The following is a 144,179-nucleotide window of genomic DNA, read 5'->3' as shown; positions in this document are numbered from 1 at the left end:
AATCTAGGATGTGTGGTGCATGCTTTGTATGCTAAGTGCTAAGTGTTTATGATGCGATTTATTGAGATATGACATGTTGTTGATTGTGATGATTTAAATATGCTCTGTACTGGAATCTGAGATTCTGAATGGTGAGAATAGCGGGCAGGTCATGCCGATTTTATTTTGAGAGTTTTGAGAAAGTTTGATAGGACGAACGAGGTTCGGGCCTTAATTCTGTTTAGTGGATCGAGACATCCTCTGGAAGCGACTTGGGATTGGGAGATCCTGCAAATGTATAAGACTTGCGATAAGACAAAATGGAATCTATTTTATAAAGAAAATTCATAAGACCTTAAATAACCTCAAAATCTTTAAGTAATGATAACAACCTCGAAGGAAGGCATTGGAAGTCAAATCATGGTTTTGGAAAAGCGAGGAGTTTCGTCGGATCCAAGTGTTGAGGAGTTTGGTAAGTTCTGAGTATGTTGGTACTTCTTCGCTCGTTGAGCAATTTGTTAGCCATCCAAGGGATGAGCCGAGAAGCTTCACTGAGGCGTGAGACCTTGTGAATGCGGGATACTCCACTGAGGCGTGAGACCTTGTGGAAAGCATGGAACTCCACTGAGGCGTGAGACCTTGTGAGAGCATGAAACTTCACTGAAGCGTGAGACTTCGTGCAAGTGTGTAAATTCACTGAGACGTGAGACCTTGTGAAAGCATAAAACTTCACTGAAGCGTGAGACTTTGTGAATGTGTGAGACTCCACTGAAGCGTGAGACTTCGTGTGAGCATTGATGACTCGAAGAGTTATCGTGAGTGTTTGCACTCATTTTATGATTATTGTACTTTGTCGCAGAATCGACTTTTACCTTAGGGTAAGCTTTTAGAAACTTTAATTTACCTAGAACACGTGGCGACGTGTCGAGTGAGGTCGGAGACGTTGTTTGGCAAATCACATTGCACTCATGCATACATAGGAGGTTAATACACGGCGTGATACCGGACCTCGGGGGATTGGAGGTTAATACACGGCGTGATACCGGACCTCGGTGGATTGGAGGTTAATACACGGCGTGATACCGGACCTCGGTGGATTCCAAAATGGTCATAAGACCCGGATTTCCGCGTAAGAGCGCTATTAGGCGACTCTTAGTAGCAGACCGAAATGGCAGGCCTTCGGGTTTTATGCTGATCTGACTACATGATGATGTTGGAGTAAGAGGCATCATGGGCCGAAATGGCACCACCGTGGCTGGTGAAGGGCTGATCCAATGATGTCCATCCGTTCCGGATTGCATATTGGTTGACTGGGTTAACCTGCATATCATTTCATGCGACATGCATACTGACATAGTTAATGAGTGTGTTTGATACTTGTTAGTTCTACTTGATGCATGTTAACTGTGATTTACAGTCGTTCTATTCCTTGTGGAAATATGCAACCCTAGGATGTTATCCCTAGTTATAAGCCTAAGTGGCTATTATCTTATTTATATCTATTGGTGCTATTATTTACATAATTCTTTGGAGTTGACCCTCGCGTCTTCTGTGTGTGCTTTGGCGGACAAACGCCCTTTGTCAGATGTCTTTGGCGGGCTGGTTCATGAAGGTTCACCCTTCGGGGGAGACTAGAGTGGAGATGCTGGAACAGGAGCGCATCGCGGTAGCGAGAGGAGGACGGATGGTGTACATAGACTAGGTCGTTCTGGATTCAGATTCGGGCGACGATCATGCTAGCATGTAGGTTTAGTGCTGGTGTGAGCTCCTCGAGATGGGATTAGTGTAGGAGTAGAGTCTTAGCTATGAACATCATTTGTTTTCTTTGGGGACAGGGTAGTTTCCCACCTATAGCTTTTTGTGTGGTTCTTTACGAGAATCACAGAGAGTTGGTTGGACTTAGGAGGTCTTGCTTCAGGCCGATGGGCCAGCTTAATCTCAGTTTTGAGGGATGGTGTTGCGGACACTTGACCTTTCTTGTGGATTGTACCTTTTGCCTTCGGGCGTTACACTTTTCTTTCCGTCACTGGAGGTTTACTCGTGACGAGGTTACTACTACAGCGGGGGCTGTTTATATATTGTATATTAGTTCTGATTATTGTTATTGTTGGGTTTTATTTAATTCCGTCTTGTCTTAGTTATTATATCGAAAAAAAAATATTCACGTTTTTCCGCATTAAGTTTATTTTGGTTACTAAAGTGACGCCACCGAAATCGGGGTGTTACATTAGGGTTCAGTAAAAACTCCGAATACTATTCCTTGGTCTCTTCCTCTAACTCCCATATAGCACCATGAAATCAATCTTCTACTTAGTCACCATTCAAATTACATCTCGACTTGAGCCTTAATACCTAGTGCATCACTAGACTCATTCCCTTTAACATCAACTTATCCACAACTTAAAACCTAATCTTTATCTTAAAATCTAACAAACCAATATTGACATCTCTTTCTTCAAAACTTTCCTCACTTAAACCAATTTACACTTACTGAAATCCTTAACACTTCACACAAATCGAGACTTATCCTCTAGAAGATCAACTTATAACTATACCTCAATGAACTTAACTAGTCATTTTATCATCCGATCCTTCAACATTCTGAGATTTAACTGTTATCGTAACCGCTAACACCACTAAATCTCTTATGTGTACATGAATCTCAGCTCACTAGGTCAACCTTAGCCCAAGGATTCTTATTCAACTTAGTAAAATTCATTTGTTAACCCTAGTATGCCTCATCAAAATCCATAACAAAGTTCCATTCACTCTTAGACTCTAAGAAACTTGTCCAAATATGATATCTCAAGTTTTCATCTTAATACTAACACTTTCCTTTTTTGTAACTTGATCACCATCTCGTCAATCAACTTCTTAATCCCTCAATCAAATTCTGACAAACTTCGAGTCCTACGTACCTTAGACAGAGATTCATAGATTTAAAACCTAAACCTTCACCAAGTTTGGACCTCTAATGGCCTTTAATTCTTCAACACTTCATAAATGAATATCCATTTCTTAAAACTATAACTCCTTCGCTTACACAAACGACCTGACAAGTGTCGTCATGCTTTCACATTCACAATCATACTTATTATGCTAACATCATTCAAATCTTATCACATGGATCATTATGTCTGCAACCTCATAATCAACATCAATCGATCACCAACTTATAAGCAAATGATCATCTTAAAATCTAACGATCCATTAATGTCGTCCCCTTTTTGAAACTATCATCATTAAAACCATCAAATCGATATTTCTCTTAATCACAAATCGAATCACCAATTTATCACCAGTCTTAACACTCTACACAACTCATAAGTCATTTACTTCAAGATCACTCTTATATTATACCCCAATGGATTTAACCCGGAACTCACCTTCAGGTCTTCAATCTTCTAAGATTCAACTCCTATTGTCACACATACAACCATAAGATCTCCTACTCGTACGCGATTCTCGACTCTCAAGGTCAATCTTAACCCTAAGATTTCAATCCAACTTAGTAAATCTCACTTAGTAATCTTAGCATATTTTCTTGGAATCCATATCAACAACCTCAAGTATTCAACTTATGCTAAAACTTTCTTTCTCCAACTTAATCATTCCCAAATCAATCCAATACTTTTCAAGTGAAAATTTATCTCTTAAGACTGCAACCTCTCCCCAAAGAACTCAAGTACTTAGCAAAACTTATTCCTCGAACTCGACTAACAACAATCTAGTTCACAATTAATTCTTCTCAATCTTGTTATCATCAAGTAATCATCTATAACCTGATATTAAATCCAACCTACTTAGTCTCTAACAATTCCACTCAGAAATCACATCACCTATGACTTCATAATTCCGAGAAAATACTTAATATTTTTTTCCAACATTAAATCTCTTGACTTAGTCCACCTCTACTTGGAGTAATCACACAAACTAACCAATTAATGTCTATACGACACTCATCGACTTCCAAAGATTTAAATCTTAATCTTTTACAATCAAGTGCTTAACACGAACTTGCCTCCCAAATCCGACTAATCCTCGATCAATTCAAATTCATCTTACACATCCTTCTATCAAAGTCCATTACCAGCTGTGATTCCGAATATCACCCCCTCAATATTAAGTTGATCAGGCTCAATACATCGAAGGTGGAAATTTAGAAAAACCCACTGGAACAGTCAATGAGTTCCTAACATCCAGTAACCACAAATATCCTAATATCAAGTCCCTAACGATCACGCTACGGAACTACTCACCTTCAACATAATATGTACACTACCCATAAGGAATATCTCTGAGATTCATTCTTCAGCTTCTCGCTTCCTTTTAAACGCATCGGTGCAAGACCACTTTCTAAACTTAGCGTACTATTCTAAACCTCGTGTAACTTCCATAGTTAAAACACGAGCAACAGTCAAATAAAGTCTTAATAGGTGTAATAACTATAAGGTCAAAGCTTAGCGGTAAAAGCAAGTTCAGGCGTGTAGCACACGCTACGGGGTAACGAAGCGTATTATACTGGAATGAGAAAGAATGGTTAGGAGGTTATCATCGTTCGGTTTAGTTAAACCAACAGTTAGTACTAATCATAAGATAGCTTTTCCATAACTATACAATATGATTAAGCAATAACTTCAATCAATTCTAAGCGAAAAATCGCTTGGCAGACAATCAATTTTTTACTCTTTGCAGAGTCACACAACCTAGCACAGAAGACCTATTCCCCAAAGACTCCCGAAAGACTCGACAAGCTCTGATACCACAATGTAACACCCCGATTTCGGTGGGGTCACTTTAGTAAATTGAGAATAAAATAAAGCGGAAAATGCAGGTATTTTTTTTTTCGTTTTCTTTTAGATTAAAGAACAATTTAAACTAAAGACTCAACCCCAAAACGCGAAGGTATTTTTTTTCGTTTTGTTTAAATAAAAAGACTTGTCGATATAAAGACTCATCCCAATCGCGATTAACAACGATTAATATACAACACAAGCACACCCTTGCTGTAACTAAAAACATCGTCACGAGTATCCCCGAGTGACGACAAGGTTTACAAGTTTTCAGAAAGCATAATTAGTTCGAAATATTATACAAGTGACAGATGGGAATAGTCAGCCCCAGATGGCCTCCTCTAGACCTCTTCAACCGACTACTCCATGTGATTCCCAACTACGGAGAACCACACGAAAGTAACGTGTCGGAGACCTACCCTGCCCCAAATATGAATGACGAATCATAGCTATGACAGTAACAACCAGCTCAAAAGACTCTAACCACCCATATTCCACACTACTATCATCGACCCTTCCTCGATCAGGCATGAAGTCCGGGTCCTTGTTGAAAGCTTCAGTAATAGTCATTTCGCTCCGGGTCTTTCCCGCACAACGAATCATCACGAACCGGCTGACGGACACCTTGCAGCAGGCCGACCGCCCAAACACAAACATACAAACAAAGCCAAGGCGCTAGGGTCAACTTACAGAATACAATAGATATACAATCAACATGCGATAAAGGGGGTATATATATATGTTGTATATATACATATAAGTTATGCATTGCCTACCCTAAGGTTTATACATAGCATGTTATCAAATCTCTTACACAATTCAATCATCAAAACACATAACGATGTTTATCAACATCAAATCTCAACAACTATAGTTAGAGTGCATGATATGTCATACAACGTTAATCATAATAAGATGCATGGTGTGCCAATGCAGGATATGCTGACACAAACCCGAATAACATCACTCTGCTTGGCGACGGAACAAAACAACAACGTCACTCTGCTTGGCGACGGAACAAATCAACGACGTCACTCTGCTTGGCGACGGAACAAAACAACAACGTCACTCTGCTTGGCGACGGAACAAATCAACGACGTCACTCTGCTTGGCGACGGGACAAACCAACGGTATTGCCACTTATAGGCTGGGCACCTCGAGACGGTCGTAACACTGGCCTCGTGTTTAACCATTTCTGCTCGGGCGTCGCTTATCACCTTTGGCTATAGTCAAGACGGTACAAACTCTACATGGTTCGACCATTTCTGCTTGTTATGCCGGACATCAACAGGCACGATACAACTCTACATGGATGATCGTTACCTCCTGTTGTGCCAGGTATAGTCAGGACCGATTCAACTCTTCACGGCTGATCGTTGCATCCTGCTATACCGAAGTACTCTGCTTGGCACTTCATCGCGTATATGCATGTGTGCAATATGATTATCAAAACCACAACTCGTCCTCACAGGTAAAAATTGGTTCATTGACCAAAGGCATCTACAACGAGAAACCTAGGCTATAGTCAAGTCGGTTGTGACCCTACGGGTTTAACCATCCTGCTTGCTATGCCAGACATCAACAGGCACGATACAACTCTACACGGCTGACCGTCACTTCCTGTTGTGCCAAGTGTACTCTACTAGGTACCTTACCAACGCCCAGACCCTTGGCTAAAGCCCATCTCCAAATTCTTTTCCATAAAAATGGGTTCCCTTAAAACAATATTTCTTTTATTAGGTAAAGTGTTCCATCGTAAGTTAGTGCATTATGTCATTACTTCCAAAGTTCAGTTTTCATTTCCAACACCTTTCAAAATAAAGTTCCCAAAGCTAGGATCACCGACCCATTCCCGTTTTCCAAACTCACTTTCATTCCTAAGTCTTTTCCGTTTAATCATCGTCATTAATTAAAAGCATTATATTCTTAATAAATGTATTATGGATTTATTTACATAAAACAGATTATGATTATTTTCGGTCCAAAACTCTATAAGTAAAAAGATCCCAATAAACCCAAGTAATTTCCCGGGAAGGTCTCGATTCCTAAAACAATAAAGGCTCGAACCTTGGTTCGACCTATCAAACATTCCCAATACGAACCCGTCATTGCCATGACAAGGATAAGTGTATTCTACACTCCAAAAGTGGCATCAAAATGCACGAATATAGTCAGCACAATTTAATCATAAACTCAAATACATCAAGCTCTATCGAGCGATGAATCAATAAGGCAGTGCTGTAAACATAACCTTGTCATATCCACTAGAAAGCGATAAGACAGAAACCAGTAAACGGCCGAAGCCTCTCAGAAAACGGAGACACACGTCTCATATAAGTTCACTCGGCCGAAGCCTCTAGAAAACATTTTCCAGTTCAAAGCGATGAACAACATTCAATGCAATCCTCAATATCAAGCAATATTCAAGTCGAAGTTATCGACGCCTACAATACAAATAGCTAGTAAGTAAGTTGCCCTAACCTCGAGTTCTTCCAGTCTCGCGGTGCAGGTCTCGCTCACAAGCTTGTTCAGTCAATCCCAAAGTTTCCACAATTGAACCTTTGAGCAAACAAAGCAATAATGAATCAAAACAAGTCGATACAGTCGAAACAATCCTAACTAATGTTCGACAAAGCTCAAGAAGCTTCAGAGTACAACATTTAGGCACGAATGGAAGGGCTTCCCCCGAATGGATGAGTTTTGACTCGATTCAAGTTTTGTACAAAAACACTTTATTCGCTAAAACGTGCATAACTCGAGCTACGGAACTCGGAATGACACGAAACCGGCGCCAAAATTTCGACAAGTGAAAGAGCTACGCAATGGCTCAGGTCATAGAGACCCAAAAATTATTTTTGGACACGGTACCCAAGCAAATAGGTTTCGCCCACTATGGAAAATAGGGTTTTCGAACTTTTTCTTCGATCTAAATCAATTCCTAGGTATTCTTAGGCGATATCTAGGCCAGGGAAACTCTCAGAAAAATTATCGGGTTGAAAACTGTCGCAGGGGTATTTTGGTCAATATTTTTAGCTCGGAAACTCAAAATCAGAATTTCGAAAAACAAATTAGATGGGGTCGATCCTAACGACATTTATAACAACTAATCCTACTAAAGCTAAGCTCAGTCGAGAGTTTTTGATCCAAAAAGCGGAACCTCAGCATAAAAATGGGTTTTTGAGCAGAATTGAAACTCGGCGGAAATTCGGCAAGATTCAACAGAAAAGAACCGGATATTCATGCTCTAGAGCACGTAGGCAATAAGTTTAGACACTGAAATCAAGTTATTTGGACAGTTTTACAAAAAGCTCAAAACTTTGAGCACAGAAAGACATAGAGAAAAGCGACAGAATTGACGATCAGAGGTAAGGAAAAGCATCAATACCTCGAGGCCTACGCGTAGCAACGAACGGAACGACGATCGGTCAAGAATTTGCAAAATCACTTTTCTCCTCCTCCTCCTCTTGAAGCTACGGCCGTGTGTGTGTGTGTTGTGATTTTTTTTGTTTTTTTTTTTTTCATTTTTCAAACTATATATAGGAAATGGAAAATGCGGAAAAATGAAAATTTCGCGATTCCGATTTTTCCTACTAATTCCAACGTATTTTAGACACGATAATCTTCCCGCTGAATCTTCTAATTCTTCAAAGAAATATCAGTATGATTTTTGGTTTTCGAGGCTTGTTTTTAATGTTTACCGGCTTAAAATGCACTTTATGGTTTTGACCTCGGATGCAGAAACTTCCTTCTGAAGAAAGATTTGGAACGTCGATTAGAGTGGGCGTCCGCGGATGAAATCTTTATTTGAAGCTCCGAACGGAAAAAGTCTTCATCGTCCGTTGATTTTAGGGTTTCTGAACTATCAGGGTTTCGGTTTCGGCAAACTTCCGAGTATTGGAATTTGTCGTTCGTACATTCCAGGGTTTCGTGTCGAAACGCTTGTCATGAAAATGAATAAGAGAAATTCTGACATTCCTCTGAATATTTTTGGAATTAGTTCCTATAGTGCTTTAAGGGTAAATTAATCGTTTTACTAACGCTCTTGCCCTAGGCGTAAGCGAATAAGACTCACGCTATAACTTATATCGACTTTAATACTATTCTTAGCCTATTCCTGAACTTTCTCCTTCATAAATTAATTCCATTCGATAAACTTGTTCAGGTGTTCCTTCACGTTACATCAAACTAATCGTGAATAGGAATTTTATTCGATTTATTCTAAGCTTAAAAACTTGGGTCTCACATCTGGGTTATCAGAACGTCTGGATCTTCAGAACTTCAAGTGAGTTGAGTCCACATCAGAGCTTGATTAACTTCAGATCTTCTGAAGCTTTTCTACTGTTTAGATTGAACATAGAGATTGCGAAAGCGTTGCTAGGGTTACTCTTTAATCAAAGTGCTTCTGATTTGTGTGAGATTATGTCAAGGTCAGAGCCTGTTAAGAGCATACTCAGAAAACACGTTAGAGTACCATAATTGTTCATACTAAAACGTTAACTTGTAATCATCAAAACATAGAGGTGTACTACACGATCAAAACTTGATCTTACAATCTCCCCCTTTTTGATGATGACAAAACCAAGTATTTTGATGAACAATTCTTAAACAATAAACTGATTTCACTCAGAGTATAAGGAATAGAAAAAGACTTATCCTGAAGTGAATGGTTTATTTTGCTCATTCTGAATCCAAGTCACTGCTTGATTCTGAGCTTAGCTCCCCCTGAATCTAAGACTTAATGAAAATATTAGTGATATCTAGATTCTGAGCTAAATAATAAAAGAGTTCAGAGTGAAAATGCATGACATAGATGAAATGAAATAATCAGAGCGCATAAGTATTCAGAGTCACGAGTAGGGTATCAGAGTCAACCAATATCACTTCAGAAGAAGTGAAATGTATTCCTTGTATTTGCCCAGTGACACATCTATGGTCATAAAGGTGGAACTCTTAAATTCTCAAAAAGAAAAAGAAATCACACTAACACAGCTTACGCATCAAAAACTGGGTTGTACTCCCCCTTTTTGTCATAAGCAAAAAGCTTGGGGTGTGAAAAACTTAGCTTGAAGTACAAGGTACTCCCCCTTAGAGAAGGTCTAAGTTTCAAAAAGATGGAGAAGGAATTAATGATGAAAAAGAAATAAATTAGCGAATAAATGAAGGGAGTTAATGCATATGCAGAACGTTTACCACCGGCCACGGGAGTAAAGAGAAGCTTCAGTTACCAATAACTTATCCTCGAGAAACTGAAAGAGCAATAACTTCTGGAGAGAGAAGGATGCTTATATAAAGCAATTAGGAACAAAGTAGGTTTCACAACAAGACTACTTCCGAATAACAAATGGCATCATACATTGTTGCATTAGAGGAGCTCAGAAGGAAGGGTTTTGATGAAGATCTTTTCATCAATATTAGGCACCTAGAGGGTCCGATAACCATATGTGAACTGACTTCAAGGCTGCTTGAGAAGGATCCTAGTCCAGAATTGGAGAAAGACCTGAAGGAGTTCCTCTGCTTCGTGGAGGAGATTCAGGAGCTGTGCAAGCTGGAGCTGAATCTGCTGGAAGAGAAGGAAGCAGTGGAGAAAGATCTGGAGACGATGGAGGAGAGTCTGGAGAGGGATGAGCTGAGCAACAGGCTCGGCAACATAGAGTACATACTCGATCGTCTGGAGAAGGAAAGAGTAGAGCAGCGCCAAGAGTGTAGAAGAATGAGGAAGGATCCTCCATTCTAGAGAAATGCATATGAATGATGATGTAATATGTAATGTGTAATGTTGAGTTATTATAAAAAAAATTCAGATATATGTTGTGTTAAATGCAAGAAGAAAAGCGGAATAAATAATCACATAACGCAATAATGAGACTTAAAACATAGAAGCAAATAACTAAAAGTTTATCAAACAAGGAAGAAAACGAGAGAGATCCGAAAAACTAAGGTTTTTCAGTGCGACGAAGGAGTTCTTGAATGGCTTCATTCATGGTGAACAAGAGAGTCTCATGAGAGTTAAGACGTTGTTCCAAAATAGCAATTCTGGAAGGTCTTGGCTGAGTAGAACTGGATGGAAAATCCTGAAGATTATCTTGAGCAGATTGAGGAGCTTGACTGGATTGAGAAGAAGCACTTGTGAAAGGCACTGGTGCAAGAACTTGACCTCGGAGAGCATCAGCTTCAGCCTGTAGCCTCTCAGCTTCTTTCAGAGCTTCTAACCTTGCATTCTCAAGTCGTTCAGCTTCTAGACGTGCAGCCTCATCTTCTTGTTCTTTCTTCTTTCTAGCTTCCTCAATAGCATCAAGTAACTCAACCCTTAGTTGTTGTTCATGCATAGCCACTCTTCTGTTGAAACGCTGCCTAGCAGCTTCAATCCTCTGATCCCTTTCAGCTGTGAGATGACTCATCAAGATAGGAACTTGAGCAATCATCCAATCACACAGATGATCCCATTCTTCAGCAACAAAGTCAGGGTTCTCATGAAGGTCAGTGTGACCTTGAACGTTGCGAACCATTAATGATGCTTCATAATTAAACACACTGATGCACTCAAGAAGGAGTTGGGTTTGAGATATGTATAGGGAACAATGGAGAGATTAGTTTCAGGAGAAGTGGGATGATTACTGCTATTTGCTTCAGAAGCACCTTGAGGAGAACCAACATCTAGAGTTTGGATGTTTGAAGTGTTGATCTCAAGGTTAGGCTGAGAGGTCTCAATCTTAGGGTTTGGAGATCTAACCGAGGAATGGTTTGAGAGCGAGTTTTCTGGTTGGACATTTTCTGGTTGTGAGGGAAGTGCTGGTTGTACAGGTTGAGATAAAGGAGATGCTGCATTTAGAGGGACCACTGGAATAGGATGATCTGGATCAACTAGACGTTCTGGTCTAGGTCCAGGATATTTCCTTGGACTAGGAATGGTCTAATAGTGGTCAGGGATAGCAGACTCTTTCTGTTTCGCAATTTGGTCAAATTGGCGAATGGACTCAGAGTTATTTGAGGGTGAGCAGTCGGCAACATTTGTGGAAAAGGATACAGAGGGACAAGGAGCAGTATTGTCTGTATCAGTTGTTCTGCGAGCAGGATGATCTGATGCTCTGCGGACAGAGTGATCAGAGGTTCTGGGTTCATGGTGAGATTGGTCAGAAATAATGGGTTCAGAGGCTTGTGGATTATATTGAATGGTTATGGGTGAGGTAGGTTCAGAGGGTTTGGGAGTCTGAAGCATATTCCAAAGAGGTGCTTCTTCATCAGAGGGTTGAAAGAATGAAGATCTAGGTGAGGTAGTTGGAGAGGTGTTTTGGTCAGCTGGTTGAGACTCTTGAATGGGAGAAAGTGGGGTAGCAGTGCGATTTAGAAGGGCAGAAATAGGTAGTGCATCAAATGAGTTTAAATCATCATCATTAAATGAAACAGCAAACTTACTTGATGATTTCACTGCAGACCGAGTAACCCTGGCAGGAGCCTCAGTTCTGGTTACCTCAACAGCTGGTTCCACACGAGTTGGATTCCCTACAATTCTCACTTGCTTCTTCAACTTCTTTGGTGGAGGAGCATCATCATCATCACCATCAGATGGAGCATCTGGCTTAGAGGGTTCCTCATGTTTCCTCTTAGGCTTTTCATTCTTCTTCTTCTGATCAACACTATCAGAGGGATCAGTCTCTTTAGAGGATTCCTCTACAATTATTCTTCTCTTCTTCTTCTTCTTTGGAGGAGAATCAAATTCTGGAGATGGTGGCAGGGTTCTGAAAAACTCATCCACATCTATTTCAAAACCTTGTTCCCTTAGATCAGCTAGATAGTGCAAGATAGCAACTGGGTCATCAGCTTTGGACCATAGAGGGTAATCAGTCAGAGGGACTCTTCTCTGTCGGACTTCATCAGAGGTGTCTTCATGAACAGGTGCAACCTTTGTTTTAATCAATCCCATCTTTTTCATGGATGTGGGAGTGAAGACATCACCAACAACAGTCGTCAGATCCTCTGTGCAGCCTGCTTTAGTCAGATCTTCTATCAATTTGCTTTCTAGGAAGAGGTCTGAGAGCAATCTTCCAAAAGGAATGTATCTGATTGCAGATTTTTGAGAAGCAGTTGTTCTGGACTTCTTGATGCACTCTTTGAGATAAGAGAATAGGAAGAAGGGAAGGCATATTTTCTTGCGGTCCTGAATGAAGAAAAGCATCACTTTCTGACAGAAATTGATGTAATCTGGAGAGCTTCCCTTTGACCTTTGATTGATGAAATGCAGAAGAATATTGTGCCAAATCCTCAGTTTAGGATGAAGTTCTACCACTTTGCAATCATTCTTGCCTGGTTGCCAGTTTGTGTAGAGAGCTTGGTTAACAGCTTCTTTGGTCTTGGGTTTCACCTTTGATTCCAGCAGTTGGAATCTGTAGCCTGTACTGGTATCTTCACCCAGAAGATCAACGATTGATTTCTCCGTGATGATAATTCTTCTGCCAGCGATGTAGGAGACCACTTGGTTATCATCACAGTCGGCATGCTTCCAGAATACCTTTACCAATTTGATGTAAACTGGACCAGGAAGCCTGTTGAAGTATTCTTCCCAGCCTTGAGCTTTTACTTCAGGACGAAGATCAAACCCGTTGGCAGCAATGTTGTCAAGATCAAATCTCCATTCAGCAAGAACCTGGAATTCATCAGGAGAGTAGACACAAGTAACAGCACAACCCCTTTGTGCGAGAGGAATTATCTGACCTGTAGCTTGAATATCTGGTTGATTTCGTTGAGTGGCAGTGCTCGATTGACCGGTAGCCTGACCCACCACCATGGTAGGAAATTTCCTTCCGTCAACAGTTTCACCTTTGTTGGATTTCACCATCTCTGAAGCGGTTGAAGGTTTGGGTAGAAAGATAGGATGAAAGAAGAGAGAGAGAGATCGTGGGGATAAAGGGTTTTGCAAACAGGAGAGAGAGAGAGAGTAAAACAATAAGTGATGGAGAACGCGTGTGCATAGTGGTTTTTGAAAATAACCGTTGTTGATTGAAAAGCAAAGTAAAATCAACGGTTAAAAATTAAAGACATCATTACAAACAGTTAATACACATATCACACGATGGAGAGAAGCACATCTACACTCATTACGACAGATTGTCAGCACGGGCACAAGGAACGATGTATCATAGCTACTGACACACATTTACTGTCTCCGCTTCAGAGTAAGCACCAATGGGTACTTAACCTCTGATGGAGTTACCTTCTGAACTAGACATCTTCTGATAAAGAAGCATCATAGTCAGAGGTTCTGATCCATCTTCATGCTGGACAAAAGTCCATATTCAGATTTTTCAGAATGAAATTAAATCTATCCTCTGCTAAGAGCTTTGTAAAGATATCTGCACATTGATGGTCAGTATCAACAAACTTCAGAAGAAGTACGCCCTTCTGAACATAATCTCTAATAAAATGATACTTTACCTCAACGTGTTTTGCCCTTAAGTGTAAGATAGGATTCTTACTCAGTGAGATTGCAGCAGTGTTATCACAATAGATTGGGATGTTGTTCTCAAGGATTTGATAATCCTCCAGCTGATGTTTCATCCAGAGCATCTGAGTGCTGCAAATTGCTGCTGAGATATATTCTACCTCTGCAATGGATAGTGCAATGGTTGATTGCCTCTTGCTTGCCCATGAGACTAAGTTGCTTCCCAGAAATTGACAGTTTCCAGAAGTGCTTTTTCTCTCAGTTCTATCTCCAGCATAATCAGCATCCCAATAACCTGAAAGCTTATACTCTGATGTTTTCTTATACATCAAGCCAAGGTTAGTGGTACCTTTCAGATATCTCAGGATCCTCTTAACAGCAGTTAAGTGGGTTTCCCTCGGATCTGATTGGAAACGAGCGCATAGATGAACACTAAACAGAATATCTGGCCTAGATGCAGTTAAGTATAGAAGTGATCCTATCATACCACGATAGAGCTTCTGACAAACTTTACCACTTGCATCTTCTTTCTCCAGGATGCATGTAGGATGCATTGGAGTCTTAGAAATTGTAGATTCTGTCATGTTGAACTTCTTCAGAAGTTCTTTAGTGTACTTGCTCTAATGAATGTAAGTTCCTTCTGGTGTTTAATCAACTTGTATACACAGAAAGTACTTGAGTTCTCCCATCATACTCATTTCAAATTCAGCCTGCATCATCTCAGAAAACTCTTTGCATAGAGATGGATTAGCAGATCCAAATATAATATCATCAACATAAATTTGCACAATTAAGATATCATCTTTGTAAGTTTTGCAAAAGAGAGTTGTATCTACTTTACCCCTTACAAACTTATTTTCCAGAAGGAATGAGCTGAGTCTCTCATACCATGCTCTGGGAGCTTGCTTCAGACCATAGAGAGATTTCTTCAATTTGAAAACATGGTTAGGGTTCTTCTCATCTTCAAAACCTGGAGGTTGATGAACGTAGACTTCCTCTGAGATGTAACCATTTAGGAAGGCACTCTTAACATCCATCTGATGAAGAATTATGTTGTGATTCACTGAGAATGAGATTAGTAGTCTGATAGCTTCCAGTCTTGCTACCGGAGCAAACGTTTCAGTATAATCTATTCCTTCTTGCTGACTGTAGCCTTGAGCAACTAGCCTTGCCTTGTTTCTGACTACATCTCCTTTCTCATTCAGCTTGTTTCTGAAAACCCATTTGGTTCCAATCACATGAACGCTTTGAGGTCTCTTCACTAGGCTCCAAACATCATTCTTTGAAACATTTATACTCAAATCTGCAAACTTTTCAACTAGCTTTGACTGATCAGAGTCAAGATTATCATCAAATCTAACATGAATAGATTCTTCAATAGTTTTAGCATCAGTATTATAAAATCTGAAACCTTTAGATCGATCAGAGTAACCAAGTAATAGACATTTAGAAGATTTAGCATCAAACTTATGCAATCTATCCTTAGTATTTAGAACATAGCAAACACAACCAAAAGGATGAACATAAGAAATGTTGGGTTTTATATTCTTCCACAATTCATAAGGAGTCTTATTCAGAATTGGTCTCACAGAGATTCTGTCCTGAATGTAACATGTTGTGTTTACTGCCTCTGCCCAAAAGTGCTTTGCCATGCCAGTTTCTTAGAGCATGGTTCTAGCCATCTCCCGAAGAGTTCTGTTCTTCCTCTCAACAACCCCATTTTGTTGAAGAGTTCTGGGACAAGAGAAATCATGTGCAATTCCATAGGAATCAAACAGACTCTCAAACTTGTCATTCTCAAACTCTCCACCATGGTCACTTCTGACACGCACAATCCTACAAGCCTTCTCGTTTTGCACTTGGGCTATGAAGGTAGAGAACACAGAATGAGACTCATCCTTGCGGGATAAAAATTTTACCCATGTCCAGCGGCAATAGTCGTCAACAATGACCATCCCATATCTTTTACCACCTATAGACTCAGTTTTCACTGGTCCAAACAGGTCGATATGCAGAAGTTCCAACGGCCTTGAGGTAGAGACAACATTCTTTGCCTTGAAAGGGACTTTTGTGAATTTGCCTTTCTGACATGCTTCACAAAGAGCATCTGAAGAGAACTTCAGAGCGGGTAAGCCCCTGACAAGGTTGAGCTTACTTAGCTGAGAAATCTTTCTCATACTGGCATGCCCTAACCGTCTATGCCATACCCATTGCTCCTCATTAACAGAAAGAAGGCACTTCACATTCTGAGATTCCAACTCAGATAATCTGATCTTATAAATGTTGTTCTTCCTCTTGCTATTAAACAGAACAGAGCCATCGATCTGACTTACAGCCCTACAAGACTTTTGATTGAAAATAACATCATAACCCTTGTCAGCTAATTGACTTATAGACAATAAGTTGTGAGTTAAATCGTCTACCAATAAAACATTATCAATGCATGGACTACTATCAACACAAATAGTACCAGTACCAACAATTTTACCCTTCTCGTTGCCACCAAAGCCAACTTCGCCTCCAGGCTTAAGTTTTAGCTCTTGGAACATAAGCCTTTCTCCCGTCATGTGACGCGAGCATCCACTGTCCAGATACCATGATTGGTGTTTAAGTGGAGCGATCAAGGAGATCTGCAACATAGATAATCTTATCCTTAGGTACCCACTTTCTGGGTCCTCTCTTGTTAGTTACCTCAGAGGTTCTGATCACCTTGGGTTTCTCAACATGATAGTGTAACAGAATTTTGGCATGATATTTAGACATGGAGAAAGATCCCTTTTTGAGAGGGGGTTAGCAACTTTAACAGGTAATGGTTCAGGCAATATAGTACCAGAGGGTACAAAACATTCATACAAGGATTTATCCTTAGGCACAGGAGGCTCATTTCTACTGGGTCTAGAATAGCCAATGTCATACATTCCGTTTCTGCTTACACCATAGATCATTGAAGCCATTAAGCTTCTGTCTACGCTTTTAGCCAGGAATCTTTGAAAGGATTTTTCATATTTAGATTCACTCTTACTTTTAGAGGCATCACAAGTGTAACACCCCGATTTCGGTGGCGTCACTTTAGTAACCAAAAATAAACTTAATGCGGAAAAACGTGAATATTTTTTTTTCGTCGATAATATAAACAAGACTGAAATAAATAAAACGCAAATGCGAAAGACAACAGAACTAATATACAATATAGATTACAGCCCCCGCTGTAAGTAGCAACCTCGTCACGAGTAACCTCCAGTGACGGAAAGGAGAAAAGTGTAACGCCAGTAGGCAATATGTACAGACCAAAGTAAAGGTGAAGTGTCCACAACCCAAACCTCAAAAACGAGAATAAGTTAGCCCAATCGGCCTGAAACAAGACCTCCTAAGTCCAACCAACTCTCTGTGATTCCCGTAAAGAAACCACACAAAAAGCTATAGGTGGGAAACTACCCTGTCCCCAAGGAAACAAATGATGTTCAGAGCTAAGACTCTACTCCTACACTAATCCTATCTCGAGGAGCTCACACCAGCGTTCAGAACTACGTGCTAGCGTGATCGTCGTCCGAATCTGAATCCAGAACGACCAAGTCTATGTACACCATCCGTCCTCCTCTCGCAACCGCGATGCGCTCCGGTTCCGGCATCTCAAACCTAGTTCCCCCCGAAAGGTGAACCATCGTGAATCAGTCCGCCATGGACATCTGACAAAGGGCGTAGTCCGCCAAAGCACACACAGAAGACGCGAGGGTCAACTCCAAAGAATTATGTAAGTAATATCACCAATAGATACAGATAAGAGATTAGCCACTTAGGCTTATAGCTAGAGATAGCATCCTAGGGTTGTATATTCCATAATGAATGTAACGACAGTAATGACAAATAGCATGCATCAAATAGGATTAACAATTATCAATCACACTCAGCAACTAAGTCAGTATGCATGTTGCATGAAATGCAGATGCCGGTTAATCCAGTTAACCAATATGCATTCCGGAAAACGGATGGACATCAACGAGTCAATCCTAGCACCAGCAACGGTGGGACCATTTCCGCTCGCGTGCCTCTTACACCACACAAAGGTAGCCAGATCAGCATAAAACCTGAAGGTCTGCCATTTCGGTCTGCTACTAAGAGTCGCCTAATAGCGCTCTTACGCGGAAATCCGGGTCTTATGACCATTTTGGAATCCACCGAGGTCCGAAGTTCGTCTCGTGTTAATACCTCAAAATGAGTGCATGAATGCAAAGTGATTAGCCAAACAACGTCTCCGACCTCACTCGACACGTCGCCACGTGTTCTAGCTAACTTATTGTCTCTAAAAGCATACCCTAAGGTAAAAGTCGATTCTGCGACAAAATACAATTAATCGTAAAATGAGTGCAATCACTCACGATAACTCTTCGAGTCATCAATGCTTCACGAAGTCTCACGCTTCAGTGAAGTCTTATACAATCACGAAGTCTCACGCTTCAGTGAAGTTTTATGCTTTCACTAGGTCTCACGCCTCAGTGAATTTACACACTTGCACGAAGTCTCACGCTTCAATGAAGTTTCATGCTGTTCACGAGGTCGCACGCCTTAGTGAAGATCCATGCTTTCCACGAGGTCTCACGCCTCAATGAAGTATCACGCATTCACAAGGTCTCACGCCTCAGTGAAGCTTCTCGGCACATCCCTTGGATGGCTAAACAAACTGCTCAAAGAGCGAAGGAGTATCAACATACTCAGAACTTATCAATTTTCTCAACACTTGGATCCGACGACACTTCTCGTTTTCCAAAACTAAGATTTGACTCCTAAGCTTTCCTTCGAGATTATTATCATTATTAAAAGATTTAAAGGTTGTTTAATTTCCTATGTGTTTTTTTCTTACAAAATAGTTTCCACTTTGTCTTATCGCAAATCTTATAAGTTCTCGGGATCTCCTCATCCCAAATGACTCCAGAGAATGTCTCGATCCATGAAAAAAACATGCAAGGCCCGAATCCTCGTTCGTCCTATCAACTTCCTCAAAATCTCAAAATAAAATCGGCATGACCTGCCCGCTATTCTCACTCCTCAGAACCACAGTATATATGAAAAGGCATAGTTAATTCAGCACAATAATCCAACATGTCATATATATCAACACATCCTAACATAACCACTTAGCACTTAGCATTTAAAGCATACATCACACATCCTAGATTACCCACTTAGCACGTACCATGTAATTCAATCTCAAAAACATTCAGTAGATGAATCATCTACATTGTCAGCCGAAGCCTCAGAAAACATTTTTCCAGTCAAACACAAACAAGTGCATAAACAGTAAATCAATGTCGAATGCGTCGACCCTAAGCATTAAATAAGGATTCAGTGAGTAGCCCTCACCTGTAGATTCTCCAGGATTGTCCTCGAATGTTCCTTCACAACCAGCTCCTTGTTCTTCAGGAAATTCTTCAAAAGAACCTTTAGAGTAAAACCACAGAATTCCATCAAAAACTATCAGAAACTCAGTAATCAATACCCACTAAGGTTACACGAAATAGTATATACTCCGAGGTACGATAATCTAGCGCGAAAGGACAAGTTTTTGAAAAAAGAATTTTCTTCCTCCTCCTAGGGTAGTCTCGGCCACTATTGGTAATTAGGTGGGTCGATTTTTCTTCGATCAAACTTGGTTCCTAGGTTATTATTAGTCGTAACTAAGGGTATTCTAAACTCGGAAAAATTATCGGATCGAAAACTGTCGCAGGGGTATTTTGGTCATTATTTTTAGCTTAGAAATTCAAAACTGAAATTTCGAAAAGCAAATTGGATAGGGACGTCACCAACGACGTTTATGACAACTAATCCTACTAGCACTAAGCTAAGGCAATAGTTTTCAGCCCAAAGGACGAAGCTTTGCCCCAAAATGGGTATTTTAAGCAGAATTGAAACTCGACGGTAGTTTTTCGAGAATCGGCGCAGTATTATTCGCTAAACATGCTCTTGGGCACGTAGGGAAGATGTTTAGATAGAAAAATGAAGTTATCAGGATAGTTTTGCAAAAACCTCAAAACTATGAGCACAGAAAGACATAGAGAAAAGTTATGGAAAAGACGATTAGAGGTAAGGATTAGCGACTATACCTCGATACCTTCAAGCAGCAACTGTTGAATCAACGATCAAGCAAGAAATGAAGAAAATCTTCTCTTCTTCCTCCTCTAGCAAACTCGCGGCCTTGGTGAAGAAAATGGGTGAGTTTTGTGATTTTTTCTCATTTCTTGGCTATATATAGAGGTTGGAAAAACGCGGGAAAATGAAAGTTTCGCGATTCCGATTTAACCGGCTTCATTCTCCGTGAATTCTAAGATAGGTTTTGGCGACATAATTCCAAAACTCAAAAGAGGTTTCCCTGTATTTTAGGTGACTAATGCAAAGTCGGTGTAAAACTATTTTACCCGATAAGTTACTTTTTGCATCGAATGTCGGAATAGAAAACTTCCTTCTGAAGAAAGATTGAAATCATCAAGAGAAATGGGTGTACGCGTGTAGAATCTTCATCTGAAGCTCCGAATAGAAAAAGTCTTCATTGACGGTCGATTTTAGGGTTTTGAACTATCAGGGTTCTAGTTTCGGCAAACTTCCGAGGATTGGAATCGGACGTTCGTAGATTCTAAGGTTTCGCCTCGAAACGATTGTCGTATAAGGAATAAGAGAAGTTCTAACATTTCTCTGAAGATTTTTGGAATTACTTTCCATCGTGACTTTAAGTGTAAACTAGCTATTTACTAGGGTTTCTGCCCTAGGTTTAAGCGTATATCGATCGTGCTATACCTTTTATCGATTTTGATACAATCCTTAGACTTTTCCTGAACTTTCTCCTTCATAAATTTATTTCATTTAGTAAACTCTTGTTCAGGTTTCCCTTCACGATACATCAACCCTAATCGCGAATAAGAATTTTATTCACTTGACATAAGTTTAAAAACTTGGGTCTTACATTACTACCCTCCAAAAAGAAAGTTTCGACCTCGAAACTTAAGGGTCAGTAAAAAGTTCTGGATATTGTTCTTGGATCTTCTCCTTCAGCTCCCATGTCGCATCACCGGTGTCTTTGTTCCATATGATCTTCACTAACTCGATCTCCTTTCCCCTCAACTGTTTTATCCTGGTGTCACCAATGCTAATTGGCGGTGTCTCAAAAGACAGATCATCCTTCAGCTCAATGTCATCCAGCTCGATAACATGTGTCGGATCCGCAATATATTTCCTCAGTTGTGACACGTGGAATACGTCATGAATGTTCGATAGAAATGGAGGTAGTGCAATCTGATAAGCGACTGGTCCTATTCGACGAGTGATCTGATAAGGTCCAATGAACTTGGGCGTAAGCTTCTTTGACTTGATTGCTCGACCAACTCCCGTAGTCTGAGTAACTCGCAGAAATACATGATCTCCTTCTTCGAATTCCAGAGTTCTGCGCCTTTAATCTGCATAATTCTTCTGTCTACTCTGAGAAGTCTTCATCTTCTCTCTGATCTGCTTGATCTTCTCGGTTGTCTGTTGCAGAAGTTCCGGTCCTACTAACAGATTTTCTCCATTTTGATACCAACACAAAGGTGTCCTACACTTGCGGCCATACAAAGCCTCATACGGTGCCATACCTATGCTCGTATGAAAACTGTTGTTGTATGTGAACTCAATCAATGGCAATAGGTTATCCCAACTGCCCTTGTTGTCTAACACGCAAGCTCGTAGCAAATCCTCCAATGACTGGATTGTCCTCTCAGTCTGTCCATCAGTCTGCGGATGATAAGCAAAACTTAGTCTCAGCCTCGTTCCCAACGCCTCTTGAAGAGCTCCCCAAAAATGTGAAGTAAACTTTGGGTCTCGATCGGAAACAATACTGGTCGGTACCCCATGAAGTCGTACAATCTCAGCTATATATATCTCTGATAGTTTCTCCACGTTGTACGTAGTCCTCACAGGTAGGAAATGAGCCGACTTAGTCAATCGATCCACTATTACCCAAATAGAATCGTATCCCTTTTGAGTTCTTGGCAAAGCCACGACGAAATCCATTGATATGCTATCCCATTTCCATTCTGGTACATCTAAGCTTTGTAGCATACCTGAAGATTTCTTATGTTCCACCTTCGCCTTCTAACATGTCAAACATGCAGCTACATACTCAGCCACTTGTCTTTTCATTCCTGGCCACCAAAAATTCATCTTCAAGTCCTGGTACATCTTTTTCATTCCGGGATGAATGCTCAACTTGCTCTTATGACCTTCATCCATAATCAACCTCCTCAAGTCAGGGTTGTTAGGTACGCAAACCCTATCCTTACACCGTAGGATATTGTCACTTCCTACCTTGAATTCCGGGTCTTTACCCTGAGTTACCAAGTTCCTTTTCCCGAGCAGAAACTCATCTTGTAACTGTTGGTCTCGGATTTCTTCCATCAATCCATTGGCAATTCTGATCATCCCAAACTTCAGTTCTCCCTCGGATAATCTCACATCCAAGCTCAAATCTCTAAATTGTTCCAGTAGTTGAAGCTCCTTAATCATCATTGACGAGATATGCATCTTCCTGCTCAAGGCATCAGCAACAACGTTAGCCTTTCCAGGATGATATTGTAGAGTAAACTCATAATCTTTGAGAAATTCCATCCAGCGTCTTTGTCTCATGTTCAGCTCCTTCTGCTCAAACAAGTACTTCAAGCTCTTATGATCACTGAATATGGTGAAATTGCATCCATATAAGTGATGTCTCCAAATCTTTAGCGCAAATACGATGGCAGCTAGCTCTAAGTCATGAGTTGGATAATTCTTCTCATGAACCTTCAGTTGTCTTGAAGCATAAGCAACTACCTTCCGATGTTGCATCAGCACACATCCCAAACCTTGATGCGAAGCATCACAGTATACCTCATAAGGTTCCTCTGGTTGCGGTAGAACGAGTACAGGTGACGTCGTCAAACGTTCCTTCATCGTCTGAAAACTAGTTTCGAACGCTTCGGTCCATGCAAAAGGTTGATCTTTCCTCGTGAGTTGAGTCAACGGTCCAACAATCTTGGCGAAATTTTCGATGAAGCGGCGATAGTATCCCGCCAAACCGACAAAACTCTTGATCTCAGTCACTGTTCTCGGCCGTTCCCATGACAATACGGTCTCTACCTTTGCTGGGTCCACAGCTATCCCCTCCTTAGAGATCACATGGCCTAAGAATTTTACCTCTTCGAGCCAAAATTCGCACTTAGAAGGATTGGCGTACAACTCCTTCTCCCTCAGTACCTATAAAACTTGTCGCAAGTGCCCCTCATGATCCTCAGCATTCTTTGAGTAGATCAGAATATCGTCGATAAACACCACGACGAACCGATCTAAGAATGTATGGAAAGTCCTGTTCATGTAATCCATGAATATGGCAGGTGCGTTTGTCACCCCAAATGGCATCACTAAGTACTCATAGTGTCCATAACGGGTTCTGAATGCCGTCTTCTGGATATCCTCGGTCTTGACTCTGATTTAATGATAACCCGACTTCAGATCGATCTTTGAGAATATCGCAGCTCCTCGCAGTTGATCCATCAAATCATCAATTCTAGGTAACGGATACCTATTCTTGACGGTTACCTTGTTCAATTGTCGGTAGTCGACACATAATCTAGATCTCCCGTCCTTCTTCTTCACTAATAAGACTGGCGCTCCCCAAGGTGAAACGCTTGGTCGGATGAATCCCTTCGACAGAAGATCCTCTAGTTGTGACTTCAATTCCACTAATTCCGCAGGTGCCATACGATATGGTGCAATCGAAATCGGCCCTGTTCCCGGTACGATGTCAATAGCAAACTCAATGTCGCGTACAGGCGGCAATCCAGGTACATCGCCAGGAAAAACATCCGTGAAGTCTCTCACCACTGGAATACTGTCAACTTCCGGGTTCCCTTTACCCTCCAAACTTAGTAAAACGGAATACTCTTGAGATCCCTCGTCCAAAGAGACGCTAATGTGATTGGCAGATAGATACTCGGAAAGATCCGAATCAGGAAATACCACTCTCTTTCGGTTGCAGTCCAAAAGACAAAGATAGTGGGACAACCAATCCATTCCTAGGATAACATCTAGGTTCTGTTAAGTCAATCAAACAGTTAGTACTCATCATGAGATAGCATCTAACATGCTATACAATATGATTAAGCAATAACTTCAATCAATTCTAAGCGAAAAATCGCTTGCAGACAATCAATTTTCACTCTTTGCAGAGTCACACAACCTAGCACATAAGACCTATTCCCCAAAGACTCCCGAAAGACTCGACAAGCTCTGATACCACAATGTAACACCCCGATTTCGGTGGCGTCACTTTAGTAACCAAAAATAAACTTAATGCGGAAAAACGTGAATATTTTTTTTTCGTCGATAATATAAACAAGACTGAAATAAATAAAACGCAAATGCGAAAGACAACAGAACTAATATACAATATAGATTACAGCCCCCGCTGTAAGTAGCAACCTCGTCACGAGTAACCTCCAGTGACGGAAAGGAGAAAAGTGTAATGCCCGTAGGCAATATGTACAGACCAAAGTAAAGGTGAAGTGTCCGCAACACAAACCTCAAAAACGAGAATAAGTTAGCCCAATCGGCCTGAAACAAGACCTCCTAAGTCCAACCAACTCTCTGTGATTCCCGTAAAGAAACCACACAAAAAGCTATAGGTGGGAAACTACCCTGTCCCCAAGGAAACAAATGATGTTCAGAGCTAAGACTCTACTCCTACACTAATCCTATCTCGAGGAGCTCACACCAGCGTTCAGAACTACGTGCTAGCGTGATCGTCGTCCGAATCTGAATCCAGAACGACCAAGTCTATGTACACCATCCGTCCTCCTCTCGCAACCGCGATGCGCTCCGGTTCCGGCATCTCAAACCTAGTTCCCCCCGAAAGGTGAACCATCGTGAATCAGTCCGCCATGGACATCTGACAAAGGGCGTAGTCCGCCAAAGCACACACAGAAGACGCGAGGGTCAACTCCAAAGAATTATGTAAGTAATATCACCAATAGATACAGATAAGAGATTAGCCACTTAGGCTTATAGCTAGAGATAGCATCCTAGGGTTGTATATTCCATAATGAATGTAACGACAGTAATGACAAATAGCATGCATCAAATAGGATTAACAATTATCAATCACACTCAGCAACTAAGTCAGTATGCATGTTGCATGAAATGCAGATGCCGGTTAATCCAGTTAACCAATATGCATTCCGGAAAACGGATGGACATCAACGAGTCAATCCTAGCACCAGCAACGGTGGGACCATTTCCGCTCGCGTGCCTCTTACACCACACAAAGGTAGCCAGATCAGCGTAAAACCCGAAGGCCTGCCATTTCGGTCTGCTACTAAGAGTCGCCTAATAGCGCTGTTACGCGGAAATCCGGGTCTTATGACCATTTTGGAATCCACCGAGGTCCGAAGTTCGTCTCGTGTTAATACCTCAAAATGAGTGCATGAATGCAAAGTGATTAGCCAAACAACGTCTCCGACCTCACTCGACACGTCGCCACGTGTTCTAGCTAACTTATTGTCTCTAAAAGCATACCCTAAGGTAAAAGTCGATTCTGCGACAAAATACAATTAATCGTAAAATGAGTGCAATCACTCACGATAACTCTTCGAGTCATCAATGCTTCACGAAGTCTCACGCTTCAGTGAAGTCTTATACAATCACGAAGTCTCACGCTTCAGTGAAGTTTTATGCTTTCACTAGGTCTCACGCCTCAGTGAATTTACACACTTGCACGAAGTCTCACGCTTCAATGAAGTTTCATGCTGTTCACGAGGTCGCACGCCTCAGTGAAGATCCATGCTTTCCACGAGGTCTCACGCCTCAATGAAGTATCACGCATTCACAAGGTCTCACGCCTCAGTGAAGCTTCTCGGCACATCCCTTGGATGGCTAAACAAACTGCTCAAAGAGCGAAGGAGTATCAACATACTCAGAACTTATCAATTTTCTCAACACTTGGATCCGACGACACTTCTCGTTTTCCAAAACTAAGATTTGACTCCTAAGCTTTCCTTCGAGATTATTATCATTATTAAAAGATTTAAAGGTTGTTTAATTTCCTATGTGTTTTTTTCTTACAAAATAGTTTCCACTTTGTCTTATCGCAAATCTTATAAGTTCTCGGGATCTCCTCATCCCAAATGACTCCAGAGAATGTCTCGATCCATGAAAAAAACATGCAAGGCCCGAATCCTCGTTCGTCCTATCAACTTCCTCAAAATCTCAAAATAAAATCGGCATGACCTGCCCGCTATTCTCACTCCTCAGAACCACAGTATATATGAAAAGGCATAGTTAATTCAGCACAATCATCCAACATGTCATATATATCAACACATCCTAACATAACCACTTAGCACTTAGCATTTAAAGCATACATCACACATCCTAGATTATCCACTTAGCACGTACCATGTAATTCAATCTCAAAAACATTCAGTAGATGAATCATCTACATTGTCAGCCGAAGCCTCAGAAAACATTTTTCCAGTCAAACACAAACAAGTGCATAAACAGTAAATCAATGTCGAATGCGTCGACCCTAAGCATTAAATAAGGATTCAGTGAGTAGCCCTCACCTGTAGATTCTCCAGGATTGTCCTCGAATGTTCCTTCACAACCAGCTCCTTGTTCTTCAGGAAATTCTTCAAAAGAACCTTTAGAGTAAAACCACAGAATTCCATCAAAAACTATCAGAAACTCAGTAATCAATACCCACTAAGGTTACACGAAGTAGTATATACTCCGAGGTACGATAATCTAGCGCGAAAGGACAAGTTTTTGAAAAAAGAATTTTCTTCCTCCTCCTAGGGTAGTCTCGGCCACTATTGGTAATTAGGTGGGTCGATTTTTCTTCGATCAAACTTGGTTCCTAGGTTATTATTAGTCGTAACTAAGGGTATTCTAAACTCGGAAAAATTATCGGATCGAAAACTGTCACAGGGGTATTTTGGTCATTAATTTTAGCTCAGAAATTCAAAACTGAAATTTCGAAAAGCAAATTGGATGGGGATGTCACCAACGACGTTTATGACAACTAATGCTACTAGCACTAAGCTAAGGCGATAGTTTTCAGCCCAAAGGACGAAGCTTTGCCCCAAAATGGGTATTTTAAGCAGAATTGAAACTCGACGGTAGTTTTTCGAGAATCGGCGCAGTATTATTCGCTAAACATGCTCTTGGGCACGTAGGGAAGATGTTTAGATAGAAAAATGAAGTTATCAGGCAAATCTTCTCTTCTCCCTCCTCTAGCAAACTCGCGGCCTTGGTGATTTTTTCTCATTTCTTGGCTATATATAGAGGTTGGAAAAACGCGGGAAAATGAAAGTTTCGCGATTCCGATTTTTCCGGCTTCATTCTCCGTGAATTCTAAGATAGGTTTTGGCGACATAATTCCAAAACTCAAAAGAGGTTTCCCTGTATTTTAGGTGACTAATGCAAAGTCGGTGTAAAACTATTTTACCCGATAAGTTACTTTTTGCATCGAATGTCGGAATAGAAAACTTCCTTCTGAAGAAAGATTGAAATCATCAAGAGAAATGGGTGTACGCGTGTAGAATCTTCATCTGAAGCTCCGAATAGAAAAAGTCTTCATTGACGGTTGATTTTAGGGTTTTGAACTATCAGGGTTCTAGTTTCGGCAAACTTCCGAGGATTGGAATCGGACGTTCGTAGATTCTAAGGTTTCGCCTCGAAACGATTGTCGTATAAGGAATAAGAGAAGTTCTAACATTTCTCTGAAGATTTTTGGAATTACTTTCCATCGTGACTTTAAGTGTAAACTAGCTATTTACTAGGGTTTCTGCCCTAGGTTTAAGCGTATATCGATCGTGCTATACCTTTTATCGATTTTGATACAATCCTTAGACTTTTCCTGAACTTTCTCCTTCATAAATTTATTTCATTTAGTAAACTCTTGTTCAGGTTTCCCTTCACGATACATCAACCCTAATCGCGAATAAGAATTTTATTCACTTGACATAAGTTTAAAAACTTGGGTCTTACAACAAGCAGCCTCTTCTTCTAGCTTAGCAATCTTGTTCTTAAGCACAGAGTTGGAATTCACTAAAGCATGATTATTATTTTTCAACTCAGAAATAATTTTCTCATGTTCAGAAGAAGTCTTAGAAGCAGCAGAGAAATCCTTTTTCAACTTTTTATGCTTAGTCAATAAAGAGTTATACTTATCCATAATATCAGACAAAGCATGTTTTAGTTCAGAGGTTGAGAAAGAAGCGAATACCTCATTTTCATCGTCTGAGTTAGGATCTTCTTCTGATGCTGAGTCAGAGTTAGTTGCATCTTTTGACTCTGCTTCTTTGTCTTTGACAATAGCCATGAGTCCTTGAACTTCACCATCAGAGTCAACATCCTCTGACTCTGATTCATCAAAAGTCATCATCAGACTTTTCTTTGTTTTGAAAAGCTTCTTTGGCTTCTTGTCCTTTTTCAGCTTTGGACAGTCACTCTTGTAGTGCCCTGATTCTTTGCATTCAAAACATATAACTTCCTTGACTGAGGACTTCTTCTGGCCTGATGAGGATTCAAACTTTCCTTTGGCCTTTCCAGAGCCTCTGTACTTGCTCTGCCTGTGCTTCCAGATGCGGTTGAGCCTTTTTGAGATCAGAGTCAGCTCATCTTCATCAGAATCTTCTGATGCTTCTTCAGATTCTTCTACTTCAGCTTGGAGAGCTTTTGACTTCTCAGATTTAGATTTCTCAGATTTGGATTTCAGAGATATAGACTTCTTCCTCAGATCCTGCATCTCTGAGCGCTTCAGTTCATGACATTTCAGTATGCTGATGAGTTCTTCTAAACTCATGCGCTCAACATCTCTTGTAAGCTCTATTGAAGTCACTAAAGGCATCCAGCTTTCAGGAAAACTTCTAATAACCCTTATGACATGATCTTTTGTAGTGTAGCTTTTGTTGAGAGGTCTTATTCCAGCTACAAGCAACTGAAATCTGGAAAACATATCCTCAATGGACTCGTTAGGTTCCATGATGAAGGATTCATACTTCTGGATCAAGGACAGCGCCTTTGATTCTTTCACTTTCTTGTTTCCTTCATGGGACATTTTCAAGGATTCAAAGATACCCTTGGCAAACTCATGATCTGTAATCTTCTGGTACTCTTCATAGGAAATAGCACTAAGAAGAATAGCTTTAGCTTTGTGGTGATGTGAGTAAAGCTTGTTTTGTTCAGCAGTCATCTCTGATCTGGAGATCTTCTTGCCATCAGCATCAACTGGACGCTCGTAGCCATCCACAATGATATCCCAGAGATCTGCGTCGAAGCCCAGAAAGAAACTTTCTATTCTATCTTTACCATATTCGAACCTTTGACCATCGAACATAGGAGGCTTTGCATTGTAACCATCTTTTTGCGTTTCACTGGTGGTAGCCATTTGTTTTTCACTCCGGACCGGATCACTGAACACCGTTAGGTGTGGTAATCAGAACTTGTGCTCTGATACCAATTGAAGGTATGAAAAACGATAGAAAGGGGGGGTTTGAATAGTGTTTTCTGAATAAAAACTTCCCACTTAAGATTTTAACAAATCTTTCGAAACACAAGTAAAGTGCTTAAGATAAGAGATGAGAAAAGCACACAAGGATTTTATCCTCGTTCACTTGATGAATCACTCAAGCTAGTCCAGTCCACCCGTGAAGGTGATTTCTTCCTTCTTAGAGTGAAGGTAATTCACTAATCAGAGATTTGTTACAACTGCACTTGAAACCTACAAGTGACTAACAATACACTGACTTAGCTCACACTAAGATTCACTCTCTTAGTCTTCTCTAGGATCCGATCAACCTTGATCTCCTAAAGGTAAACTAAACAACTGTTTAAAGAATATTGTTTACAAAGAAGTTGCTTCTAAAAAGCTTATAGTAAACACAATGAATTCAATGAAGAAAGATTGCTTAGAAGATTTGAATATTGCTTGCGCGTATAAGTTTCTTCCAACCGCATCTTTCAGTCTTCAGCCTCTATAAATACTCCAAGGATTAGGGTTTGAACATTGCATGGGAATGCTACCGTTGGAGGGCAGATCTGGGATTTCCAGCTTCTGCTGTGGCTGAGAAGGTTAGGTTAGGTCGTCAGGATAGTACATTTGCTTTTGTACTTTGGATAGTGACGTGACCTTTAACCTTGTTGACTTCTGATCAGAGGAATGCTTCGTGTTGGAACTTGTGAAGCTTGTTGATTAGAGTCAGAGGGAAGCATGGATCCTCTGACCGTTGTACCTTCTGATTCTGAACTCAGAGGAGAAGTACTCGGTCTTCAGAGCCAGTTTGCTTCTGGACTTCAGAGTCTCCACTTTTCAGTTTCTGGATCTTCAGAGTCTTCTAAACCATCAGAGCTTCTGAAGCTTCAGAGTGTCTGGGTTATCAGAACGTCTGGATCTTCAGAACTTCAAGTGAGTTGAGTCCACATCAGAGCTTGATTAACTTCAGATCTTCTGAAGCTTTTCTACTGTTCAGATTGAACATAGAGATTGCGAAAGCGTTGCTAGAGTTACTCTTTAATCAAAGTGCTTCTGATTTGTGTGAGATTATGTCAAGGTCAGAGCCTGTTAAGAGCATACTCAGAAAACACGTTAGAGTACCATAATTGTTCATACTAAAACGTTAACTTGTAATCATCAAAACATAGAGTTGTACTACACGATCAAAACTTGATCTTACAACAGACGGAGAACAGACTCCCCTGAATGCCACTTAATAAGGCCCATGAAAGACAGGACAGTCATGTGGAATGAAACCACTACAATGTCATTTAAAGCAAGTCAACATAATATCAAAAATTTCAAATCCAATAATCAAGCTTAAGTCAATTCTATTATGCATACCAACTCACCAAATCAATATCATCAACATAACAACAATTAAGTATCAATAATAACCAATGACCGTAACTACAATTCTTATGAAGGAAGCTCCTTCAAATTCGGTCATGAACACAGCTTAAGAAAGAGTTCAAGAGTTCGTAAAACCTACCAAATTTTCATTCTGAAAACCTAACCATTGTACTTTAATTCATGCACGTTCATAAATCATAAAGGGGCTAAAGTACGAGGCTTCCTATAACAAATACAGCAACAACATGATACATTTTCTAAAACTGAATCCCAATTTATATTTTCCCAAATCAGAAAACATTTTGACACCAGACCAACAATTGAAAAAAACCATACACCTAATGACATAAACAATACAACCAATAATCTTTTCTTTTCTACCTTAAGCCTCATGACTAAGGTTTTGAACTTATCTTCTTCCTCTTCTCTAACCGCAGCTTTTGCTTCCTCTGATGACCATCAATGGTGAACAACACTGGCACAATTCAAGGCAAGGACTTAGGAGATGAACAAGGGGGAAAGTTAGGGTTTTTGAAAGGGGAAATTAAAAATTGACAAGGACAATCACCTCTGAACAATGGTTTGACTGTGGATTCGGGAAGAGGAGGTCGAAAGCTTCCAGAATCTTCCCTTAACTTTCAGAACGATGCTCGCCGGAGAAGACGCCGGTGGCGGCGACGGTCGCCGGAGCGGCGACGGCCGATCGTCAAATTGATTAAGGGGTTTTGAATCTGGCTTCGAGGGGAGTCTAACCATGATGTTGATTTTGTCATTGGAGGCTGAACGGCGCCGGAATCGGGACGAGAAGGTGGCGGCTAGGGTTTGGTTTCTTTCCTTTGTTCTTCGTCGTTTCTGGAAGTGGTCGTGGTGCTAGCTTGGACAGGGGGAGGAGCTCGCGGTCATGGCTTCAAGGTGGCGGTGGTTCGTTCATGGTGGCTCTCATGCGAAGAAGAAGAAGACACGGTGATGGTGGTGTGACCTGCGGCGGTTCGCGTGAGCAGAGGGGACTCTCGTGGTGATGGCGGCTTGGTTAGGTGGGCATGGTGGTGGCGGTTGCCATGGAAGGAGAAGAAGATGGGGTTCATCTATTTTTTGTTACAAAGGAAGTAAAAGAAGAAGAAGGAGAGAATGTTGGTGGGAGAAGAGAGAAAGAATGCGTGAAAGTGGAAAACTGAGAGAGTGAGTGAACGCGTGAGGGAGAGAGAGAGAGAGAGAGAGAGAAAAGTTAATTCTGATTGGGTGGGGTGGGGCCCACGTGAGGAGAGAGAGTGTGATGGTAGAAGATATTTTGAATAAGTGGTTGGGAGGAAAAAGGAATAAAGGATATTCCTTTGTGATAGGCTATTGTAACACCCCGACTTTCAGGGGTCACCATAGTAAAATAAATATGCAATGTTTTCCAAAATGATTTATAATCATGAGTATATTTTTTCTTCAAAGTGTTTCTAAAACATGTCATCCATACTCCTAACTACAAATACATTTACGTCAAGCCTTGAACAAGGCAAGTACCCGAAGGTAAAACCGAAAGCACCCAACCTACAAAACCTAACCAATAGAAACAACTCAACAAAGAACCTATTATGCAATGACACCATAAATATGACATACTCCCTACGATCTCCACATCGGGGAACCACAGGAAAGCAAAGCATCAGAATCTACCCGGAAACTCAAATATAAATTCCTAAAAATCATTAGGTAAGCTTAAACCAATAACGATAAGCTCTCGAACCCAAAGCTCCAGCCTTAAACCCGACTCTACTCTTCAAGTCTTTCACAAATCTTCAAGTCCTCATCTCCGCCTCATACAAAGGTCAAGTTTCATCGAGGGTTCTCCATCGCCTAATAGCGTTAAGCGCCCAAACAACAAGTAGCAAACATAAATGGATAACTCCATGCAATCACCACGTATAAAAGAGAAAAGCATGCTATAAAAGTTTAAGTGCATAACATGGCACATAAGCTAGCAACTTAATTCCAGATAGATGACGACATATATCCAACAACATAAAATCAAATCAGATATCAACAACATAGATTTAATCAGATATCAACAACATAATAACAGATTTAAATCAGACAACAATAACCTCAACAATATAACATCAAATCAGATATCAACAACCTCAACAATATAACATCAAATCAGATATCAACAACCTCAACAACATGACATCAATTCAGATATCAACAATCCTCAACAATATAAAATCAAATCAGATAACAATAGCCTCAATATAAGTGCCCTATAGTACAACTATGTGTTACTACCAAGACAGGTCCAATCAAAAGCGTCTCGCAAGACGGGACAGTCACCTGGAACGAAAACCATTGACCTGCCACTTAATATGCCACGAAGGCCCCAAAATATGCCATACAGGCCACACAATATGCCACACAGGCTCCACAATATGCCACACAGGCCCCACACAATATGTCACACAGGCCCCACAATATGTCACACAGGCCCCACACAATATGCCACACAGGCCACTCAATACAATCCAACAACGCATATGCACAAATATCAACACAGCATATGGCTACTTAGCATATACTTAGAATGTGATCCAACCCAACATCAACCATAGCAACAATCAAAACATTCACAATTTTCAATCCAATAATTAAGTTAGAGTATCAACAATAACCAATGGCCGAAGCCTCAGAAAACGGAGACGCACGTCTCAATCAGTTCTCCCGGCCGAAGCCTCCAGAAAACATTTTCCCAGTTCAATACAGCAGTAGAAATCAAATGCCAATCAAATTTAAACACCTTCATCTCAAACACATGCAGTGCGATAAAACATGCAAGACTCAAAGACGCTCTAAAACCGAGTTACCCTTACCTTTTATTCTCCTTCCAAGCTCGATATTGTAAGACCCAGGATTTTAGAATTAAATAATTAATTAATTTCTAGCTCACGCATAGCTTTCCGTGTAAGCGTGAGTGAAACTTGGCTTGTGTTTGACGTTTTGACTAGTGTTATGAAAACGAAAGTGTAAGATCAAGTTTTGATCGTGTAGTACAACTCTATGTTTTGATGATTACAAGTTAACATTTTAGTATGAACAATTATGGTACTCTAACGTGTTTTTGAGTGTGCTATTTACAGGCTCTGACCTCAATTCAATCTCACACAAATCAGAAGCACTGTGCATAAAGAGTAACCCAAGCAACGCTTTCGCAACATCTATGTTCACTCTGAACAGTAGAAACGCTTCAGAAGATCTGAAGTCATACAAGCTCTGATATGGACTCAGTCACTTGAAGTTCTGAAGATCCAGACGTTCTAACAACCAAGAAACTCTGAAGGTTCAGATGTTCTGATGGTGTAGAAGACTCTGAAGATCCAGAAGCTGAAAAGTGGAAACTCTGATGTCCAGAAGCAAGATGACTCTGAAGACCATGTACTTTCCTCTGAGTTCAGAATCAGAAGATACAACGGTCAGAGGATCTCTGCTTCCCTCTGACTCTGATCAACGAGCTTCACAAGTTCCAACATGAAGCATTCCCCTGATCAGAAGTCTACTAGGTTCAAAGGTCATGTCACTATCCAAGTACAAAAGCAAATGTACTATCCTGACGACCTACCTAACATTCTTAGCCACAGCAGAAGCTGGAATTTCCAGAACTGCCCTCCAACGGTAGCATTTCCATGCAGCGTTCAAACCCTAATCCTTGGAGTATAAATAGAGGCTGAAGATTGAAAGATGCGGTTGGAAGAATCTCACACGCGCAAGCCATATTCAAACTTTCTAAGCATTCTTTCATCTGAATTCATTGTGTTTACTCTTAGCTTTTTAGAAGCAAATTCTTTGTAAACATTCTTTCTTAAACAGTTGTTTAGTTACCTTTAGGAGATCAAGTTTGATCGGATCCTAGAGAAGACTAAGAGAGTGAATCTTAGTGTGAGTTAAGTCAGTGTATTGTTAGTCACTTGTAGGTTTCAAGTGCAGTTGTAACATTTACCTGATTAGTGGATTGCCTTCATTCTAAGAAGGAAGAAATCACCTTAACGGGTGGACTGGACTAGCTTGAGTGATTCATCAAGTGAACAAGGATAAAATCCTTGTGTGCTTTTCTATCTCTTATCTTAAGCACTTTGTTCTCGAAAGATTTGTTAAAATCTTTAAGGTGGAAGTTTTATTCTGAAAACGTTATTCAACCCCCCCCCTTTCTACCGTTTTTTCATACCTTCTGAAAGTTCACAGTATGTTTAAGGATGACACTATAGTCATTTTGATTGATAGCACGAGGCATATTCGCACCCGACTAAGGTCGAGAGCGTCCGAAAAAGGCTATATCCACTCCTAGAGAACTGCTTAAGTGAATTTTAGAATTGTAGGTAGAATAAGAACCTCTGAATATTTTTCCCATGACCAGTACTCCGATACGAAACCCTGGACTGTACGCTTGTTAGGTTTCGCTTCCCGGAAGTCCGTCGAAGCTAGACTTTAACTTCTCGGGGACTTTAATTAAGACCTTGAATGAAGAGTTTTTCTATTCGGAGCTTCTAACGAAGTTTCCAACCGCGTGTCCTCATTCCTTTCGACGTTTGTGATCTTTTTCCTGAAGGAAGTTTCTTCATCCGACGTCGACTGCAAAAAGTAGTTTTTCGGCGTAAATCGACCCACACCATCTTTGAGACATTTTCCTCAATTAAATGAACCTTGATTTGAGTTTCGACATTCTGTCGCCGAATACTCAATATTTATCAGCAGATGAAAGTACCAAAACGACCGGAACCGCGAAATATTGATTTTTCGGATTTTCCCCTCACCTATAAAAAGGGGAAAATGAGAAAATATCTCATTTCTTCCCCATTTGGCCGAGAGCTAGAGAGAGAAAGAGAGAGGAGCAGAGCTTTTTCCATTCTTGCCCGATCGTCCTGATTTCAGAAGCTACGCGTAGGTGAGAGGTAAGGATGTATGATCTTACTTTCGTTTCTTCTTTCTGTTGGGTTTTCTCATGTCTTTCTGTGCTCAAAGTTTGGAGCAAAATGTCAAAAGGTCTGATAGCTATGATTTTTCTTTTCAACTATCTTCCTTACTAACCCAACATGCTATAATCACTGTCGGTTTGTTCGGATTTGCACCGAGTCGCCGTAGATCTGAGTTTTAAAGCCCGAAACCCATTTTCTCAGTGAATTTACTTTTTGATTCAAAAAGTCTTGCTCTTGCTTAGTTCTTTAGAATTAGTTGCTATAAACGCCCCGAACTACGACCCTGTCAAATTTGCTTTCAAAGATTTTAACTTTGAGTTTTGAGCTTAAAGTTCGGACCCAAAAGCACCTAGTAGCATAGCAATTTCTAAAAAATTTCCGAGCATTGTTTTACCCTAGATATCACCTAAGAATACCTAGGAATTAATTTAGATCGAAGAAAAGTTCGGAAAACCCTATTTTTGGTAGTGGCCGAAACCTGTTGGGGCTGTACCGTGTCCAAGAATAATTTTTTGGTTTGTATTGCCCGGTCCATAGCGTAGCTCTCTCTGTTGTCGAAATTTTGGTTTTGGTTTCGTGTCATTCCGAGTTCTGTAGCTCGAGTTATGCGCGTTTTAGCAAACGAAGTCTCTGTTGTCCGTTCGTGCCTTAATGTGAACTCTGAAGCTTTAAAAGCTTTCTGTCCGGTTTCGATTAGTGTTCTTAGATGGATTGCTTCTTGTGGAGCTTGTGTTCATGAGACTGTATTTCTGTGTTTTAGGTTCGCAACGTCTATGCACTACTTCTACTCACGAAGGTAAGGGTAACTCAGTTTTAGAGCGTCTTTTTGCCTGCTTTTATCGCACTGCATGCGTTTGAGATGAAGATGTTTAAATTTGATTGACATTTGATTTTGATTATTGTGCTGAACTAGGAAAATGTTTTCTGGAGGCTTCGGCCGAGTGAACTTATTGAGACGTGTGTCTTCGTTTTCTGAGAGGCTTCGGTCGTTTACTGGTTTCTGTCATTACCGCTTTCTAGTGGATAGGACATGGTTATCTTTTACAGCACTTAATTATTGTTTCATCGCTCAATAGAGCTTGATGTGTTTGTGCGAATGTTGTAATTATGCATAACATGTGGTTACCTTGGATTGGTCCTTGGTTGGGCTTTGTTGTTGTCTGACTTGGCATATAGGGCTTAAGTATAAGCGGCGATCAGGAGGTGTGTCCTATGATTGTTCCGCCTTGTGTGGCACAATAAGCGGCGATCAGGAGGTGTGTCCTATGATTGTCCTGTCATGTATGACGCTATAAGTTGCGATGAGGAGGTATGTCCTATCATTGTCCCGTCTTACGAGACGATATTGATCGATCCATTTTTTTAGCAGCATATAGTTGCATTATAGAGCACTAACATTTGATCTTATATTGTCGATATTTGATCTGACTTGTTGAGGTTATTGTTATCTGAGTTTGATATATGTTGTTAAGTTGTTAATACCTGATTTGATTTTATGTTGTTGGATATATGTCGTCATCTATCTGGAATTATGTTGCTAGCTTATGTGCCATGTCCTGCACTTAAACTTTAATAGCATGCTTTCCCTTTATACGTGGTAATTGCATGGAGTTAACCTTTTCTGATTGATACTTGTTGTTTGGGCGCTTAACGCTATTAGGCGATGAAGAGCCTTCCGACGATGCTTAGTTATGATCGAGATGGAGGAGGGACAGTAAGCGGCAGAGCAGAGATGAAAGAAGCTGTTTGATTTTCTTTTAAGTAGTTTATGCTTTGAGTCTTCTTCAACCTCTGAAAACTATTTTACTGGAACCTTGTCTTAGCCATTGTTTAAGTGTGCAAACTTATTTTGGAATACTACTTATGTCTTTGTAAGTTACTATTACTATATGTCGGGAACAGGTTGTTTAATTATGACTATGTTATGTTTTCAACTATGTTTAGTTTGTTTTCAAAAAAAAAATTATGTTTTCTTTAGAATTTCAAATTAGTCCTTAGACTTTTATAGGTTTCTAATGTGATTCCTCAGTTGCGAAATTGGGGCGTTACATTTGTGGTATCAGAGCCTTCGCTTAGAAAACCAGAGCTTTTGGGTAGATTGTTTGCTTAAGATGTTTGAACTCTGAGACCGATTGATGGGGTGTCAATCGGAGGAAGAGTGATCTGATTACTTCTTATTTTGATTGAATTTGAAGGTTGTTCGTGAGTGAATAACCTTATGTTAGTTTGTATTAATTATACATTTGATATAAGTATATAGATAAGAATCTACATAGTTAGTTACTATAGAACTTCGTGTTGTTCTGACCTGAGTGTCTGTTGTGGTCTTTGACTGTTCATGAAAACAGGAACAGGAGGTGTCCACAACTTAACGAGACTCAAGGTCTAGACAACATGAATCTGATGGAGCAAGCTATTGCTAATCTGACTGCCCTTATGGCACAACAAGTTACCAACACCGCTGCAAGGGAGGAAGCTGAAGCTCAACGTGCTGCTATTGCTGCTTAGGTGGCTGCACAAAACCATGCTGAAGAGGATGCTCGTCGTGCGCAGCGTGAGGAACGCGAGTTAGCTGCTGCTCAGACCAGGGGTTTGAATGATTTCAAGCGTCAGGATCCACCGAAGTTCTCTGGAGGCTTTGACCCGGAGGAAGCTGACCTTTGGCTCCAAGAGTTGGAGAAGATCTTTACCTTCTTGTGTACTACTGCAGAGATGAAAGTGGATTATGCAGCTTACCTGCTGACTGGTGAAGCTGCGTATTGGTGGCGTGGGGCTAGAGCTATGATGGAAGTCGACCATCAAGCTATCACTTGGGAGTGTTTGCGTGGAGCTTTCTTGGAAAAGTACTTTCCTAATAGTGCTAGAGCCGCTAAGGAGCCATAGTTTCTGAGACTTCGTCAAGGAGGCATGACCGTTGCTCAGTATGCTGCAAAGTTGGAGTCGTTAGCTAAACATTTCAGCTACTTTAGAGGACAGATACACGAAGGCTATATGTGTGAGCGCTTCATTTATGGGCTGAGTTATAAGCTGCAGAGGGCGGTGCAACCGCTAGGACTGAATCGCTATCAAGTGTTGGTGGAGAAGACCAAGGGGATTGAGGCTATTGATCATGCAAGGGGCAAGTTCCAAGGTCTGAACATGTCTCACCAGGGAAGTGGAGGTCCGTCTAGGGCTAACCAAGGTAGAAATGACAAGGGCAATCACTTTCAGAAGAAGTCGTACGTTCGTCCTCAGGGTAGGGGGACAACTTCTGGGTCCTTTTATCCTACTGGTGGAAATGCAATTGCACTAAGAACCCCATCTTTGAATCGGAAGGATGTGACTTGCTTCAGGTGCAACAAAAAGGGGCATTATGCCAACCACTGTTCTGAGAGTCTTGCGGCGTGTTGGAACTGCAACAAGCCAGGTCACACTGCCGGAGAGTGTAGGGCTCCTAAAGTCGAGGCTGTTGTGAACGCTACTGGGGCGAGAAGGCCTACTGCTGGTGGAAGGGTCTACTCAATCACTTGAACTGAAGCTGAGGAAGACGATGGTCTGATCCGCAGTACCTGCGAGATTGCGGGTAATTCCCTTATCGCGCTATTTGATTCTGGTGCTACGCATTCATTTATAGACTTAGCTTGTGCGACGAGGTTAAAGCTAGAAGTGTCACAATTACCGTTTGACTTGATAGTAACTATCCCTGCATCTAAGAGTCTAGTAACCAACACTACATGTTTGGAGTGTCCTTGGATGTACCTAGATAAGAAGTTTGTAGCAAACTTGATCTGTTTACCTCTCAAGGGTTTGGATGTGATCATAGGTATGGATTGGTTGTCCCACCATTGTAACACCCCGATTTTCGGGTGCCACGGTAGTAACATGTTAAAGTAAATATGCAATCTTTTCCAAAAGGGATTTATAAATGTGAGTATTTATTTTTTTTTTCCTTTTCGAAGTGTTTCTAAAATATGTAATGCATACTCCCAGCCGTAAATAATTTACATCTGGCCTCGATCAAGGCACAGCATAAAGTACATGACAAATAAACTAAGATCCAACAACGGACTCACTATGCAATGACTCCATAAATCCGATATACTCCCTATGATTTCCACACTGAATAACCATAGGAAAGCAATGCACCGGAACCTACCCGAAACCTTAAATACAAATCATAAAATGATCCTGCAAGCTTAAACCAATAACGGTAAGCTTTTCTATCCAAAGGCTCTAGCCCTACACCCGACTCTATTCTTCGAGTCTTCTATAGATCTTCCACGTGGAGTAGCATCTGCTCACATCACCTCCTTTCGTCGTCTGGCAGCAGGCCGACCGCCCAAACACAAACATACAAACAAAGCCAAGGCGCTAGGGTTGTAACACCCCGATTTCCAGGTGTCACTTTAGTAACCAAAAATAATCTTTACGCGGAAAACAGGTAATTTTTTTTTGATTGTTTCCTTTTAATAAAAGCAATAAAGAAATAAAAACAAAGCCCAACTACTAAACTAACCGATATACATCAAATATAAACATGTACAGCCTCAGCTGTACTTCCACGTCACACACACTCGCAGTGACCCCAAAGTAGCGTGCCCGTAGGCGAATATATACAAACCAGAACTGTAAGTGAGAAAATTATAATTACAAACCACTAGGAGAAAGTCGGCCTCAAAATGGCCTAAGCAAAGACCCCTATGGTCCGACTGACTCACTGTGATCCCTCCGTAAGAGAATCACACAAAAAGCCATGCATCGGGAACCTACCCTGTCCCAACAGCAAAACGAATCAGAGCTATTACAGTAACAACCAACTCCAAAAGACTCTAACCACCCATACCCCACACTACTATCATCGACCCCCCCTCGATCAGGCATGAAGTCCGGGTCCTCGTCGAAAGCTTCAGTAATAGTCGTTCCGCTCCGGGTCTTTCCCGCACAACGAATCATCACGAACCGGCTGACAGACGCCTGGCAGCAGGCCGACCGCCCAAACACAAACATACAAACAAAGCCAAGGCGCTAGGGTCAACTTACAGAATACAATAGATATACAATCAACTTGTGATAAAGGGGATATATACATATGTTGTATATATATACATATAAGTTATGTATTGCCTACTCTAAGGTATATACATAGCATGTTCTCGAATCTCCTACACAGTTCAATCATTAATACTTAACGATGTTCATCAACATCAAATCATCATAATCTCAACATATGAAGTTAGGTGATAAGGTTAGTCAAACAATGTATCGTCCTCCCAACACACACGTATCCAACTAAACCAATGTTCCCTGTCGTTGCCCTAGGGTAAACGACGATGAAATCTCACGCTTCCATGAAGTCTCACGCTTCAATGGGGTCTTACGCTTTCACGAAGTCTCACGCTTCAGTGAAATCTCACACATTCACGAAGTCTCACGCTTCAGTGAAGTTTCGCGCCTTCACGAAGTCTCACGCTTCAGTGAAGTTGCACGCCTCCGCAAAGTCTCCCGCTTCAGCAAAGGTTCCCGTCTCCACGAGGTCTCCCGCCTCAGTGAAGTTTCTGCTTTCACGAAGTCTCACGCCTCAGTGAAGCTTACTCACTTTCACGAAGTCTCACGCTTCAGTGAAGTTCCATGCTTTCACGAAGTCTCACGCCTCAGTGAAGCTCCGTGAAGGTATGAAAAACGGTAGAAAGGGGGGGTTTGAATAACGTTTTCAGTACAAAAACTACCACCTTAAAGATTTTAACAAATCTTTTCGAGAACTAAGTGCAAAAGATAGAGATAGAAAAGCACACAAGGATTTTATCCTGGTTCACTTGATAAATCACTCAAGCTACTCCAGTCCACCCGTTAAGGTGATTTCTTCCTTCTTAGAATGAAGGCAATCCACTAATCAGGTAAGAGTTACAACTGCACTTGAAACCTACAAGTGACTAACAATTACACTGACTTAGCTCACACTAAGATTCACTCTCTTAGTCTTCTCTAGGATCCGATCAACCTTGATCTCCTAAAGGAATCACCACTAAGATTCACTCTCTTAGTCTTCTTAAGGATACTGACCTACCCGGTCCCTTAAGGAAAATCAAACAACTGTTTGAGGTTGGTGTTTACAAGGGTTTGCTTCTGAATAAGCTGAGTGTAAACTAAAATAAATTACAAGATGAAAGAAAGCTTAGAATATGTCTTGCGCGTGTATTGCTTCAACTTAGTTTCTTCTAGCCGCTTCTTTCAATCTTCAGCCTCTATATATACTCCAAGGATTAGGGTTGAGCGTTGCATGGGAAATGCTACCGTTGGAGGGCAGTTCTGGAAAATCCAGCTTCTGCTGTGGCTGAGAACGTTAGGTAGGTCGTCAGGAAGGTACACTTGCTTTTGTACTTGGATAGCGACTTGACCTTTTAACCTAGGAGACTTCTGATCAGAGGAATGCTTCGTATTGGAACTTGTGAAGCAGGTTGATCAGAGTCAGAGGGAAAGCACAGATCCTCTGACCATTGTATCTTCTGATTCTGAACTCAGAGGGAAGAACATGGCCTTCAGAGTTTCTTGCTTCTGGACTTCAGAGATTCCACTATTCAGCTTCTGGATCTTCAGAGTCTTCTACACCATCGGAACATCTGAACCTTCAGTGTTTCTTGGTTGTCAGAACTTCTGGATCATCAGAGCTTCTAGCGACTGAGTCCTCATCAGAGTTTGTATAGCTTCAGATCTTCTGAAGCTTTTCCACTGTTCATACTGAACATGGTGAATGCGAAAGCGTTGCTTGGGTTACCCTTTATACACGGTGCTTCTGATTTGTGTGAGATTGAGTTGAGGTCAGAGCCTGTAAATAGCACACTCAGAAAAACACGTTAGAGTACCACAATTGTTCATATCAAAAGGTTAACTTGTAATCATCAAAACATAGAGTTGTACTACTAGATCAAAACTTGATCTTACACTCCGAAGGTATATACTGTACCCGAAGGCATATACTGTACCCGAAGGTATATACTGTACCCGAAGGTATATAGATATACTGTACCTGAAGGCATATACTGTACCCGAAGGTATATACTGTACCCGAAGGTATATAGATATACTGTACCCGAAGGCATATACTGTACCCGAAGGTATATACTGTACCCGAAGGTATATAGATATACTGTACCCGAAGGCATATACTGTACCCGAAGGTATATACTGTACCCGAAGGTATATACTATACCCGAAGGTATATAGATATACTGTACCCGAAGGTATATGTCGATTCGGCGACAAAAGACAATTAATTATGAAAGGAGTGCGATCACCCTTGATGACTTCTTGAGTCATCTGACTCATCATATCTCGATGGTCAAAAACTGCTCCGACCCAAACTCAAGACAACCCAAGAGTTAGTGTCGGTCAATACAACACAACTCCACCAACAAGAATACACGAGGGTCTAGTGTCGGTCAATACAACACAGCCCAAACAACAAGAGCACTAGGTGTCGGTCAATACAACACGGCTCCATAACACTTCCCCAAGAGTACTAACGTACTCGGTGACTTTCAATCATCACCATAGCTCACCTTAGTGGCTTTCCCAATTCCAAACTCTCCAAACCCACAACATAAGTCGACTTTTCCCCGTCTTTCGTAAATATTTTCCCCTTTAGTTCTCCTATGATTATTCGTTTAGTAAAAACGTTTCGAATTGGATTAGTCAGGTTATGAGTTTATTTCTCAAAGTCTAAGTCTCCCAAAATCTCTAGTTTTCGAAATTCTATTCATTCTAGGTTTTCCGAAAACCAACCACCCAAAAGAAGTTTCCCGGGGAAAGTCTAAGTATTCAAACGAATCCCAACAAATGGCTAAGTCTCAAACCCCACATTTGAACTTGCCTAGGGTTGTTCATCCAACCCGAAATGTCAAAGATCACCAGATCAATGAATCTCCACTCCGAAGTTGCATCGAAACGCTCAATTCAACACATCATCAATATCATAAGTTATGAAACAATCATAACAAGAAATCATCATCATATACAACATCAGATAAAGCATAGGTCGAGTTTATCGACGCCTATCATGAAATCATAGCTAAATATAGCAAGTTGCCCTAACCTCGAGCTGTTCCAGCTTCGCAAACAAAGTTCTCCTCAAACAATTGCTCTGAGTCTTCCAAAGTTCCCTCAACTGAACCTTAGAGAAAAAAAAAGCAGAATCCAAACAAAATCGATTAGTTCGATCGCAAGACAATACATAAACGATAGACAAAGCATTAAAGCTTCAGAATAGGACAATCAGGTACGAAAAGACAAGTTTTCGAAACCGAAAAACTCCCCCCTAAAGGAAATAGTCCACGGCCTCAAAGGAAAAAGGGCTTCGGCTCTTTTTCTTTGATCAAATCAATTCACAAGGTAGTTTTAGGGTAAAACTAAGGCAAAGAAACTGTCAGAACAATTTTCGGACAATCGGGCCGAAATACGACTACGCAGGGGCATTTTGGTCCAAAATAAAGGCTCAAAACTTCAAAGTTATCCGTTCTGAAAACAGATTTGACAGCAACGATCCTCATGACATCCGTGACAACAAATCCTAAAGGCACGAAGTCAGATTATAGCTTTACGACAATAAAGTTTCGAAATGTGAGACAAAAAGAGTTTTGAGTCAATTTTTCAGATCCTGGACAACTGAATCGCAATCAGAGTTTACTGACAGAGGTTTTAGACTCAGGGGAACATAAGGAACATAACCCAAGCAAGAAATCAGAGAAATCGGACAATTTTAGAAAAAGCTCAAAACTTAGAGCACAGAAACGACTTCAGAAACGCAACAGAAACAACAATCAGAGGTAGGAATCGTGTTAGTTACCTTGATACCTAGAAGTAGGGACGAACTGCACGAAGATTGGTCAAGATTTCGCGAAAATTCCTCTTCTCCCTTGCTCTCCAAACTCGCGGCCCTTTGAGGAAAGAAATGAGAGGATTTTGCTTTTTCGCGCTATTTATAGGCGGGTGAAATCGCGAGAAAATGAAAATTTCGCGATTCCGATTTTTGCAGCACGTTCACCAAGGAATTCTAAGAGAGATTCTGGCGTCAGAAATCCAGAACTCAAAACAAATATCTAGGATTTGGGAAAAACGATATCCAAAACACCAAAAGCGGTGTAAGTTAGTCTGTCCCGAAAAACTACTTTTTGCTGTGATGCTCAAACGACAAAACTTCCAACAGAAGAAAGATTGGAAATGTCGAAACAAGTCTGGCAACGCGGACGGAATCTTCGTTAGAAGTCCCAAATAGAAAAAGTCTTCATCCATTGCTCGAAAATAGGGTTTCGAAGCAAAGAAATTAGCGTCGGTGGACATCCGAAAAGTGAAACCTATCGTGCGTACAGTCCAGAGTTCCGAAATGAAACGCTGGTCGATAGAAAAATAAAGAGAATCTTTAAATTTTCTGAGAGTTCGAAATCTCACTCAAAACGTTGCTTTAAGAGCGAAATAGCCTATTCTTGACACGCTCGCCATAAGGCAGGTGTGCAGACGACTCGCACTAACTCCGAAAACAACTACGCAACATTCCTCAAGCAATTCCTGAACTTTCTTCTTCATTAATCTTTCTCAAATATCAAACTCCTGTCACGCTTACACCGATTCCACGCTTGAGTCGGAAATTAACTTGTTCTGAAAATCCAGGTCTTACAAGGGTCAACTCACAGAAATAAGTAGATATACACTCAACATGTGATATGGGGTATAGATATATGTTTATATATACATATATATAAACAATCCTAGCATGTTATGGCTCTAACAATGCTTCAATAATCAAACAGCACACAGTTCAAGTCAGAATGAATGTATGCGTGATATGCAATCATGATCCGGATTTGTGACGCGTTCCCGTTCGCCACAAGTGAAGCTTTCCCGTTCTTCACTATGGATGGACCATTCCCGTTATCCATCCTGGATGAACCATTCCCGTTATTCATCATTGGTGAACCATTCCCGTTATTCACCATATGATGAACCATTCCCGTTATTCATCATTTATGCAAGGTGAACCATTCCCGTTATTCACCATGATATGCACAGGTGAACCATTCCCGTTATTCACCCGATTGATGCAATATGGTTAGCCAAACAACGAATCACCCTTACCACGAAAGTGTTTAGCTCACAACCCAATCTCAACAAACCCATGAGTTAGTGTCGGTCAATACAACACAACTCGGAGTAAGTGTCGGTCAATACAACACAACTCCATCAACAAGAATACACAAGGGTCTAGTGTCGGTCAATACAACACAGCCCAAACAACAAGAGCACTAAGTGTCGGTCAATACAACACGGCTCCAACAACAAGATAACCCAAAATCAAAGCCAGAGTCAGTGTCGGTCAATACAACACGACTCGGAGTTAGTGTCGGTCAATACAACACAACTCCCACCACAAAACCCACAAACAAAGCCCAGAGTCTGTGCCGGTCAATACAGCACGACTCGAACAACACTCCCAAGAGTACTAGAGTACTCGGTGACTTTCAATCATCACCATAGCTCACCTTAGTGGCTTTCCCCAATTCCAATAACTCTCCAAACCCACAACAAAGTCGACTTTTCCCCGTCTTTCGTAAATATTTTCCCCTTCAGTTCTCCTATGCTTAAACGTTAATAAAAATTGTTTCAATTCAAATTAGTCAAGTTATGAGTTTATTTCTCAAAGTCTAAGTTTCCCAAGTCTTTAGTTTTTCAAAGCTCTATCATTCTAAGTTTTCAAAGATCAACCACCCAAAATACATTTCCCGGGGAAAGTCTAAGAATTCCAACATATGGCTAAGTCTCAAACCCCACATTTGGACTTGCCTAGGGTTGTTCATCCAACCCGAAATATCAAAGATCACCAGATCAATGAATCTCCACTCCGAAATTGCGTCAAAACGCTCAATCCAACAAAAGCACAACATCACAAGTATGGAAAAGCATCATAACATCAACTCATCATCAAAAACAACATCAGATAAAGCATAAGTCGAATTTATCGACGCCTATCATGCAATCATTGCTAAATATGTAAGTTGCCCTAACCTTAGGCGCTTTCCTTACTAAGTTGCGACTCAAATCAAATCCAGTCATATCTTTGCTTTCCCGTGTTGGCTCACTTCCGTCTGTTCTTTGGCTTCGTCGTCAAGCGCTTCCGTTATTCATACCCTTCATAAGTACACATAACATAATCACTAATTGAGCTACCTACTTTCCAAGTCTAAAGCTACACTCTCAAGCAATTGACTCGACGAAATCACAAGTTAAACTCAATCTCCTTAATGGTTATAAACCATCAAGATCAACCTCAGAAATTAAGATAAGTCATCATAATGACAACAAAGCAATAACAAAGCTTCAAAATCTTATGACTTAGTAAATCAACTTTAAAACCAAATACTCATATGCTTGTCAAAATAGATAAGTACACATTACTAGTACTTACTCCTCTCATTTTCCTTAGAGATCTCAGTCTCTAATAGGATACTCATTGAGGTATTTTCGCAATACTACACACCACTTCCCGTTAAAGCAATTAACACAACATCTGCAATAGCATTCTCCTATCATCCTCCTTAAGTAATCTCTTCCCGTTTTCTATTCCATAATCCTCTTTATCCTCAATACTTACTTATCAAGTCACCTACAACAACTTAATGTCTCAACTCGCTCTCACGATCTATTCCTCAAGCCAACGTTGTATCATTATCAATTCTTATCAAAACCACTAACTCTTATCAAGTAATCCATAAACCATAGTGAACTTCCAAGGCAAACAACTCTTCTTATCTAATGATTATGTACTTATTCATGACTCATAAGCTCCTTCAAAACGATCGAATCATTTCTCTTAAACTTAAACTCGCGATATCTCATTAGACACACAACCCTAGTTTCTTCGAAACTCCACTTTGGTTCTACAAAAATCCCAACTTATAGATAAGTCATCAATCTCTAAGAAATAACTTCTAGTCCTCAATCAATCCCTTAATCACTTCTAAGTCCTTGAACTTCCAAAGTTTCAAATCTAGACCTTCTAGAACCAAGTATTTATAGTAAAGCTCATAGACTTCTTGGAATTCAAGATTCAATCCTAAGTCATCTTCCAACATCAAGATTGCAATCACAACTTAATCCATTCTAATTAATACCTTTCGGAGTCTAATTCCTCACTCGGAAATCCAAACTTAATTGCTCTAACTCCATCCAATCTTGTTATTCCTAAGCATCCATCGACTAGCGAGATAGTATCAATACGCTTATTCCCTAACACTCCGACAACTTGTTCGACTTTCAAAACTTTTCGCAAAAGCTTTTCAAGCACATTAAGGCTTAAAACAAAATCCTTAAAACCCCCAAAACCACTTAACTCAAAGGAAACAACTTTTTAGAAAACTTAATACATTAACATAAAACTCTACTCAACCACTCAACCTTTGTAAAGAGATTAGTAAAACATATTACATTAGAAATATATATATTCTTCAGCCAATTAGCAGTAGAAAGAGTTTCAAATGTGTTTTATATTAAAGTAGACTCTTGGGGCTTTCTAAAAAGTGGTCATACACCTAAAACGGATAAAAGATGAGAGAGTTATGCAATTTTCAAGTTGGAGAACCGAAATAGGAAATTGTCCCCTGCAGGTTCTGTTAGTGACGGAAAAACAGAGCTTTGTGACGGAAAAACTGATGTTTGTGACGGACTTCATAACAGAACGTGGTTTTGAAATTTCCAACATGTTCTCAGCACCAAAACACTATCTCAAACCATTTTGATTCATCTAAACCCCAGATAAATTTAGAAATCAAATATACAAACATACTAATCAAGAAATTAAGGCTTTTACCAAGGAAAATGAGAAGATGATGGTGGAGGAGCTTAAATCCCTATTTCATGAAATGATCAGATCTTGTTCTAAGAATTTTGAAGCATGTAAATGAAGTTTATCAATTAGAGATAGCAAAGGAAAAGGTTTTACCACATGAGGAAGTAAAGTGGCATGGTGATGGTGTCTCCTTGTCATGATATGGAAGATGAAGCTTGAACAATACCATATGATGAATGGGGCTGTACGTTTGTGGTGCTGGCCTTCTCGTGGTGGCCATGGAGAGAAAGAAGAGGAACATGGTGGCTGCCATGGTGGCTTTCTTGCGTGAAGAAGGAGGGGCAGAACAAGAGCATGTTTGTGGTGATGGTTTTCATGGTGGAAAGGAGAAGAAGAACGTGATTATGGTGGCCTCTTGGCTGGACTGTTGCCATGGTGAGGATGAGGGACGGTGGTGATGGTGTGGGTGCTGCACGTGAATGAAGAAGAAAGGAAAACCATGGTGGTGATGGCTGGCTTCGTTGTGGCCATGGAGAGGATTGGTGGCGGCTTGAACATGAAGGAAGAAGCAACTCGTGATGATGGTGAGGTGCTGTACAAGAGAGAAAATAAGAATTTGGTGTTGGTGATGAGGAGAAGAAGAGAACAAGAAAGGAGAAAACATGAAGAAGAACAAATGAAATGGGTATGCAGCAAAAGAAAGAAAAAAAACGTGAAGGAAGAAAGAAATGAGAGTGAGCCGAGGATGAGGTGGACGAAGGGATAAGGATGAGAATTAGATTTCCCACCCCCTGTTTTAGAATTGCCACCCTAGCCTTTTTAAAAAAATGCCGGGACTACCCTCCGGGACTTAAACCTCCATACCAGTCCAGAGGTTGATGTTCTGGACTAGTCCGAGAGTTAAAAGTTCGGATTCTTTAGTTACAGTTAAAATAACATGATCGGTGTCGTGGCCGTCTTGGAGGACTTGCCTAACGAATTGTTGGGTTGAAATGTTTGGTTTGTAATTGTGGTGGTGGTTGAGATTGTAATTGATGAATATGCCTTTTGGTTTGGTCTTAACTTACTGCATTCTGCTGCTTGGTAAGAGTTATCCAGGACTTTAAGTTTCGAATCTATCCAGGACTTTAAGTTTCGGATCAATCCAGGACTTTAAGTTTCGGATCAATCCAGGACTATAAGTTTCGGACTCCTTCATAATTAAATTTACCACCCCCCTTTTTTAGACGTCCGAGAGTTGAAAAACCGGATTAATATGAAACTTCAAGATTCGGATCTTTCAAACCAGATACTGTCACAAAGACAGAAACGTGAAAATGCAGTGACAATAATATGGGACAAACAGACCTCGTTACAATACTGAAGGAAAATATTCTTGCTAATAATATGGTTACAGACATGGTTACAGACATGGTTACAACATTACAAACATGAATCATATTATCAATCTTCTGTTATGTCTGTTAAATCAAAGTTGGTAATAACACGAGGACCAATCCAAACAGTGTGTTCAGCCATAAATGGGGGGTGGTTGGGTGGTTGAGGAGTTTATGCAGGCCATAATGGTGGTGAGGTAGGTGAACCTATGGAGTAATGGTGCTGAAAAAGGTGGTAGAATCTGTCAGAGGTGTCCGGAAGTTGAAGTTTCATACTAATCCGAAGGATGAAGTTTCGTACTGATCCGAAGGTTGAAGTTTCGGACTAAAACACGGAGGGGCAATATTGGTTTTTCCCCACTTTTAAATGGGGTGGGAAATCTAAAACAGGGGGTGGGAAATCTAATTCCCGATAAGGATGGTGAGATATTTTCTAAAGATACTTTGAGAAGATATATGTTTTTTTAAAATCGGTACGAATTGATTTAGACACTGAATGATTTAGCTCATAAAGTTAAGAGAAAAATATATGAGTGATATATTATTATCCCAAAAATTATGGGGAACTCTATGAAATGATAAAATATAAATTTGAATCACTTTGAGCAAAATAAAATGATCCGTGAATCAAGAAATGAGTAGAAACTGAGCTAAAGAATAATTGTGAGATAATTAGAACAAATATGACGTTGTCATATTATGCGTATAAGTCAAGTATAAATTATAAGAAAATGACAATAGTACTTATCATCATTTGAAAGAAAAAGACAATTGTCAGATAGCTCACGGAGCGTTGAATTGAGTTTATCGAATAAAACAAAAGTTATGGCTTATTAAAAATAAGAAGACTAATGATATTATTTCTATTTTCAATGAAACTATAGAAAATAAAATATTTTGAAACTAATTATCATTTAAGTGATTTCCTTGATTCTTAATTAAAATCAAGTCAGGAAAATAACTTTAAAAAATAATAATAGATTATAAACACTCAATTAATTAATATAATGAAATTAAATAAATAATCTAGTTATTTATTTCAGGGTCTTACAATACTACCCCCCAAAAAGAAAGTTTCGTCCTCGAAACTTAGTGTCAGAGAAAGCTCGGGAATAACATTCCCTCACATTCCCTTCCACCCTAAGTAGTGTCAGAGCGCATCCCAAAACTGGGAGACGTCACAACGAATTCACCTCAAAGGTGACATACAAGACAAGAAGCACGACTTAGGTATCTACTAATCGTCCTCCACTAGATCTAGATATCATGCTCATACTAGTGTTCTAAGCACCTACATCAATCGCCTACATGAACGACCTCACATGTATCGTCATGCCCTCCCGTTAATAGTCCAACCATAATACTAACAATCATAACATCATGCTAATACTATTCTAATCTCGTCACAAGTTTCTTCTACCCAAAATCTCGCACTCAACATCCATTGACCAACAACTCTTAAGCAAATTCACATCTTAATTAGAATCTAACAATCCATCAACCTAATCTCCTTTCCGAACTACCCTTATTCAAACCATAAAGTCAACCTTCCTCTTAGTCACAAATCAAATCACAACTTATCTCAAGTCTTAACACTCTACACAACTCGAGACTCAAAATCTCTAGCTTGATTAGTCTCACGTCAAACAATCCTTAGTCTTTAAACCTCCGAAGATCTAACTGATGTCCTCAAAACTAAAACCACTAACTCTCTTATTCACCCATGATTCTCAACTTACAAAATCAATCTCGACCATAAGATTCCAGTTCAACTTATAAACTCTCAGTTGCTAACCTCGTCGTGTTCCTCTGAAATCCAAAATCATTGTTTGATCATTACTTACTCCTCTAGAGTCTAACTAAGTGATAGTAAACCAACAAGTCTAGTCTCTCAGTGTATTTAGTACACAATCATATAACTTATGGTTTCATAACATTCAAAAGAATACTTAGGCATCTCCAACATTGAATCTATTGACTTAGACTATCTCTACTTAAAGTAATCATGCGAACTAACCATTTAATGACTACACGACAATCATCAACTTCCAGAGATTTAGATCTTAATTCTCTACAATCAAGTGCTTAACATAACCTACCTACCAACTCGACTAATCATCGATCAAATCTAATCAATCCTCCTATCATAGTCCATGCCAGTTGTAATTCCAAATATCACCCCCTCAATATTAAGTAGATCAGGCTCAATATCTTGGCGATGGAAATTCAGAAAAACCCACTAGTAAGGCCAATGAGTCTATCTCATCAAGTAGTCACATCTAATCTTAGATAATCTCTTAATCTATTCAATCTCTAACAATTTTGTCTTGAAAAAGACACAACCTTAATTCCTGGAATTCATACAACATCTCATTAGGATTCATTCTTAGCTTCTATTTCTCCTTACTAGCTTATACCAGTCTAAGACAAACTTCAAGGCTTAATGAAATTCTCTAAACCCTATATAACTTCTATACTTAAATACAAACAACGGTCGAAGGAATGAGTCTCATACTTATACCCTATTACTATCAGAAGAATAGCAATCTCTACTTGAAATACCACATGATAGTGCAGGAACTAACAATAACGGTTAAAGTTTTGGTGAAAGCAGTAACCACCAAGTCAAAGCAAGCAGTCAATGCTCAAAGCAGGGATAGCAAGCAAGAAGCTTTCTACTACGCTAAAGAAAGAAAACAAGCCGTCAACAGGATTGCCCTCAGCAAGCAACCCTCAAATGATGCCCTAATAACTACACATTGTTTCCTTAGGAAACAATTCAAACGATCTATAAAGTAACACTCAGTCAATCGACCAAAACCCAATTGATCGATTACAGAGTTCACACAACCTAGCACAGAAGACCTATTCCCCAACAAGCTCTGGTTATCGCAACCAAAGCTCTGATACCACAATGTAACACCCCGATTTTCGGGTGCCACGGTAGTAACATGTTAAAGTAAATATGCAATCTTTTCCAAAAGGGATTTATAAATGTGAGTATTTATTTTTTTTTTCCTTTTCGAAGTGTTTCTAAAATATGTAATGCATACTCCCAGCCGTAAATAATTTACATCTGGCCTCGATCAAGGCACAGCATAAAGTACATGACAAATAAACTAAGATCCAACAACGGACTCACTATGTAATGACTCCATAAATCCGATATACTCCCTATGATTTCCACACTGAGTAACCATAGGAAAGCAATGCACCGGAACCTACCCGAAACCTTAAATACAAATCATAAAATGATCCTGCAAGCTTAAACCAATAACGGAAAGCTTTTCTATCCAAAGGCTCTAGCCCTACACCCGACTCTATTCTTCGAGTCTTCTATAGATCTTCCACGTGGAGTAGCATCTGCTCACATCACCTCCTTTCGTCGTCTGGCAGCAGGCCGACCGCCCAAACACAAACATACAAACAAAGCCAAGGCGCTAGGGTCAACTCACAGAAATAAGTAGATATACACTCAACATGTGATATGGGGTATAGATATATGTTGATATATACATATATATAAACAATCCTAGCATGTTATGGCTCTAACAATGCTTCAATAATCAAACAACACACAGTTCAAGTCAGAATGAATGTATGCGTGATATGCAATCATGATCCGGATTTGTGACGCGTTCCCGTTCGCCACAAGTGAAGCATTCCCGTTCTTCACTATGGATGGACCATTCCCGTTATCCATCCTGGATGAACCATTCCCGTTATTCATCCTTGGTGAACCATTCCCGTTATTCACCATATGATGAACCATTCCCGTTATTCATCATTTATGCAAGGTGAACCATTCCCGTTATTCACCATGATATGCACAGGTGAACCATTCCCGTTATTCACCCAATTGATGCAATATGGTTAGCCAAACAACGAATCGCCCTTACCACGAAAGTGTTTAGCTCACAACCCAATCTCAACAAACCCATGAGTTAGTGTCGGTCAATACAACACAACTCGGAGTAAGTGTCGGTCAATACAACACAACTCCATCAACAAGAATACACAAGGGTCTAGTGTCGGTCAATACAACACAGCCCAAACAACAAGAGCACTAAGTGTCGGTCAATACAACACGGCTCCAACAACAAGATAACCCAAAATCAAAGCCAGAGTCAGTGTCGGTCAATACAACACGACTCGGAGTTAGTGTCGGTCAATACAACACAACTCCCACCACAAAACCCACAAACAAAGCCCAGAGTCTGTGCCGGTCAATACAGCACGACTCGAACAACACTCCCAAGAGTACTAGAGTACTCGGTGACTTTCAATCATCACCATAGCTCACCTTAGTGGCTTTCCCCAATTCCAATAACTCTCCAAACCCACAACAAAGTCGACTTTTCCCCGTCTTTCGTAAATATTTTCCCCTTCAGTTCTCCTATGCTTAAACGTTAATAAAAATTGTTTCAATTCAAATTAGTCAAGTTATGAGTTTATTTCTCAAAGTCTAAGTTTCCCAAGTCTTTAGTTTTTCAAAGCTCTATCATTCTAAGTTTTCAAAGATCAACCACCCAAAATACATTTCCCGGGGAAAGTCTAAGAATTCCAACATATGGCTAAGTCTCAAACCCCACATTTGGACTTGCCTAGGGTTGTTCATCCAACCTGAAATATCAAAGATCACCAGATCAATGAATCTCCACTCCGAAATTGCGTCAAAACGCTCAATCCAACAAAAGCACAACATCACAAGTATGGAAAAGCATCATAACATCAACTCATCATAAAAAACAACATCAGATAAAGCATAAGTCGAATTTATCGACGCCTATCATGCAATCATAGCTAAATATGTAAGTTGCCCTAACCTTAGGCGCTTTCCTTACTAAGTTGCGACTCAAATCAAATCCAGTCATATCTTTGCTTTCCCGTGTTGGCTCACTTCCGTCTGTTCTTTGGCTTCGTCGTCAAGCGCTTCCGTTATTCATACCCTTCATAAGTACACATAACATAATCACTAATTGAGCTACCTACTTTCCAAGTCTAAAGCTACACTCTCAAGCAATTGACTCGACGAAATCACAAGTTAAACTCAATCTCCTTAATGGTTATAAACCATCAAGATCAACCTCAGAAATTAAGATAAGTCATCATAATGACAACAAAGCAATAACAAAGCTTCAAAATCTTATGACTTAGTAAATCAACTTTAAAACCAAATACTCATATGCTTGTCAAAATAGATAAGTACACATTACTAGTACTTACTCCTCTCATTTTCCTTAGAGATCTCAGTCTCTAATAGGATACTCATTGAGGTATTTTCGCAATACTACACACCACTTCCCGTTAAAGCAATTAACACAACATCTGCAATAGCATTCTCCTATCATCCTCCTTAAGTAATCTCTTCCCGTTTTCTATTCCATAATCCTCTTTATCCTCAATACTTACTTATCAAGTCACCTACAACAACTTAATGTCTCAACTCGCTCTCACGATCTATTCCTCAAGCCAACGTTGTATCATTATCAATTCTTATCAAAACCACTAACTCTTATCAAGTAATCCATAAACCATAGTGAACTTCCAAGGCAAACAACTCTTCTTATCTAATGATTATGTACTTATTCATGACTCATAAGCTCCTTCAAAACGATCGAATCATTTCTCTTAAACTTAAACTCGCGATATCTCATTAGACACACAACCCTAGTTTCTTCGAAACTCCACTTTGGTTCTACAAAAATCCCAACTTATAGATAAGTCATCAATCTCTAAGAAATAACTTCTAGTCCTCAATCAATCCCTTAATCACTTCTAAGTCCTTGAACTTCCAAAGTTTCAAATCTAGACCTTCTAGAACCAAGTATTTATAGTAAAGCTCATAGACTTCTTGGAATTCAAGATTCAATCCTAAGTCATCTTCCAACATCAAGATTGCAATCACAACTTAATCCATTCTAATTAATACCTTTCGGAGTCTAATTCCTCACTCGGAAATCCAAACTTAATTGCTCTAACTCCATCCAATCTTGTTATTCCTAAGCATCCATCGACTAGCGAGATAGTATCAATACGCTTATTCCCTAACACTCCGACAACTTGTTCGACTTTCAAAACTTTTCGCAAAAGCTTTTCAAGCACATTAAGGCTTAAAACAAAATCCTTAAAACCCCCAAAACCACTTAACTCAAAGGAAACAACTTTTTAGAAAACTTAATACATTAACATAAAACTCTACTCAACCACTCAACCTTTGTAAAGAGATTAGTAAAACATATTACATTAGAAATATATATATTCTTCAGCCAATTAGCAGTAGAAAGAGTTTCAAATGTGTTTTATATTAAAGTAGACTCTTGGGGCTTTCTAAAAAGTGGTCATACACCTAAAACGGATAAAAGATGAGAGAGTTATGCAATTTTCAAGTTGGAGAACCGAAATAGGAAATTGTCCCCTGCAGGTTCTGTTAGTGACGGAAAAACAGAGCTTTGTGACGGAAAAACTGATGTTTGTGACGGACTTCATAACAGAACGTGGTTTTGAAATTTCCAACATGTTCTCAGCACCAAAACACTATCTCAAACCATTTTGATTCATCTAAACCCCAGATAAATTTAGAAATCAAATATACAAACATACTAATCAAGAAATTAAGGCTTTTACCAAGGAAAATGAGAAGATGATGGTGGAGGAGCTTAAATCCCTATTTCATGAAATGATCAGATCTTGTTCTAAGAATTTTGAAGCATGTAAATGAAGTTTATCAATTAGAGATAGCAAAGGAAAAGGTTTTACCACATGAGGAAGTAAAGTGGCATGGTGATGGTGTCTCCTTGTCATGATATGGAAGATGAAGCTTGAACAATACCATATGATGAATGGGGCTGTACGTTTGTGGTGCTGGCCTTCTCGTGGTGGCCATGGAGAGAAAGAAGAGGAACATGGTGGCTGCCATGGTGGCTTTCTTGCGTGAAGAAGGAGGGGCAGAACAAGAGCATGTTTGTGGTGATGGTTTTCATGGTGGAAAGGAGAAGAAGAACGTGATTATGGTGGCCTCTTGGCTGGACTGTTGCCATGGTGAGGATGAGGGACGGTGGTGATGGTGTGGGTGCTGCACGTGAATGAAGAAGAAAGGAAAACCATGGTGGTGATGGCTGGCTTCGTTGTGGCCATGGAGAGGATTGGTGGCGGCTTGAACATGAAGGAAGAAGCAACTCGTGATGATGGTGAGGTGCTGTACAAGAGAGAAAATAAGAATTTGGTGTTGGTGATGAGGAGAAGAAGAGAACAAGAAAGGAGAAAACATGAAGAAGAACAAATGAAATGGGTATGCAGCAAAAGAAAGAAAAAAAACGTGAAGGAAGAAAGAAATGAGAGTGAGCCGAGGATGAGGTGGACGAAGGGATAAGGATGAGAATTAGATTTCCCACCCCCTGTTTTAGAATTGCCACCCTAGCCTTTTTAAAAAAATGCCGGGACTACCCTCCGGGACTTAAACCTCCATACCAGTCCAGAGGTTGATGTTCTGGACTAGTCCGAGAGTTAAAAGTTCGGATTCTTTAGTTACAGTTAAAATAACATGATCGGTGTCGTGGCCGTCTTGGAGGACTTGCCTAACGAATTGTTGGGTTGAAATGTTTGGTTTGTAATTGTGGTGGTGGTTGAGATTGTAATTGATGAATATGCCTTTTGGTTTGGTCTTAACTTACTGCATTCTGCTGCTTGGTAAGAGTTATCCAGGACTTTAAGTTTCGAATCTATCCAGGACTTTAAGTTTCGGATCAATCCAGGACTTTAAGTTTCGGATCAATCCAGGACTATAAGTTTCGGACTCCTTCATAATTAAATTTACCACCCCCCTTTTTTAGACGTCCGAGAGTTGAAAAACCGGATTAATATGAAACTTCAAGATTCGGATCTTTCAAACCAGATACTGTCACAAAGACAGAAACGTGAAAATGCAGTGACAATAATATGGGACAAACAGACCTCGTTACAATACTGAAGGAAAATATTCTTGCTAATAATATGGTTACAGACATGGTTACAGACATGGTTACAACATTACAAACATGAATCATATTATCAATCTTCTGTTATGTCTGTTAAATCAAAGTTGGTAATAACACGAGGACCAATCCAAACAGTGTGTTCAGCCATAAATGGGGGGTGGTTGGGTGGTTGAGGAGTTTATGCAGGCCATAATGGTGGTGAGGTAGGTGAACCTATGGAGTAATGGTGCTGAAAAAGGTGGTAGAATCTGTCAGAGGTGTCCGGAAGTTGAAGTTTCATACTAATCCGAAGGATGAAGTTTCGTACTGATCCGAAGGTTGAAGTTTCGGACTAAAACACGGAGGGGCAATATTGGTTTTTCCCCACTTTTAAATGGGGTGGGAAATCTAAAACAGGGGGTGGGAAATCTAATTCCCGATAAGGATGGTGAGATATTTTCTAAAGATACTTTGAGAAGATATATGTTTTTTTAAAATCGGTACGAATTGATTTAGACACTGAATGATTTAGCTCATAAAGTTAAGAGAAAAATATATGAGTGATATATTATTATCCCAAAAATTATGGGGAACTCTATGAAATGATAAAATATAAATTTGAATCACTTTGAGCAAAATAAAATGATCCGTGAATCAAGAAATGAGTAGAAACTGAGCTAAAGAATAATTGTGAGATAATTAGAACAAATATGACGTTGTCATATTATGCGTATAAGTCAAGTATAAATTATAAGAAAATGACAATAGTACTTATCATCATTTGAAAGAAAAAGACAATTGTCAGATAGCTCACGGAGCGTTGAATTGAGTTTATCGAATAAAACAAAAGTTATGGCTTATTAAAAATAAGAAGACTAATGATATTATTTCTATTTTCAATGAAACTATAGAAAATAAAATATTTTGAAACTAATTATCATTTAAATGATTTCCTTGATTCTTAATTAAAATCAAGTCAGGAAAATAACTTTAAAAAATAATAATAGATTATAAACACTCAATTAATTAATATAATGAAATTAAATAAATAATCTAGTTATTTATTTCAGGGTCTTACAACCATCATGTTCTTCTTGATTGTGCCAATAAGGTAGTTATCTTTCCCGATGTTGGACTCGCCGAGTTTCTAAACTCGTACTTTTCGAAGCTTTCTTTGAAGAAAGGAGCTTTGAGTTCCCTTTTGTCTACAATTGTGATGGAAGCTAAGGAGAATGGAGTACAAGGAATAGTTGTTGTGCAAGATTTCGAGGATGTGTTCCTCGAAGACGTACCTGGAATACCCCTAGTCAGAGATATGGAGTTCACCATTGATATGGTCCCAGGCACTGGACCTATATCGATTGGACCCTATCGTATGGCACCGGCAGAACTGACTGAGCTGAAGAGTCAACTCAAAGATTTAACCAAGAAGGGGTTTATTCGACCTAGCGTATCTACATGGGGAGCGCCAGTGCTGCTTGTGAAGAAGAAAGACGGGACGCTCGCGACTCTGCATGGATTATCGACAGTTGAACAAGGTCTGTGGTAAAGAACCGTTATCCGTTGCCAAGGATTGACGACTTGATGGATCAGTTGAAGGGTGCTGCTATTTTCTCGAAGATTGAATTGAGATCGGGATATCACTATATTAGAGTCAAAGATGAGGATATCCAAAAGACTGCGTTTAGGACACGCTATGGGCACTATGAGCACTTGGTGATGCCGTTTGGAGTTACGAATGCACCAGTTGTGTTCATGGGCTATATGAATAGGATCTTTCATCCATTCTTGGATCGCTTCGTTGTGGTGTTCGTCGACGACCTCCTGATCTACTCTAAGGATCAGAAGGAACACGAGGAACATCTACGCCAAGTTTTGCAAGTTCTTCGGGAGAAGGTGTTGTATGCTAACGCGGGCAAAGTGTTAATTTTGGCTAGAGGAAGTAAAGTTTCTAGGACATGTCATCTCAAAGGAGGGCATTATTGTGGATTCCAGTAAAGTGGAAGCTGTAACTGCATGGGAGCGTCCGAAGACTATGACAGATATAAGAAGTTTCATCGATTTAGCTGGCTATTACCGACGATTCATTGGAGGGTTCGCTAAGATTGCAGGACCATTGACGAAACTCTCCCGGAAGAACCAACCTTTTGCATGGACAGAGGATTGTGAACAGAGTTTCCAGGATATGAAGGAGCGTTTGACGACCGCGCCAGTTCTAACTTTACCCCAAGAAGAGAAACCTTACGAGATTTACTGCGATGCTTCGTACCACGATTTGGGTTGTGTGTTGATGCAACACTGAAAGGCTGTGGCTTATTCTTTAAGGCAGTTGAAGATACATGAACATAACTATCATACGCATGACTTGGAGTTAGCGGCTGTTGTGTTTGCACTCAAGATTTGGAGGCACTATCTTTATGGGAGCACTTTCACTGTTTTTAGTGATCACAAAAGTCTGAAGTACTTGTTCGATCAGAAGGATCTGAATATGAGACAAAGGCGATGGATGGAATTTATCAAGGACTATGATTTCACTTTGCTGTACCACCCAGGAATAGCAAATGCTATAGCAGACACTCTAAGTCGCCAGACAATTCTTGTTTCTTCGCTGATGATTAAGGAATTAGAACTTATCGAGACTTTTCGCGACCTCAGTTTGAGTATGCAAGTGACACCTGGAAGATTGAGCTTTGGGATGGTGACAATCACCAGTGATTTACTGAATGAGATCTAAGTGAAGCAACTGTTGGACGAGGAGCTGATCGAGAAACGGAACATGATCATTTTGGGAAAGACACCAGATTTCGAGGTAGGAACCGACAACATTTTGCGTTGCAAAGGACGTGTCTACGTACCATTGGACATGGAGCTGAGAAGGATGATTCTTGACGAAGGTTACAAGTGCAGATTGAGTATCCATCCGGGATCGATGAAGATGTACCAAGATCAGAAGTTGAATTTATGGTGGTCAGGAATGAAGAAGAATGTGGCAGAGTTTGTGGCGGCATGTCTGACGTGTCAGAAGGCGAAAATAGAACACCAAAAGCTTGCGGGTATGTTACAGTCACTCGATGTGCCAGAGTGGAAATGGGACAATATCTCTATGGATTTTGTGGTAGCTTTACCATCTACAAGGAAGAGATTTGATTCCATATGGGTCATTGTGGACCATTTGAAGAAATCAACACATTTCATACCGGTGAAGACAACGTATAATGTGGAGGCACTTACAAAGGTGTATGTTGCGGAGATTGTACGACTTCATGGAGTACCTTCGAGTATTGTTTCTGACAGAGACTCAAAGTTTACTTCGCGTTTCTGGAAGGCTTTGCACGATGCGCTTGGCACAAAGTTGAGGTTGAGTTCTGTCTATCACCCTCAGACGCATGGGCAGACAGAGAGGACAATACAGTCATTGGAAGACTTGTTACGAGGATGTGTTTTAGATAGTGTTGGGACGAGTTGTTACCTTTGATCGAGTTTACTTACAACAAAAGTTTCCATGACAGTATTGGAATGGCACCGTATGAGGCTTTGTATGGGAGGAGATGTAGAACTCCTCTATGTTGGTTTCAAGATGGCGAACATCTTCTCGTTGGGCCGGAATCAGTACAACAAACAACTGAGAAGGTGAAACAAATACAAGAGAAGATGAGGACGTCACAGAGTCGACAGAAGAGTTATGCTGACACACGAAGGAGAGAGTTAGAGTTTGAGGCGGGAGACCATGTGTTTCTTCGCGTGACGCCAACTACCGGAGTGGGAAGAGTGATAAAGTCGAGGAAGCTGACACCGAAGTTCATTGGACCGTATCAGATTATCGAGCGAGTCGGTAAAGTAGCTTATCGTATTGCGTTGCCACCTTTTCTGTCCAAGATTCATGACGTGCTACATGTGTAACAATTGAGGAAGTATATTCCTGACCCCTCTCAACATTATCAAGGAAGATGACATTCAGCTTAGAGACAATCTGTCTTTTGAAGTGGCACCAATGAGGATTGAAGAATGTAGGATCAAGCAGTTGAGGAACAAGCAGGTTCCTCTGCTGAAAGTGATTTCGAACCAAGTCACGGGCGATGTTACTTGGGAACTAGAAGCGAAGGTGAAGGAGCAGTATCCAGAACTCTTCACTAAGCCTTAAGTTTCGAGGACGAAACTTTCTTTTTGGGGGGTAGTATTGTAAGACCCTGGATTTTAGAATTAAATAATTAATTAATTTCCAGCTCACGCATAGGATTCCGTGTAAGCGTGAATGGAACTTGACTTGTGTTTGACGTTTTGACTAGTGTTAGGAAGACGAAAGTTCACAGTATGTTTAAGGATGACACTATAGTCATTTTGATTGATGCCATATTCGCACCCGACTAAGGTCGAGAGTGTCCGAAAAAGGCTATATCCGCTCCTAGAGCACTGTTTAAGAGAATTTTAGAATTGAAGGTAGAATAAGAACCTTTGAGTATTTTTCCCATGACCAGTACTCCGATACGAAACCCTGGACTATACGCTTGTTAGGTTTCGCTTCCCGGAAGTCCGTCGAAGCTAGACTTTAACTTCTCGGGGACTTTAATTAAGACCCTGAATGAAGAGTTTTTCTATTCGGAGCTTCTAACAAAGTTTCCATCCGCGCCCTCATTCCTTTCGACGTTTGTGATCTTTTTCCTGAAGGAAGTTTCTTCATCGGAACGGGTTGTTTAATTATGACTATGTTATGTTTTCAACTATGTTTAGTTTGTTTTCAAAAAAAATAGGCTTAATTACAACTTTGGTCCCCGACGTTTACCAATGCCACGATTTTGGTCCCCCACCTAATTTAATTACATGGATGGTCCCCGACGTTGTAGGTTGCGTGCAACGTTAGTCCTACCGTTTATTTCTTAATGGAGGAGGCTTACGTGGACGTCTAGTTGGAGAGAAAAAGGAGATCTGATGAGAGAGGGGAGCTCGTGAGTATCACGTGAACTCACGTGAACCTTATATGAACCCATTATACCCAAATCTGAAATCCTAGGGATCTAAATCGCGTTACCTTCTTCGTTCCAGGGAGGTCAGGGGTTTGGGTATAATGGGTTCAGATAAGGGTCACGTGATACTCACGTGCTTCCCTCTCTCCTCATACCTCATTTCTCTCTCAAACTGGACGTCCACGTAAGCCTCCTCCATTAAGAAATAAACGGTAGGACTAACGTTGCACACGGCCTACAACGTCGGGGACCATCCATGTAATTAAATTAGGTGGGGGACCAAAATCGTGGCATTGGTAAACGTCGGGGACCAAAGTTGCAATTAAGCCAAAAAAATATATCATCTTTTCTTTAGCATTTCAAATTATTCCTTAGACTTTGATAGGTTTCTTATGTGATTCCTCAGTTGAGAAATTGGGGCGTTACAGATATCACAAACCGATCCAAAATCAAGCTCCCGACCGAACTCATCAAGTTCCCTGGTGCGTCTTCCTCCGTTGTGAAACCCCACAACTTGTTCCAAACCTTTTTCCTCAGCTCAACTCGCTCCAACCCTTCAGTAAAATATTATTTCTTAGGCACTAAGAAACAATACAATCCAATAACTCTAAACAAAACCGAAAGAAGTTTTCGAAGCTTCAGAGTTCCTATTTAGGCACGAAAGGACAATAGAAACTACATTCGCTAAAACGCGCATAACTCGAGCTACATAACTCGGAATGACACGAAACCAAAGCCAAAATTTCAACAACAGAGAGGGCTACGCTATGGGTTAGGCCATACAAACCCAAAAATTATTTTTGGACACGGTACAGCTCCAAATAAGTTTCGGCCACTACAAAAATAGGGTTTTCTGAACTTTTTCTTCGATCTAATTTAATTCCTAGGTATTATTAGGCGATATCTAGGGCAGGGAAACACTCGGAACGATTACGGGAGCTAAAACTAGAATAGGGGCTTTTTGGTCCAATAAAATTGCCCAAAAACTCAAAGTCGATATTTTTCGAAACAGATTTTGAATAACGATAAACAAGGCCTTTAGTAACAACTAATCTTAAAGGCACTAAGCAAGATCAAGACTTTTTGAATCAAAAAGTAAATTCACAGAGAAAATGGTTTTCGGGATTTAAAACTCAGATCTACGGCGACTCGGTGCAAATCCGAACAAACCGACATCGATTATAACATGTTGGGTTAGTAGGAAAGATAGTTGAAGAGAAAAATCAAAGCTCTCAAGCATTTTTGCATAAAGCTCAAAACTTTGAGCACAAAAAGACATGAGAAAACCCAACCGAAAGATGAAACAGAAGTAAGATCAGACATCCTTACCTCTGCACCTACGCGTAGCTTCTGAAATCAGGATGATCGGGCAAAGGATGAAAAAGCTCTGCTCCACTCTCTCTCTCTCTCTCTCTAAGTTTTGGCCACAATGGGGAGAAAATGAGATATTTCTCATTTTTTTCCCTTTTTATAGGTGAGTGGAAAATCTGAAAAATCGAGATTTCGAGGTTCCGGTCGTTTTGATATTTTCATCTGCTGATAAAAATTGAGTACTCGACGACAGAATTTCGAAACCTCAAATCGAGGTTCATTTAATTGAGGAAAACGTCTCAAAGACGGTGTGAGTCGATTTACGCCGAAAAACTACTTTTTGCAGTCGACGTCGGATGAAGAAACTTCCTTCTGGAAAAAGATCACAAACGTCAAACGGAATGAGGCAGGACGGATGGAAACTTCGTTAGAAGCTCCGAATAGAAAATTCTTCATTCGGGGTCTTAATTAAAGTCCCCGAGAAGTTAAAGTCTAGCTTCGACGGACTTTAGGAAGCAAAACCTAACGTGCGTACAGTCCAGGGTTTCGTATCGGAATACTGGTCATGGAAAAATTACCCAAAAGTTCTTATTCTCCCTTAAATTCTAAATTTCTCTTAAACAGTGCTCTAGGAGTGGATATAACCTTTTTTGGACACTCTCGACCTTAGTCGGGTGCGAATATGACTCGTGCTATCACTCAAAATGACTATAGTGTCATCCTTAAATATACTCTGAACTTAATTATCATATAAATAATATTCATGACTCGCAATAGGGTTCGAGTCAAGAGAATAATACAGAATATAAACACTGAAAAAAGATCGCAAACGTCGAAAGAAATGAGGCTACGCGGATGGAAACCTCGTTAGAAGTCTCGAATAGAAAAACTCTTTATTCAGGGTCTTAATTCAAGTCTCCGAGAAGCAAAACCTATCGTGTGTACAGTCAAGAGTTCCATAGTGAAATACTTGTCGAGGGAAAAATACCGTAAGGTTCTTATTTTTCCGCAAAATCTAAATTTCTCTTAAATAGGGCTCTAGGAGCGGATATAGCCTTTTTTAGACACTCTCAACCTTAGTCGGGTGCAAAAATGACTCGTGCTATCACTCAAACTGACTAAAGTGTTATCCTTAGTCATACTCCGAACTTAATTATCATATAAATAATATTCATGACTCGCAATAGGGTTCGAGTCAGGAGAATAACATAAAATAATAGAATATAAACACTCAATCATTTAATAAATATCAGGGCTGATTTCTGTATATTTATTTATTTCGGGGTCTTACAATATCAATAAGTTCTTGATTTCTGTATATTTTATTGAATCTTCAGTGTACACTCAAATCCTAATATTTTCTTAAATTAATATGAGGGCTTTAAGATCCACGCTTCTCTGTAAGGCAGTCTCTGATTTACAAGTTCCAACCTTTACTTAACGAGGGACGCGTTTATCACATTTCCTACTTTTAAGTGGGGGAAAGCGGGAGAGATTTCAGAACAACCTCCCATGCAAAATCCTGATTTCTATGACTTGATATAAATACAATGATGTCATACTTTATGATTTATCTTTTACAATCCTGATTTGTGCTGCTATCACATTCTTTTTTCCATGATTAATTTCTGTCTATCATCTGCTTTATTGTTGATTCTTTATATTTATGATTTGTGCTATTGTCTTCATGTTCATGACGAATGTCAAACGAGTTTCTAATGATCTCGATCATGCTTAGAAGAGAAGTCTTTTTTGTCCACTTTACTTAACATTTCAGACTCAACTATTTCATCTGTTGTTTAATATATTTTTAATAATAAAAAGATTAATTGATATATCAAATACAATAAACATATTCCCCGTGCAATGCATTAGAAAAAAAACTAGTTATTTGTAAATTTTTTTTTGATGGTTAGTTATTTGTAAAAATTACACCATGCATACACATGTAAAAAAAGAACGCTTAAAAAGAGTGTTACACTAGTTTTTTTTCTTTTTTTTTACCTTCAAAAATAAAAAAAATAACAACCAAATTTTCTTTCAAAAAAAAGAAAAAAAACTCAACTAAATTTCAGATCCTAGCAGCAAATTCCGATTTCCAGTTTGCAAGCTCATCGACCCGGAGAAAGAAGCCTTGGCGCGCTTGTCGTCTTGTCGTCCCAAACCCTAACGGCAAAACCTGAATTCCCTCTTCTCTCTTGTCTTGTTCGATTCCACTCAACTTTGTCTACTCCAATAAAAACACCAAAATGGCCACGAAATCAGATCCCAAAGTCTGTGTTCTGCTGAAAGAGGGTGAGGATGAAGACCAGGAAGCAAAGAAGCAGAAGAGAAATGAGGCTGCTGAGGAGGAGCAAAAGAATAAGCAGGTTATTTGCTGCGCTGTTTTATTGTCTCTTCTTGTGTTTTAATCTTCATAAACTTTCGGTTCTATGGAATCACCGGATGGTGGTAACTCAGAGTCTGGTTCTGACTGATTCTATGAATATGTAATTTGACTAATTTCTGAGTTAATAGTTGACTCTTGTGCTGCAATATATGAATGAGTGACGAAACATTAATTAATGTGCCTGGAAAATCAATGAGTTACTTTGTTCATTTATAATTCAGTTGGAAGAAAATAGTATATGCAATTTAGTTCATATGGTACTCTGCTTTTCGTACGCTGTGATGATTGAACTCTAAATTGAACCAATATGACTTGTCCAAGATTCCGTTGTATGTATAGGAATCTTTACAGGATGAAAGACTGCCTGTTTTGATGTATTGACTTGCTATTTGTAATCTGGAAAACATGTAATGCCAGAGTACGCAGGTCCATGATATGTTGACGTTTGGCTAAGTTTATAACTTGTGTTAATTTCAGGGAGGGATGGATATTGATGATGGTGCTTGTTCTGAAGATAGTGATGAAGAGGCACAAAAGGAAAAGATGGAAGTTTTGGTATATAGACTATTCACTGGACCAACATTTACCTGCTACAATTGTAACTGCTTTCTTATTTTTTGTTTTAATGCTTGTCAATCTTAATTTCTATTCTGAAGATGATTGCTGCATCAAATGCCGAAAAAACTGATTTGAAAAATGTAAAAAAGGTTACTTCTAGTGATACTGATAGTTCATATGATGATGATGATGATGGTAATGTTGAGCATGGAGCTCTTAATTATTGGGCAATAGTACTTTCTGTGACTAAACAAAACTCCTTTTCTTTTACTCGTAGGCTGATGCTAGTGCTCTGCCACCTCCCAAAAATGGTACCGTTTCATTTTGATGTTTGACCAATATGGTTTTTGGGTTCTTTTCCAAGGGCTTAGTTTGTGCACTGTTATATATATATTTTTTAATATAAAATTTACGTAGGCAAGAGGGAGGGTGACGATGAGAAGCAAGCAAATACAAAGAAGCAGAGGACAGGTGAGGTTATTGAGGAGCAAAAGAATAAGGAGAAAATTAATACACATTATTCTGAAAAAGATAAGGTAATTATTCACCATCAATATTTAGGCTTTTAGTTTATGAATAATAGAAGCTTCAATTTCATGCCAGTATATGTATAATGATAGCTTATTTTTTTGTTTCTTCGTCCCTTCTTTTATTGACTATGCTTATTATTTATTTTTCACCTTGTGCTCAGAAACCTGAATCCAAAAAACGTGAACCTGCTACCAGTTGCAGATCTCTTGAATCAACAGATGATGGTAGCTCAGAGTCTAGTTTTGACAGAAGCTCCTATGAGGACAATGTAAATGCAAAGTTATAGCTTTTGTTGATGGTTGATTCTTGTGTTGCAATATATGCATAATGAAACATTGTTCTTCTTTGTAATCTCAGTTGTTGTTTAGCTGTTGTTTTGTATAGCTTTTCCCTTGCTGTGAGAATGTTAGATATAGTTTCTGACTTTCTGTTAAACTTAGTTAGGTTTGTTGTACCTAACGAGAAGCTTCTTGTAGAAGCTAAGAGAAAGAGAAAGAAAACGAGAGAGAATGAGTCTCTGAATCTGAAATGTTATTATTGCATTTCTCAAATGATACAATAGAGTAAGAACTGTTTATATAGGTTTGGTTCCTTAATTGAATCTTACTTAGCTTCTACAAGAAGCTTGTAGTTAGTTACAACTATCCTAACTCAGTTTATCAGAAACTATATCTTACAGTAAATAATACTTGGAAAAATAATGAGTTGCTTTGTTCAATTATCATTCAATTAGAAGAAAAAAGTAGATGTAATTTAGTTGGAAAGGTACTCTGCATTTTGTGGGCTCCAGTGATTGAATATTAGAGTAATATAGTTACTGCTATATTAGTGTTACTGTTAAGTATCATTAGGTGAATGCTGACTGTGTTCTGTTCAGTTAGTTATGGAGTTATATATCCAAACCTAAACCGAACTCTAAGATGAAATCTTACTAAACTAATAAAAATAAAAATAAGAGAAATGATTGCAATGCAATCTTCAACACACTTTATGTGATTGATTGATTTTTTAAAAAGTCACAAATATTTTTAAAAAGTCACAAATATGTGATGTATTGACTTCTTTAAAAGAGTGTGTTGCTAGCAATCATCTTAAAATAATTTATTAAAATTATTATAATTTTATGTGAAGTTTACCTTTTGGGTGAGGCAAATGTATTGACTTCTTTAAAAGAGTGTGTTGCTAGCACTCATCTTAAAATAATTTATTATAATTATTATAATTTTATGTGAAGTTTACCTTTTGGGCGTTTTGGGATGTGAGGTGAAGGACAAATGATGGTGCACAAATAGTGTAGAGTTAGACAATAAATTTTTAATATGTATTTAGTATGTATGGAGAGCAGTTAAAACACTGACTTTCGGTTTGGCTGGCCCTGCCCCATATGATTTTGTTGTAGGAGGGGGTATGCTATTTTTAAACTGGAAATTGGAGTGTATCGAATGCAAGGGTCTGAACTGATCTCTTTCGTCTTGAGATTAGCAAATCTTATAACTTGTGTTAATTACAGTGGGAGATGAATATTTTTGAGAACCATAGTTACAAAGAAAGTTATGAAGAGGTGTTGTACAAAAAGATGGAAGTTCTGGTATATAGATTAACCTCTTTACGAACTTCTCCTACTTTATTTATAATAGCATGCTGTATTCATTCATGTTTAATTGCTTTTCAATCTTATTTTCTGTTGTGAAGATGAATGCAAAAATGCTGAAAAGCCTAATTTAAATACCGTCAGAGAGGGTACTACTAGTGATATTGATAACTCATATGATGATGATGAAAATGATGACTATGATCATGATAACGTAGTTTAAGGTGTTATTCAAAAGGACATATGGTTGGAAGAAATTGAGTTAGTGACTTTGTATTTATTGCAGCACGTGAACGATTCAAAGAGTACAGATGATGACGAGGAAGAAATTGAGGAAAAAGCCTCTGAAACTACTCAAGAATGTGTAAGCATTTCATAATACATTTTACTGTGCCTGCTGAAAAGTTCATTTGTTTTATGAATTATTAAAGTATAGTTAACTTAGCAAATAAGGTTAAGGGTGTGGAGATGATTGATGCTGCCTCCACTGAGAAGGAAGTTGTCATTGACCAATATCCTCTCTTCGTGGAATTTTGCAGCCTAAAACCCCAACTACTATGAAAGGAAAAGATGCACCAAAGACAATATACGTTAGAAATTTGTCATACAGTGTGGAACGGGCAGATCTGTATGTATTATTTTTCACCTAGCTGCTTGTCAGTAATTTTTCTGTATTATTTTAATGATTTCAAAATTGTTCAGGGAAAGTCTTTTCAAAGATTGTGGAGAAGTTGTTGATGTTCATCTCCATACAGATAGCGAAGGGAGGTTTAAAGCCTTTGGACATGTCGAGTTTGCAACCCCAGCAGCAGCACAAAAAGTAAGCTCTATTACCTTGTGTTTTTTGTGCTATCAGAGGTAGAGTGTTGTAGAGAGAGAGAGAGAGAGAGAGAGAGAGTGAAAGAGAATGTAGTTGAGTGAGAAAAACTGAGTTACATTACTTTAAATTCTCTATTACATTGAGAATTTACAGCTTTGCTTCTTAGAGTAGCTTTAGAGGTCTTGTGCCAGCTTAGCATCATTGCCTATAACAGAGTGTGTTGAGGCTCTAACTAACTTGTAACTCCATTATGGACTTAGGCCTTCTTACTGACAAACTTAGTTGGACTTAAGGCACTTTATTCCTTCAAACTCAGGAATAGGAAATAAACTGATGTTTGTCGAACACCCTGAGTTGCCACGGAGAAACAGAAAGCACCGAGGAGGAAGGGCCTTTGTTTTGTGTCAATGGGGGAATAGTGGCCGTTGCTTTGTCACTTGCCATGGTGAATAAGACACCTGCAAAGGAAGTTTAAAAAGGGCACTATACGGCTTCGGAAAGAGAAAAGGGAAAAGGACATAATAAGACAACTAGGGTTTTGACACGAAAGCAGAGCCCCCTAGATCGGGAGCTCTAATACTATCTTAGAATTTTAGTTAGACATAACTTCACTCCATAGAAGGATTATTATGGCCATATCTGTAGATAATGTGGAACCTTAACACACCTCCCTCACGCCCACGGCATGAAGTGTACATGACGGTACAATTGCGGGTGACCCATTTACGAGTTGCCTAATAAACAGATTCAAGATAGGCTCTAAGACCAAGTCGAAAGGAGAAGACATGTAATTTTTATTTGTTATTTGAAATCACAACAGGTTGTTACATTAATATAGACAATGACTCTCCTAATTAAGAAAATAATTACAAGGCTTAAATACTCTGGAGGTCCTTGGAATTGTATGGCGTACGAAAATAAGTCCCTGAATTTTTTTTTCCCGATTCTGGATCCCTGGAAAAAAAAATAATCGAAATAGGTCCCTACCCGTGTTAGGAGCTTATGTGGCTCTATTTTTGCACAGTCATCGATTCCACGTGTCTTTTTCATTTTTCTTTTATTACACATGTATTAATCAATTATAATTAAACATTTTAATCTTAAAATTAATCCCTCAAATCTAATAATCCCTAATCCTAACAAATTAATGCCACATGATATGATTAAACTTAATTAAGTTTTCAACATTCCAATTAATAATCATCTCACGCCGCCACCATTTTTCTCCTCCAAATACTCCAAGTCGTTCATCATTCATCTTGATCTTCATCTTCAAACCTTCAACATCAAGATCACAACACTACTCCACTCCAACCACCAAACCATATAATCCAAAACCAAAACACCACACATCCAACCCAAACCTGAAAAATCCCAGAAAAATTCATACCCAACTTCCAGAATCCCAAAAAATTTCTCCAAAAAAGTTCATACCCAAGGAGAAAGCAAATAGCAAAATCTGCTACTGCTGCAAAAACAGACTTACAACACTGAAAAACAGAGGTTCCTCACTCACACAACATAAGCAACCTTCTCCAAATTGAGGGTCTAGCAGATCTGGATGAACAACATGAGAATCCGGATCTGGAGCGGGTCGGATCCACACGAGGACGAAGGAGGTGTACAGTCTCACCTGCGAATCAAAGGTGCGGTCGTGGAGGTTGACGAAGTAGGAGATCAAGGGAGGTATGGGAGGAGGTTGTGCTTGCGGAGGGAAGGGTTCTAGAAAGCGATGTCGTCGGCGACGTTGCAGATGCAGAGGAGGCCGTGGCAGGAGCCGAGGATGTTGATGCGGTTGTTGTAGCACATGAGAGGGTGGTTGAGGTTGACGGCGGCACCGATTGACGGGAAATCGACGTTGTAGAGCTCAGAGTTATGGCGGAGGATGAGATTGGGATTGGTACTGTGGAGGGAGTTGTTGAGGTTGGGATTCAATGTGTTCTGAATTATGGATTGAGATTTAGAATTGGGGTTAGTTTTATTTTTGTTAGTTAAATTAGGGTTAATTGGTTTTATTTTTGTTTATTAAATTAATTGATTAATCCATGTGTAATAAAAGAAAATTATAAAAGCCAAGTGGAATCAATGACTGTGCAAAAATAGAGCCACATAAGCTGGTAACACGGGTAGGGACCTATTTCGATTAAAAAAAAATTCCAAGGATCCAAAATTGGGAAAAAAAAATTAGGGACTTATTTTCGTACGCCATACAATTCCAGGGACCTCCAGAGTAAATGTGTACAAATCTCCTAATTACAATTGTGCAAATGATATAACCAAGGAAATAAGTATCTGATTATATTACAACATTAACAAAAGATAAAAAAGTAAAGAATGAAATATGAAATATTCTATACTAAAATTGTGTCAGTACAACATGGGTTTTTTTTACTGCCAAGCAAACCACCACAAAGGAATAAGCAACCAACCCTAGCCACCTGTTCTTCTTTTGTACTTTACTTTTCTTATTAATAATACTATCCCTCCATTGTTAGATAGGCATTGTTCCGATTACAGCCTAAAAAGCTAGATCTTGAGGTGAGGATTGTCCACGCCTTTATAAGCTTTATTTTTGCTATATCACTAGTCTATATGATATCTCGATAGTTCAGACCTGGGGATTTGTTGTCAAATAACTTCATATCAATTTTTTCAAATCATGAAGTAATACATTTTTCAAACCGGTTCTTATGTAGCTATTTCTATGCTTCTTGTTATCCTCGTCAATTGTCATTAATAGTTAAGCGGTCCTCATATCTGTGCATAGTGCTATAAGTGTATATAGTAGTGATATGTAAATCTCGCACATGCTTGTAACTGACTGTGCCAGCTGGCATGCCAGCTGGACATTGGTTGTTAGTTTGTTAGCTTAGCTGTCAATTCTGTTAGGGTCTAACAGAGCTTGCTCTACAAGCTATCTTCTCTATATAAGGAGAGATACACTACTGTAATCCTTACCCATTATGAATACAATACATTCGGTTAGTAGTTTCTTTTTTCCCTCTTTCTGTTTCTGTTAACAAGTGCAATAGCCACCATGTATTTTCTCGCTAGGTATTAGAGTATAAGGCAGTTATGCTTTGGATAAACTCAATGTCTGTTATGAGTCTGTTATAATTAGTTACGGTTAGTAGCTAACTCTGGTTAGCCAGCTGTCAACTCTAGTTAGTTCAGTTAGAACTATGGTTAGTCTAGATAGCTTGCTTAGAAAGCTACTCTCTCAAGTATAAATACTGAGAATCACTCTTGTAATCTCACCTTTGATTCAATGATAATTTCTATTCAGTTTTTCAGTTTCTGTTTAGGTTTTCAACATGGTATCAAGAGCTCGGTTAGATCCTTGTGATTTTCTTCTTCAATTCCTGTGATTGTCTTCTTCTTCTTCATTCTTCTTCAGCCATGGCTGCAATTCCAGCAAATCCAGGAGCACAGCACAGTGTTTCCAATGGTTTAGCACACAAAATTTCTATCAAGCTTGATGATACGAATTTTCGTTCTTGGCGCCAAATTGTTGAAGGCGTTGTTCGTTCTCATTGCTTGCAGAGTTTTCTGGAAGATCCAGAAATTCCTCCTCGTTTTCTCTCTGAAGAAGATCGAGTGAGCGCTACTGAGAATCCAGCATACACAAACTGGATTCAACAAGATTCAGCGTTGTTTACGTGGCTTCTTTCGTCTCTTTCTGACTCTGTTCTTCCTACTGTGGTGAATTGCAAGCAGTCTTGGGAGATTTGGGAGCAGATTCTCGAGTTCTTTCATGCGCAATCGAATGCGCAGTTGACGCAGCTTCAAACGGAGTTGCGTACAATCACCAAGGGCTCAAAGACTATCAGCGAGTATCTCAAGCGGATCAAGACGATTGTTAACGCTCTGGTTTCGATTGGAGATCCTGTTAGTCATCGCGAGCATCTGGAAGCCATTTTCGATGGACTTCCTGAGGAATTTTCCTCAGTCATGACTGTCATCTATAATCGCGATGATGCCTGTCCAATATCGCAAGTTGAAGGAATGATCATCGCTCACGAAGCTTGCATGGAGCGTGCGCGCAAGCGTCAGCTATCTGACACTCCAGTTTCAGCGCTTCTTACTCAAGTCGCAGCGCCGCCTTCGTCGTCTTCTCCGGCGCCGACGCCGGCGGTGAACCTCACCACTGGTTCCGCCTCTGGTTCTGAGTCATCATCTTCCTCGCAAGGTCAGCGCTATGAGGATCGCAAGTATGAGGATCGCGGTCGACAAGGCTACGATGATTACTCCTATGATGATCGAAATCGTGGAGGCTACGATGGACGATCTGGTGGTCGCGGTGGTCGTTCTGGTAGAGGCCGTGGTGGTGGACGCAATGTTCAATGTCAGATCTGCAATAAGTGGGGTCATGATGCTAGCATCTGCTATCATCGTGGCAATGGCAATTCTTCTCCATCTGGTATGCCCGGGAAGGAATCTGCTTCACCTGCTTCTCCTTATGCTATGGCAGCGCTATTTGGTGCTGCACTTCCTCAGATGATGATTCCTCCGTTTGGTTTACCACCTTATTTTGGCATGTCTCAGTTTCCTTCCCAGTATGGGTTTGTGCCTCAATTTCCTGGTCATGGATCTATGTTTGGCAATGCATCTGGCATGCCTGGTTATGGAATGCCACATCCTCAGTATTCTACACAGTTTTCAGGAGCTCATAGGCCTTCCTTTTCTACTGCCAGGCCACCACAGGCCGTGCTCACTGGCCTTCCAGCTTCATCTTCTAGAGCATCAACTTCTGGAGCTTCTGATTTGAGCAATTGGTTCCCAGATTCTGGTGCTACACATCATGTGACCAATGATGCCTCAGTGGTCAATGACAGTGTTTCTTTGACTGGTAATGATCATGTTTACATGGGGAATGGCCAAGGTTTACCTATTCATTCTGTTGGTTCAAGGGAAGCAAAGAATTGGGCCAGCCACATTCAAAGCCCAATTCCTCAACCCAGCGTGGGGAACAAACAACAAAAATCATTCCAGAGAGACGAAATGGGCCGCGTGATCGTGGGTTTAATCACCTTACTTACCCACAATTGATGGAGAGAAGGCAAAAGGGCTTGTGTTTTAAATGCGGGGGCCCATTCCACGCCAACCATCAATGTCCTGACCGACACCTGCGTTTGCTCATCGTCGAGGAAGAAGGTGACGAGGGGGAAGAAAGTAAGATTCTGGCAATGGAGATCAATGAGGGAGAAGATGAACAGGAGTGCGAGTTGAGTCTGATGAGTTTGAGTGATGTCGCGGGGAAGGCAGGGGAGAGTCCCCAAACCATGAAGCTCACCGGGATGATTGGAGGTATTCCGGTGGTGGTGCTCATTGACAGCGGCGCTACCCACAATTTCGTGGATTGCCACTTGGTCCGCAGGATGGGATGGAGAATTGTCAGCACTCCTCGTATGATGGTCAAGATGGGCGATGGCTATAGAGCTCAAGCTCAGGGACGCTGCCAGAATTTGCAAATTGATTTCGATGGGTACCAATTGACGTGTAATCCCCAGTTGTTTGATTTGGGAGGCCCCGATATAGTACTGGGAATAGAGTGGCTAAAGACCCTCGGTGATACCATCATCAACTGGCAATCGCAAACCATGAGTTTCTGGGGACAGAAACGGTGGGTTACCTTGCAGGGGACACGCGTGAATGGTGAGTCTCCAGTAGCACTGCAGAGTATCATCTCTTCTGTTAAATTGAAGGAACCAAGTCTTTTGGGAGCAAGGGACAAGAAAGAAGCATGTGAGGTTGGGAACAAGACGGAAGCTCAACAGGCTGAATTGCAAGCTTTGTTGCAACGCTTTGAGCAAGTGTTTCAAACGAAACAAGGCCTTCCTCCAAGCAGAGGCAGAGAGCACCACATCAACCTGAAAGAAGGCCATGGCCCTGTCAATGTAAGACCCTATCGCTATCCCCATCATCAGAAGAACGAGATCGAGAAGCAAGTGCAAGAAATGCTTACTGCGGGCATCATTCGACCGAGCACTAGTGCTTTTTCCAGTCCAATGATGCTTGTGAAGAAGAAGGATGATTCGTGGCGCATGTGTGTGGATTACCGTGCTTTGAACAAGGCAACTGTGCCCGACAAGTTCCCTATCCCGGTGATTGAAGAGCTACTTGATGAACTCCATGGAGCAAGCTACTTCTCCAAGCTTGATTTGAAATCCGGGTATCATCAGGTTTTACTCCGGAACGAAGATATTCACAAGACAGCGTTTCGCACACACGAGGGGCATTACGAATATTTGGTGATGCCATTTGGCCTCATGAATGCGCCCTCCACATTCCAAAGCCTCATGAATGAGGTGTTCAGGACCATGTTGCGCAAGGGGGTACTCGTCTTCTTCGACGACATCTTGGTTTACAGTAGAACGTGGGAAGAGCATATGAAGCACTTGGAAAAAGTTTTGCCGTTGTTACACCAGCATAGCTTGACTGCCAATAAAAAGAAATGCTGCTTTGCCACTGAATCTGTAGAGTATTTGGGCCATCTCATATCTGAGAGAGGTGTCGCGGTGGATCCACAGAAAATAGCAAGTGTGGTTTCATGGCCAGTTCCCAGAAATGTCAAGGGAGTACGGGGTTTCTTGGGTCTTACCGGTTACTATCGCAAGTTTATTAGGGATTATGGGAAAATTGCAAAGCCTCTGACAGAATTGACAAAGAAGGATGCCTTCAAATGGGGACCTCAAGCTCAGCTCGCCTTTGATGAATTGAAGACCAAGCTCACAACTGCTCCTGTTTTAGTCTTGCCTGATTTTGCTCAAGAGTTTCAGCTTGAATGCGATGCATCCGGGGTGGGTATTGGCCATTGGGGCTATTCTGCTGCAGGGGAAACATCCTATAGCATACTTTAGCAAGGCGCTAGGACACCCGAAATTTAGCCAAATCCGCGTATGAGAAGGAGTTAATGGCGGTGGCTTTAGCAATTCAACATTGGCGCCCCTACCTGCTGGGAAGGAAATTCGTGGTGTCAACAGATCAGAAAAGCTTGAAGGAGTTCCTTCATCAAAAAATTGTGACTGGTGATCAACAAAATTGGGCAGCCAAATTGTTGGGTTACAATTTCGACATTGTCTACAAGCCTGGCCGTACCAACCAAGGAGCTGATGCTTTGTCTCGTGTGACAGAATCTGGGGAGTTTCAGACGATGGTGTCATACCCTTTGTGGGAAGAACAGGGAGTGATTGCAGCTGAAATACAAGCTGATGCGAAATTGTCTAAGATCATAGAAGAGCTCCAGGGCGATCCCCAAGCTCATCCGGGGTACCGCTATGTTCAGGGGACTTTGCTCTATCATGATCGCTTGGTCTTAGCCGCGACGTCATCCTTGATTCCCAAAATGCTAACAGAGTATCATAGTACTCCACAAGGGGGGCACTCAGGATTCTTGCGAACTTACCGACGACTGGCGGCGAATCTGTATTGGCGTGGGATGAAGAATGCAATTCAGGAGTTTGTGAAACAGTGCGATGTGTGCCAACGTCACAAGTATCTTGCAATGTCTCCGGCTGGACTCCTTCAACCATTGGCTATCCCGGAACGAGTATGGGAAGACATATCACTCGACTTCATCACCGGATTGCCTAAATCCAGAGGCGTGGAAGCAATTTTCGTAGTCGTTGATCGTCTTACCAAGTACGCGCATTTCATTCCGCTGCGCCACCCATACACGGCAAGGAGTGTTGCGGAACATTTCGCAAAGGAAATTGTGCGCCTTCATGGAATTCCGTCTTCCATAGTCAGCGACAGAGACCCGGTGTTCGTGAGTCACTTTTGGAAAGAGCTGTTCCGTCTGCAGGGTACCCACCTGAAGCTAAGCTCTGCTTACCATCCCGAGTCTGATGGGCAAACTGAGGTTGTGAACCGGTGCCTGGAAACTTATCTCCGGTGCTTCGCCGCGGATCAACCCAAAACATGGGCCATGTGGCTCCATTGGGCGGAGTATTGGTACAATACTTCGTATCACTCCGCGTCGCACCAAACTCCGTTTGAAGCAGTGTATGGAAGGAAGCCACCGGTCTTGACTCGTTGGGGATTGGGGGAAACTCGCGTTGAGGCAGTGCAACGCGACTTGAAAGATAGGGACGAAGCCTTGCGACAATTGAAGCTCCACTTAACCCAAGCTCAGGAGCGTATGAAAGTGCAGGCGAATGCAAAACGCCGAGATCAATCATTCATGGTAGGAGAATGGGTGTTTGTCAAGCTGCGAGCTCACAGACAATTGTCAGTGGCTAATCGTGTACACGCGAAGCTCGCGGCGCGCTACTATGGTCCTTATCCCATCACCGATCGCATTGGGGCGGTGGCTTATCGTTTGCAGCTCCCTGAAGACTCGCGAGTACACCCTGTTTTTCATGTATCTCTGTTAAAAAAGGCAATTGGGAATTATTCAGTTGAGTCGGAGCTCCCTGACTACTTGGATGGAGAGGATCTGCCCCAAGACAAACCAGGAGCAATTCTAGCTCAGAGAACCGTTTCCAGGCAAGGTGAGAACGTGACACAACTGTTGGTTCAATGGCAAGGAAAAACCAGTGATGAAGCCACATGGGAAGACCAAGTGACAATTCAAAGTGTGTTTCCCGCTTTCAATCTTGAGGACAAGGTTGCTGTTTCAGAAGGAGGCATTGTTAGGACTGACTTGAGCAATGGGCCAGTGGTGCGTCATCAGGGTGGGCCAAGGGCTTGGAAGGTATATGTGAGGAGGGGAAAGGGGGAATCCAAGGCTAACTGATTCTGTTAGTGGATACTAGTGAGAGAGAGAGGGATATTGATTGTAAATACACACCTAGTATAAGAAGGCTGTTAGGAGGGTAGAGAGGGTATCAAATCGGTTGTATTGTGAGAGAATGGATAGGAGGCTGTGAAGCTTCCTATTACGGAGCCTAGCTCTGGTCAGAATTGGTATTCAATCCTCTTCTGTGTAATTGCCACTCATTGATAATAAACAATCAATTTCAGTTCATCCTATAGTTCTCTGCTGGATCCTTTGTTGGGAAATAGATTCCTAACAATGAGGCTTTACTTTCAGCACTATCTCATTGTAATATTCCAATACCTAATAAAACAAAGTTTTCAGTTTGTACTTCTTGTTGTTTGGCTAAGTCTCATAGACTACCTTCTACCTCTTCTCATACTACTTATACTGTTCCTTTAGAACTCATTTTTGCAGACTTATGGGGTCCTGCTTCAGTTGAGTCCTCTTCTGGTTATCTTACTTCCTTACATGTGTTGATGCTTATACTCGGTTTACATGGATTTATCCATTAAGGAAGAAATCTGAAACTTGTAGTGTTTTTGTTCAGTTTCAGAAAATGGTTGAATTGCAATTTAGTCTCAAACTTAAATCTGTTCAAACTGACAATGGCACAAAATTTAAACCTCTTTCTTCTCATTTTGCTTCCTTGGGAATTGTCCATAGGCTCACATGTCCTCATACTCATCACCAAAATGGCACAGTAGAAAGGAAACATAGGCATATTGTTGAGACAGGTCTTTCTTTGTTAGCAGCAGCTCATGCAATCTCAGTATTGGGATCATGCATTCTTAACTGCAGTATATCTTATCAATAGACTTCCTACCTCTGTTCTAGGAAATGTTAGTCCATATTTTCTTCTCCACAAAACTCATCCAGATTACAAGTTTCTCAAAGTTTTTGGAAGTGCATGCTATCCCTTTCTTAGACCATACAATCAGTCCAAGTTGTCTCTCAGGTCCAAGGAGTGTGTCTTTTTGGGATACTCTTCCTCTCACAAAGGGTATAAATGCTTAGATGATGAGGGAAGGATTTTTGTTTCTAAGGATGTTCTTTTTAATGAGTTTAGATTCCCTTACCCTGAGTTGTTCCCTACATCTTTCAGGTCTGTTTTGCATCCACAGGGACCCTCTTCTGTGATTCCTCTGTTTCAGACACCTCCTCTCACTACTCATATACAACCTTCTCCTATTCTTCACTCTCCTCAACCTGTCACTCCTCAGTCTTCACCATTACCAGTTCAAGGGACACCTGCTCAACCTACTGCTGCATCAACTTCTGCACCTTCTGGTTCTGCACCAGTATCTACTGCTGTTCCTATTGTTCCTGCTCCAATTAATGCTCATCCTATGCAGACCAGATCCAAATCTGGTATTGTCATGCCAAGACAATTTCCTACTCTCTTGCTTACTCAGGTTGAGCCTACCACTACCAAGCAAGCTTTGAAGGATCCTAAATGGCTTGCAGCCATGCAAGCTGAGTATGATGCATTGCAGGCTAATAATACTTGGACCTTGGTCTCTCTTCCCTCTCATAGAAAACCAATAGGCTGCAAGTGGGTGTTTCGGATTAAAGAGAATGCTGATGGCTCAATTAATAGATACAAGGCCAGATTATTAGCAAAGGGTTATCATCAAGTGCAGGGTTTTGATTTCTCAGAAACCTTCTCCCCTGTGGTGAAACCAATCACCATAAGGCTAATTCTTTCCTTGGCTGTGACTAAGAAGTGACATATTCATCAGCTAGATGTCAATAATGCCTTCCTCAATGGTGCTCTTGAGGAAGAAGTCTACATGGTGCAGCCACCAGGTTTTCAGCATGCTGATAAGTCCTTATTTTGCAGGCTAAATAAGGCACTTTATGGCCTCAAACAGGCCCCAAGGGCCTGGTTTGAAAGGCTTAAGGAAGCATTAGTCAAGTTTGGGTTCAAGCCAAGTTGTTGTGACCCTTCCTTATTCACCTTTCATACTAGTTCCTGCTGCATTTATGTCCTAGTCTATGTTGATGATATCATCATCACTGGTAGCTCCTTGCCATTGGTCCAGAATTTGAACTCAGAATTCTCACTCAAGCAGCTTGGTCAGCTGGATTATTTTCTAGGAGTTCAGGTGCATCATTTACAAAATGGACCCTTGCTTCTCACTCAATCTAAATATATTGGAGATTTATTGGAGAGAGCAGATATGGCAGAGGCTAAAGGTATCTCCACTCCTACCTATGGTTGGTGGTGCCAGACTTAGTAAATATGGTGCTGATTACTTTGATGATCCAACTCTCTATAGGTCCATCGTTGGAGCCTTACAGTATGCTACACTAACTAGGTCTGAGATCAGTTTCTCAGTGAACAAAGTGTGTCAATTTCTCAGTCAGCCTTTAGAAGAGCACTGGAAAGCTGTTAAAAGGATCCTCAGATATCTTAAGGCAACCAGTCATCATGGTTTGTTGATCAAGCCTTGTTCTCTTACTAAACCAGTTCCTCTTGTTGCTTTCTGTGATGCTGATTGGGGGTCAGATCCTGATGATAGGCGTTCAACCTCTGGTTCTTGTGTGTTTTTTGGCCCAAACTTAGTGTCTTGGTGCTCTAAGAAACAAACACTGGTTGCAAGGTCTAGTACTGAGGCAGAATATCGAAGCCTGGCCAACACTTCTGCAGAGCTTCTCTGGATCCAATCTCTTCTACAAGAGCTGCATATTCCTTTTCAGACACCCAAGATCTATTGTGATAACATGGGGGCAGTAGCTCTCACTCATAATCCTGTTCTTCATACAAGGACTAAGCACATGGAGCTTGATATTTTCTTTGTCAGAGAGAAAGTTCTCAACAAGTCATTGTTTGTGACTCACATTCCCTCCATTGACCAGCTAGCTGATAGTTTTACTAAACCTCTTTCTCCTACACGTTTTGAGGTTCTAAGGGACAAACTCAATGTGTTTGAGAAATTTCTTTCTCAACCACCTTGAGTTTGAGGGGGTCTATTACTCTATTAGAGTATAAGGCAGTTATGCTTTGGATAAACTCAATGTCTGTTATGAGTCTGTTATAATTAGTTACGGTTAGTAGCTAACTCTGGTTAGCCAGCTGTCAACTCTAGTTAGTTCAGTTAGAACTATGGTTAGTCTAGATAGCTTGCTTAGCAAGCTACTCTCTCAAGTATAAATACTGAGAATCACTCTTGTAATCTCACCTTTGATTCAATGATAATTTCTATTCAGTTTTTCAGTTTCTGTTTAGGTTTTCAACACTAGGTGCTGTTGGCTACATATATCTTTCATCCCCATGTCTTTGCATGCTATTTAGTTTTTAAAGTGTTGGAGGATTGACATTGATATGTCTAGGTGTTTCCTAGCTCTTGCATAATCTATGCTTATATTTGTTGAACCCTTATTCTATGCAAAGACACTGAGTTGAAAATCCATTTGCTTTTGTAATCATAGGCTCTTGAGCTGGATAATACAGAACTGTTAAGATGTCCCATTAAAGTTAGTATAGCCATGGGTGAATATGCCCCCAGTAGAAGGTAATTTTTGTTATAATCTTTTTGCTAAGGGTGTGTGCTTTTATAAGCTTTGAGGGGGAAAACTTTTATGATCACATTGCTTTTTTTCTTTTGTAAGCATTTACATAGCATTTTCTGATGTGTTTTCTTTTTATTGAAAAGTTCCCTTTGTTAATATTAAACTGTTAAGCATGTTTTTAATAAAAAAATGTTTTTTAGAGCGCAAAGAAACGAGGCCTTACTTAATGTCATCTATTGGTTCATTTGAATGTTTACCATATTTTTTTTTTTTGATAAGCGAATGTTTGCCATATGCTCACATCTTCCTATTTCTATTTTCTTATTAATTACATTAACAACTTGAACAGATTATTCAATAATGGTGACAAGTTTCAGTCTCAAGCTGCACTTTTGAAGGGTTTCGATACATCCCTCGTGGCAGAAAAGGTAGCGTATTTCTCTCCTCTATTATGATGATTTGTGTTAGGATTCAAGAAGAGCCTTTTTTTGGATGGTTTGTTCTAGAAGGAAGAAACCCTATGGGGATGATGCGGAGAATGTGCGTAGTTGACTTAAGGCCTGAGTTGATATTATTTGTCGCTTTTGTTATTTGTTTTTGTATTCGCTTTTGTTATTTGAGTGGGGCCTATGTTAGGCCAAAGTCTTTTGCTTAAGTAGGATTAAATTTGTTATAAATAGGAGCACTCTCAGTAGGTAGTTCTCATAATTTGGAACTATTGAGTAGAAGGGTTTTCCCTTGTAAAGAAAGATTTCCTTCTAGGGTCACTTTATTATGGCAATATCAAATTTTAATTCAGGAAATTACCTCTTTCCGTGGAGTTTGGCTCTTGGGTTTTTCCAACCCTAACAATTTAGTCCGAATGCTTTGCTTCTCAGCACCGCCATTGCGCCACACCATGCCCGACCACCGCTGCGAGAATGCTTGGTCATTGCCGCGGGCATCACTCCAACTATTCCATGTTCTCTAATACTCTCCCTTTAAGTAGGACTCCATTTTTTCTTCTTCTTGCCAGGACTTGTACTCGTTCGTCCGAGTCTCATAGGCCTTACGACTTGTTTTGCTTGGGCTTGTACTTCAGCGGGAACATCAGTAGTCGTTGGACTTGTGCTCCTTCGTCTGAGTCTCAGAGGCCTTACGACTTTCTTTGTCTAGGCTTGTACTCTAGCGGGAACATCGGTGGTCGTCGGACTTGTGCTCCTTCATTTGAGTCTCAGAGGCCTTACGACTTGCGTTGTCTTAGGCTTGAGCTCAGCGGATCGTCAGTAGGTGTTAGACTTCTGTTCTTGAGTATCAGAGGCCTTGTACTATATATACATTTTTTTTTAAACTTTTTTTTTTTCGGATTTTTTTTGTTTTTTTTTTTCCAGATTTTTTCATGTTTTTTTTCCAGCTCTGATACCATAATAGAATTCAGAAGTTAGAGCCATCAACAACATAATTACTCGGATATAGCTGGCTCTTTTAGGTACTTGAATATTTCCTAACTGTTCGAATAATTAACTATTCTATAAAATAGACAGATTTTTTAATATATAAATATAAAAATACTTATACAATATATACATATATATATATATATAATAAATAAAAATTTATATCTACAATAAGTAAAAATGTCTATTAAGTCTAACACACAGTGATTCTGAAGTAAATTATTTTTTTAGGAGCTTGGGCTAGTACTTCCTCGGCAGCAGACAACCAGAAATCCAAGGGGCTTTTTCTAGCTGTTTAATGGCCACTTCATGTAGTTCTTTTGAGTTTCAAATAGTTCTCAAACTACTCCAAGTGGGGGTCATTCGGGCATTTTCAAGACGTATCGGAGGCTAGCTCAATCGCTTTACTGGAAGGTGTTCACATATAGAGAACAATGAGGATGATCTAATCCCAAAACCCTAGCGGAAGTAGAGTCTTTTAATAGCTTAGCTGCGTAATGTATAAATGGTCAAAAGTCCTTTCTCAAGCTACAACTTTCCCTTTTATAGGGGTACTCAAAACCCTTGGCTAACCCTAATGGACTCTTGGGCCTTATAATCTCTCGACCCAAGAGTCTGAACAAGAGCTGTTCCTGCTCCTAGGCGGTTACTTGCTAAATTTCTACTCTTATCCCTAGCAGGTTTCTACACGTATCCCTAGCAGGTTACTTGCTAAATTTCTACACTTATCCCTAGCAGGTTTCTTTCACCGCTGCTCGCCCCCCACCTTTATCCCACTTAGGTGGTGCATTTGGACACACGGCTTCCTTGGGTGGGTGCCTTGCTCTGACCAGGGGCTCACCCAATCCACAAGTCTACAAGACACCGTGTCCGAAGCATGTGGGCTAAGTGTGTTAAACTCAAACGCCTCTTGGGCGAGGCTCGCCCAGTCCAGAAGGGAATGAAGAAGTCAATCACTGATTTTGTTGCAGCTTGTCATACTTGCCAGTGTAGTAAGTATCAGGCAGCTTCACTTCTGGGATTGCTGCAACCTTTGCCGGTGCCTAATCCTCTTGTGGAGGAGATTAGTATGGATTTTTGTTTAACTTCCAATATGATGCCCTTTTGGTGGCGATTGATAGGCTCAACAAATATGGTCATTTGATTCTCATTAAGCTCTGTTACTCTGGTCGTTCGATTGCAGAGGTTTTGACTAGGGAAGTGGTTAGGTTGCATCGTGTTCCTGTTTCAATTGTGAGTGATAGGGACCCGACTTGTTTGAGTCATTATGGCAAGAATTTTTCAAATTGTAGGGGACTAAACTCAAGATGAGCACAACCTACTATCTGGAAGCCTATGGTCAAGCGGTGGTTTCGCGTTGCACAGTTGAGACTTACTTGGGATGTTTAAGCTTCAAGCAACCCAGACATGGGTTGATTTCATTCATTGGGCGTAATATTAGTATAACACGAAGTTTCCATTCTGCTGCCCAAAGCACTATGTTTGAGATTGTCTATGGTTGACCTCCTCCGACCATATCTAGATTGATACCTTGGGAGACATTGGTGGAAGCTGTGTCCTAAAATTCGATGGATCGTGATGAGGTTTTGAGCAGCTGAAGCATCATTTGGAGAGCACATAATCATGTGGTGAGATATGCCAATACTCCCAGGTATTCAGGTGGGAGATTGGGTCTATCTTAAGATTAGGCTGCGTCACCAAGGTTCAAGATCAATACCTGGTGACTAGACTGGTGGGAGCAGTGGCTTTTAATCTTCAGCTTCCTCTTGAAGCACGTATACATCCGGGTTTTCATCTGACACAATTGAAGGTCATTGGTACTTATCAAGTACAAGCAGAGTTACCTCCGGATTTGGAACATCATGCTGAATTATATTTTCCGAATCAAGTTTTGCAGATTAGAGAAATGCAGAAGTCGGACGAAGTGAAGCGTCAAGTTTTAGTTCTATGGCATGGCAAATCTGTGGAAGAGGCTACTTGGAAGATTTGGCTGTGGTTCAAGATCAATTCCCAGATTTCAACCTTGAGGACAAGGTTCATCCTTCTCTGAAGGGGAGTATTGTTAGGTTCCAAGAGGTGCCTCCTATTTGGAAGGATTATTTTACGAGGAAGAAACCCTATGGGGGTGATTCGGAGAACAAGCCTAGTTGACTTTAGGCTTGGGTTGATTTTAATTGTCACTTTTGTTATTTGTTTTGGTATTGAGTCGCTTTTCTTATTTGGGTGGGCCTATTTTGGGCCAGTCTTTTGCTCAAGTAGTGTTAAGTTCATTATAAATAAGAGCACTCTCAGTAGGTAGTATTCATATTTTGAAATTATTGAGGTGTGAGGGTTTTCCCTTGTAAAGAAGGATTTCTTTCTTGGACACTTTTTCATATGTTATCAGTTCTTAATCAGGAAATTATTTATTTGCCGTTTCTGTTGAGTTTGGCTGTTTGGGTTTTCCCAACCCTAACCATTTGTTACATTACTTGCTGCCCATTGCATGAATCTCTATTCATTCAATATTTGCTTGGTTTAATTGGAGTTTTTATCTGTAAATAATGCATTTGCCTATGGCTTTCAAATGTTCATTTGTTTCATGACTTATTAGAAGATAGTTGACTGATGTGGAAAAGGTTAAGGAAATGGATTCGTTGATGCTTCCTTCATTGTAAAGAATTTTGTAATTAACCTATATCATATCTTCCTGCAATGTAACTTATCAAATCAGTTATATGACATGGTATTTCCTTGATTCCCAGCCTAAAACCCCAACTATCCCAGAGAAAAAAAATTCTGCATCAAAGACTATATATGTTAGTAACTTGTCATACGATGTGGAACATGCTGATATGTATGTATTTTTCTTCTTTCTGGTGCTTTTGAATTTTTTTTATTATAGTAAAATACACTCACTCCCTCAAGGTTTGACAGAATGACTCTCCACCCCATTCTTATCCAAAATCTACACTCTACCCCATTTTAGAGACAAAATTTAGGGACGAAAAAACAGTGTTATCAAGCCATGGCAGTTTCTCATGACGGTTTTTTGGCTTTCCACCATGGCCGATATCCCGCCATATGGCGGCCATATTCCGTCATATTCCGCCACATCCCGCCATATTCCGCCATTATTTGTCATGTATGGCGGGATTTCGGCTTTCCGCCATGACCCGCCATCAACAATTAACAACACTGCGAAAAAACATTTATCACCAACTTTTTTTGATTGGTACATTTATCACTAATAATTAGTTATAACTATAAGCTCAACTGTTAATCAATAATTTGGGAACTTTTTATCAAATATAATTCACTTACATTATATATTACTAATGTTATTATTATTACTTATTGTCTCCTTAAGTGCTATAAATGGTTTAATATTATCAAGTATATAAATTATTATATTAAAAACTACTTATCTATAATAAAAAATTACCAATTAAAACCTAGAAAAATTAATTTTGAAATTAATAATTTATAAAATACAGCAATTAAAAATTATAATTAACAGAACTATAATTCATGAAAATGTAATAATAAAATGCCAAAAAGTGTATATTTTAATACTGTTAAAAATTTAAAATATTTATTTACCATTTCATATGTTAATCAATAATTTCAATTAATTATATCAATTATTAAATAAAGGCTAAAATGCACTTTTGGCCCCTGATGTTTTAAGTTTGTGTAAATTCTGCCCCTACTCTATTTTTGTCGATGTTTCTACCCCTCATGTTTTCAAACAGTGCATTGTCTACCCCTCCGTCAGTAATATGTTAAAAAACTAACGAAATGAACTGATTTGACTTTTTCTTGGACCTGCCACACTTGAAAATTACAAGTGAAATTGGAAAAAGGGGGCATGAGAGATTCAAACTCAAGACCTGTAAGTAGCAAAACATGCATTTAACCATGTTCAGTTACATACATAATTGATATATACATCAAGCAAATTTAATTTATATCATTTCCTTAATCATCATCAACTTCATATACTCCTCTTCATCTCTCCAATCCACTCAGGAACCTCTCATAAGAAAACCCGACTGACGGAGGGGTAGACGGTGCACTGTTTGAAAACATGAGGGGTAGAAACGTCAACAAAAATAGAGTAGGGGCAGAATTTGCACAAACTTGAAACATCAGGTGCCAAAAATGCTTTTTAGCCTTAAATAAAATATAAGATAGCTAAACCTAACATATATGAACTTTTAAATTATTGAGAACATAAAATAAAAAAAAAATGTCTAATATATAATTTATTGTATTCTACATGACAATATTGTCCGCCCCCTCCCTCTATTACCTTGCAAGGTAACATGTCTAATCTATGATTATTGTAAAACTAAATCATCTAAGTGATCTGGTGGTAGACAAGCCAGATCCACGCAAGGGTGTTGACACAAGTTCGAACCCCGGAAAAGTCATTTGTTGGGAGGGACTGCCACAGTTTCCCCAACGAGTTAACACTGATCACAAGCAAAGAAAAAAAAATTATCCATTTAGAATAATTTAAATAATAAAATTATTTTTGTTTAAATTCAATAATTTTAAATCAACTTTATAAAAATATTAGTTTAATTACTCAAACTATTTCAAATTGAAAAAGTAAAAGAATGTGTATAAAATATAGTAATGTCGCTAGAGTGGGACAAATTCCATCGTTAATTCTATCTCTAATTTATAATTTGAAAACTTCACTGTTGTAATATCAATTTGGCACTAAGCCTGTCTCTATTAGCGACCGATGTTTGTTCGTCTCTAAATTCTGTATCTAGAATTTGGTGGAGTTTAGATTTTGGACAAGAGTGGGGTGGAGTTTCATTCTGGCAAACCTTAGGGGGGTGAGTGTATTTTACCCTATCTATTATATATTTCGTCATTCCAAAATTTTTCAGGGAATATCTTTTCAAAGATTGTGGAGAAATTGTTGATATTCGTCTCCATAAAGACCGCAACGGCAGGTTTAGAGGATTTGGTCACGTTGAGTTTGCAACCTCTGAAGCAGCACAAAACGTAAGTGTGGTGATTTTGTGAAATCTGTGAAAATCAATTTAGTACTGCCAAAAGCATTTCCAAGATTGTTGTACCTTTTGAAACTAAGCGTTATTCTTTTCATGTATACATTGTGTAAAATTTGATCAATTTGATGTGATGGTAATATTTTTCTTATTCCTTAATTTTTCATTGAAATATATTGATTCTTTTGATTCCTGAAACAACTTGCTACCTTGTACTTAACTGTGGTTGAAGCTCTATGTTGCTTGATATTTCTACAACTTGTGATTTTGTTTGGTATGGTTACTTTTCATGGTTGTCTTCAACAAGTTTATAGCCTTGTCTTTGGTATCTGATATTGGTTTAGCATCATAAATATGCATACGCAGCATGTTAATATGTGAGCATCAATGGGTTGTGGATGGGAGATGCCTTATGATGCAGTGGAAAAGGGGAAATTTCTGCTAATCTGTTCTGTGTAAATGTATTGTACGCTAATAGTTTACATCCAATCGGTAGGTTTGTCAATATACTGAGAATATCAATATACTGCTTGTTACTATTGGAGTAGTGCACCCATCCATACTCGGGTACATAGGATTACACCCAGAGGAAGATTAGTTAGTCATTCTAATGTAACAACTGATAATTTGTCAGTTAGGTTAGTTTTCTTCTGATTTGATTCGTGACAAGCTAAACAGTAAGCTTATATATTTATTCATTATCTAACCTGATTCATTCACTTAATGCAATCACTTTCAAAATCTGTCTCTCTCTCAAAGCTTCAATGAGTTATGCACGTCATTTGTAAGAAAGTGTTGAAATTATAGGATTTACACTTTTAGCTTATGAAGAGAGAAATTGGAAGTATTCTAAATAACATTTGATACTTTTGATTGATACTTCATTAATAATACTTGATTCAGAAGTATCAATCAAAAGTATCAACTGTTATCAGTGTTGTCAAGTCGCGATTGTGGACCATCGCGGTGAGCCAAAAATCAGCTATTTCGGCCGCTATTTAGCGGCAATTAGCGGGAATAGCACGCTAAAGTGGGCAATAGCAGCGTCGTGATTAGCCAAAAATCCCGCGTAGCGCCGCTATAACTGCTATTTGATAACACTGACTGATATTTAGATTACTTCCAATTTCTCTCTTCCTAAGCTGAAAGAGTAAATCATTTAATTTAGACATGGTATCAGAGCTATAATCTAAATAACCTAAAATAAGATCAAGATATTATGAGATATCTTTTTCTTATTCTAACACGCTCCCTCAAGCTTAATCTAGCTTTAAGCTTGTTGCAAATATACCCTTTAGAAAAAAAGATTAACTAATGAGAGTGCATTGACATTGTCTTTGCCACCATTATGAGATATTATGAAGAAGATATCTCATAATATCTTGATCATATCTTAGAGCATCTTATCATATTCTTACAGAAAGCTATTCTTGATATCTTTGCATAATACAAAAAACGTCCATGACTTTTCCCTCAAGATGTTGTTGGCTACATGCATTATCTTACCACAGGTCTTTGTGTAACTTTTAGATCTTTAAGTGTTGGGGGGTTGATTGAGATGGCTAGGTTTCCGTTTAGATATAGTAATTGTGCTGCTATGTAATTTTCTACATCTATGCTTCTTCTGTGCAAATAAATATTGAATTGAGAGTCAATTTGCTATTTTAATTATAGGCTCTTGAGTTGGATTATAGAGAAATGTGCAGACGTCGCATTAAAGTCGGTTTAGCTCTGGAAAAGGGTGAATATGCTTGCAATAAGAGGTAATAATATTTCCCAGGCATTGTTTGTATAAGCTGAGTGATGTAACTTTTTGTTTTGCCTTTTTTATTGAATCTGGATCTTCTGCAGCAGTTAAATTGGTCAATCTCTCTGTATCAGGGGTTCTGACAGTTGGATTAAATTGATGGTCTAGATTATTCAGAGGCATTAAAATTATAAAATGAAAATATTAACAATATTTCAACGGTTTCAACCAAATAGAATCGTGAAGGTAATGAAGATTAATCTTCTGCGGCAATGACGTTCAGATTCATCTTCGTGTTCCCATCAGGTTCTCCCTCCCACCGGTAATTCAGACCAGATTTATCTGCTCCGGAAGTGGTGTTCACATCATTCTCCGCAGCAGAGAATCACCCCAGCTTCTTCCTCGACAGCGGTGGCAGACCAGTGAACGACGCCGTACTAGTGACGGCGCTGGACTGGCTGTGGCAGAGAACATTGCAACCCTTGGCGGAGAGGAGTGTTTGTTTTGGCTTCACGTTCTGTGGTAATTTTCATTGGTTAACCCACTTGTTTAATCTATGAAAATCTGGACCATTATTTTAATCTAATGGTCAGAACCCTTTGCTGCAGAGAGATTGACCAATTTAACTGCTGCAGAGGATCCTGGTTACTCTGTTTTTTATTTTTGGGTAAAAACTGGACAGTTTTTGTGCGGTGTTTGCTTTTATGACTTAGTCACTTTGGTCCTTGAAAGATTAGAGGTTGGAAAGTTTGGTCTCTCAGAGGCATTCTCTTTGTGAAAAGATGAAAAAATGATTAATTTAGTCCCTGAAAGATCAAAATGATGATCGATTTAGTCTTTCAAAGATGAAAAAGGTGATCAATTTTAGTCCTTGGACGAAAGGACTACGGGTCTGTTTGATTGCAGTTTTTGAAAACTGTATGTAAAACTATTTTTAAAAAAACTGTTTGAATGAGATGTTTTCCAACAATAAAAAAATTGTGATTTGTAAACTAAAAACTGAAACAGAAAACATCTTTTAGTTGTTCTGGTATTTTAGTTTTATAAACTGAAATTGAGAACTGTTTTCAACAGTTTTTGAAAACAAACAGGTTTCTAAATTTTCAGTTTTTAAAATAGACCCTAAATTCTACTTATTTTCATCTTTTAGGGACTATTTTGCATATTTATATATTTGAGGGACCAAATTGATTAACCCCTAATCTTTCAAAATTTTAATTTATTATAAAAACTTTAAAACACAATTTTTATTTTACAGCACAACCAAATGAGAATTTAATCTCTTCGATTAGTTCATTTGAATATCTATCGTTATGCTCACATTCCCACTTTTCTGTTCTCTACTTAATTTTTGTAACTTGAGCAGTGCATTCCATATGGGTCAAAGGTTTCAGCCTCAAACTGCATTTTTGAAGGATTCCGATAAATCTCATGTGGAAGACAAGGTAATCTTTCTGTTTGTTGATTTATTGCATCAGTTGCTGTACAAGATTGCACGAATCTGTCTTCATTGCATATTTGCGTAGTTTAATTGGTGTTTTTATCTCTAAATAATTCTGATAAATCCTATGTGGAAGATAAGGTAATCTTTCTCTTTGTTGATTTATTGCATCAGTTGCTGTACAAGATTGCACGAATCTATCTCATTGCATATTTGCATGGTTTAATTGGTGTTTTTATCTGTAAATATTAAATCATGTATTTGCGTATGGCTATAAAAAGTTCTGTTGGTGTTTTCAACGTAACACACAATAAAACTGAGTGGAGAGAATACTAATTTTATTGAATAATTATCTGCCTTTAAATACAGATGCTACTGTAACAGAATGAAATTTAAAAACAATAACTGACTTCCTAAACAATAGGCACTAACATAAACATGCTGATAAATAACAATAATTAAAAACTACTTCTAGAAACTTAGTCAAACAGCTAACAAAATAACTAATTCAAATGCTGATACACAAGTTCAACACTCCTCCTTGTATCAGTGGTTGACAACTCCAAGCTTCTCTCTTAGCAACTCAAACCTGCTTCTAGGAAGAGCTTTAGTGAAGATATCTGACAGCTGGTCTTCAGTCTTGCAGTACTTCAAGCAAACTGCACCATCTCTCTGCACATCTCTGAGAAAAAATAATTTAATGCTAAAATGCTTTGTCTTTCCATGAAAGACTGGGTTTCTAGAGATTGCAATAGCTGCCTGATTGTCCACCATTACTTCTGTAGTTGTCTTTTGCTCCAAGAGCAAATCAATTAGCATTTTTCGCAGCCATAAGGCTTGATTAACAGCTGCTGTTGCTGCTATAAATTCTGCTTCAGCAGTTGACTGTGCAACAATCTCTTGTTTTTTGGAACACCAAGAGAATATCCCTGATCCAAAACTGAAACCGTAGCCTGAGGTGCTTTTCATATCATCTAAAGACCCTGCCCAATCACTATCAGAATAACCCTGTAACTTGAAGGTTTGTGATTGACTGAAATTAATTCCATAATTTAAGGTCCCCTTGACATACCTCAACACTCTTTTTGCTGCTTTGAAATGAGATTCTTTTGCACAATTTATGAATCTTGAGAGTACATTTACAGCATACAAGATATCAGGACTTGTTGCTGTGAGATACATTAAGCTTAGCAGCCAATTAAACTTCTGTAGAGTGCTTCATCCACTTGTTCTGTTCCATCATCCTTGCATAACTTCTCCTTTTGACACATAGGAGTTTCCATGCCGTTACAATCCTCCATGTTGTATTTCTTTAGGATCTCTTTTGCATACTTCCTCTGACAAATGAAGATATCACCATTTTTCTGCTCAACTTCCATACCGAGAAAATAAGACATTTCTCCCAAGTCTGTCATCTCGAATACTTGCATCATATCTTCCTTGAAATGCTGAATAAGTTCAACATTACTGCCAGTCACCAGGAGATCATCAACATACAAAGAGATCACAATAAAATTAGCTTGATCACCTTTGATATACAAAGTGGATTCACTCAGACTTTTAACAAAGCCTAATTTCAGTAAGTATTCATCAATCCTGCTGTACCAAGCTCTTGGGGCTTGTTTCAAACCATACAAAGCCTTCTTTAATAGATAGACTTTGTCCTCTTGTCCTTTCACAAAAAAGCCTTCAGGTTGCTCAACATAGATTTCTTCATCAAGAAACCCATTTAGGAATGCTGACTTGACATCAAGTTGGAAGATTTTCCATTTATTGTGGGCTGCAATTGCTAGCAACATCCTAATAGTATCCTGCCTTGCAACTGAAGCAAATGTATCAAAGTAATCTACTCCAAAAATTTGAGCATACCCCTTTACTAATAACCTGGCTTTATGCTTGTTGATTGAGCCATCAACATTCAGCTTTGTTCTAAACACCCACTTCAATCCGATGACTTTTCTGTGTTCAGGCCTTTCAACAAGTTCCCAAGTCTGGTTTTTTTCAATCATGGTCAGTGATGGAAACCAAAGTCACAGTAAAGAGAAACAGTAAGCAAAATGAGGAAAAAGGATTTAATATTGATTGAATCAGAACAAATACAATAGCAGAAGCTAAAGTCCCAGAGTAAACACTCCTATAGAGAAGAAACCTCTCTATCCAGTTTCTTAACAATACTCTTCATACCCCTTCCCTTTGCTAACAATGAACCTATAAAGGGAATCTCTACACCTCACACATTCCTCCCCCTCCGCATTTCACGTAACTAACTCTCCAACCTTATTAGAGTGAATAGGAAGGTTAGGGATATGAAAATATCGCCTATGTGTACTTGTGTTTGTGCCAGCTGGAATGTCAGCTGGACACACTAGTCTTTTCTGTTATTCTGTTATGTTAGCTGTCAATTCTGTTATGCCAGCTGTCAATTCAGTTAGGAGTAGTTATAGCAGTTAGGTTGTTAGCTTAACTTGCTGAACAAGCTTCTACAATCCTATATAAGGATTCATCTTCTCTGTATCAGTTTAACCAATTCATAATAGAAGTTTTCAGATGCATTTCTTTTTCTCTCTTTCTGTTTTCTCTAACATGGTATCAAGAGCTTAAGATCCATGGCTATGGAGTCTTCACCTTCTTCTCTGCCTACTCCTTCTTCTACGAATTCTCTTTCTCAAGCATTCTCTCACAAATTGAGCATCAAGCTTGATGATTCCAACTTTTACTCATGGAAGCAACAAGTAGAAGGTGTCATCAGATCTCACAAGCTGCAGAAATTCGTTCAAGATCCTCCTCAAATTCCTGTGAAATTCTTGACTGAGGAAGATCGAATCATGGAGAATGTGAATCCTGAGTTTTCAGATTGGGAGCAACAGGATTCATTCCTCTTCACCTGGCTTCTTTCTACGCTTTCGCCTTCGATTCTTCCCAATGTGATTCAGTGTGTGCACTCTTGGCAGATCTGGGAAGAGATTCACTCGTTTTTCAATGCCAAATCGCGTGCTCAGTCAACACAATTGAGGAATGAGTTGAAGAACATCACAAAAGGTACCAAAACTGCTTCTGAATTTCTGCAAAGGATCAAAACGATTGTGAATACGCTTGCTTCAATTGGAGAACCTGTGACTTTCCGTGATCATCTGGAAGCTATTTTCGATGGTCTCTCTGAAGAGTACAGTGCTTTGATGACGGTTATCTACAACCAAACAACCTACTACTCGATTTCTGAGGTGGAAGCTATGGTGATTTCGCATGAAGCACGATTTGATAGGATGCGAAAGAAACAACAAGCTGAAACCACTCCTGCAGTGTTCCTTGCACAGGCGCAAAATCCGCCTTCATCTTCTACTGCACCGGCGCCGCCGCCACAAGCTCTGTGGACTCAGCCTACTCCGGCGCCGCCATCGCCAGCGCCGCAACCTCCTGCAACCAGTGTCGCTTCTTCCCAGCCACTCGATGGTACTGTTGCTTCTGGCTATGAGAGTCGCGATGAACAAAATCGCAATTTTGGTGGCTATGGCAGAGGACGCGGGCGCGGGAGAGGACGCAATGTCCAGTGCACATACTGCAACAAATGGGGTCATGACACAGCTTCTTGCTGGTCACGCCCTTCAGGAGTTGCTCCTGGTACTAATCCTCATGGTAATTCTGGACAATCTGGAAATTCTGGTCAATTTGGGAATGTTAGTCCCAATTTAGGGTTTTCTCCAATGCAATTTGGGGGTTTTCCTTCTATGGCTAATTTTGGGATTACACCTTATGCATCCTACAATCCCATGTATCCACAGTATGGTTCTAATGCTAATTCAGGTCCTGGTATGCCTACTTGGCCTCCTTGGTGTGTTCCACCTATCTCTGGCATGCAATTTCCTCAACCAACTGGAATGCATTTTCCTCCAGCTGCTGGAATGCAATTTCCACAAGCTGCTGGTATGCAATTTGCAAGACCTTGGGCTCCTCAGCCAACCACTTTTCCAAGGTCTCCACAACATCCAGCTCCCACTGGTGTTGCTCCTCAGGCCATGTTGACTACTGCTCCTGCATCTTCTACACAATTCACTGCTGCACCTCAAGTGAATTGGTGTCCTGACTCTGGGGCCACACATCATGTGACAAACAATCCTGGCATTTTTGTGGATAATGTGCCTCTAGCAACACAAGATCAACTTCTGGTGGGCAATGGTCAAGGATTACCAATTCAGTCCATAGGTTCAGCCACTCTTCCCTCTCTTTTTAATCCTAAAGCTATTTTAATTCTTAATAAGTTGCTCCTTGTTCCTTCTATTACAAAGAATCTAGTTAGTGTTAGTCGTTTTGCTAAAGATAATAATGTTTACTTCACTTTTCATGCCAATTTTTGTGCTGTTCGTCATCAGGACACCTCTGAACTTCTTCTCACTGGAAGTGTTGGTGATGATGGTCTTTATTACTTTGATGGACCACCCTCACAAGCTGTGTCTCACTCTCCTGTTAAAGCTTCTTTGTTTCAGTCTTCTTTGCATTCTCAGCCACTGGCACAGGCTGGCTTAGCTTCTCAGCCTGTAGGAAACAAAGCATCTTCTGCTATTGATTTGCCTTCTTCATTAGTGAATTCTAGTGTTTCAAGTTCTGCACCTTGTAATAGTAGTAGTAATATTTCCATTTATGAGTTGTGGCATAATAGAATGGGTCATCCCCATCATGATGTTCTCAAGCAAACTTTGTCTTTGTGTAATGTTCCAGTTTCAAGCAATAAAAGTGTGTTTTCTTTTTGTAAAGCTTGTTGTTTGAGCAAAATACATCGCTTGCCTTCTTCTTCTTCAACCACAGTTTACACAAAACCCTTTGAATTGGTGTTTGCTGATTTGTGGGGACCATCTTCTATGGAATCCTCTTGTGGTTTCTTCTATTTTCTAACATGTGTTGATGCATTCACAAGATATACATGGATTTTTCCCTTAAAGAAGAAATCTGATACCTACACTACCTTTGTCAATTTTCACACCATGATTGAATTGCAATTTGGCCACAAGCTTAAGAGTGTCCAAACAGATGGGGGAGGGGAATTTAAACCTTTAACTGGTCATTTTCAGGCCCTAGGAGTTGTCCACAGGGTCACTTGTCCCCATACTCATCATCAAAATGGGAGTGTTGAAAGGAAACATAGGCACATAGTAGAAACAGGTTTAGCTTTGTTATCTCATGCTTCTATGCCCTTGCATTTTTGGGATCATGCTTTCCTCACAGCCACTTATCTCATAAATCGTATGTCTACTACTACTCTACAAGGTGCTAGTCCTTACTTCAAATTGTATGGTAATCATCCTGATTTTAAAAGCCTCAAAATATTTGGTTCAGCTTGTTTTCCATTTCTCAGGCCTTATAATTCCAACAAATTGTCTTTGCACTCAAAAGAGTGTGTGTTCTTGGGTTATTCTTCCAGTCATAAGGGTTACAAATGTCTTGATCAATCTGGTAGAATATATGTTTCCAAGGATGTTCTGTTTCATGAACATAGATTCCCCTATACTACTCTCTTTCCTTCTGAACCTTTTTCACCACCAACCTCTTCAGCAGAGTATTTTCCTCTTTCTACTGTTCCTATCATATCTAGGAGCATGCCTCAGCCCTCTCCAGCTCCAATCTCTACTGAATTGGCTAATCCTGGGCCACTTTCTCCACAATCCGAAGCATCAGACCTGCAGTCACAACCTTCTCCAATTCCTACTGGTTCTGGTTTAGTTTCAACATCTCAGCCAGCTGAGCATGCATCCTCAGAATCAGCACATCAAGAAATGGCTACATCCTCAGGGGTACATGCTGCAAGTTCAGCTTCTACTGTTGCAGTACCTGTGAATGCTCATCCTATGCAAACTAGATCTAAATCAGGCATTATCAAACCAAGACTTAATCCTACTCTATTGTTGACACACATGGAACCAACCACTGTTAAACAAGCTATGAGGGATGACAAATGGTTACAAGCTATGAAGGAAGAGTATAATGCTCTTATGAGCAATGGTACTTGGTCTCTTGTCCCTCTCCCTTCCAACCGAAAAGCAGTGGGATGCAAGTGGATTTATAGAGTCAAGGAGAATCCTGATGGCTCCATCAACAAATACAAAGCCAGATTGGTAGCTAAGGGCTATAGTCAAGTTCAAGGCTTTGACTACTCTGAGACCTTTTCTCCAGTAGTCAAACCAATCACAGTGAGACTCATCTTGTCCCTTGCTATTTCCAGAGGATGGCCATTACAGCAAATAGATGTTAATAATGCTTTTCTAAATGGTGTCTTGGAGGAGGAAGTGTTTATGACTCAACCTCCTGGGTTTGAGCATAAGGACAAGACATTGGTGTGCAAGTTGCACAAGGCTCTCTATGGCCTCAAACAAGCCCCAAGGGCTTGGTTTCATCGGCTTAAAGAAGTGTTGCTTCAGTTTGGGTTCAAAGCTAGTAAATGTGATCCCTCACTTTTCACCTACAACTCTCCTCTTGGCTGCATCTATATGTTGATATATGTTGATGATATAATTCTTACTGGTGATTCTATGGTCCTTATTCAGCAGCTCACTGCCAAGCTTCATTCTATTTTTGCTCTAAAGCAACTAGGACAGCTTGATTATTTTTTGGGTGTTCAAGTCACACACCTGGCCAATGGCAGTCTTCTTCTCAATCAAACAAAATACATCAATGATCTTCTAACAAAGGTGAATATGGCAGATGCTGCACCTATCTCTACACCTATGCAGTTTGGGGCAAAGCTTACCAAGCATGGAGGGACTAGCTTGCATGATCCCACTGAATATAGAAGTGTAGTTGGGGCTCTTCAATATGCAACAATAACTAGACCTGAAATATCTTATGCAGTGAACAAGGTCTGTCAATTTTTGTCTGATCCTCATGAGGAGCATTGGAAGGCAGTAAAGCGAATTTTGAGGTATCTCAAAGGTACTATCACTCATGGAGTGCTCTTGCAGCCTTGTTCAATGACACAGCCTCTTCCTTTGTTGGCTTTTTGTGATGCTGACTGGGGATCAGATCCAGATGATAGAAGGTCTACATCTGGGTCTTGTGTCTTTTTGGGGCCAAATCTTATTTCTTGGACTGCAAAGAAGCAAACACTAGTGGCCAGGTCTAGCACAGAGGCTGAGTATAGAAGCCTTGCTAACACAACAGCAGAATTACTATGGGTGGAATCACTTCTCACAGAGTTGAAGATTGCTTTTACTGTTCCTACTGTCTTATGTGATAATATGAGTACTGTTTTGTTAACTCATAATCCAATTTTACACACAAGGACAAAGCACATGGAAATGGATCTATTTTTTGTCAGGGAAAAAGTGCAAGCCAAGAGCCTAGTTGTTCAGCATGTGCCCTCAGAACATCAAAGAGCTGACATCTTCACAAAGGCCCTATCTCCAACCAGATTTCTACTTATGAGAGACAAACTGAATGTAGTTGACAAACATCTTATGTTGTCACCTACTTCAGTTTGAGGGGGTGTATTAGAGTGAATAGGAAGGTTAGGGATATGAAAATATCGCCTATGTGTACTTGTGTTTGTGCCAGCTGGAATGTCAGCTGGACACACTAGTCTTTTCTGTTATTCTGTTATGTTAGCTGTCAATTCTGTTATGCCAGCTGTCAATTCAGTTAGGAGTAGTTATAGCAGTTAGGTTGTTAGCTTAACTTGCTGAACAAGCTTCTACAATCCTATATAAGGATTCATCTTCTCTGTATCAGTTTAACCAATTCATAATAGAAGTTTTCAGATGCATTTCTTTTTCTCTCTTTCTGTTTTCTCTAACAAACCTCACTCTCTCACCTCCAGCTCATATTCCTGAAGCTTCTTTCCCTTTCTTATTTTTCCTAACATAAACCCTCCACACTTTGGGCCTGCTCTCTTGTGTTTTGGCCCACTCTCTACCAACGGTCCTATCACTCCCACCATCTTGAGGAACAACCTTGTCCTCAAGGTTGAAAGCGGGAAACTGATTTGAAAGAGTAAACTCATCTTCCCATGTAGCTTCTTCAGCAGGTTTTCCTTGCCACTGAATCAAGTACTGAGTGATTGTCCCCCCCTGCTGCTGTACAGTGCGAACAGCCAAAATTGAGCTGGGTTCAATGGTAATAGGACTCTCTCCGGCCAAACCTTCTGGCAGATCTTTCTCAGCTTGATTTTCCCCAATTGCCCGTTTCAAAAGAGAGACATGGAAGACAGGGTGGACTCGCGAATTTGCAGGCAAACGGAGTTTGTATGCGACAGCACCAATGCGTGCAACGACCTCGAAAGGACCAAAATAACGAGGAGCTAGCTTAGGATTAATCCTTTGAGCCACAGATTGTTGTTTGTAGGGTCGTAATTTCACAAAGACCCATTCACCCAACGCAAAGGAAATTTCCTTGCGTTTCTTATCAGCCTGGGATTTCATCTTGCCCTGATGTTGAAAACTGTAAATGAGAAAACTGATTAACATTGATTTGTAAAAGCTACAGATTCAAGAGATTACATCAGTATTTATAGAAGAGCACTTAGCTTGTTGATCAAGCTAACAATCCTAACTGATTCTGTTATGACAGCTGTTATGACAGCTCAGCATAACTAACTATGACAGCTAACACTAACTAACCCTATAACTGACTGCATACACAGTCAGCAAGCTAACTAACAGTAGCTTCTCTTACACGTTACATAGTGTACTCTAATAGACCCCCTCAAACTCAAGGTGGTGAGGAAAGGATTTTCTCAGCCACATGGAGTTTGGAACGAAGAAGCTCAAACCGGGTTGGAGAAAGAGCCTTGGTAAAAATATCTGCAAGCTGGTCTTCAGAAGGAATATGGTGAACAAAGAGAGAGCCATTCAGCACCTTTTCCCTGACAAAAAAGATATCAAGCTCCATATGCTTTGTTCTGGTGTGCAGAACAGGGTTGTGTGTTAAAGCCACAGCCCCCATGTTGTCACAGAAAACTCTAGGAGAAGAAAAGGGGACCTTGAGCTCTTGCAACAAAGATTGTATCCAAAGTAACTCAGCAGAAGTATTGGCAAGGCTCCTGTATTCAGCCTCAGTACTGGACCTAGCAACTAAGGTTTGCTTTTTGGAACTCCAAGACACCAAGTTAGGACCAAAAAACACACAAGATCCTGAGGTGGACCTTCTGTCATCAGGGTCAGAACCCCAATCAGCATCACAAAATGCAACAAGAGGAACTGTAGAGGACAAGGAACAAGGATTGAGGTGAAGACCATGATGAATAGTACCCTTAAGATACCTTAAAATACGTTTGACAGCCTTCCAATGATCTTCTAAGGGCTGGCTAAGAAACTGGCAAACTTTATTCACAGCAAAACTGATTTCTGGCCTTGTGAGAGTAGCATACTGCAGGGCACCAACAATGGACCTGTACAAGGTTGGATCTGCAAAATAATCAGACCCATACTTGCTCAACTTGGCACCACCAATCATAGGAGTAGAAATACCCTTTGCTTCCCCCATTTCAGCTCTTTCAAGTAAATCATGTATGTACTTGGTTTGAGTTAAAAGCAAGGACCTATCTTTCAAGTGATGAACCTGAACTCCAAGAAAATAATCAAGCTGACCCAGTTGCTTCAGAGAAAATTCAGAGTCAAGATTCTGCACTACTTGCTGTACCAAAGGCAGAGAATTGCCAGTAATGATGATATCATCCACATAAACAAGAATGTATACGACTGAACCTTTTATGTAAAAAGTAAACAAGGATGGATCACACTTGCTAGGTGTGAACCCATACTTAACTAAGGCTGACTTTAACCTTTCAAACCATGCTCTAGGGGCCTGTTTGAGGCCATAGAGAGCTTTGTGTAGCTTGCACACAAGTGTAGTATCTGAATTCTGAAAACCAGTAGGTTGAGTCATATAAACCTCCTCTTGGAGAGCTCCATTAAGAAAGGCATTATTCACATCTAATTGGTGAATATGCCACTGCTTGGTGATGGCCAAAGTGAGAATAAGTCTGATTGTAATAGGTTTGACCACTGGTGAAAATGTTTCTGAATAGTCAAAGCCTTTAACTTGATGATATCCTTTGGCAACAAGCCTAGCTTTATACCTATTAATGGTTCCATCTGCATTCTCTTTAATTCTAAATACCCATTTGCATCCAATAGGCTTCCTATCCTTAGGAAGAGGGACCAAAGTCCAGGTACCATTAGCCATCAAAGCATCATATTCTGCCTGCATTGCAGTTTGCCATTTGGGATCCTTAAGAGCCTGTTTGGTAGTTGTTGGTTCTGCCTGAGTAAGAAGCAAGGTGGGGAACAATCTAGGCATGACAATGCCAGACTTGGCCCTTGTCTGCATAGGGTGAACATTCCCAACTGGTTGAGGAACAGAACCAGCAGAAGAAGATGTAGATGACTGATGTCCTTGGGCTGCTGAACCAGAAGAAGCTGAGGGCAAGGGAGAATGCATGGGCTGCTGCTGGACAGAAGAAACACTGTCTGCATTGTGCTCAGGAGAAGGTGCAGAAATAGCAGCAGCAGTATTAGGTTGCTGAATGTGTGCAGCAGCAGGTATGAGAGGAATAACAGAAGACACTCCTTGTCCAGAAGTTGCACTCTCATTAGGATTAAACAGTGCATGATAGGGGTATGTAAACTCATCAAAAATGACATCCTTGGAGATGTATATCTTGCCTTCATTGTCCATGCACTTGTAACCCTGATGTGTAGAAGAGTATCCAATAAACACACAAAGCTTGGATCTCAAAGACAACTTGGAGTGAGTATAAGGTCTGAGATGTGGATAACAAGCACAGCCAAAGACCTTGAGAAGCTTATAATCAGGTTGCACCTTGAAGAGCTTAAAGTAAGGACTAACATTGCCCAAAACTGAGGTAGGCAATCTGTTGATGAGAAACACAGCTGCAAGGAAAGCATGATCCCAAAACTGATATGGCAAATGAGCATGTGCTAGCAAGGAAAGACCTGTTTCAATTATATGGCGATGCTTGCGCTCTACACTACCATTTTGATGATGTGTGTAGGGACAAGTAAGCCTATGAACAATCCCTAACTTAGTGAAATAGGGTGTTAAAGGCTTAAATTCTGTTCCATTATCAGTTTGAACTGATTTAAGTTTTAAACTGAATTTTAACTCAACCATGGCTTGAAACTGAAGGAAAACAGAACATGTATCAGACTTCTTCTTAATGGGAAAAATCCAAGTAAAGCGAGAATAGGCATCAACACAAGTAAGAAAGTATGAAAATCCACAAGAGGACTCAATGGAAGCTGGTCCCCATAAATCAGCAAACACAAGTTCCAAAGGAGAATGATAAACAGTACTAGAAGAATGAGAAGGTAGTCTATGTGATTTAGAGAGACAACAAGCTGAACAAACTGTAAATTTTGCTTTATTAGGTACTGGAATATTACAACTATTGAGAGCTGAATGCAAAGCCTCATGATGAGGATGTCCTAGTCTAGAGTGCCATAAACCATAAGAGGTTGGGCATACAATAGTAGATGATTTATTACTAGAACTAGGAATAGTAGAACTAGGGAAAACAGCTGACAAGGCAGAAACTGAATCTGAAACAGCAACTGGAGGCAAGGAACTTGGAACTTGAACAGAAGATCTCTTGGAAAGAGAAGGAGTGTGCATGCCTTCAAAGACATACAAGCCATCTGGACCAACATGACCTTTAAGAAGAACCCTAGAGGTGACCTGACATTTCACAACACAAAAAGAGGAGTGAAACTCAAAGTAAACATTATTATCTCTTGCAAATTTACTCACACTAACCAGATTTTTGGTTATATCAGGAACTAAAAGCAGATTTTTGAGAGTGAGTGTGGTGTTAGTATGATAGGGAGAGGGAAAGGAAGCAGATCCTATAGAGAGGATTGGCAAACCTTGTCCATTCCCCATGAAGATGTGATCATTACCAGCAAGAGAAACACTATCTGAGACAACTGATGCATCATTAGTCACATGGTGAGTTGCACCAGAATCAGGGAACCAAGTGCTCAGATTTGCTGAGGCAGAAGAGCCTCCTGCTTGTGATGAACCTGTGATCATAGCTTGAGGTGGTCTTGCATTGTAATTTCCAGGTCTGTGCCCTACACTTGTGAACTGAGAAGAGGATGAATTATTCCAAGGTGTACCAGCAAAAGGATGAAAACCAAACTGCTGAGGACCAAAAGGAAATCCTGGAAAAGAGGAACCAGGTCCAGAGTATTGTTGTTGTCCAAACTGAGTTGGATTTCCAAACTGAGGAGAACCACAGTAAGGAGAGAAACCAAACTGAGGCATAGGAACCATAGGGAAATTAGGAAATTGCATTCCATAGCCTGAGTTCATGCCAGACATGCCAATAGAAGGAGTGGAAGATGCACGATGATAGCAGATACTGGCATCATGACCATACTTCTTGCAGATCTGACATTGCACACTGCGATTGTTGCCTCTGCCTCCGCCACGTCCATTGTAGCCACCGCGAGAGTTGTTGCCTCCGCCACGTCCATTATAACCACCACGACCACGCGAATCAGAGAAACCACTGCGCTCATCACCGCGCTCATCAAAGGAGCGCTCCTCATAGGAAGAATCGACGGAACTGGAAGCATAATTTGCCTCAGAAGGCACCGGCGACGGCGCCGACGATGGAGGTTGCGTCGCTGGCGGCAGCGAAGCCTGCGTCAGCAGCGCCGATGGAGGATTCGCAGTAACCTGACGAGATCGAGCGCGATCTAGCCGCGCTTCATGCGCGATAATCATTGCTTCGATCTGCGAGATTGAACTCGGTGTTTCACGATTATAGACAATCGTTTGGAGATGACTGTAATCCTCTGGCAAACCATCAAAAATTGCTTCCAATTGTTCACGATAGGAGATTGGATCTCCAATAGTGATCAACGCATTAACAATCGACTTGATACGTTTGAGATACTCGGAACACGACTTCGATCCCTTGGAGATGGATCGAATTTCAGATCGCAATTGCGTTGACTGTGCGAGAGAGTGTGCTTGGAAGAAATCGAGCACTGCCTCCCACACTTGCCACGACTGAGAACAGTTCACCACCGTAGGAAGCACCGATGGCGAAAGAGACGAGAGTAACCACGTGAACAGAGCAGAGTCTTGCTGCTCCCAGATTTGATATGCAGGATTCTCCACTGCATTCACACGATCTTCTTCACTGAGAAATCGTGGTGGAATCTCAGGACGAGCAAGATAACTCTGCAATCGATGCGTACGAACGATCCCTTCCACATGCTGCTTCCATGAAAGAAAATTCGTATCATCAAGCTTCAGTGAAAGCTTGTGAACAAGAGTTGAGGAACTCAACTGTGGTTGAGCCACTGCAACTGGAACGGGAATCGGAATCTCAGGAGCTTCTTCAGCCATGGTGAAGAAAATGAAGAAGAAAAATTTGAGAAGAGAGACCTCAAGGATCGTACCCTGCTCTTGATACCATGTTGAAAACTGTAAATGAGAAAACTGATTAACATTGATTTGTAAAAGCTACAGATTCAAGAGATTACATCAGTATTTATAGAAGAGCACTTAGCTTGTTGATCAAGCTAACAATCCTAACTGATTCTGTTATGACAGCTGTTATGACAGCTCAGCATAACTAACTATGACAGCTAACACTAACTAACCCTATAACTGACTGCATACACAGTCAGCAAGCTAACTAACAGTAGCTTCTCTTACACGTTACATAGTGTACTCTAATACCTGAGCGCGCAAAAGATGGGCTTTCAGTTGGCGCAAAGCCTCATCACGATCCTGCAATTCACGGGCTACAGCCTCCACCTTAGTTTCTCCAATTGTGAAACGTAACAGAGTGGGTGGCGCTCTGCCATACACTACTTCAAAAGGGGTGACCCCGGTTGAGACATGGTACGTTGTATTGTACCAATATTCTGCCCAAGGCAGCCATTGAAGCCATGTCCGGGGTTGATCCGCGATAAAACATCTCAAGTAAGTTTCCAGACAACGATTGATGACCTCCGTTTGGCCATCCGTCTCAGGATGGTAGGCGGTGCTCATAGCCAAACGTGTGCCCTGTAGCTTGAATAATTCAGTCCAGAAAGTACTCACGAACACAGGATCACGGTCACTCACAATAGACACGGGAACACCATGAAGCCGCACTATCTCCTTAGCAAAAGTTTCTGCTATTCCTTTTGCTGTGTAGGGACGTTTGACTGGAAGGAAATGGGCATACTTAGATAAACGATCAACAACGACGAAAATTGTATCCGTACCTCTTATCTTAGGCAAACCCGTGATAAAGTCCATAGAAAGCTCTTCCCAGATTCTGTCAGGAATGGGTAGAGGCTGGAGTAAACTCCCTGGAGAAGTGGCCACATATTTCTGACGTTGACACACATCACACCCCTTCACAAACTGCTGTACTGAGTTCTTCATGCCAATCCAGTAGACATTAGCTGCCAGTCGACGATAGGTACGGTAGAAACCGGAGTGGCCCCCTTGTGGAGTGGTGTGGAATTCTTGGAGCAACTTGGGAATTCACTTAGAATTTGCAGAAATTACCAGTCGATTAGAGTAGTACAGCACCCCTTGAGAATAATTAAAACCGGGCTTGCTCATTGGGTCCTCTTTCAAAGCAGAGATGATGGAAGCTAATTTAGCGTCTTGATGCGCTTCTTGGACAATTTGTTCACCTTCTAACCAGCTTGGATAAGAGATTATAGAACTGAACTCTCCTTCTTCAAACATGCGGGACAAAGCGTCAGCTCCTTTGTTTGTTGGGCCAGGTTTATAAACTATATCAAACTGATATCCCAACAGCTTAGCGGCCCAGTTTTGCTGATCTACAGTGGTAATACGCTGGTGGAGCAATTGTCGAAGGCTCTTCTGGTCAGTACGTACGGTGAATTGCCTACCCAGCAAGTAGGGACGCCAATGCTGGATTGCCAACACAATGGCCATAAGCTCTTTCTCGTATGCCGACTTGGTCAAATTACGCTCACTGAGGGCTTTGCTAAAGTATGCTATTGGCCTTCCATTCTGCAGTAAAATCGCTCCAATCCCATTCCCTGAAGCATCGCTCTCAATCACGAACGGTTGAGAGAAATCGGGTAGAGCCAACACGGGATCAATGGTCATACAGGTTTTTAACATATCAAATGCTTCCTGTGCCTTCGCATTCCACTTGAAACCTTCCTTCTTGGTGAGGTCTGTTAACGGGCGAGCAATCTTCCCATAATTCTGGACAAACTTACGGTAGTAACCCGTTAGTCCCAAAAATCCTCTTACTCCCTTCACATTCTTGGGAGTAGGCCAATTGATGACACTTTGTATTTTGCTCGGATCCATGGAAACCCCCTGAAATGAGACTACATGCCCCAAATACTCAACTGACTGTTGTGCAAATGAGCATTTCTTTCGGTTTGCTACCAGCCCCTGTTTTCTCAGTCTGTCAAACACCATTGTGAGCTGCTGTAAGTGTGTTTCCCAGTCAGAACTGTACACTAATATGTCGTCGAAGAACACTAGTACATTCCGACGCAACAAGTCACGAAAAACCTCATTCATCAATGCTTGAAAGGTTGAAGGCGCGTTCATTAACCCAAAAGGCATTACCAAGTACTCGTAATGGCCTTCGTGGGTACGAAACGCAGTCTTGGGCACGTCTTCTTCTCTTACCAGAACTTGGTGGTACCCGGATTTCAAGTCCAATTTGGAGAAAAACCGAGCCCCATATAACTCATCAAGAAGCTCATCGATCACCGGAATGGGAAACTTATCAGGGATAGTGGCTTTGTTTAATTCACGGTAGTCCACGCACATTCTCCAGGACCCATCTTTTTTTTTAACCAAGATTACTGGACTCGAAAAAGCACTCTGGCTATGTCTTATGATTCCCTGCTGTAACAGCTCTTGCACCTGCTTCTCAATTTCATCTTTGTGATGATGGGAATAACGGTATGGTCTCACGTTGACTGGACCATGCCCTGCTACTAAATTGATTTGATGCTCTCACTGCCTCTTGGGTGGAAGCCCTCTTGGAGCCGTGAAAACGTCCACAAATTTCTCCAATAGGGAGGTTAATTGTTGGCTCTGCTTCTCAGTCAATTGCTCTACATTCCTGTTTTGTGATTTGGAAATTTGGGACTCCAAGACACTAGACAGAAAATACCCTTCAGGAGTTCTGATATCCTGGTGCAGAAAGCTTTGCAATGCCCCGTGATCATCTCGAGAGCCTCCCTGTCCCTGAAAATGGAACCAACGCCCTTCCTGTTGGAAGCGTACAGTCTGCTTTCCCCAATTAATGAGCATATCTCCCAGAGATACCAACCATGCTATTCCCAGTACCAGGTCGATTCCATCAAGGTCGAAGAGTATGGCTTCCACTGTGGTTTTGTAATTAGCAATTTCCAAACTAACCTGCTCACACTTACCACTTGCAGTAGTCTTACTTCCATCTCCTAGAAGGATGCGCATCGTCGGAGTAGCTTGGGTTGCCCATCCCATAGTCTCGACCACACGCTTGGATATGAAATTGTGTGTGGCTCCGCTGTCCACGAGGATCAAAATCGGGACTCCCAGAATTGAGCCCTGCAGTTTCATTGTTTGTCCCTGTATGGGCTCGGAGCTCAGCCGCATGATGCTGCACGCGCCGTCGACTGCAGCATCGTCTTCATCCTCCGTTTCAGCTGATAGCTCCCCTGCTTCCCCAACGTCATCCCCTTCTTCCAGCAGCATGATTCGGATTTGTTTGTCTGGGCATTGATGGAGAGGGTGGTACTTTCCCCCACACTTAAAACAAAGACCCTTCTGCCGGCGATCCAACAGCTCTTGGTATGGTAGGTGGCGAACACCCTTGTCGCGCGGTTGGGGTCGAGGGTTCCCCTTCTCCTCTCTTCGATCTCCCTTATCGTTCTTCACCATGATCCAACCCGGAGGTGAATCCCGACCCGGTGGACCTGTCCCACTTGAAACTTGGTGGGCTGCTCGGGTAAAAGAACCCGGCCCATAACCCGATCGCATCCCTCCTCCTTTTGACCCGACTGATGAGCGAACCGGCCCATGGAGCTCCGTCTCTATTGCTTTGGCCAAGGGAATCAATCTGGATCGAGGGAGAGAAGTCAGGGCTTGCATGCTTCTGACCCGTGCGCGAATGTCTTCACGGAGGCCATGGATGAAGTATCCGAAATACTGTTCATCTGGGAGATTCGGTGCTTGTGATAGCAACCGCTCGAATTCCTGAACATACTCGTCAATGGTACCTCTCTGTTGAAGATCGGAAAGTTGCTCAAAGACATCTCCTCGATTAGCCGTTCCATAGCGTTCAAGCAGTTCATTGGTGAGTTTTTCCCAAGTTAAACCTGGGTCCAAGTGCAGCAAGGAGTTGAAGTAATGGATTGTGGATCCCTCCATACACAGGTGAGCCAGATTTACCTTGACCTCTGGACTCGTTCCCATGACATGGAAGTATACCTCAGCTCGAGCAATCCATCCTGCAGGGTCCTCTCCATTGAACAAAGGAAGCTCGACTTTCTTAGCCGATTTCCTAAATTCATCCAAGAGTCCTCCATCAAGCTTAGTCCAACCAGATACATAAGAAGGTCCTCCGTTCTCCTTCTCCGATCTAACAGGGTTGGGGTTATCGCGGATACTCCCAGAGTCTTCCTTCTCTGGCGTTGGTTTGCCCACATTCTGGGCCAGGAGTTCAAGCAACTGCGCTTGATTGTTGTCAGCTTTCTCCTGCATCAGGACAAGGGTAGTACGAAGATGAGCTACTTCGTCTTCAAGCGCTGCAACCTTTGCATCCATTTTCTTTGCTGTTTTCTGCGGTGGCATCAATCAGATTTCCAGCACTGGTATCAGTCTCGTGATTATCCGGCAGGTCGGACCAATTTGATGGAAACCAAAGTCACAGTAAAGAGAAACAGTAAGCAAAATGAGGAAAAAGGATTTAATATTGATTGGGCTGGATGTCCGGACACAAGGAAATCTACTACTGGTTGGTGTATGTTTATCGGAAATTCTCCAATATCATGGAAATGCAAGAAACAAGACTCGGTCTCCAAGTCATCCACAGAGGCAGAATATCGTGCCATGTCAGCAGCATGCTGTGAGATTATTTGGTTGTGTGGTCTTCTTTCGGAACTCGGTTTCTTACAATCACAACCAACTCCATTACATGCTGACAACACAAGTGCCATTCAAATTGCAGCAAATCCTGTTTACCATGAACGGACGAAGCACATAGAGGTTGATTGTCACTCCATCCGAGAAGCCTATGACCGCAGAGTTATCACTCTACCTCATGTCTCCACATCTGTTCAAATTGCTGACATCTTCACCAAATCATTGACACGTCAGCGCCATAATTTCCTAGTTAGCAAATTGATGCTTGTAGAATCATCAGCATCAATTTGAGGGGGGATGTCAATGGAATGAGCTGGCAGAATTACTGCAGCATTTAAGCTGGCAAATCTTGCATTATTGCAGAGCTGTAATCATGCAATTCTGCAATTATATCTTTAATTAGCATAGGATAGCAGTTATAACAATTTAGCAGATTTTTAGGGATTGTATTATACTATATATATGAGAATCCTCCAACAGAAGGACACACAATTCAAACATACAATTCTCAATTCTTGACATTTACAGCTTTGGTGGGGAGTCTATTTAGCAAAAATACTGCAGTGTTTGCAGCCTCCGCCCAAAATTCCTTAGGTAGCCCTTTCTCATGAAGCATACATCTCGCCATTTCCATTATTGTTCGATTCTTTCTTTCACTAACCCCATTTTGCTGTGGGGTATAAGGAGTTGTTAATTGATGCTCAATGCCCGCTTCCTCACAAAACATGGTGAATTGTGCTGAAGTGTACTCCTTGCCATTATCAGACCTTAGAGCTTGAATCATGCAGCCACTTTGCTTTTCAATCCACAACTTAAATTTCCAAAATACACCAGCAACTTCTGACTTAGACTGAAGAAAGTAAATCCAGCACATCCTGGAAAAATCATCTATGAAGATGATGTAATATTTACTCTCTTTGAGTGAAGCTGTCCTTTGAGGTCCAGCCAAATCTGTGTGGATCAATTGCAGCTTTTCTGTTGCTCTCCAATTTGACTGTTTGAATGGTAACCGGGTAAGCTTGCCATATTGACATGTTCACAGCTTGGTAATTCAGAATCTAAGTGAGGTAGGCCACGAACCAACTCCTTTCTTTGCATATTCAGCACAGCTGCATGATGAAAATGACCCAACCTTTTGTGCCAAACCTCTGTGCTGTTTTCAGTGGCTGGATATGCTGCTTGCTCCTCCTCCATGGGATCAAACAAGAAGCTTTTGTTTCTCATTTTGATGTTGAATAATTCTGTCATTGACATCTTTGATCACACATTGCTTATTTTCAAAATTGACTTTGAATCCATTCTCAAGTAACTGTCCCACACTTATCAATTTCTGATCAATCTCAGGCACATACAAAACATCATGAATTAATTTTGTACCTTTGCAACTTTCAATGGCTACGGTTCCCTTTCCTTCAACAGCAAGTAGAACACCATTACCGATTCTGACTTTTGAAACTTTTGATCTGTCCAACTCTCTGAAAAGCTCTTGATTGTGAGTCATGTGATTGCTACAACCACTGTCCACTAACCATCATTCAGTTGAGCTACTGCTTGTAACACATGTTGCTACAAACAATTGCTCTTCCTCTTGCTGACCAGCAACTTGAGCTTCATTCTTCTGCTGAAAATTGCTTTTGCAAATTCTCACAAGATGTCCTAGCTTGTTGCACTTTTCACACCTGACATCGGGTCTTCTCCAACATTTGAAAGGAGGATGACCCATTTTGCCACAATGCTTGCAAGGTGGAAATTCTTTGTTCCTTTTTTCATTACTTTTGCTGGTGTTGGCAGCTGCTTCTTGACTGTTGAAATTCTTCTTGTAATTCTTCTTTTTGTACTTATCTGCTTGGTTGATTTGCAATTTGGCTTGCAATGCTCCTTCTACAGAAACCTCATCCCTCATTTTGCTCCTTTGCTCTTGGGCTTGCATTGCACTTACAAGTTCTGCCAACGTGATCTTTGACAGATCCTTAGTATTTTCCAGTGAAGTAATAGAGGCTTCAAATTTTTCTGGGACTGTCACCAGTATTTTCTGAACAATTCTTGAATCAGAAAATTCAACACCTAGCAATCTCACCTTGTTTGCAATGCTAAGAAGCTTGTTAGCATACTCTTTAATTGTTTCAGACTCCTTCATTTTTTGCATCTCAAATTCTCTAACCAGATTCAATGCTTGCATTCCCTTGATCCGTTCATCTCCTTCATATTCATCTTTGAGGAAATTCCAGACTTCAAATGCTGATTTTATTGTCATGATTCTGGTGAAAATGTCTTGTGAGACTGCAGCAAATAAGGTAGCTCTGGCCTTTGACTTCCTTGTTTTCCTCTCCTTGTGATTTTTGATCTGAGCCATAGTTGGATTGGCGGGTAATGGAAGAACTTCGTAGTCCTCCTCAACAGCTTCCCAGAGATCATTTGCCTCTAGGTGTGCCTCCATTCTTGCTGCCCAGATATGATAATTATCACCATCAAACACAGGTGGTGCTAGTGATGTGTAGGGAGTTTCAGAATCCATCTATTTGATGAATTGAAGCAAGGTGTCTAGGGTTTCACTCAATTCACTCACAGGTCCCTCTAAGAAGAAGGCTCTGATACCAATTTGTTGGTGTTTTCAACGTAACACACAATAAAACTGAGTGGAGAGAATACTAATTTTATTGAATAATTATCTGCCTTTAAATACAGATGCTATTGTAACAGAATGAAATTTAAAAACAATAACTGACTTCCTAAACAATAGGCACTAACATAAACATGCTGATAAATAACAATAATTAAAAACTACTTCTAGAAACTTAGTCAAACAGCTAACAAAATAACTAATTCAAATGCTGATACACAAGTTCAACAAGTTCATTTGTTTTATGGCTTTGACTCGAGTAAAAGAGGTTCAGGATCTTGAGATTTTTATGCTACCTCCATGGAAAAACATATTGTAATTGACCAATATCTTATCTTTGTACATGCCAATTGTCGAATAAGTTACATTACATGTTATTTGCTGGAATTATGCAGCCTGAAAACTCGGGTAACCCAAGAGATGAAAGTTCTGCTTCAAAGACGATATATGTTAGAAACTTGACATACCGTGTGGAACGGACTGATTTGTATGTATTAATTTTCTCTGCTGGTGGTTTGGAATTATTTTCTGTTATAGTTTTCCAATTTAAGATTTGTTCAGGGAAAATCTTTTCAAAGATTGTGGAGAAATTGTTGATGTTCGTCTCTGTGAAGGGAGGTTTAAAGGCTTAGGACATGTTGAGTTTGCAACAGCAGAAGCTGCACATAAAGTAAGCTTGGTAACCTGGTCTAGTGTGTGCAAATCTTTTTAGAAGTGCTAAAAGCATGTCAAAGATATTTGTACCTTTGGAAACTAAGAGATATATTTTTCATGTATACTCCCTGTAGGCTCTTGAGCTGGATAATGCAGAATTGTGTAGACGTACCATCAGAGTTGGTATAGCTCGGGAAAAGGTTGAATATGTTCCTAATAGAAGGTAATTATTCTTTTAATTTTTTTCTTAGAGTGTGTGTGTCTAAGGTTTAAGGGGTATAACTTTGTAATTTCTTTTGTTTGTTTGTAAGAACTGATACAACTTTTTTTTTTGCTGAGGTGTTTTCTCAATTATTGAAATTTCTTAACAAGATTATTAACTAAAACATATCCTTTATAGAACAAACAAATGAGCCCTTAATCTCTTCTTATTCATTTCAAAATCTTGCCTTTTGACCATATCTTCTAATTTCTTTTTCATGCTAATAATTTTAGCAACTTGAGCAGCTCTGTCCAAACGAGTGAAAGATTTCAGCCTCTAACTGCATTTTTTAAGGGTTGTGGTACATCTGTTGTGGAACATCAGGTAATTTTTCTCTGTATCTTTTGGATGTTGTTAGAAATAATAATATAAAATCATTCATGTGGCCCTTACCCAACAGCTTAATCTTTTTGGGATAATTGGTTGCTTGACATGGTACCACAGCCTCTATGACCAAGCGGTCTAGAGTTCGGCCCTTCCCGCCTCCAATTCTTCTAATAAAAAATGAATTAAAACACATGGTAGGTTCCTGTGCGCTTCAAGCCCAAACGGACTCTTGCATGAGGGGGCGTGTTAGAAATAATAATATAAAACCATTATGTGACACTTACCCAATAACTTTATTTTTTTGGGATAAATGGTTGCTTGATCGATGTATTTCATCGAATCAAGTATCTAAACTTGAGATCTTACCTTGGATCCAGATAGAAGTAAAAGATCATCAATAGAAAGGGAATGCTTTTGAACGCCCTGAAGTAAATCAGATTTAAAAAAAGACTATTTCGTTGGTAGCCATCTAAAATTGGAGGGGTTTCATACTCTTTAGGCTTAATTTGTCTTAATTTCTTTAATAACTAACTTTTTGGTTGTCAGAAATTACACATTCACTTTCTTTCTTTTTTTCAAACATTTTTGCTCTTTTTTTTTCTGAAAATACTTTTTATTCAACGCCCACCGAGAGATATCTAATTTTTTTTTTGGAAAGAATAACTGTATCTAGAAAGAAAAGTAACAAACACATTAAAAGATGTAATCAAATTTGTTAAAATTTAGAAAATTATCAAGTTTCTTATTTAATTTTACTATTTAAACTTTATTCGTATCTATCATTTTTATTCTTCCCATAATGGCATTATTGGAAAAAAAATCATTTAATACTCTCAAAATTATAAGTGGGCAAATATTTTGAAGCAACATTTTTTTTCTTTGGTAGTCACATTTAACATATTATCATGTATGTTGCCCCCTCAATCTATAATTTCTGAATCGGTCACTGCATAAAAGGTACTGATAGAGGGCATAGTAGTATTATTGTATATTCAGATGCAGATTGAGTAGGTGATGCAAGTGATAGGAGATCCACTTCTTGTTGTTGAGTTTTTATAGGTGGAAACCTCATCTCTTAGTAGACTAAGAAGCAAAGTATTGTTGCTAGATCAAACACTAAGCTGAGTATCGTGCTATGGCTCATACCACATGTGAGCTCTTGTGGTTTAAGCACTTAGTTGAGGAGTTGAAGTTTTGTGCGGTTAGTCCTATGGGTTTAGTATGTGACAACCCGTCAGCTTTGTATCTTTCTTCTAATCCGTTTTTTCATGGAACTAACAAAGCATATAGAAGTTGATTGTCACTTTATTAGGGAGAAAATTCTTTGTAGTACTACAGACTTCTTATATTTGCTCTAAAGATCTGTTGGCTGATATTTTTACCAATACGGGGTCCCAGGATAAAATATATATGTTACAAGCTGGATGCATGCAATATAGACTAAACTACACTAACACCCCTCCAATTTGCAACTATAACACCTAACCCCAATTTTAGCAAAAATATGCACTTCACCCCACTCCACTAACAAAGTTAACTCACCATGTTAGACTAACCACAATGTAACCCTGATCAATTTTCCCCCAACCTACAATACAGCCGGAAATAGAAACGTCCTTCCAGTCTTTTACTTCGTGCTATGTTTATTCGAACGTGTGAAGAACAATGTTTGCCAAGCATGGTGAAAAAGCTAATTAACATGGCAAATGAAGCTCTTTAAAGCTAAGCTGAATATTCTTTAAAGCTTTAAAAAACAAATAAATCTTCATTACTTATTAAAAAATACTTTCCCTTCACGTTCAATGAACGAAAGTAGCAAGCATGCTTTAATATTTACATGGATAAAGTTTTGTTTGACACTCCATTTAAGTTTCAAAATGTAAATGGAGTGGAGAGGAGAGGAGAAAAATAAGAAGAAAATAGAGAGAAAGTAAAAAATGTGTATATATATATATATATATTTATATATATATAATGTAATTTTCTTCATAGTATAATCAGTCAGAATATTTTATTCAAGTAAGATATATATGTTATTTGCTGGAATTTTGCAGCCTGAAACCCTAGCAAACCCAAGAGAAAAAAATGCTGCTTCAAAGACTATATATGTTACCAACTTGACATATGGTGTGGAACGAGCTGATATGTATGTATTATGTTTCTTGCTGGTGCTTTTGGATTATTTTCTGTTTTAGTTTTCTAATTTCAAATTTGTTCAGGGAAAATCTTTTCAAAGATTGTGGAGATATTGTTGACGTTCGGCTTCATAAAGCTTACCAAGGGGGGTTTAAAGACTTTGCACATGTGGAGTTTTCAACATCAGAAGCAGCACAAAAAGTAAGCATGGTGCCCTTTTGTAATCTATGCAAAATTGAAAATCATTTTAGAACTGCTAGACGCATTTAAAAAATTGTTGTACCGTTTAAAACTAAGCTACATACTTTGGTCTTTAGGTCATTTTTGTTTGAATTGATGTTATTGTATTAATTTTGTCATTTCTTTCTATTCTCAAGTATTCTGTTTTATTTTGATCCCTGAAACAACTAGCTACCTTGTACTTAACTGTGGTTGCGGCTTGATGATTGTTGATATTTCTACTACCTGCTATTTTGATGGGTATGGTAACTATTCATATGGTCTTCAAACAGTATATAGTCTTGTATTTGGAATCTAGTTTGGATTAGCATCACAAATATGCATATTCATCCTGTTAATATCTGAATAACTATATTATGTTGATAGGAGATGTATTTCTTTGCAATTGACATGGGGAAATTGCTGCCGATCATTTCATTAAAAGTGTGTTGTATTTCTTTAAAGATCCAACTTGTATGATTGCTATTGTCCTTTTATGATGCTTTATTAGTGCATGGCTTCCAGTTATTTCGAGCGCTATAACGACAAATAGCGGACAATAGCAGCAAATAGCGGTGAACCCCCAGGGCGCTACGCTATAGTGCTATTGCGCCGCTATAACGTGCTATTAACATGCCTGTTATATAGTGCTATTAATAATGTGGTACCATATCTTATTTGTGTAATAAGCAAGTGTTGTCAAATAACTGTGTTAACTTTTTAAAACATGCAACAACAGTTTCGTTTTTTGGTTCATTGTTACAACTTTTACACTGCTCGCCACACTTGCCATTTAACGCCAGGTCCATGACTTTTTTATTTTAAGTGATGGGGGTTGATTTTTGTTGTCTAGGTTTGCTTATATAAATATATAGTGCTTCTGCTGCTATGGATTTGGTGCATATATGCTTATTAGTCCTTGTTTAATGTGATGACAAATTGAGCTGAGAATGTATTTTCTATTTTATACATAGGCTCTTGAGTTGGATAATACAGAGTTGTTGAGACGTCCCATCAAAGTTTGTATAGCTGAGGAAAAAGGTGAATATGCCCCCAATCGAAGGTAATTTTTTTTGACTTAGACTTAGGTTGTGTTCGTATAAGCTTTGACGGACATAACTTAATAGGACCTCAGACACAGAATAAGAAAATGCAGAGTAAGAAACAGTGATAACCGAGAGCTTTATTGAATGATCAAAAGTGGATTACAAAAGGAATGGAGTTTTTGCCCTTCAATTCCTTACTCAGAGCTAGGCTCCGTAGAGGAAGTTACAACTTCCTCATCATTCTCACTAATTACAATATCAAAAAGATGCTCTCCACATTTCCTTCCTATTCCTTATATTCAGCAACTAATCTTGCCAGCTCTCCTTTGCATTTGTCCTTTTCTTTAACTAACTTGGTCAGCAATCCCCTTCTTGCCCCTTCTAGAATAAACCTGAAAGATTCTGGGTCTCTTTGTCTTAGTATGAATTAATTCCTCACCTGGCTTAGCCTTAACACCTCGGGTCCTATCAATACCCCCTCCTTCAACTGCAACCTTGTCCTCAAGGTTGAAAGTTGGAAATTGACTTTGCATCATAATGACCTCCTCCCAAGTAGCCTCTTCTGCAGACTTGCCCTGCCAATGTACCAGCACTTGTTTGACTTCCTCATTGTGCTTCTTGATCACTCTTGTTGCTAGCACTGCTAAAGGTTCATAAGTCCCCATTTGGTCCTCTTCCAAAAGCTCTGGCAGCTCCTCCTCCTCATGGTAATCTCCTACTGCCCTTTTGAGCAAAGATACATGGAAAACCGGGTGTACCCTTGATCCAGCTGGAAGTTTCAGTTTGTATGCAACCGCTCCAATGCATTCCACAATGGGATAAGGCCCATAATACCTTGCCGCAAGTTTAGCATTGATTCTAGTTACCACAGAGTTTTGTCTATGGGCTCTCAACTTGACAAAAACCCACTCCCCCACAGTGAAGCTCAAGTCTCTCCTCTTCCTATTAGCAAAAGACTTCATTTTCTCCTGGGCACGAAGCAATTGGCTCCGCAATTCACGTAGAGCTTCATCTCTGTCAATCAAGTCTCTTTGAACAGCTTCTACCTTGGTCTCTCCTTGCAACCAACGAGTTATTTTAGGAGGGGCCCTGCCATACACCACCTCAAATGGTGTTTTCCCAGTAGAAACATGGAAATTAGTATTGAACCAATGCTCAGCCCAGTGAACCCAAGATACCCATGTCTTTGGCTGATCACAAATGAAGCAACGGAGATAGGTTTCAAGACACAGTTGCGTAGCGCAATGTTGGGAAATCGCACAGTTTCCGAATTTCTGCTGCAAATAAAGAGTATCATTGATTCCTTGTTTGCGATTGGTGATCCAATCACACCTCGTGAGCATCTTGATATTCTTCTTCAAGGACTTCCCTCTTATTACGAAGATCTCATCACTCTCTTTAGTAGTCGTTTTGCAGAGCACTCGATTGATGAACTTGAGGCTCTGTTACTTGCGAAGATGGCGCTACTCGACAAATTTGCACACCTTCCACTGGTGTTATCACTGTGATTGTTGCTCATCACAATCGTCAAACATCACAATCTTCTTCTGCTGTTTCGCCAGAGTGTGAACTCAGCTTACAATCAACAGGCTTATTCAGTGTTATCAAATCGCGATCGCGGACCATCGCTAAGAACTCAGCTTACTGCCTCTAGGTCTAATATTATAATTAATATTATATTATTTGTTATTTATTATTAGGAAATTATTTTTATTATTTGGAGATGTGTTCTCTTATTTGGAGATTGTGTACATATTTAGTTTTCTTCTATATAATGTAGTTACCCACTATATTCTATTCAAGCAATAATATTATAATTTTTCATATTTCAAGTTATTTTTTCAGAACAATCAAATAGGATGTGAATCTCTTATTCATTTCAATATCTTCCCTTATTCTACATTTTCTGATTTTCGTTTTTTTGTTAATAAATTTAGAAACTTGAGCTGCCCATTCGATAAGGATGCGAGATTTCAGCCTCAATCTGCATTGATAAAGGGTTGTCGTACATCCCTTTTGGAAGACAAGGTAATTTTTCTCTAACTTGTTGACTTATTGCATCATATGCTGAAGGTTGCATTAATCTCTCTTCATTGCTTATTTGGCTGTTTAATGTGGTATTTTATTTTAAGTAAATAATGTGTATGCCTATAGCTGCGGAAAAGTTCATTAGTTTTATGACTTTGACTTATGCAAAAGAGGTCAAGGATGTTATAATTGACAGTACCATCTCTTCTTGCAATGCTAATGATCAAATGAGTTATATGATATGTTGTTTCTTGGAGTTTTTCAGCTTGAAACCCCTGGTAACCCGAAGGTAGAAAATGCTGCATCAAAAACAATATTTATTGGAAACTTGTCATACAGTGTGGAACGGGCTGATGTGTATGTGTTATTTTTCTTGCTGATGCTTTTTATTGTATTCTATTTTATTTATCTAAATTCAAAATTGTTCAGGGAAAATCTGTTCAAGGGTTGTGGTGAAATAGTTGATGTTCGTCTCTATAGAAATCATGAAGGGAGGTTAAAAGGTTTTGGGCATGTTGATTTTTTGACAGAAGAAGCGGCACTAAAAGTAAGCTTCGTTACTATTTGTATTCTGTGCAAACCATTTTAGAACTTCCAAAAGCATTTTAAAGATTGTTTTACATTTAAAAGCTACGCAATGTACTTCTCATATACACTTTTGGTAACATTTGACCAATTTGATGTTATTGTGTCTTATATTGTTTTCTTTTGATTCCTGAAACAACTTACTACCTTGTTCTTAACTTTGGTTCATGCTTTATTATTGTTGATGTTTCTACAACCTGCAAATTTGATGGTGCATATAATATCGATAATGCCCAGCTTGCTTACAAGAAATCTATGTGTTTTTGAAATTCACAAGAAACTCCTACTTGGTAAAAATCGGTCCTAATATTTACACCCTGTCGTGGTGCTATTTACAGAAGAAAAGAAAATGTAAGAAATATTCTATCCCAAATAGTATTTTCATTTCAATATTCCCCTTTATGATCGTAAATCGATATCTATTAGTCCATGATTGCAAGTGAGCTATTGATCGACAAAAAAGTTTGAACTTCCGCCAGCTGGTGTCCAGATGGAACATAAGCTATTGTTATCAAGTAGCTATCTAACTTCTCTATTAAATGTCTATCATTTTCCATTCGTCCAAGGCTGACCTCCACCAAGTACTTCAACTCCACATAGTTATCACCAACGAGTTTGGAAGAAGTGGTCACAATCTTAGTGACCCAGGGCCCTTGGAGCTCTCGTGAGAGCCTTAGTCTTATTGTTGTCTCCAGACATAGCTCAGCTATCAACGCCACCAAAATAAAGAACAGTCCATTAAACCCAAAAAAAGTTGACAGAATGAAAGGCTCACACCATAAGCTCGTGTATTCAGCCCTGGAATGACAGTAAAGCACATTGTTTGGCCCCGAAATGCCCCTAAATTACTATAACAACCATTAAAACGACCGGTCCCTTCTTAGACCTCAAATGTGCCCTAATCAGTCCCTGAAACGTGGACCACTTTCAAAAAAACTTCTATGTGGTTGCTCACTGAACACACGATTTCGTCATTATGTTGACTTCTTCAAGATCCACAGGTCAATTTGTTTTATAACCCTCAAATAGCCTTCGTCTGGTTTCTCTGTGGCAGCTGATATGGTTTATTTTTGGGGAGAAGCTGACCTAGAAGGGTTGATTTAAACTTTGTAGGCTCTTGATGCTATGTAAAGTTTAAAGATGGAATTAAAGATTGGCAAGAGATGAGAGATTTGGAGAAACTGCAATGAGATGATCTGTCAAGTACAGTCTGCCTGATATTTATAATACTAGATTAAGATTATAGTACAACATGTAGTATAAAGTATGAGATACAACTGCATATGGGCCAGACTCATGCAACTTCAATAATCTATATCTAACTCAACCTTTGCTCTTTAACAATAATCAAGTCCCTGTCTTCTGGTGGAATCCTTGTTCCTATTAATGGTACCATGAGGCCACAAGTCTGACCTTGCACCTATTAATGGTACCATGAGGGGCCTCTTCTACCCTAAAGACCCATTTCAACCCAACGGGCTGGCAGATTGTAGGTAGATGAACCAAGGGCCAGGTTTTTTTCCTCACGAATGCATAAAATTCCTAAGACATGGCAGCCTGCCACCTGGGATCAGATAGGTCTTGTTTGGCTGATGTAGGTACAATTTGAGAAAGAAGTGTATGGTGAAGCCTTAGTTTTGTAATGCCAGACTTGGCACGGGTCCACATGGGATGCCGGTTGGTGGGTAGGCGTGATGGAGGTGTGGAGGCTGTGTAAGAAGTTAATGACTCCGAGGGGTTAGGTGACTATAGATGAGCAGTTGCTGCAGGTGTGGTCAGCTGTCTCAGAGATATAGATGCTGAAATTACAGTAACAGATGCTAGAGACTGAGGATGGGAAAAGGTCAGTATATGGAAAACATAAATCTCAAGAAGATTCATATTTCTTAAAATAACTAAGATATTTCAAAAGATTTTTTGTAGGTTAGATTTTTGAATGATTTTTTAGAATTTAACATATAAATAAGTTAACTTTTAAAAAAATAAATCTTTTTTTTGCTTGAAGTGATTGTAATAGAGATAATGAAGTGGTAACTCAAAGAAGTCCCACATTGCCAAGATTAGCAAGTGCACAAGTGCATATATAATAAAGAACACACACACCCATTGCCTTAAGCCTAAGGTTTTGTGGTGTTGTGTGGTTCTAACTAAGGATTTCTAACATGGTATCAGAGCTGGTCTGATCCAAGCCATGACTTCCGCTTTCAAAAAAAAAAAAAAAACGTAAAAAAAAAAGTAAAAAAAAAAAGATTGAAAAAAAAAAAGCAAAAATGGCAGTCCCATTTGCGCAAGCCAAGACCTCAGACTCAGATGAAGGAGCACAAGTCCAAGGAACTCCGATGTTCCCGCTAGAGTACTAGCCCAGACAAAGAAAGTCGAAAGGCAGACTCAGACGAAGGAGCACAAGTCCGACGACCACTGATGTTCCCGCTGGAGTTCAAGGCACAGGCAAAAAAAAAATAAATAAAAAAAATTGGAGTCCCAATTGAGGGGGAGTAATAGAGATAATGAAGTGGTAACTCAAAGAAGTCCCACATTGCCAAGATTAGCAAGTGCACAAGTGCATATATAATAAAGAACACACACCCATTGCCTTAAGCCTAAGGTTTTGTGGTGTTGTGTGGTTCTAACTAAGGATTTCTAACATGGTATCAGAGCTGGTCTGATCCAAGCCATGACTTCCGCTTTCAAAAAAAAAAAAAAAACGTAAAAAAAAAAGTAAAAAAAAAAAGATTGAAAAAAAAAAAGCAAAAATGGCAGTCCCATTTGCGCAAGCCAAGACCTCAGACTCAGATGAAGGAGCACAAGTCCAAGGAACTCCGATGTTCCCGCTAGAGTACTAGCCCAGACAAAGAAAGTCGAAAGGCAGACTCAGACGAAGGAGCACAAGTCCGACGACCACTGATGTTCCCGCTGGAGTTCAAGGCACAGGCAAAAAAAAAAAAAAAAAAAAAATTGGAGTCCCAATTGAGGGGGAGTAATAGAGATAATGAAGTGGTAACTCAAAGAAGTCCCACATTGCCAAGATTAGCAAGTGCACAAGTGCATATATAATAAAGAACACACACACCCATTGCCTTAAGCCTAAGGTTTTGTGGTGTTGTGTGGTTCTAACTAAGGATTTCTAACAGATTGTCGTAGACGTGTCTAGCTAAGAAAATGTGTCGGCTTAGTTTCTTGAGAAGTGTCTGAGCTGTGTCCAAGAAGATTCCGACAGATGTCTGTGTCAGATAAATGTCCGACACGAAGACACTTAATTATTTAGAGGTATCGGTGCTTCTTAAGTGAGTAAGTGATCGAAGTACTGGAACGAAATCGATTCTCACAAGAAGAAAAAGGATTGCTAAGGGATGACATGATTTATGGTCGGTACACGCTCTTGATACCATTTGAGGAATCGGAAGAGAGAGTGAGAAAATGTGGGAGGGATTTTCGACAATGCAACTTTGAATCTTTTCATTACACTGCTGATTGTATATTGAGATGTTTAAATTCAGGCTGCTGATAGCCCGCTCTTGGTGTCAACTTTAACAACTGAAAGGTTGTACTTGTAACAACATAACAAACTTACAACTGAATACAGCTAACAGAACCAAATATAGAAGTCATACTCTTACAAACTTGACGTTAGCTTTTTTTAAATCAAGCAACCGTAAAATTGTTTTAACTGGTTCTTAGTTGGCGACTTTTATACTGCGTGTTATCCTGGTCATTTATGATAAATCTATCCTGTATATATCGACATTATACAATAATCACCAAGCTTTTTCTTTCTGTGTGCCATTAGCTGCATGCACCATTCAGTCCCAAGTCTTTGCTAGCATGTAGTTTATTTGATGAAGGATTTAAATTGATAAGTCTAGGTTTTCTCATATTGTGCTTGTGTTGGTGTGGCTCATGCATCATCTATGCCTCTCTTTGTTGAACCCTTGTCCTGTGCAATGATGTGTTAAGTTTTGAATCAGTTTATTTCCGTAATCATAGGCTCTTAAGTTGCATAAGACAGAAATGTTGAAACGCCCTATTGTAGTTGAAATTGCTCAGAAAAAGGATGAATATATCCTCTATAGAAGGTAATTATTATAAACTCTTCTTGTTTGGGATGCATTTGGATTAGTTTTGAAAAAATATAACAATTTTATGATATTATTTTTTCTTCTTGAGTTACTTGTTTCTGGTTTATGAGAAAGGCACTAAAACAGCTTAAGTTGATTTTTATTGAAAATATTATGTAAGTATTATAAAATATTTAAAAATGTATTTAATTACTTATTTTAAAACAACAGCAAACAAGCACTTAATCTCTTTTAATGATTCAGTTCAATATCTTGCCTTATGCCCACATCTTCACTAATATGTTTCTTTAAAAATCATAGGAACTTGAGCAACTCAGTTCAGAAGAGTGAAGGAATTCTGTCTTTAACTGTATTTGAGAACTGTTTTGATACATCCCTTGCCGAAGAGAAGGTAATTCTTTTCTCTATCATATTGTATTGTTGAACCGACATTGTGCATATAGTTTATTTGTAGAGTTTTTAATTTGTTAGTGCCTTCTTTTCACTGCAGCCTGTGAAAGACTCAAAGAATTTCGAGGACCGTGAGGAAGAAACGGAGAGAAATGCCTCCAACACTCCTCTTAAGAGCGTAAGCATTTAAATTTACCTTTGGCTGCTGAAATTTCATTTGTCTTGTGACTTCTTGTGACCTGTATTCTCTCTTCCTTCAAATTAAATTACAAAATCAGTTATATAATGTGATTTCTCTGATTTTTACAGCCTAAAAGCTCTGCTACTCTTAAACAAAAATTTGCGGCATCAAAGACAATATATGTTAAAAACATTCCATACCATGTGGAACGCGCTGATGTGTATGTATTTTATTCCATGTTCTTGTTGATTATTTTCTGTATTTTTTTTTTCTAATTCCCAAATTGTTCAGGGAAAATCATTTCAAAGATTGTGGAGAAGTTGTTGATGTTCGACTCCATACAGATCGCGAGGGGAGGTCTATAGGTTCTGGACATATTGAGTTTGCAACAGCAGAAGCATCACAAAAAGTAAGCTTTGTGACCTCGTGTAGTCTGTGCAAATCAGTTTAGAACTTCCAAAAAAACAATAACAACAATGATAAAAGTCTTATCTCACTAAGCGAGGTTGGCTATGTGGATTACCCTACGCCATTGAGCTCAATAGCCAAATTTTATCATTGATCATGAGGTCATTTTTAAAAATATTTTCCAATGTTGTTTTGGGTCTCCCTCTACCCCACTTCACAGGACTAAGAATCATGTTATCAACCCTTCTCACTATTGCCTCCAAATATCTTTGCACATATTTGTAACACCTTAACCAATTTTTCATCATCTTCTCCTTGATAGGCGCCACCCCAATATCTCGTCCAATACGATCATGGCGTATGCTTACCTTTATAGTTTGCGTTAGAACTGGTACCTTCAATAGAGAGTAAATGAACACTGGGAGAAGAAGAAACAACTATCCAGAATCAGAGTGATTCCAAACAGAGAAGAGAGAATTACAATTTCTGGGGGAGTTCCAATTGATTCCCTATGAATCAGTTGTGCCATCTACTTGCTTCTCAAAAACTACCTAATTGAGGTGTATTCACCTCCTATTTAAGTTAACTCAACTGCTAACTGACAAGCAGTTAGTTATTTCCTACTTATGCCAGCCTAGCGCCTAACATACGCACTTCTAATAAGAGGTTTAGTTTTTACAAGAGTTCTAGTCCTCAGTGTGGCTGCCTTTCATTCATTCTCATTTCTGCTACTCTAACTATTTTCTTATGTTGTCTCATTAAAGCCCCACATACGCTACCATAGAGGATAACATGTCTTATAGCTGTTTGGTAAAACATTCGTTTTAGCTCGGGAGGTAATTTGCGGTCATAGATAACTCCTGATTAAATTAGGGATAATGTACATCCCATAAATCCAGAATGATCCCATAATTCAGTGTATGACATAGGGAATGTATTCCTTTAACGTGTGTATAAATATTGTACATGTCATATTGATTAACACAGAAAATATATTCCCGAATGCCTTCTTTCCCTTTCAGTCTTCATGCCTATATTCCCGAATGGCGACTTACATCTTTCAACCCCATGTCTCCGCATAACATTTAAAGTGATGGAGGGTTGACATTTATACGTCTAAGTTTTCTTATATTTATATTGAGTATGAGTTGCTATGCCTCGCGCATCATCTTTTCTTATTTGGAGAACCCTTGTTCTTTGCGAAGACATTGAGTTGAAAATCAATTTGCTTTTGTAATCGTAGGCTCTTCAGTTGGATAATACAGAGTTGTTGAAACGACGCATCAAAATAGATATAGCTCACGAAAAGGGTGAATATACCTCTGATAGAAGAAGGTAATTATTGGTACACTCTTATTTGTTTAGGGTGTGATCTGTGTGTTCTCTTAAATTAAAATAATTATGTAATTCTGGTAAAATTTTGTAAACATGTTTTTTAATTAACGAAGAGTTTTTGTTTTTACCAAAAATGAATGCGCCTTAATCTCTTCTGCTGATCCATTTCAATATCTTGCCTTATGCCCACATCTTACAATTTCTGTTCCATTGTTAATAGTTTTAGCAACTTGAGCAGCTTATTCCATAAAGATGAAAGATCACGCTCTCAAACTGTATTTGTGAAGGGTTTTGACACATCCATTGCACAAGAGATGGTATTGTTTTTCTCTATATTTTTTATTTGCTGCAACAGGTTCTGCACAATATTGCATGAATCTCTCTCCGTTGCATATTCACATGGTTTCATTGGTATTTAGAGCTCAAAATAATGTCTGCTTTGTTCTTCAGTTGAAAGCTAGCCTTGAAGAACATTTCAGTTCTTGTGGAGAGATTACAAGCATATCAGTTCCAAAATTTTGGGATTCTGGTGTACTTAAGGGGTATGTTTCCTTTTCTGCTGTTAAGGGGGTTATAGTATGCTAATGAATATATCAACATGTTTCCTTTTGGATGGGCTAGTCAAAATGCCAATCAGGATTGCACTTTATCAGAATGTATTTGTGCAAGTTGATTTTATCAATCTGATTCTTCCGGAAATATTTCCGATGCATTTTTCACATATCTTTCTATTGTCTGTGATACTTTGTTAGGGACACCAAAATGAAAAAGAAAGAATGGGTGGTTAAAATAAACAATAAAGAAAATATTAATTCAATAGTGAATAAGTGGGGTTAGGTGGCATATAAATAATCCTTATAATACTACTGTGCGGACATGGCTGAAGTCAAGAATAGTATGGGTAATTTAGAAGCAGATTCAAACTCACCCAGTGTTGTCAATCCTCGATTGCAGCCCGGAGCCGCCCGAACCCAAAACCGGTATACCGGTTATAGCGAATAGCGGGATGGCCTCTACGCTGAATTTTATATATTGTTGGAGTACACGTGTGAAAATAAATCCCACATTGGATGGAAAAGCCAGGATTGAGCGGTATATAAGTGAAACTCTCCCATTTCCTTAAGGTTTTGTGGTGAAAGTATGTGGATGGTATCCAAATCACTTGTTCCCTTAGCCCAATGTGGATGGGATGCCCCCGGTCCATTTTGCTATCCGCCCAACAACTAACCTAAATTATAATTTGGTATATGAGCTAGGGTTGTCATTAGCGGGCTATTGCGGCAGAGCGTGGCGGATCAAGTGTTGGCCTCGACGCAGGAGGTTGTAGCGGAGCGGAAATCGCGTAGCGGCGGCAGCGGCCGCGATCGCGGCCAAAATCGCGTCTGGAACGGCACAATAGCGGCGGTAGGAAGAAAGAGAGACACAAACCCTAATGTTCAGGCGTGAAAACCCCAAAATTCCCCTAGATTTAAACATTAGGTTAAACTTTTTAAGGGCATTTTGGGGTTTTCTGTTCTTTAATGAAAGGCAGCGTTTCACGTGAGGAATAAAAACCCTACTGTTCAGGGAGAAAACCCCAAAATGCTCCCAGATTTAAACATTATTGGGTCTTGAAGGCAATAGTACCTAGCGTTATTGCGGTTTTTGGGCTTGCTGCTACGCGACGCTATCCGCCATTAACAACAATGATCTGAGCCCAAAAAAGTCTATCTTTGATGCAGTAAGACGTATCTCTTCGTTTGAGTTCTCTTTGATTTCGTACCAACAGCATGGAAGTCATAATTGAGCTGGAGATTCTCTATTGGGTCTTGAAGGCAATAGTACCTAAAAATCTTCACTAATAGTGACCTTTCTGGTTACGTTTCTCGAAAATGCATCTTTTCGTGTTAACCATTATTGATAAAGAGAATGTAGAATGCAGGAAAACTCTGAAATATCACTAACAATTTTGTGTATAGCATCTCATTCTCAAATTGCAAATTTGCAGGTTTGCTTACTTGGACTTCAAGGATGTTGATGGCTTCAAGAAAGCTCTTCAACTCGATCAAACTGAGCTTGGAGGTTATCCCTTGTTAGTTGAAAAAGCAAAGCCTCGACTTCATAATCAGGGTACATATAGTGCCAGGGGTGATGGTGGCTATCATTTTGGTGGAAGGGATGGAGGTGGCCATGACAGTGGAGTGGGTTGGGGGAATAGTTGTGGCGGTTGGAGGCGTTGAACATCAAATATACTAAGCACTCAAAAATGCACAGGTGATTCATTATTATACCGTTGCTTATTGATTTTGTACGGTTAATCATAATATTCATTCAATAAATTTTAGCATTTTAACCTATTCCTTCCATGCGACTTCATTCATATTTCTTTAGAATTGGAAGCTACAATTAAGCTATCTGGTAATAAATAATAGATGTACCGTCTAATTTGAAAGCATGCAGTATCTTCTTTCAAATATTATAGATGTACCGTCGGGTGTGATCCAATTCTCTGATTGAGGAATCATGATGTACGTAGCAACTTACTTCTGTAGCTGTTGCATCTTCTCCCTTTCAAGTGCTGTCACTCTTTTGGAAATTCGTTGCGTAAATCAGATAAACTGTATTGGGCTTTGAACATTATTGTCATCTATCATCTTAATGTTTGTATCTATGGGACGTGTATAATGAGAGATGTTATTTATGAGAATCAGATGAGCAAGTGATGATCATATAGGAGTGATTGAGACAAAAATTATATAATTATCACGTGAGTGTTTAAGTTATGATCGAGGTTAAAAATTTGAGTTAAAAAAAAAAGATTAAAATTTATTTATTTGTCACATGAACTTAAGTCTTTTATCTACTTCAAGACGTTGCATAACTTATTTGCTAGTTTTGAATCATCGGTGTAAGATTTTTTTTTTTGACAAAAAGAAATTTTATTAAGAGATGAAAGCACAAGGAAACATCCCTCCCATGTAATAGGGTACCAATTCAAACTGAAAACCTCGAGGGTAAGAAACAAAGCTTAGGAAATATGCCTTATTAAAACTTTACTAGGAAAACCCATTTGGAAATAAATTCTAGTGAAGGAAAAAAAGTACACAAATTCCTAAGAGCCCTTAATAACAACACCTCACATAATACATAAACCCTGCACTATTAACCTCCTTCCAGACAATAAAGAAAACAAGTCTGTTGTAACACCCCGATTTCGGTGGCGTTACTTTAGTAACCAAAATAAACTTAATGCGGAAAAACGTGAATATTTTTTTTTTCGATAATAACTAAGACAAGACTGAATTAAATAAAACCCAACAATAACAATAATCAGAACTAATATACAATATATAAACAGCCCCCGCTGTAGTAGTAACCTCGTCACGAGTAAACCTCCAGTGACGGAAAGAAAAGTAGCGCCCGTAGGCAATATATACAAACCAAATGAAAAGGGTGAAGTGCCCGCAACACCATCCCTCAAAACTGAGAATCAGCTGACCCAATGGTCTGAAAATATGACCTCCTAAGTCCAACCAACTCTCTGTGATTCCCGTAAGGAAACCACACAAAAAGCTATAGGCGGATCTACCCTGTCCCCTAAGTAACAAATGAAGCAAGACTGTCAGAGCTAAAACTCTACTCCTACACTAATCCTAATTCGAGGAGCTCATGCCAACACTCAAAACTATGTGCTAGCATGATCGTCGTCTGAATCAGAATCCAGAACGACCAAGTCTACTAACCCTATCCGTCCTAATTATGGGGCTCGATTTTTCTTCGATCAAACTTGGTTCCTATGCTTTCATAAGCCGTAACTAAGGGTATTCTGAACTCGGAAAAATTATCGGATCAAAAACTGTCGCAGGGGTATTTTGGTAATGATTTTTAACTTAGGATTTTCAAAACTGAAATCCCAAAAATAAAATTTTGCAGGGACGTTACTAACGACGTTTATGACAACTAATCCTACTAGCACTAAGCTAAGGCGATAGTTTTCAGCCTAGAGGTTGGAACTTTACTCAAAAACTACATAAATGGGTATTTTAGGCTAAAATCGATTCCGACGGAATTCCGGCGACATAACGGAAAATCTAATCCGGCAGAAGTGATCTTGGGCACATATAGAAGAGGTTTAGAATCAGAAATGAAAGATTCAGGATAGTTTTGCAAAAACCCATAAACTATCCACTCAGAAAACTCTACAGAAAAGCTATGGAAAAAGCGATCGGAGGTAAGGATTAGCGACTATACCTCGAAACCTTGAAGCAGCGACTAACGGATCAACGATCAAGCAAGTAATGAAGAAAACTCTTCTTCCTTCTTCCTTGTTGAAGCTCGCGGGTTTGAAGAGAGAAATGGAGGAGAATTTGAGTTTTTCTTCCTTTCTTTGCTATATATAAAAGGTGGAAATTCGCGGGAAAATGAAAGTTTCGCGAATCTGATTTTTCCGGCGTCATTCTCCATGAATTATTAGATATGTTTTGGCAAAAGAATTCCAAAACTATAAAGAGGTCTCCTTGTATTTTTGGCAACTAAAGCATAGTCGGTATAAAACTATTTTACCCGATAAGTTGCTTTTTGCATCGAATGTCGGAATAGAAAACTTCCTTCGGAAGAAAGATTGAAATCATCAAGAGAAATGGGTGTACGCGTGTAGAATATTCATTTGAAGCTCTGAATAGATAAAGTCCCCATAGTCGGGTGATTCTAGGGTTTTGAAATACCAGGGATTCGGTTTCGGCAAACTTCCGATGATTGGAATCGGACGTTCGTAGATCCTAGAGTTTCGCCTCGAAACGATTGTGATATATGGAAAAAGAGAAATTCTAACGTTTCTCTAAAGATTTTTGGAATTAACTGCCATCGTGCCTAAAAGTGAAAATTAGCTATATACTAGGGTTTCTGACCTAGGTTTAAGCGTAAAACGTTCGTACTATAACTTTTATCGATCATAATGAAATCCTTGAACTTTTCCTGAACTTTCTCCTTCATAAATATATTTCATTTAATAAACTTTCGTTCAGGTTTCCCTTCACATTACATCAACCCTAATCGTGAATAAGAAGTTTATTCACTTAGCATGAACTTAAAAACTCGGGCCTTACATTACTACCCTCCAAAAAGAAAGTTTCGACCTCGAAACTTAAGGGTTAGTAAAAAGTTCTGGATACTGTTCTTGAATCTTCTCCTTCAGCTCCCATGTCGCATCACCAGTGTCTTTATTCCAAATGACCTTCACTAACTCGATCTCTTTCCCTCTCAACTGTTTTATCCTGGTGTCACCAATGCTAATTGGCGGTGTCTCGAAAGACAGATCATCCTTCAACTCAATATCATCCAGTTCGATAACATGTGTCAGATCCGCAATATATTTCCTCAGTTGTGACACGTGGAATACATCATGAATATTTGATAGAAATGGAGGTAGTGCAATCTGATATGCGACTGGTCCAATTCGACGAGTGATCTGATACGGTCCAATGAACTTGGGCGTAAGCTTCTTTGACTTGATTGCTCGACCAACACCCGTCGTCTGAGTAATTCTCAGAAATACATGATCTCCTTCTTCGAACTCCAGAGTTCTGCGCCTCTGATCTGCATAACTCTTCTGTCTACTCTGAGAAGTCCTCATCTTCTCTCTGATCTGCTTGATCTTCTCAGTGGTCTGTTGCAGAAGTTCCGGTCCTACCAACAGATTTTCTCCGTTTTGGTACCAACACAAAGGTGTTCTACACTTGCGGCCATACAAAGCCTCATACGGTGCCATACCAATGCTCGTATGAAAACTGTTGTTGTATGTGAACTCAATCAATGGCAATAAGGTATCCCAACTGCCCTTGTTGTCTAGAACGCAAGCGCGTAGCAAATCTTCCAACGACTGAATAGTTCTCTCAGTCTGTCCATCAGTCTGCGGATGATAAGCAGAACTTAGTCTCAGCCTCGTTCCCAAAGCTTCTTGAAGAGCTCCCCAAAAATGTGATGTAAACTTCGGGTCTCGATCGGATACAATACTTGTCGGTACTCCGTGAAGTCGTACGATCTCCGCTATATATAACTCTGATAGTTTCTCCACGTTGTACGTAGTCCTCACCGGTACGAAATGAGCCGACTTAGTCAGTCGATCCACGATTACCCAAATAGAATCGTATCCCTTCTGAGTTCTTGGCAAAGCCACGACGAAATCCATCGATATGCTATCCCATTTCCATTCTGGCACATCCAAGCTTTGTAGCATACCTGAAGACTTCTGATGCTCCACCTTCGCCTTCTGACATGTCAGACATGCAGCTACATACTCAGCCACTTGTCTTTTCATTCCTGGCCACCAAAAATTCACCTTCAAGTCCTGGTACATCTTCTTCATTCCAGGATGAATGCTTAACTTGCTCTTGTGACCTTCATCCATAATCAATCTTCTCAAGTCATGGTTGTTAGGCACACAAACCCTATCCTTGCACCGTAGGATATTGTCACTTCCTACCTTGAATTCTGGGTCCTTACCCTGACTTACCAAATTTCTTTTCCCGAGCAGAAACTCATCTTGTAACTGTTGGTCTCGGATTTCCTCCATCAACCCATTGGTAATTCTGATCATCCCGAACTTCAGTTCTCCCTCGGATAATTTCACATCCAAGCTCAAATCTCGAAATTGCTCTAACAGCTGCAGCTCCTTCACCATCATCGACGAGATGTGCATCTTCCTGCTCAAGGCATCAGCAACAACATTCGCCTTTCCAGGATGATATTGCAGAGCGAACTCGTAATCTTTGAGAAATTCCATCCACCGGCGCTGCCTCATGTTCAGCTCCTTCTGCTCAAACAAGTACTTCAAGCTCTTATGATCACTGAATATGGTGAAATTGCATCCATATAAGTGATGTCTCCAAATCTTCAGCGCAAATACGATTGCAGCTAGTTCCAAGTCATGAGTCGGATAATTCTTCTCATGCACCTTCAGTTGTCTTGAAGCATAAGCAACCACCTTCCGATGTTGCATCAGCACACATCCCAAACCTTGATGCGAAGCATAACAGTATACCTCATAAGGTTCCTCCGGTTGCGGTAAGACGAGTACAGGTGACGTCGTCAACCGTTCCTTCATCGTCTGAAAGCTAGTCTCGCACGCTTCAGTCCATGCAAAAGGCTGGTCCTTCCTCGTCAGTTGAGTCAACGGTCCAACAATCTTCGCGAAATTCTCGATCAAACGACGATAGTATCCCGCCAAACCGACAAAACTTCTGATCTCCGTCACTGTCTTCGGCCGTTCCCACGACAATACGGTCTCTACCTTTGCTGGATCCACAGCTATCCCCTCCTTAGAGATCACATGGCCTAAGAATTTTACCTCCTTGAGCCAAAATTCGCACTTAGAAGGATTGGCATACAACTCCTTCTCCCTCAGCACTTGTAAAACTTGTCGCAAGTGCTCCTCATGGTCTTCAGTATTCTTTGAATAGATCAGAATGTCGTCGATAAACACCACGACGAATCGATCCAGGAATGTATGGAAAGTCATATTCATGTAAGCCATGAATATTGCCGGCGCATTTGTCACCCCAAATGGCATCACTAAGTACTCATAGTGTCCATAACGGGTTCTGAATGCCGTCTTCTGGATATCCTCGGTCTTGACCCTGATTTGATGATAACCCGACTTCAGGTCGATCTTCGAGAATATTGTAGCTCCTCGTAGTTGATCCATCAAATCATCAATCCTAGGTAACGGATACCTATTCTTGACGGTTACCTTGTTCAATTGTCGGTAGTCGACACATAATCTCGACTTCCCGTCCTTCTTCTTCACCAATAAGACTGGCACTCCCCAAGGTGAAACGCTTGGTCGTATGAATCCCTTCGACAGAAGATCTTCGAGTTGGGACTTCAATTCCACTAGCTCCGCAGGTGCCATACGATATGGTGCAATCGAAATCGGCCCTGTTCCCGGTACGATGTCTATAGCAAACTCAATGTCGCGCACAGGCGGCAATCCAGGTACATCGCCAGGAAAAACATCCGTGAATTCTTTCACCACTGGAATACTGCCAACTTCTGGGTTCCCTTTGCTCTCCAAGCTTAGCAAAACAGAATACTCCTGAGATCCCTCGTTCAAAGCGACGCTGATGTGATTGGCAGATAGATACTCGGAAAGATCCGAATCAGGGAATACCACTCTCTTTCGGTTGCAGTCCAAAAGACAATGATAGCGGGACAACCAATCCATTCCTAGGATAACATCTAGGTTCTTAAGAGTTAGGCATACTAGGTTAGCATGGTAGATCCTATTGTTGTATGTTATCGGACAATACATGCATGCTGAATTAGCAAGTAGAGTCTTGGCAGGAGTAGCAACTATCAGATCGAAGCTCAAAGCAGTAATAGGAAGTCTTAATCTGATTGCACAATCTCTAGAGATAAAAGAAGCGTTGCTCCGGAATCAAAAAGTACGGATAGAAGATTACCGTCAATCCCGCAGTCGCCTCTAATCAGTCCATCTACCCCCTCAGCATCTTCACCATCCATGGTGTAGACTCTCGCCTTTGCAGCAGGACGCTTTCCTTGAGCAGTGTTGACGGTTGGCTCCGCCTTTGGTAGCCTGCACTGTGCAGCAGTGTGCCCCAACTTGTTGCAATTGAAGCATTGAGGCCTCGTGTCGGAACAAGCACGAGCAAAGTGCCTCGGCTTCCCACACTTGAAGCACGTCAGTTCCCTGTTCTGAGTCTGACCTCCAGAACCTCCAGCAGCACCCACCATGGGCCGGTAAGATCCTGATGCAAACCCTCTACCAGCAGGACGCTGATACGGCCTCCTGTTCTGAAACCTACCCTTGTTCTGATTATTCTGAGAGCCCGACCTCATCGGCCCTCCAGTTCCAGCCCGGTTCAACCTCCGGTTCTTCATCAGCTCCACTTCAGTGGCTTTCTCCACCACTGATTGGAATCGCATGATTCCCAGTGGCCTCACTGAGTCCTCAATATCCGGCCTCAGTCCATTCACGAAGCGCTTGCACATGTAGCGCTCGTCAACATGATCATTAAAGAATTGAAAATGCTTCGCCAAAGACTCCAGCTTCGAAGCAAATTCCGGTACAGACATACCTCCCTGACGGAGTGTCAAAAACTGCGCCTCCCTCTCATCCCGGGCACTTGTCGGAAAATACTTTTCCAAGAACGCGGTCCGGAACGAGTTCCAGTGGATCTCTTCATGGTTGGCTTCCATGATTCCCCTGGTGCCCTTCCACCAGTATTCAGCATCTCCTAGCAGAAGATAAGTCGCCATGCCCACCTTGGCACCCTCAACAGTTTGCAGAACACCGAAAATCTTCTCGATTTCCTGGATCTAGAGATCCGCTGCGTCTGGATCAGTACCACCAGAGAACTTTGGTGGGTTTTGCCTCCTGAAGTCATTGAGGCCTTTGTTCTGGTCCAGAGTTATTTCCCTCTGGCGCTGATGCTGTTCACGTGCTTCTTCAGTAGCACGCCTCATGGCATTATCATTTGCCTGTGCTGTTACCGCTTGAGCCTGCGCTGTTACCGCTTGGGCCATAGTGGCCATCATCTCAGCTAGCTGGTTAGTATTCACCATATTCTGTTAAAGGAAGCAAACAGTCAGCACTCATCATAAGATAGCATCTAGCATCACTATACAATATGAGTAAGCAATAACTTCAATCAATTTTTAAGCGAAAAATCGCTTGCAGACAATCAATTTTCACTCTTTGCAGAGTCACACAACCTAGCACAGAAGACCTATTCCCCAACAACTCCCGAAAGACTCGACCGTGCTCTGATACCACAATGTAACACCCCGATTTCGGTGGCGTCACTTTAGTAACCAAAATAAACTTAATGCGGAAAAACGTGAATATTTTTTTTTCGATAATAACTAAGACAAGACTGAATTAAATAAAACCCAACAATAACAATAATCAGAACTAATATACAATATATAAACAGCCCCCGCTGTAGTAGTAACCTCGTCACGAGTAAACCTCCAGTGACGGAAAGAAAAGTAGCGCCCGTAGGCAATATATACAAACCAAATGAAAAGGGTGAAGTGCCCGCAACACCATCCCTCAAAACTGAGAATCAGCTGACCCAATGGTCTGAAAATAGGACCTCCTAAGTCCAACCAACTCTCTGTGATTCCCGTAAGGAAACCACACAAAAAGCTATAGGCAGATCTACCCTGTCCCCTAAGTAACAAATGAAGCAAGACTGTCAGAGCTAAAACTCTACTCCTACACTAATCCTAATTCGAGGAGCTCATGCCAACACTCAAAACTATGTGCTAGCATGATCGTCGTCTGAATCAGAATCCAGAACGACCAAGTCTACTAACCCTATCCGTCCTCCCCTCGCAACCGCAGTGCGCTCCGACGCTGGACTCACGGGCTTAGGGCCCGAACCCTGATCATCAATGATCGCAACGGAGGGTGCACTAGACCCTGCCGAAGGCACTCCCACTGGAATCTCCTCTGAGGGATCCTCCTCCTCTGGAGATGACGGTGGCGGCGGTGCTCCTCCGAATCCTGGTCCGCAGTGAACGCCCGGTGGCAAGTTGAAGCTGACAGAGCATCGCCTCAACACTCCTGACCTCAAGAGTCCTCCACTGTCCACGTGATCCTCCATGATACGCCCCGAATACGTCGCTCGATGGCTCGCGGGGTCAACCACCCACGACCCGGGGTCGTCCTGATCGATCATCTCATACCTAATCCCCCCCGAAGGGTGGACCATGGTGTACCAGTCCGCAATATTCATCTGATAAAAGGCGTTGTCCGCCAAAACACACACAGAAGACGCGAGGGTCAACTCTAAAGAACTATGTAGATAATAAACCCAATAGGTACAAATAATAGATAGCCACTTAGGCTTATAACTAGAGATATCATTCCTAGGGTTGCATGTTCCACAAAATCATAACGACAATAATAACAATTAGCATGTTCCAAGTAAGTTTATCAAATAGCAACCACACTCATCAACTAAGTCAGTATGCATGTTGCGTGATATGTATGCAGGTTAACCCAGTCAACCAATATGCAATCCGGAACGGATGGACATCATCGGATCAGCCCTTCACCAGCCACGGTGGTGCCATTTCGGCCCGTGATGTCTCTTACTCCCACTGGGTAGTCAGATCAGCAGTAAACCCGTAGGTCTGCCATTTCGGTCTGCTACAAGAGACGTCTACAAACGCTCTTTCACGGCATTCCGGGTCTTATGACCATTTTGGAAACCGACGAGGTCCAGAGTACGTCCTGTGTTAATACCTCATTAATGTTGCATGTATGCAAAATGATTAGTCAAACAACGTCTCCGACCTCACTCGACACGTCGCCACGTGTTCTAGGGAAGTTAAAGTCTCTAAAAGCTTACCCTAAGGTAAAGTCGATTCTGCGACCAAAAGACACACTTCATAACGACACATAGCTGCTCCAACAGCACCACCACACACGCTGCTCCAACAGCACAATAACACACGCTGCTCCAACAGCACAACAATAAACGCTGCTCCAACAGCACAACATCAAACGCTGCTCCAACAACACAACGACAACATACTCAACACTTGGATCCGACGACACTCCTCGTTTTCCAAAATTAAGATTTCACTTCCAATGCCTTCCTTCGAGGTTGTTATCATTACTTAAAGATTTAGAGGTTATTTAAGGTCTTATGAGTTTTCTTTATAAAATAGATTCCATTTTGTCTTATCGCAAGTCTTATACATTTGCAGGATCTCCCAATCCCAAGTCGCTTCCAGAGGATGTCTCGATCCACTAAACAAAATCAAGGCCCGAACCTCGTTCGTCCTATCAAACTTTCTCAAAACTCTCAAAATAAAATCGGCATGACCTGCCCGCTATTCTCACCATTCAGAATCTCAGATTTCCAGTGTAAAGCATATCTAAATCATCACAATCAACAACATGTCATATATCAAGAAATCTCAACATTAACACTTAGCACTTAGCATATAAAGCATGCACCACACATCCTAGATTACCCACATAGCACATAGCATGTAAGTCAATCTTCAAAAACATTCAGTAGATGAATCATCTACATTGTCAGCCGAAGCCTCAGAAAACATTTTCAATCACACACAATCTTAGTGCATAAACAGTAAACAATGTCGAAACATCGACCCTAAGCATTAACTAGAGATTCAGTGAGAAGCCCTCACCTGAAAGTTCTCCAGAACGATCAACTAGTGCTTCCTCGCACTCAAAGTGTTGGTCCTCAGAGAAATCCTCAAAAGCACCTTTACAACAAAATCACAGAATACTATAAGAATCTATCGAAAACTAAGCTATCGATACTTACTAAGGTTACTCGAGGTAATCTATACTCTAAGGTACGATAAACTAGCGCGAAAGGACAGGTTTTCGGAAAAGGAAATTTCTTCCTCCCCCCTCTAATAGGCTCGGCCACTTTGGCTAATTATGGGGCTCGATTTTTCTTCGATCAAACTTGGTTCCTATGCTTTCATAAGCCGTAACTAAGGGTATTCTGAACTCGGAAAAATTATCGGATCAAAAACTGTCGCAGGGGTATTTTGGTCATGATTTTTAACTTAGGATTTTCAAAACTGAAATCCCAAAAATAAAATTTTGCAGGGACGTTACTAACGACGTTTATGACAACTAATCCTACTAGCACTAAGCTAAGGCGATAGTTTTCAGCCTAGAGGTTGGAACTTTACTCAAAAACTACATAAATGGGTATTTTAGGCTAAAATCGATTCCGACGGAATTCCGGCGACATAACGGAAAATCTAATCCGGCAGAAGTGATCTTGGGCACATATAGAAGAGGTTTAGAATCAGAAATGAAAGATTCAGGATAGTTTTGCAAAAACCCATAAACTATCCACTCAGAAAACTCTACAGAAAAGCTATGGAAAAAGCGATCGGAGGTAAGGATTAGCGACTATACCTCGAAACCTTGAAGCAGCGACTAACGGATCAACGATCAAGCAAGTAATGAAGAAAATTCTTCTTCCTTCTTCCTTGTTGAAGCTCGCGGGTTTGAAGAGAGAAATGGAGGAGAATTTGAGTTTTTCTTCCTTTCTTTGCTATATATAAAAGGTGGAAATTCGCGGGAAAATGAAAGTTTCGCGAATCTGATTTTTCCGGCGTCATTCTCCATGAATTATTAGATATGTTTTGGCAAAAGAATTCCAAAACTATAAAGAGGTCTCCTTGTATTTTTGGCAACTAAAGCATAGTCGGTATAAAACTATTTTACCCGATAAGTTGCTTTTTGCATCGAATGTCGGAATAGAAAACTTCCTTCGGAAGAAAGATTGAAATCATCAAGAGAAATGGGTGTACGCGTGTAGAATATTCATTTGAAGCTCTGAATAGATAAAGTCCCCATAGTCGGGTGATTCTAGGGTTTTGAAATACCAGGGATTCGGTTTCGGCAAACTTCCGATGATTGGAATCGGACGTTCGTAGATCCTAGAGTTTCGCCTCGAAACGATTGTGATATATGGAAAAAGAGAAATTCTAACGTTTCTCTGAAGATTTTTGGAATTAACTGCCATCGTGCCTAAAAGTGAAAATTAGCTATATACTAGGGTTTCTGACCTAGGTTTAAGCGTAAAACGTTCGTACTATAACTTTTATCGATCATAATGAAATCCTTGAACTTTTCCTGAACTTTCTCCTTCATAAATATATTTCATTTAATAAACTTTCGTTCAGGTTTCCCTTCACATTACATCAACCCTAATCGTGAATAAGAAGTTTATTCACTTAGCATGAACTTAAAAACTCGGGCCTTACATCTGTCATAAACTAGACTTTAATAACAAAAAACAACAGCAAATGAGCCTTCCACTACGGGTGTCCATCGGGCGGTTACGGGCGGATTCAGGCCAAAACGTCGGTTTTGGTCGGGTGAAATTACACCAAACCACGGGCACGCCGCCGTCCGCCCATAACCATCGGATTTGTCGGGTTCGGTTTCATCGGTTAAACGGTTAGATCGGTCGGGTACAACGGTTGTTGATCTAAGAAAAAAATCACAAAAAAGAGAGAGGAGATGAGGAGTTCCAGGCAAAAATTCATAAAATCACATCTAATATACATAAATCCTGACTTCCTTGATAAATCAACATAAATGATAGTACAAAATTCTAGATCTATATATCTCAGACACGAAAGAAATACAAAATACAAAATCAATCAAGATCTTCACCACTATGGTGCTGCATGCAATCCCTCCGACAACGTCTTCACCATCAACGAAACCATGGCAACCGACAACGAAACCCCTCAACCGCGATGAGATCGCTTTTGCTGCGATGAAATCTCTTTGTTGACGATCGGGATCGCTTCCTCCACCTCAGAAGGAGAAGGAGGTGGAGCCATGGAGGTGTGGACTTGCTGTGATACACGATGGTTGGACTTGGAGGCTGGGGTTGAGGCTTGAGAGGTGATGGAGTGGCGGCTGAGGCTTGAGTGAGAGAGGTGGAGGCTTAGTGAGAGAAATACAGAGGTGGTGGAGGCTAGGGTTGAGGCATGAGAGGTGGTGGAGTGGCGGCTGATGCTTGAGAGTGGTGGAGGTTTAGTGAGAGAATCAGAGAGTGGAGGCTTGAGTGAGGCTAGGGTTTCTGAGAGAGTACATATCTGAATATATATGGTAGGGTTAGTGAATGTGAGTTGGGTTGTGGGATTGGGCTGGCCGGCTGGGCTTGTAACTTTTTTTTTTTAAGAGTTGGTTCGGTCGGTTCGGTCGGGCTTGAGCCCAAACCGAGACCGACCGACTTAAACCACTGCAAACCGTTTTTTTTTTCACCCGGTCCACCCGAACCCCGACCCGGACCGCCCGTTTTTGCCAAAAAGGCCTCGGTTTGGGCGGTTTCGGTTCGGGCCAAGCCCGTTTGGACAGGCCTACCTTCCACATAGAGTCCAAAGTAGATTTACGACTTAAGTACTCATGTAACAATTAAATAAAGTCTAATCTCAATTATAACTTAAACACTCATGTAAACAAAATTAAAACCTAAAAACCTGCATAGTAAATGAAATGTGTTATGAATAATTTGGATGACCATAATGGGCCAAGCCCTAGCCCATGTAACTTGGCATTTTCATCCATATTCACCCCTATAAGTACAAACTAGATATTATACCCGTGCGTTGCACGGGTTTAGTTACAATATTTTTTATCATTATATAAAAATTATTATTTATCATTCAATAATATATTTTGTTTATGAAAAAAAAATTGAAATGCAAAACTCAAGAAATTTTTTATTTTATGAATGTTGGTGTTTAATGTAAATAGTTTAGTAGTTTTTTACAATATAAATTTTTTCAATTTTAATTTAATTACTGTTTGATATATTTATTACAATTTTTTTGTTTGGATGCTTTTAATAAGCAACCACCCGTGCATTGCACGGGTTTACTTACAATATTTTTAAAAATTATATATAAACTATTATGATAAAATTAAATTAAAATTAAATTTGTTTTTCATTAAAAATATAGAAAATTTGTGTTAAAAAATTTCAATAAATATAATTAGAGTTTTTTGTGTGAAAATAATTAATAATACTCAAATATAATTATTGATATTTTATTATTAGTATAAAAACAATTTATAAATTTATTTATAATTTTAATATGAAAAATTATTTAAATTAATTTTAAATATTTAAATTTAGGAAAAAAGGTTAAGTAATAAGTGTTTAATATCATTAAATTGTAACAAAAAAAATTATCATAAAATAAGTTTTTTTCGTTGTTCTTTGGGTTAGTAATCTTAGGCTTTGGGGATGGTATGGTTACTATCTGGCTTTGCCATTTTTTTGATCCCTTTGAGGAGAGTTGTTAATCTTGTTATTTCCCTCACTTATAATTAAACTTTTGGAATTATAATAATTTATAACTTAAATAACGTAAAAGATTATCCAGTGAATTTAAATTTATTCAAGTTATTTGGATTCTAAATGTTTCCTCAAAATGATAGTCATGAGACTCATCCTTCGAGGCTCTAGGATCACGTTAAGTGGATAGCTCTTCCACAACAAAAATTTATACAACTTTGGACATTATTATTTTTCTCTATTATGCTTCCTCGAGTAGAGTAATTTTTACTCATGATATATTTTAATATTTTTTTCGATAATTCACATATATGTTTTAGTTAATATTAAATACCTTTTAGCGGCATTTTTTAAGTTTTAAAATTTTTATCTAAAATTATTTATTTAAAAATATTATTTGATTATAAATAATTTTAACTTTTAATATTTGTCAAATGCAAAACTTAAGACAATTTCATTTTTTTAAAGTCAATTTTAAGTTGATGAATGTTGTTATTAATGTAAGAAGTTGAATAGTTTTTGACAATAATTTTTTTTCAGTTTTTAATATATTTTTTACATAGAAAAATTATTGTTTCTTATTGTATTTTAATATAAATGTATGAGAGTTTTATGATCTAATGGATTTAATGTATACTGAAGTCTCATTTACATATAAATAGAAATATTTTAATTTTAAAACTATTTTAGCTTTATTATTTTTTAATAAATATTATTTTATCATTGACTTTTTTGTTGAAAGAATTTTATATTATAATTTAGTTTTTAATATTTTAGAAATGTAAAACTCAAGTAAAATTGAAGTTTTTGAATGTTATTATTTAATGTAAGTAGTTGAATAGTTTTTGATAATATGATTTTTTTCAGTTTTTTATTTTATTGTTTAATATATTTATTATAAAGAAAATTTTATTATTTAATACTATGCTTTTAATACAATGTAACACTTGTGTTTTGCTTATGTATTTAATGCAAAACTCAAGTGTGCTTTACATATACTAGATATTATACCCGTGCGTTGCACGAGTTTACTTACAATATTTTTTAACATTATATATAAATTATTATAGTTTAAATAAATAAAATAAATATTTTTTAATTATAATTGTAAATAAACTGTGTTAAGACATTTCAATAAATATTATTATATTTTTTGTATAAATAATTAATATTACTCAAATTTTATTATTGATATTTAATTATTAGCATAGAAATGATTTTTAGAAATAAAAAAAATTATGAAAAATTATTAAGTTAATTTGAAATATTTAAATTACGTAAAAAAATGTTAAGTGCTAGTGTCATGAAATAAATTTTAATATCATTTTTTATACTTTTGTTCTGGAAATGAACACTCAAGAATGGTATAAGCCTCAAACCCAAGTAAAGCATGAGTCTAGTTATAGCCTAATCCTGTAGAATAAATGTAACACCCTCTAAACCCCGCATATCATAAATCAGAGTAAAATGCATAACACAGAGGGTGTCACACTTATTCTCCAGAAACATAAATCAAAACACCTGTCATGCTCATAATAAATATATAAATTTTCCAACTTTAATGTCGCAACATCATATGCATAGCACAGCGGATTTATTTCAACTCCAAAATTTAACATAAAGAGAGTTCATAGGTAACTCTTAACATCAAGGTACAAAACTAAACGTTTCCCGGTGTTACATAACAGAGCATGACTCCCCTAACTAAACCGTAAATGAAAGACTAGCTCCTCCAAC

At 39.9% G+C, this 144,179-nt stretch overlaps 1 protein-coding gene and 1 long non-coding RNA gene across 7 annotated transcripts; one reads left to right on the top strand and one right to left on the bottom strand.

Moving 5' to 3' along the window:
- Positions 1-40,471: 40,471 nt before the first annotated feature.
- Positions 40,472-49,603, bottom strand: LOC130734662 (uncharacterized). 2 transcript variants are annotated; one of them, XR_009018035.1, is made up of 3 exons: positions 48,890-49,603; positions 47,089-47,211; positions 40,472-41,010 (listed from the first exon to the last, which is right to left on the bottom strand). It is a non-coding gene; the product is annotated as an uncharacterized LOC130734662 (long non-coding RNA). The 2 variants fall into 2 exon arrangements; XR_009018034.1 differs by having other exon boundaries at positions 40,498-41,010; positions 49,022-49,601.
- A 16,930-nt stretch (positions 49,604-66,533) lies between these two features.
- On the top strand, positions 66,534-129,480 carry LOC130734661 (nucleolin 2-like). Of its 5 annotated transcripts, none has more exons than XM_057587173.1 (35): positions 66,534-66,840; positions 67,338-67,415; positions 67,696-67,729; positions 67,836-67,954; positions 68,110-68,217; positions 69,827-69,904; positions 70,080-70,168; positions 70,243-70,360; positions 82,554-82,636; positions 82,984-83,062; positions 86,815-86,906; positions 88,957-89,074; positions 90,754-90,842; positions 91,133-91,348; positions 92,193-92,271; positions 113,367-113,458; positions 113,533-113,641; positions 113,760-113,848; positions 114,121-114,211; positions 116,269-116,360; positions 116,434-116,551; positions 117,544-117,632; positions 119,553-119,643; positions 119,909-120,000; positions 120,073-120,190; positions 124,213-124,301; positions 124,605-124,695; positions 124,795-124,872; positions 125,004-125,095; positions 125,167-125,284; positions 126,527-126,618; positions 126,839-126,935; positions 127,069-127,160; positions 128,606-128,871; positions 129,051-129,480. In XM_057587173.1, exons 1-34 carry the CDS (start codon positions 66,721-66,723, stop codon positions 128,835-128,837), a joined length of 3,462 nt encoding a protein of 1,153 aa, XP_057443156.1. In that variant the 5' UTR covers positions 66,534-66,720; the 3' UTR covers positions 128,838-128,871; positions 129,051-129,480. The 5 variants fall into 5 exon arrangements, with proteins under 5 accessions (XP_057443156.1, XP_057443154.1, XP_057443155.1 ...); XM_057587171.1 differs by having other exon boundaries at positions 66,535-66,840; positions 129,080-129,480; XM_057587172.1 differs by having other exon boundaries at positions 66,535-66,840; positions 129,058-129,480.
- The last annotated feature ends 14,699 nt before the right edge of the window (positions 129,481-144,179 follow it).

This window comes from Lotus japonicus, chromosome 1 (assembly GCF_012489685.1).
Source record: "Lotus japonicus ecotype B-129 chromosome 1, LjGifu_v1.2".
Classification (NCBI taxonomy): domain Eukaryota; kingdom Viridiplantae; phylum Streptophyta; class Magnoliopsida; order Fabales; family Fabaceae; genus Lotus; species Lotus japonicus.
This window is presented reverse-complemented; position numbering and strand designations above follow the sequence as displayed.

Excerpts from the sequence above, each read along its gene's own strand:
- LOC130734661 (XM_057587173.1), top strand. The coding sequence starts at position 66,721 with ATGGCCACGAAATCAGATCCCAAAGTCTGTGTTCTGCTGAAAGAGGGT. Across the intron at positions 92,272-113,366 it reads AATCTCATGTGGAAGACAAG|CCTGAAAACTCGGGTAACCC; the intron begins GTAATCTTTCTG and ends GGAATTATGCAG. Across the intron at positions 124,873-125,003 it reads CCAACACTCCTCTTAAGAGC|CCTAAAAGCTCTGCTACTCT; the intron begins GTAAGCATTTAA and ends TGATTTTTACAG.